The sequence below is a fragment of the Carcharodon carcharias genome, chromosome 10 (assembly GCF_017639515.1).
Source record: "Carcharodon carcharias isolate sCarCar2 chromosome 10, sCarCar2.pri, whole genome shotgun sequence".
NCBI classification, from domain to species: domain Eukaryota; kingdom Metazoa; phylum Chordata; class Chondrichthyes; order Lamniformes; family Lamnidae; genus Carcharodon; species Carcharodon carcharias.
In genome coordinates, this window is record NC_054476.1 from 157,942,112 (window position 1) to 158,069,552 (window position 127,441).

The 127,441-nt window shown below is 40.0% G+C and overlaps 1 protein-coding gene across 5 annotated transcripts; it reads left to right on the forward strand.

Annotated features, from left to right (window-relative positions):
• The first annotated feature begins 482 nt into the window (after window positions 1-482).
• On the forward strand, window positions 483-117,641 carry synrg (synergin, gamma). 5 transcript variants are annotated; one of them, XM_041198452.1, is made up of 24 exons: window positions 483-504; window positions 6,860-6,900; window positions 10,891-10,941; window positions 16,572-16,702; window positions 17,648-17,778; window positions 18,463-18,568; window positions 24,539-24,650; window positions 27,821-28,093; window positions 28,438-28,677; window positions 30,712-30,789; window positions 31,230-31,426; window positions 32,504-32,758; window positions 34,737-34,876; window positions 39,783-39,898; window positions 41,645-41,707; window positions 44,357-45,343; window positions 76,239-76,862; window positions 78,395-78,555; window positions 79,283-79,336; window positions 83,248-83,344; window positions 92,654-92,802; window positions 103,520-103,630; window positions 104,292-104,324; window positions 115,630-117,641. In XM_041198452.1, the coding sequence occupies exons 3-24, from the start codon at window positions 10,932-10,934 to the stop codon at window positions 115,759-115,761; spliced, it is 4,200 nt and encodes a 1,399-aa protein (XP_041054386.1). In that variant the 5' UTR covers window positions 483-504; window positions 6,860-6,900; window positions 10,891-10,931; the 3' UTR covers window positions 115,762-117,641. The 5 variants fall into 5 exon arrangements, with proteins under 5 accessions (XP_041054386.1, XP_041054385.1, XP_041054387.1 ...); XM_041198451.1 differs by lacking the exon at window positions 10,891-10,941 and having other exon boundaries at window positions 487-504; XM_041198453.1 differs by lacking the exons at window positions 10,891-10,941; window positions 104,292-104,324 and having other exon boundaries at window positions 487-504.
• Window positions 117,642-127,441: the final 9,800 nt, after the last annotated feature.

The following is a 127,441-nucleotide window of genomic DNA, read 5'->3' on the forward strand; positions in this document are numbered from 1 at the left end:
CTCTAACCGCCCCCCCCAAACCACTCTCTAACCGCCCCCCCCAAACCACTCTCTAACCGCCCCCCCCAAACCACTCTCTAAACCCCCCCAAACCACTCTCTAACCCCCCCCAAACCACTCTCTAACCCCCCCCAAACCACTCTCTAACCCCCACCCCAAACCATTCTCTAACCCCCCCACCAAAAAAAAAGGAGAAAGGATGGTGGACACACACACACACAAACACACATGTTGGGAGTGTCTGGGACATGTTGGATTGAGACTGACTGGCTGACACAGTGAAGTTGCACAGCTGGTGACAGGTGACTGGGCGGTGACCTTTGAGGGGGCGGGGCTGGGCGAGGCGGGGGGGGGGGGGGGGGGGGGGGGGGGGGGGTGACCCGGAAGTAGTTGCTGGTTGACAAGGAGCTGAATTAAGATGGCGCTGCGACCGGGTTCAGGTGGTGGCGGTGGCGGCGGCGGCGGCAGCGGCAGCGGCGGCAGCGGCAATGGCAGTGGCGGCAGGTACAACGATTCTCCATTTGTTGTTGTTGTTTTATTGTTATTCATCAGTTAGATCCGATGATGAATTATGATTGTGCCGGCGGCAGGTTAAATGTATCACTGAGAGCTGGCGGCCGCCCCTCTCTCTCTTCAAGATGATGATATGGGGGGAGGGGAGGGGGGGAAATGGGGTTAGTCTGGGTCAGTGACCAGGACACACACAGTACCCCCCCCCCCCTCCCCCACCATCAATGGATATTTACCCCCTGAGTGGCCTCGATACAGCCGGAAAGCTCTTGTTTCTATCTATCTGGTCTTTTAATTTACCTTTACTTTGATTCAACTGTGTGTAGTTTTTAAATAATAAAAAAATAAGCTGCGAGCCCTTTTCCCGATTCCCCAAAAGAATTGTTAATGAAACTTCGTGTTTCCCTCTTTCCTCCCCCACTACCCACCCCCGTTGAAAAAGGGTGGGTTGGGGCTGAATAAAAGGGAATGCAGCATCCCATTCTCTCCCTCTCTCCCCCACCCCCCCCCCACCCCCAACCAACCTCCTTACTTTCAAGCTGCAGCCCTGTTACTTGAATGGAACGGGAAGCTGATGTGCTTTACACTGAATAATTGATGTTCCAAAAGGAGATCGTGCTTCATCTATCTTTCATCCGGCCCTATCTCTTTTCATCGAGCATTACTAATTTAGGTGGAAGTCGCTTGGCTCAACGCGATCTAACAAAACTTGAATTGTGATTTCCTCCTAACTCTTTGCCCTCTTCTCTTCCCCCCCCCCACCTCCTCAATCTCATTTATTAAAACGATTAATAAATATGTGTAATCGGGAAATAAAAGTATTCATAGCTCACTTAATGTAACTCCAGTGATCTTTGCAATTTGGAGTTTGCCAGGAAAAGGGTAAGGGGATAAACCAGTTTTGGAATTGCTTGATTATCTCCCCAGTGAGTTACTGTGAATATGGAATGAACTATATTTCTCATGCTCAGCAGGTTAGGCTGTATCGAATTTTTAATTTTGGGTACTTCTGGGATGAAAAGAGAGTTTGATCTTGGTGTTGGTTTAATGATGTCTGCTGTGTATTCTCTATTGCATTTTGTTGCATGAGTGGATTATTTTTTTGAAAGTAACAAAAAATACAAGAATTTGTAAGCTGAGGTACTTTGAAGGCTGTTTTGTGCTACTAACCATTTTAGTTTGATGCAGTAGTGGCTAAGCTGTTTAGGGCAGTGATTATGGCTTTTAGAAATACCACCCCCCTCCGCCGACAAGCAGGAATGCTGAGCAGATATATTAGATGCCAAAGTTGATCCAATAATTTTGTCATGATTGAATACTTAATTTCTCCTCTTCTTCCCCTTCTTCCTCTCCATGTTGGCTAGACGTGTGATTCAAGTGAATGAATTTTACTAGCTTAATTTTAAAAGGCATCTGACAGCAAGGTTGATGATTATTGGATTGAAGTTGCTGAACATTCTCTCCTTTTCCTCGATGTATTGAACATCTCAGACATTCCTGTTAAATGTGGCTCTTATTTAAGAAGCCTCTTACAGTACATCCCCCAAAGCATCCTGATCTCTAATTTTTAATAGACTGTAATATGAAACTATATGAATCAACTATCTATTTTTATAAGGTTCCCAAAACCAATTATATTTAACGCTGTGGCACATTAAGCAAAGTAAGATTGTATGGCATTTGTGTTAAAATAGTCACGTTTAGACTGGCTGTTGCACTCAGTTTACTAGGAAACATGAGAGCTGTATTGATTTATTGGAAATTTGAGTATTGAAAAATGTCCCTTCAGATAGAAGTGCTGAGATTGTTAACTTGCGAGATGAAGGATTATGGGGAAAACATCCCTCCCACTCATTTACTCATCTGCCCCCGGGCTGCACAGTGCGAGCAGTATTGGAAGTTTTCTTTTTCGTTCCGACTTTTTCAGAGAATGAACAACACAAAGCATGGCTACAGTGCAGAACTGACAGTTCTGTTGAAATACTGTGAGCCATGTAAGAATTGAGGCTGAACATGTAAAAGTGCACAAATCTTTAGAGCAGCCAGAGTTCATTACTGTTGACTTTTAAATCTTTTAAAGAAACATGGGGGAATAAAAATAGCTACATGATAAACTAGCTGCATTTCAATTTTAAATTACGTATGTGTGATTTGATCTGTGTAGGAAAGTGGAATATTTGTAACTAAGGGCTGCTTCTCGATCCAAGATGTAACTAAGTGTTATTTAAGAACTAGTGGAGACCCACAAGACATTTGCAGCGAAATTAGTATCTATTACGGCAGCACTTTCTTAAATCCCAGTCCATGGCATTCCATCCTTCCCCATGCAAACTCTCTCATGCCATACCCAATCCCACCCCTACCATCAGGTTAACCAGCTACAGTAGGGATGTTTAACCATTTTGCTCAAGTTTAATGCAGAGCGATGTACCCGTGATTACTCAAAAAAACCCCAAAAACAATTTATTTTGGCTTAATCATATTAAATTCTGACTTTCGCACTACAGGTTGAGTATCCTTTATCCAAAACCCTCGGGGCCAATTGTGCCTCAGATTTCAGGTAATTTCAGTTTTCGGATACCGCATATAGGCCTATGCCTACTTTCATTACAATGGCCGAAGCCAAGGCTACCTATAGTCTAAAGTAAATAAAATGGCTAGAAAAGTAAAATATACCATTGAATAAGAAATACAGGGTACCTGTAATAAGTTTACAGATGAAGGATACTCGACCTGTATTTCATTTTTGATCTGTTGTTGTGAGCTGGTTTTACAGTTGTTGAGAATTGACACAGTTCATGATTCTGTTATTTTGGCTTAATTTGTGCTAGACATTTTGGCCTTTGACACTTGGATAAAATGAGCAGCAAAGTAAACTGGGTGCAACAGTTTTAGTGTTATGGTACTGATCTAGCAATCTCAAGGTCATGAGTTTAAATCCCATCATAGCAAGTTAGTGCCTCACCAGTATTGTCCACATCCCCAAGGACAAATATGAAAAAATTGTTTGGCTAACATGGTGGAAGGTGGAAATAGCCGTAAGAGTTGTTTGCATAGAAATCTACAGTTAATTAATTGGGTGAATATTGGAAATACTTAATAAAACTGCTCAGTAGAGTATCTCTTGGTATGAAAAAATACGTTCAAGGTAGCTATTTTATGGTTATTGGCACAAACTAAAGCTTTACTTTGCAGACCAGATCCCTGGAACCTTTATCATCTGCAACTTTTGAATGTGTTACAACCTTGAGATTCATATATTAAGTATTGCCCTAAGTTGTATATTTTTTTTTCATATTGACTTATGGAAGTAATATTTCATGGCTTCTTCTATGACACTAGTATAACTAAATTATATTGTGACTCCCAGATTTTGCAGTTGATAAAATGCCAGCTCTCCTGAAGTGCTTCTGGTGAGCCAAACAAAGGGACTGTCACTCTTGCTCTCAGCTTTTCTTTATAGCTCCCTCATTCCGATAATGGGCAATGGCCGATTTACATTATTGGTCTTGTCATTTTACCCTCCAGCCCTTCAGTTGCTGGCCTCTCTCTTCCCATGTAGCACAGCTTTGTGGTTCATTGTTGAGCATGGGAGCTCACTTTTTTTAGTGCATGGGGAAGGGGATTGGTGGTGCTTACATATGCCTGCTTTCTATCTTTTTATTAAATGTTATAAATATTGTTGTGATTTGGATAGATTAGTACTAATAGTCTTGTTTGGAGACTTGTATGACTACTCTGCCTATAACTTCTATCAATGTGATGGTGCATTCAATGAAACCAGTTATCACTAGAAACCAAAGACGTGTTGGGGGTGGTGGTGGGGAGCAATGCATAGAAAGAATAAAGCGTTTTAAGGAGGAATCTGCTGCCAATTTATTCACTGTATTGGCAATGCGTTAGAACTAACTCTTTTAGCAAATACAGTATTTACTGGCACTAGAATGGGGTCGGCTGCACATGTTCATGGATCTTTGTGTATGTAAACAATAGCATACTAATGTATTGTGGAGTAACTCAACTTCAGGCCAGTAACACCGCAGGGAAAATTGTTCACTTGCCGTAGTTTGAAGAAACAGACCTACTGAGTGAGAGCACTAGCTCTAGATGGAAGATAGCAGTGGCAAACACAACTACCCAGATATTTCCAACTAAGACTGCAGCGTAGCACCACCATGACTTGGGGGCTTGCCAGGGCAACAGTACATCCTAGAGATAAACGTTTCTGAATAATTGGCCATTAGATTTAGTACCGAAAGTCACATGCAAACACAAAATGTCCCAAAGTGCTCCACAGCCAGTGAACTACTTTTGAAGTGTAATGTAGGGAAACACTGCAGGCAATGTGCACACACCAAGGTCTCACTAAAAGCAGTGAGATAACTGACCAAATAATGTGTTTGAATGAAGTCATTGAGGGATAATTGTGGGCTTGGATATCAGAATAGCTCCAGTGCCTCCTTCAATGGTTATGGGATTTTTAAAAAAATTATCTGAAGGGGCACACTAAGCCTTTGTTTTACATTTTGTCTGAAAGATACCACCTCCAACAGTGTAGTGCTCTTGTCAGTACTGGACTAAAATATAAGCCAAAATGAAGAGCTTGAATCTGTGGAGTAGGGCTTGAACCCAAAGCTTTTGACTTAGCATTGAAAGTTCTCCCACTGAGCCAAGGCTGACACATTTACTCGTTTAAAGCTGCACTGAGTCATGTTGCATGAGTAACCTTGTTAGTACCTTTTTGTTGCCTACAAGCCACTTTCTATACTAAATTCAACATCTGATTATCCTTAAAAATTTACCTCTAAGATGCCCTGTTGGATTGTCAAGTCATGAGTCATAATGATACTCTGATGCAGAGTAAGTTCCAGTTTGAAGTGGAAAAACCTGCTAGATCACGTTTGTCACCAATATTTTCTTTCCAGAGCCAGTGCTCTCACTCAGTAGGTTTGATTTTCATTAACTGTGCTTAGTGCAAGTGAACATCTATCAGCCAGATTTCTTGTTCCAAACCTACTCACCTAATGTACTTGTGCTAAGAACTTTTTGTCAGAAATTTATGTTTTGGTAGCACAATGTAATAAATGTGTTTATTTATGAGATGAAAATATGCAATGCTGAATTCCTGAAGTAATTCCAAATCTTCTGAAGAAACGTCAAACTTTTAGTGGTGGGAACATTTGCTTTGTGCGTCCAGCTTTGCATAAAGGCCTTCTTGTGGCGCCTTTCCATCCTTCCATAGCCCCACAAATAATCAGTCACTGCGCAGTGCCTTTCTGAGCAAGAGGTGGGGCTGGCATAGAGTTCCGTGCAGTGTTATGCTAAAATTAATTGCTAGGCTGTGTATATAATAATAATATAGTAATAGCCAGGGGAGGTGCAGAGGCTCTGTCACACATTCAACAGGTGGATTGGCATTCCTTGAGGTGCTGCTGCAGCCTTTCTCATGGTCTGGCTGAGATCGGGAGCTCGCAACATGGTGATGCACTAAAAAGTTTCTTATGGTGAAATAAAGTTTCAATGGATTCAGAACTTTATTACTGACTGCAATACTGCACAGATGCTCAAAACATCTATGTGTGACATTACTGTTTTTAAGAATTGCCACAGAACATCATACATCAAAGGTGTTGCATTTTACGGTAGGCTATAATTCTTACTGCTGTCTAATAAACAAAAAGATTCAGTTTTGTGTTGTATCAAATACTGGGAACTGAAATCTCTATATAGTAAGTGACTATTTTAAAAATAATTCCTAATTTTTTATTTTTCTGTCTGGAATTTATTCATTGCTATTAAGGAAATATTTTGGCGTGATTGTTATTAAAGAAATATTTTGGGGGGATTGTTATTAAGGAAATATTTTGGAGGGGGGAAGGCAGAAATTTCTACAAGCACTGAAGGATAAGTGGGCAAGGCTAGAGGCTCCATTTTCAAAAGGGGAGTATGAACACCCTGCTCCTAAACAAGCTGTCTGCACAGCCACTTTCCACAGTGGTAATAATAACTTGGCATAGAATTGTCGAATATTGCAGCACAGTTACAGCCCATTCTGGCCATCAAGTCTATTCTGCCATTTATCTCCGACCACTGAATGTAATTCACAGAATAATTCCACCTTCCTGTTAGCTCCCCATATCCTTTAATATTCCTCTTTCAAATCCTAGCTAATTCCATTTTTAAAATATTCATGGACTCTATTTCAATAATTGTTTGTGACAAAGAATTTCAACCTTTTGTATAAAGATATTTTTTTCTCTAATTGGGATGTAGGTTTCGAGGACGTCAGCAGTTGAAACTCAGTGAGAATCTGTTTTGCTAATTTTATTTTCTTTTACTTTGGTTGCAGCTTCATGTTCCCAGTATCAGGGGGATTAGTTACTCCCCAAGGTATGTATGGCAATACTGCAATTCTACCGTGCATATCTTGATTATTTTCCTTTCTGTGTTCTTGCACCATTTGTGATTCATTACATATGATGTATAAACACTCATTGTATTGTCTTAGTTTTGCATGTGTTTCTTTTAACCTATTGTAGTAAGCACCAATTGAGTTGTTTTTGAATTGTTGGATTTAGCATATAAAATATTTGAAATATTTTTAAAAAATTGAAATGCATGTAAATGTTCAGAAGAGTACACCCTGAGCATGCCAGATACCCTTGCTTCTCCATGTCTGTGTTATTTATTCAGCAGATGTAGTAGTCCAGTGCATGGATGCCTTATACAATGTGCGGATGAGATCATCCTAACCCTTCCCCTCCTACCCTAAAATGAGCTAAACAGTCAGACCCCTTTTTGTTCTCTTTCCTCCTTTCCTTCCACCTTTCCCATTTATTTCCCCCCACCACCCTCTCCTTCACCCACCCCACCAATCTTGCAAGAAGCCTGACTGAATCTCATTGATACTGGGATGAGGGCACCAATATCCTGCAGGTATCCCAGAAGATGCACTGGGTGATCGCCTGGTAGTCCCCATGCAAGGACTGCATGGCAGTTGCCCAGGAAGTTGGGCAATTACCTGGCACTGGGAAGCAGCCGATACTATGATTTAAATTGGAGACTTCAGTTGGTTCTGACTCTCCTGGAAGAATAGTTATCCAGGAAAAATTAGAAGAATTAAAATCACTTCTAACCACCACCGCCCCCCCCCCCTCCCCCCCCCCACCCCAACTGCCCCCCACACCTTGAATACCCACTCTGGCCCACCCCCTGGACCAACCCACCCCCTTGACTACCCCCCTGCAAACTTCAATGACCACCAGACTGCCACCAACCCATCCTACCTTCTCCAGCTGACCATCCTCCTCCCCTGATCCAATCTACCTCCCACCCATCCTACACATTTACTTTACACATTTACTTTCTCCCTGGCTTCTCAGTGGCTGGGACCTTGAAACTTACCTGCTTTATAAAAGCTAGTGCTGTAAAAAGGTGTTGAGATTTGATTTCCCCTGATGCTGCTGCCCTGCACTGAAGGCCTCTGAGATCTGTTGCAATGCACATTTCTCACCCGACCTTCTGACTCTGGCCTGATGAGGCAAGTGCAGTGCCGGATGAAGGTGAAAGTAAAGTAAAAAGGAGCAGAGTGGCAATCTGACTGTGATTGCCACTCCTCACAAGCTCTGGCCCAAAGTTTGGTGTAGGCAGGACCAGCTGGTACACGTTTGGGGTCTTTGCTCATGGCTCATGCTCACAGCTGGCCAGAGTTTCCAGACATAGATTGAATCCTCCATGGATTGAACTCTACATTTGTATTCAGTGCTTTTCATAGGTTAAAATAACCCAGTCTAATAATTAACTCTGATTTGCAGCAAATCACTTTCTCTTAGATACATATTCATCTCAGGACTTGGAAAAAAACCTACAGCACTAGTCCACAACATATACATTAGCTAAAACTGCTTGTTCAAATTTATTAACAGATAAAATAATATTCCAAGGCAAAGAGGTGATTAAGGTACAATACAACAGAATAAACAACTTTGGGCTAACTGGGGTGGCTGCATCCTAGTTACTTTAACTCTTTTCAACAAGCTCTTAAAATCACAGTTATTTAAGCATTGTATGTAGAATTATTTACACAGAACCTTAACAGATTGAAAAGACAGAGAAGCTCCCAAGTTATAAGGATTTTTTTTTTGACATTGAAACAGTCTTCTTCTTGAAAGTACTTTTTAGTGAATGGGCTCAGAGCAGGTTCACCCTGCAGTAAATTATGAGGTCATGAGATTGGAATTGGTCTCTTCATTCACACCCTTCTCTACGTGAATAGGTTTTTACTCTTGATAGCTCAGCCACAGAAGGAGGCTATGTTTTTTTTCCTTTATTCTTTCATGGGGCGTCATTGGCAAAGCCAGCATTTGTTGGCCATTCCTAATGGCCCCTGAACTGAACATTTCAGAGGGTGGTTAATTGTCAATCACATTGCTGTGAACCAGGTCAGATCAGGGAAGGATGGCAGATTTCCCTCCTTACCTGGAAGAACATTAGTAAACTAGATGGGTTTTTAAAACTATCGATGATAGTTTCATGGTCACCATGAGACCAACTTTACATCCCAGATTTATTAATTGAATTTAAATTCAACTAGCTGCCATGGTGGGATTTGAACCCATGTCCCCAGAGCATTAGTCTGTGCCTCTGGGCTATTACTTCAATGACATTACCACTATGCCACCAACTTCCCCAAAGCTCAGCTCATTATGTCTGTGCATGATCACAGTGCTCTCTAAGTTCCCTTCTCTTGCCCGTTTCCAATATCTTGTTAAATTTTTATTTTTCAAATATTTATTCAGATCATTTTTAAAAGCTGTTCTGTTTTTGTTTTCATTGCTGTTTTGCATGGGTATGTCTTGTAAAAACATTTTTACAACAACCGAACATTTGTTCGGTGATAAAGAATTTTGCTGTCTATTTACTGACTCACCAAAAGGTGGAAATAGCTTTTCCCAGTATATCTTTTAAAGCCCTATAATCTCTTCTCTGGTATCTTCTCAGTAAGCCTCCTGTTCTTCTCATGGCCTTGATATAGTTCTTAAAATTGAGAACTGAATCTGACACTACATTCTAATTACAGTCTAACCAATAAATTGCATCGGTTCAGCGTTAAGATCCTCCTTAAAGGTCCTACTTTGACTAAACCATTGGTTCCCCACCCCTTCTACAAGAAGCACTGCAAGAACTCACCAAGGCTCCTTAGATAGCACCTTCCAAACCCATGACTGCTACCACCTAGAAGGACAGGTGCAGCAGATTTATGAGACCACCACCACCTGGAAGTTCCCCTCCAAGCCACTCACCATCCTGACTTGGAAACTTATTGCCGTTCCTTCACACTGGGTCAAAGCTCTGGAACTCCCTCCATAACAGCACTGTGGGTGTACCTACAGCAAATTGACTCCAGTGGTTCAAGAAGACAGCTCACTACCGCCTTCTCAAGGGCAATTAGGGATGGGCAATAAATGCTGGCCTAGCCAGTGGCACCCACATCCCATGAATGAATAAAAAAAATCTCCTTTGGCTTCGTTTCAATTTTTATCTGATTCTGATCTTGCGAAGTGCCTAGGGATATTTTCCTACATTAAAGATGCTAGGCCAGTACAAGTTTTTGTTTTTTGTTTTTATAAATAGCAAAAAGCACAGGTCCCTGATGCTTACTTTTTGCAGCCAAATCCCATTTTAAAGGGCTGTGTAAGTCACCGTTCTGCTTTTCTACTCCTTGTAAAATTTAATTGCTTTTGGTGTATGTTTTCTCTTCTCATCCTTCCTTTCAAAGTGTACCATTTCACTTCTTTCTGTGTGAAATTTCAACTAAGTCATCTGTTCAATTCGCTAACCTATGCCCTTCTGAAGGTCAGTAGGCAAATTCTGATGTATACCTATATCCACGTTCAGATCACCTGATTGACATCACTGTTTACAGGTTGCCTGTTCAAAAGGAATCAATTAAGTATTGATCTTTGTTTTCAATCTTTTAGCCAACCTCCTATCTATGTTTCACATCCCTTTAAAGCGTGGTTTAATTCTATCAATATGCCTCCGATGTGTGGAAAATTGTCAACGAATTGAATTCACAAATGTAGGCCTGCCAAAGATCCCTTGGAAGCAGAAATAGTGTTTGAACATGGATATGAAACAAGCAGAAAAATTACTTTTGAGTCGGACATTTACACTAAATAAGATGATGAGGGTTGACCTAATCTAGGACATCACAAATATTGGCTATGCACGGTGTAACCTTGCCACAGAACAAAGAAAGTTTCTGCTGAGAGATCTGTGGGGCACAGCAAGCTGATGCTATTTTTAGTATGGATTTATCTATCTATTTAAAATCACAAAAAAGCCTGTTTTCATTACACCATTGTTTTAATATTCCAGATTAAATTGAACAGTCGTTGTGGCCTTTCTTTGAAAGCAGCATGACAAAAGGTCTTCCAATTCATTATTTGCTCTTCAAATACATTATAATTTGTGGAAGTCATGCCCATTGCGACTCCTGAAAAAGATTTGCAATTCCAAGCAACAAGAAGACTGGAAGAAATACCATTACACCCAGTTCCCAATTTATACTCCCTATAAATGTTTATATTTATTCTTATTAATGCCCCTTGCAAAGGCTCACTGACTTAATGTTACAGACTGTTGTGTGTGCCTGCAATTGAGTCTGATTTCAGCTGTATCATCTCAACAATAAAAAGGAAATTTAAAAAGATGCTGAATCAACAATGGAATGAATTTGGGTATTAAATTTAAATCTGAGGCAACTACTTTGTTTTCTCATGCAATCGCAGAAGGTGCGACACCTGCCCCTTTACCTCCTCCCTCCTTGCCATCCAAGGGCCCAAACACACCTTTCAGGTGAAGCAGTGCTTCACTTGCACCCCCTTCAATTTGGTCTGCTGCATCCGCTGCTCCCAATGTGGTCTCCTCTACATTGGAGAGACCAAACACAGACTGGGTAACCGCTTTGTGGAACACCTTCGGTCTGTCCGCAAGCATAACCCAGACCTTCCTGTCGCTAGCCGTTCAACACATTACCCTGCTCTCATGCCCACATGGCCATACTTGGTCTGCTGTAATGTTCCAGTGAAACCCAACGCAAACTGGAGGAACAGCACCTCTTCTTCCGATTAGGCACTTTACAGCCTTCTGGACTTAACATTGAGTTCAACAACTTCAGACTATGAACTCTCTCCTCCATCCATGCCCCTTTTTAATTGCCTTTTTTCAATCTTCATTTTTATTTTTTTATTTTTATTTTTTATCCACTTATTTTTATTTTTATTTATATTCATTGTTTTATCCCCACTTCTTATCCTATTTTCAATCTTTTTCCCCACCACTGTCCCCTCCCCCCCACCCCACCCCCACTAGGGCCATCTGTCACTTGTTCATGTTGTTCTTTCCAGAGTGCTTTACCCTTGTTTTGCTATTACCACATTCTGCTTTCTGACCTTAATGCCACCATCAGCACCTCCTTTAGCCAGTACTACTACCATTAACCCCCCCTTTGTCCTTTTGTTCATGACCTCTTTGTCAGTCTCTCCTTTGCCTCCACCTGTCGCTGGCCTTCTATCCAGCTTCACCTGCTCTACCCCCTTAAACAGTATAAATTTCATCACGTTTTTACTTCTCTTTAGCTCTGAAGAAGAGTCATACGGACTTGAGACGTTAATTCTGTCTTTCTCTTCACAGATGCGGTTAGACCTGCTGAGTTTTTCCAGCATTTTCTGTTTTTGTTTCAGATTTCCAGCATCTGCAGGATTTTGCTTTTAACTACTTTGTTTATTGGGAATAATAACTCTTTGACTTCTGTTCCTGTATTGTCGTCAGAACCAAAAGGGTACTTCCTTTTAGAAAAAAAACTTATTCCAGTAATTATTTATTAACCAGATCATTTGCCCAGGTGACCTATACTATGTACAGCTGTATTATCGTTCTGGCAGTTTGTAATGCTGCATTTAAAAAAAAAAAATCCCCCTTCTCTCCCTCACTCAAGGTTCTCACTCTTAGTGAGGAATGACTCCAGGAATCCTCTGGTACTTTTGCCCCAGAGACGAACGCAGCTCAGGCAGTGGTTGCCTCAGCCTATTTGGGAGGGCGTCACCATCAAGAATAGCATCTATACGCACTTACTGCCTGGAGTTGCTGAAAAGCAATCAGCAGCAGGAACACTAGGAACAAAAACAGAATTACCTGGAAAAACTCAGCAGGTCTGGCAGCATCGGTGGAGAAGGAAAGAGTTGACGTTTCAAGTCCTCATGATCCTTCCACAGAACTGGAAATATTTCTGCAGTTCTGTGGAAGGGTCATGAGGACTCAAAACGTCAACTCTTTTCTTCTCCACCGATGCTGCCAGACCTGCTGAGTTTTTCCAGGTAATTCTGTTTTTGTTTTGGATTTCCAGCATCCGCAGTTTTTTGTTTTTATCTTTAGGAACACTAGGAAACCTCACAACGCAAGACACTGAAGCTAATTGGAATACCCAATGAGACCAGCTAGTTCAGCATAGGGATCGAATCTTGAGATGTTTTGATCTATGCACTGCAATACTACACCCTGCATGCTTCTATCCAATAGCCTTCTGTAGGACTCGTAACATTTTAATTGTTTTTCCCCTGCCCATGTGCAGAGAAAATCAAAAGATAACCTTTTAACAGAATCATTTCTCATTTTGTGGACTTCTTGTATCACCTTCTGTGCTATCTTCATCTGAACTAACATCGCAAGTGTTTAGGAATGAGCTACACTGAAGTGGCATTTGGAGAGTTTTCTATCAGTTCAAACATTTCTTACTATTGACACCATGGAAACCCAATGTAGCCAGCACCACAGGTCTAAGACACAGGATTATCCAATGCTGAACTCTGACTTGGGTGAAAATGAATATAACTTCAAAGTTACTCATAACGTACAGCATCTGCAAAGCTGTGGTAATTGTACATCTCTTTTTTTCTGGTTGCAAGGCATGTTCTGAATTCTTTTTCACCCTCCTGTCTTCTTCTGCCAGTTTTCTCTCCTTCCCTTAAGATGCTGACTCTTTGTTTAAGCATGATTCCATAGGTGCCAAGTCACTCTGCGATACCTCATCCACATGACCATTCTTCAAGCCTGTGAGCAAATAGTGAAATGACAGGTGTCAGCTATTAATGGATGGTGCCACCCCGCCACTTCCAAACCCACCCTCAGGGATGTTCACACTGGCACTTACTGGACAATGACCGGATTTAGAATCCTGGATAATTTTCCTTGGTGATATTGGAGTCAATTCTAGTACCCTTTCCACAGCCCCAGCTGAGATCAGCTAATTCAGAAATACACTTACCATTGCATCAGCTCAGCACAAATGGGATCAAAAGTGATTCATTCCTGGTCTACATGATTCAGCTTCTCTGGTTTAATGACATAAGGGTAGCTTAAATGGTGGAAATTCAATCACTTAATCAGCTTGATTTGCCATATTTGGGACGGGAGTCTAACTCAAAGCTAAGATTACTCTTGACTTTCTCAGAGGTGGTGTTTAAATTTTTCACTCTGTAGAATAGAATTGTAGAATTTGTGCATATATTTGTAAAATTTCTCCTATTTGTGTGTTTAGCATATTTTGGAAGTGTGTTCACAAAAGATGTTTGGACGTCTTATGTGATAATGAACTCATTTTAAATAAGAGAAATGTGGGATATATAATGTGACGAACTAATTATTGTTTACTAATCAATGGTTTATGATTTGTTAAGCTTCCAATGGATTATTTGTTTGCTAGAGCAACTATCACTGCACAGCATAATAGATACATCTATCTTTCAATATGTCAATATTTGGGGATCTGGTGGGGCCAGAGTGCAGAGGTGGGAGGGAAGAAAAACTGACTAAAATCATCCATTTTGTATTTTATGTGCTACTTGAAACGGAATCAAAGGACACCCCCAAAACACAGACACCTGCCAAAAACTGATGCTTATTAAAAGTTATGAAATGCATGATAACAGATACAAACTACACCTTGATCTCCAGGCGCTCGCAAATTATAACCTATGGGCAGCCTTTGATGTGATAAGTCTGTTTACAACTTAAAATGCAAGACACACAGATCAGTGTGAGTCTGCAGGGGTGAAGGAACTGCTGTTGTGTATTGGGGACGCTCTTTACTCAAAACTCATAGAGGGCAAGAAACCACTATCTCTGGGGTTGAATGGTGGCACACATCTATCCTGGGGATCAAATGATTTCTCTCCTGCTATGGATGCTGGACACAGAACTCCCCATTAGACAAAAGACTGGAACAGCACCAGGTACTGATAAAGCTGCTATCAGCAGCAGCAGCAGCCCCCCCCCGGACCCCGCCCAACACTTATAATGTTAGCAGCTGCAGCAGAGGGAGGGAAAGAATTCCTGACAGGTGCCTGCAAGACATTAATTTCTCCCAATTAAACTGGGATTGTCCAGACACTTCATCCCTGTGGAAGCCACCTAAATCTGTGCAGGCTACCAATGTAGAAGGTTGTAGAATTTAGAAGGATCACAACATCCTCAATGAGAAGGACGCTGGGACACCAGTGAACTGAGAAACTGAACAAACAGAAAATGCTCTTAAATCACATCCTGCTGGCAGAGCGCTAGAATTGGGCACAATCCCAGGTGCAAGTTGGAATAAAAGGAGCAACTTTAGAGGAGATAAAGCCAATTCAGAGATATTTGACTTATCTGATTTACATAAAATGACCATTTTGAAAATAACCTGCAAACACCAACAAAACAAGCCACATGATGCAGGCCCTTTGTGTCCCTAATTAACATGTTTCACTGTATATTATATAAGTAGGGAGGATTTATTAATTCTTACGGATTGAGCCCATGTTATGTACTGAGCGACAAAGAGCAGGACCGTGCCTGCGCTGGGCTGGTCATGGAAACGTATTGCCAGTGGGAATGGACCTATTTTGGAGATGTTGGGTTGCCCCAGTCACCAAACAACAATCAAGACAAATATCCCTTTTTCAGTACCACTAATGTAAGAAAGAATCATACTGTCCAATCAAACTAAAAGAAGCTCAGCATTGACAAGTAAAAACACCCCAGCAAAAACGAAGGAGATCTTGGCAGCTAAAATCAGAATGTTGCTATCAGTGTCTCTAAGACACTCTATACCCTGTGATTCTTACTGGTTGCAGAAGGCTTCAAGATTACCAGCAGACAATGCATGTTCCCTTGTCAAGGAGCTTACTGCAGAAGAGAGGCAAGCCACTAGGATGACCACCACCATGAGGGAGAAAACATTTAGAAATGTTTCTGTTTTTGGTCGCTCTCCAGAGATTTTTCCAGGGAAGTGTGGATGTTGAATGAGACTGGGATCAGGCTGAGTGAGCTACAGTGATCAAAGTAATGTATTGCAAAATTGAAGTGTATATTAACGCACACCATCAAGGCTCACCCTTGTTTGGACAACACCTGTGGAGCTAAATCTTATCATACATTGTCACATTCATGACGGGAAGGGAGATAATTGAGGGGAAAAGGGCCAGAATATGTTGATGATAAATTATCCAAGTCCTCAGTATTTATTGCATACAATGCTTTGTACTCATTCCTAGGTCTCTAATATTTACAGATTTTACTGGTGACTATAACCCCAATCAACAGCTAAATGAATTGTATTGAGGATACGTACCAGTAAAACATAATTTAGGATTATGTACTGAGTCATTAGATGTTGCCCTCTCTTGGCAAGAGGAGCTTTTTTTAAATGCTTTTGGTATTGTAAACATTCTGACATTTAAGCTTTTGTGATGTTGTCAAAACATTGTGGGCAGAGGGATCTCAATCTGTATGTCATTAATGACCACATCGTTTGTGGTAAACCATTGTATATAACAGACTCAAAAGCTAAACATCATTTTTTCCTGGTAATGTTTAGCTGAATATGATGTATTTAGACAGCTGAGTAGCGGAGTGTTTCTGATGGTGTTGGACTAATTGCTGTGTTACTCTTTAGTTTTTGTAAAACTGAACTGGTGAGTTTAAATGAAGATTTCCATTTCACCATTTGTGTGTTTGTATAGGAATGATGTCAATGCAACAACAGCAGCAACAGCAGGGTTTCCCCATGGTACCTGTGATGCAGCCCAGCATGCAGGGCATGATGGGAATGAATTTTGGTTCACAGATGCCTCCTGGAGCAATGCCTATGCAGGTAATTCTGTGATGAAAACTTCACCTATACACAAAATTAACCCCTGTTCATCAAATGTGCCATTTTGAATGGAGATATATTTCGTTGAATTTACGTATGAAATCAGATGTGTTGGAATGCTGCGAACATTGGGCACAATTTCCTTCACAGGTGGAGTTCCCAACCTCAGCTGTGTAAATGTGGAGAGGTGCTGAAAAGTGGCACTCATTTTTTGCCTCCAGTGAGGGGAAAATCCGAGAGAGAGTCAATCTCAAGCAGCACTCGCACAATCTACAAGGCTGTATGGAGGGAGTCACCTGCTTGATCTCTAAAGTGCGAATTTCACAGGGAGATCAAGAAATTGTAGGGGAGCAGATGTTCCATACCGTGTCCTGCCACCACCCCCCCCCAACCTCCAACAAAAATATTGGGGGAGAAGAAATATATATATAAGCTGCATTTTTGCCCATGCTTATCTCTCCCAACCCCCAACTCTCAAACCAGGGAAGTCACAGTGACATTTTGCAGGTTTAGATTTGTTGATGCAACAGTTCTACCCCCTGCTGTGTGAGATACTGTTCTAAGTTAGCCCTAGGATATAGTACTCGTATTTATTTATTGTCGCATATAATTTAAATGCATTATCAAATGAAAACAGTTCTTGTTAATAGACATTGCAAATGGAATGTTTATTTAAAGGGTACACTTAGATGTCAATTGATTTCCCATATATTATACAATGTTTGCTTAATTATTAACAACTTGCTCAAGGGAGCATTGGGCTACCATGGTGATGTTTCTATCACAGGGCACATTATTGTTGAACAAGGAGTAGAGGGTACAAAGGAGATGAGCAGGTTCTGTACATGGATCGAAACAACAAGGCAAGCAAATTGGATTGAATGACCCATTTTGTTCTTGTTATGCTCGTTTAGAGGTATCATTTTAATCTTTTATTCCTTTTAGGGTGGAATGGCAATGGGACCAATGCCTCCAGCTGGAATGTCATTTATGCCACAGCATCATTACATGGGGATGCGTCCTTCACCGCCACAGTACACGCCAGATATGCAAAAGCAGTTTGCTGAAGAGCAACAGTAAGATGGTTTTCTGATTCTAAATTGCTTTGGAGTAGTTACATAATTTATTGTCTTTTCCTTTTAAAAATAAATATGCAAAACTAAGCTATTGTTTTAGACAGCTTCAGGAGTGCAAGTGATTCACCAAGGGTGCAGATATTGAACAAAAGGTTAGCAGGTGTCGAACCTAAAAATTCTTATCTTGAGAGTTCCTGATTTTTCTTAAACCCAGCAAACATAGACCTGGCGTCAGAGCTGTAAAAGTAGATCATCAAGTCACCTGTTATGTTGCAGTATGTAAATGGTTAATTTTTTTTCTTTAACTACCAGTGTGGTTATTTGTCTCTCTCCTCGCTCCCCAGTGCATGCTCAAATACTATCAGTCGTGAGTAATATGTATCAGGAGAATTTCATTTCTACTTGCACTTGCAGCTGTTTGTACTCTCCAGATGTAAACTATGCTCAAAGGATAAGAAAGGGGTGAGAAATTCTTGATTTTTTTTTTGAAAAATTTGCATTGAAATGAATGGCCATTTAATAAGGTCTTCCACTGAAAGGCAGTCCACTGACTCTAATTTAAATAGTTTACTTTGGACAGTTTTATTACATAGGAAAGATTCAGAAATAGGTTAGTCCAGAGATAACTGTACTATTACAGTAACCACTCTCTGATTTAGCCTTTATTCGCTTTTGTTTCTGCAGGAAGCGATTTGAACAGCAGCAAAAGATGATGGAAGAGGAACGGAAGCGACGACAGTTTGAGGAGCAGAAGCAAAAGCTGCGACTTCTGAGCAGTGTGAAGCCGAAGGTATTCTTCAGTGGTGTTATAGATATGCTTTTGTTCCAGACGGTTTATTTAATTTATTGGAAAAGAAAGTCCTCGAGAGTTTTGGTGAGAATTGAGGCAATTTCCTATTAAATAATAGCTGTATATTTTAATCTAATGTAACTCATGGTGAGATTATGTTCTGAATATTCTGTGTAATTTGGAGCGCATTTCCTTCTAAAGAGATTTTGTTGGATTGCTTTGAGTTCAAAGAAGAGGGATTATGAATGAAGAGAGACCCAGAATTAAACTTGATTTCAATGAAGAAAAAAAAGATTAAGACCTTCAAACATGCCCTGATGGGCCTAACTGGTTTGATCAGTGAGTAGAGGTCAGGAAGGTGTCAGGTTTTGTTCCCAGTCTGTGCTGCCTTAACTGATCTCTAAAGGGGTGATGATGGGGCTGATACAGTTAACCGGTACATTGAGAGTTAACAAGTGGAAAATAAGACATGGTTCTCAACTCTTGGAAATGTGTGTGTGAATATAGGGTGGACACAGGTTTGAACTTGGCTGTGACGTAATTTAGCCCACTTTTGCCCCCTTGTTGAAGCTTGCAGATAAATTGTCATTGGGTGAGCATAATCCAATAAACACCCCAATAACTTCAAGAAGAAAAATGAGAAAAGGTGTGGAAAAAAGCTGAAATTCATAAGTGATTGTCTGGATTTTGCTGTCAGCCATGAATACACAGTGTCAGCTATTCACAAGGCTTACACTTGCCCACAGACTTTCTTTGGACTGGAACTTGTGCTTATTAGAAAGACAAAATGACATGGCGACTTCTACGGGGGAACTAGGACCGATGCATGCAGGGCAAGCAACTGAATCTTCCTAACCAATCAGATTGAATAATCCCGACTGAGGCTAATTAATTCAATGTCAAATCTTGTACAGAAAGTGAAATAAAGAGAGGACAAAAAGGTGGAATTGAGAGATGTAAAGGAGACAGAAAAAGTAAATAAATCATCATTTTTAAAGATTGCCAACTATAATTAAAATCTGAAGGAATGAGATTCTATATTTGTAAAAGACAATTTTCAGTGCCAGAGAGGTGGCTTGGCAGTTTTAAGATTGATCACAATGTTAAAAATTTACTTGCGCTTAAATGGATAAGCCCTGACTTTTTCTGATGTGTTGTTAGGAACAATGTATGGCGTTAAGTTTAATTTATATTTTGTATTTAGGTGTATTTTCATTTTCATTTAGAGATTTTTGTGAGCTGGGTTCTGGGAAGCCTGGGGCCCTGTTTGTATACATGCATTTTTGAGGTTTTGCAACTCTTGAAGTGAGGAGATGGGTTACCAAGGGGTTAGTAATTTAGTGGTTAAAAAACAACATAAAGTAGAAAACACTGTGCTGTTGCCTAGCAACTGGGGTTCAGAGACACACAGAGAGACAGGAAAACACAGAAGGGTAGTCAGTTAGTGTGTGTATACCAGAAAGTGCAGGCAGAAGGCCTAATCTCTCTAATATAAATTCCTCTAAGTCTGCTGACGAATTGAATTTAGGGAACTCGGGTGTTTGCTCCGAAGTTGAAGTAATGAGTTTAGATTGCAGTTTTTGGGTGTCTCAGGGAGAGAAAAGCATCTAGTGAATGCAAAGTTCACCAAGCAAAAACTGTTTGAAACTGAGCTAACCCAAGCAAGAAACCTTGGTGTTGAGACAGTGGTGAACCTTTACTGGGGGAGTTTGTATCTGTAAGGGCTACTGGGATAAAAGAAATAGTGTGAGTTTAAATATTTTTTGGTATCTGTATTGAAATCTTTCCAACCTTTTTGTCTACTGCATTATAGTTCATTTTTTCTTGTTTAAAGTTTATTCTTTGTGTTAAGAGTATACTGGCAGACTCTTGTGAATGTGTTCAGTAACTAACCTGCATGGTTTCTAAAAAAACACAAAGTTGGGATCTACCAAGCCAGGTTTCACTCTGGGATCTGACTTGTCCAGTAGTATTATCAGCTGAGATCATAACAGTGTTAAGTAGGCATCTATCATTTAAGTGTCCCAACTTCGCTCCTCCAAAATTGCAGTTCAACTTATGCATTAAAAATGAAGACTGAACCACATTATTTTTTACCAAAAAATCTGGGCCAGTGTTAAATACAAGCAAATTTTTTACAGAGTATGTGATTCCAAAATTAGAATATGTGCATACTGAGTTAACAGGTTATATTTTGATATTTGAGTTTTGCACAAATTAGATGTTTTTTTTTCCCACGCTCAGCAGATACCCATCTAAAATAGTTAATGCTGTCTATCAGCGTTTTAAGAATAAAGGTTTGGATTACTATCTATTTGAATTGATGATTATAAGGATAAACAGATTATCTAACTGGCACAAGACACTGTGGATTTTGTGTTTATGGAACCATGGATAAGGGTAGTATGCAACTGGTCAAAGTTGAATAGCCTGTGTTGTAAGATTGGATTAATAGCCTGAGACATTTTTTTCCTGATGAAATTTGTGAGATGGGGTGAGATATTAGAGGTACCTGTGATTCAATTGACCAGTCAGGAGATTGGATGAGTCAATGGTAGTAGAAATTGTTTATCATTTGTTAGGGATTTAATTTGATAGGCTAAGTGATTTTATTTTATTTTTCTTTTGTTTTAAAAACTTTTGAGGTTATCTAAATGCTTTTTGACTTTCTTTGTCATGCTGTGCTCTTTGCACCTTGCATTGTCTGTTACTTGGTGGGCAGCCTGCTTGGCAGGCCCCTGCCAGGGCAGCTGTAAAATCAGCTGCTGAGAGTTCTGTGAGAATAGCCCTCTGTATTCTTCCTGTCTCTGAGGGAGCCCCTGCTTACCACTACTCCACAGCTGTCTGACTCAAAGTAGGTACTTTTTTTTAGCTTCACATAAGAAGAGGAAAATATGAGTAGCTTTCCTTCCCCATCCCATGTACCATTATGTAAGATGTTGATCTGTTACCAGACCTCTATGGTTTCCCTAGCAGGTGCAGATAAAGGTTTCCTCAACATTGTTTTTTTTTTCTGTTGTCCCACCCTCTCCCTGTGGGGTAGTATTTTACTACTACTTTTGGAACATGTGCAAAAATCACAACCGCAGGGATATAAAAAGTACAAGCATATTAAATATGGAAGAGCTTACTAAATTGTTTTTCTCTTTGTAATTAGGATAAAAGAAAAGGTGATTTTCTTTATTCAAAAGTACTATTCCTACAAATAATATCACAGCTTCATATGTCTACAGTGGGGCCTACAGGCTCCTTAACAGTAACCACAATGTAGGGCAAAGTATACAAGAAGAAATATTGGATGCTTGTGATAAAGGGCCAGCAATAATCATAGGTGGGTTTTAATCTACATGTAAACTAGAAAAATCAGATTAGTAGTGGTAGCCGGGATGAGCAGCTCATAGAATGCTTTCAAGATTGGTTCCAGAATGTGCTGCTGTAAGAAACTATCAGAGAGCAGGTTATATTAGACTTGGTATTGTGTAATGTGACAGGATTAATTAACAACCTTAGAGTGAAGGTACCCCTAGGTAGCAACAGCCACAATATGAATGAATTTTACATTTAGTTTGAAAGGAAGAAGAGCAGGTCTAAGGCTAGCATTTTAAACTTAAATAAGGGCAAATATGTGGGCATGAAAGCTGAGTGAAATGAAATAAACTGGGATACTGGGCTAGGGGGTAAATCAATAGAGAAGCAGTGGCAGACACTTAAGAGGATATTTCAGAATGCTCAGAATAACTATATTCCTACTGTAAAGAAAAACTCTTAAGTGGAGGACCCACCAGCCGTGGTTAACTAAAGAACTTAAGGAAAACATCGAACTAAAGGAGAAGCTTATAACTGAACAAAGATGAGTGGCAGGTCAGATGATTGGTCAGAATATATTTGCAGAGAATGACTAATAGGTTAATCAGGAGAAAGAAATTAAGAGTACAAGTGGAAGCTAACTAGAAATATAAAAATGGATAGCAAGAGTTTCTACAGGTGTTTTATAAAGAAAAAGTGCAAGTAAAGTGAGTGTTCATCCTCAAGAGAGTGACAGTGGGGAGTTATTAGTAGAGAATAAGGAAATGACAGATGAAATGTAGAAATATTTTGCTTCTGTCTTCACTATAGAGGAGACAAAAAACATTCCAATAATAGCTGTAAACCAGGAGATGGAAGGGAGAAGGGAACTTGGTGAAATTACAATCGCTAGGGAAGCGGTACTGAGCAAACTGATGGAGCTGCGGGCTGACAAACCTCCGGGTCCTGATGGACTTCACCCTAGGGTCTTAAAAGAGGTGGCTAATGAGATAGTAGGTGCGTTGTGTTAATTTTCCAAAATTCCCTAGATTCTGGAAAGATTCCATCAGACTGGAAAGTAGCAGATATAACCCCTCTATTCAAGAAGGTAGATAGGCAGGAAACTATAGGCCAGTTAGCTTGATGTCTGTCATGGGGAAGATGTTAGAATTAATCATTAAGGAGGTTATAGCTGGGCACTTAGAGAAACTCAGTAATTGGGAAGATTCAGCATGGTTTTGTGAAAGGGAAATTGTGTTCAACCAATTTATTAGAGTTCCTTGAACTAGTAACATGTGCTGTGGATAAAGGGGAGCTTGTAGATGTGCTGTACTTGGATTTCCCAAAGGCATTTGATAAGGTGCCACATCAAAGGTTATTGTGGAAAATAAAAGCTCATGGTGTAGGGGGTAACATATTAGCATGGACAGAAGATTGGCTGGCTGGCTGGCAGAAAACAGAGTATGCATAAATAGGTCTTTTTCTGATTGCCAGGATGTGACGAATGGGGTCTGCGCTGGGGCCTCAACTTTTTACAATTTGTATCAATGACTTAGATGAGGGGAGTGAAGACATGGCAGCCAAATTTGCAGATGGCTCAAAGATAGATAGGAAAGTATGTTGTGAAGAGGACATAAGGAGTTGCAGTCAGATATAGATAGTTCATTGAGTGGGCAAAAATCTGGCAGATGGAACATAATGTAAGAAAATATGAAGTTGTTAAACTTGGCAGGAAGAATTAAAAAACAGAGTATTATTTAAATGGAGAACAGCTGCAGAATTCCAAGGTGCAGAGGGATCTAGGTATTCTAGTGCATGAGTCACAAAAAGTTAGTATGCAGGTACAGCAATAATTAAGAAGGCTCATGGAATGCTATCCTTTATTAAGAGAGGAATTGAATAACTGAAGCATAACATCTTTACTTTTATACAGGGCATTGGTGAAACCACATCTCGAATATTGTGTGCAGCTTTGGTCTTATTTAAGGAAGGATGTAAATTTGTTGGAGGTTGTTTAGAGCAAGTCTACTAGATTAATATCTGGAATGAGCAGGTTATCTTATGAAGAACAGTCAGACAGACTGGGCTTGTTTCCACTGGAATAAAAACAGAAAATGCTGGAAATACTCAGCAGGGCTGACGGTACCTGTGGAGAGAGAAACAGAGTTAACGTTTTGTATCCGTATGACTTCTTCAGAGCTAAAGAGAAGTACAGATGGAAATCCTATCCACTAAAGTTTAGAAGAGTGAGAGGTGACTTGACTGAAGTATAAAAGATCCTGAATGGTATTGACAAGGTGGATGTGGAAATTATGTTCCCTCCTGTGGGTGAGTACAGAACTAAAGTGCACTGTTTTAAAATTAAGGGTTGCCCTTTTAGGACAGAGATAAGGAGAAAGTTTTTCTCTATGCGACTTTGGAACTCTCAGCCTCCAAAGGCGTTGGGGCTGGGGAGTGTCATTGAATATATTTAAGGCAGACATAGTTAGATTCTTGTTAGGCAAGGGAATGAATGGTTATCAGAGGTAAATGGGAATGTGGATTTCGAAACGCAAACAGATCAGCCATGATCTTATTAAATGGCAGAGCTGGCTCGATGGGGCCGAATGGCCTACTTCTCCTATTTCATATGCTCGTATACTATTTAAAACTAATTCACTGGTATCTGCCTCATTCTGGTTTCAGTTGGGAGAAAAGAACCGGGATGATGCCTTGGAAGCCATTAAAGGAAACCTTGCTGGGTTCACAAGGGATGCAAAGATGCACCCAGGCCCCACTTCACATCCCAGTAAATCAGGTAACGATACTATTTTAAAGGAATACTCTAATAGCAAATGGCTGGCACAGTTACAAGTTTCTAGAGGGACAGGGGCATTGTGGTAATCTCACTGGACGAGTAATCCAGAGGCCCAGGCTAATGCTCTGGGGACATGGATTCAAATCCCACCATGGCAGCTATTGGAATTTAAATTTAATTAAAATCTAGAGCTAAAAAATAGTGTTGGTAATAGTGACCATGAAACCATTGTCGATTGTCTTAAAAACTCATCTGGTTGACTAATGTCCCTTAGGGAATGAAATCATCCGTCCTTACCTGATCTGGCCTACATGTGACTCCAGACCCATAGTCATGTGTTTGACTCTTAACTGTCTCTGAAATGGCCTAGCAAGCCACTCAGTTTAAGGGCAATTAGGGATGGGCAATAAATGCTGGCCTTGCCCATGATGCCCACATCCCATGACAGAATTTTAAAAAAGGATACTCTTTTCCGTGATATATCATGGAGATAAATCATGAAAAGAGCTAAGTTGACCTTAAACAACGCAACCCTTTTTCTTCCCTATCACCCACCACCTGCTATATTCAACTGGCACTGAGTGCAAATCATTTTCTGCTACACATCAGCCTGCGAAAATGAACAGGGTGTTGATTTCTCTTTTTGCAGACCACCGCCTCATCAAATTTACTTGTTGCTGATTTGGATTGAGTGGGAATCTTGTGCTTCCAGTATTGTACCAGATGCAATATATTGGGTCTTGGACGGGGTAGGTGCAGGACTCAAATTTTAAATGACGAATAAGAAATATAAGTTAGGCAATAGGGGAAGCACTGAAAGTTCTATCTAAATTACAATTCTCTAAGCTGTGAGAAAAAATTGGTTATTCATTTACTGTTACCCTTTAAACAGAAAATTGGAATTTTAAGTATACCATTGACAAGAGAACTTCAATTTGATCTCATTACTGTAGGCTGGAAAATGTTAGAAATATATTTTGACAATATGGAGTTGAGTTTTTCTCATGCCCCCCATAACCTTGCGCCAATACCCAAATACAAAGCAGGCTTTGATGGCTTAGTTGATAAATTCAGTTTTTGGTGTATTACTGAGCTACATAGAGGGAAAGTCCAAGGCTTGATCCCTGGTACATGCTAAATTAGCTGAATTTAATTGGGCAGCAATGGGAATGCAAAAATTAGGCTGAGTCCTGGCAAGAGGGAAAGAAAACCAATCTGTGTTCTCCCTTTCTGCATGTGTGTGGGCAAAAGGTGACCTCAGAATCATCAAAAGAAGGATGACCCATGAATCCATACCCTAGTATTTTCCATGCGGTGTATAATTTTATAGTACTGAACACAGACCAGCCTAATAACGCAGATTTCCAATACTGTAAAACCAGCCTCCATTGTTTCTGATAATGTGACCTCTTGAGTTAGGACAATCATCCTCTTTGTTTAGCTCTTTGCTTAAGGCGCCTATCCTCGATGCCAAGATGTCTTGCACTTACGATCCAGCTGTTAAGTCCTGTACTAAAAATCTTGTATGAGCATACAGTGTTGCTACTTTATTCCTGAATTTAATTGAATGTTTTTTTAAAACATAAGTTTGCAGTTTTATGGTTAGCAATAAATGTGGAAATCTAACTGGCTATTTTACCATGTTGTGGTTGCATCTAATCTATTCTATCAGCCAGACTGCATCTAACAGCATGGCTCCGAGTTCGTTAATAAGACACTAGGGAATATGATTTGTGCTTTCTCATGTGTTAAGAATACTAACAAGTTTACACAAACCCTTTGGCTTCCCTGCAATCTTGGCTGTGTTTCATAAGACTCTGGGGAGGGAGAAACTGTAATTACAAATATAACCTGCTGCCATCTTTGGAGATCATTTCTGACCTGGTGCAGTTATGGTTGGCTGCTCCAACACTTCAATAAAATGAGAAGCAGACCAGCTAGAGAGAAGCAGTAATCAGTTACTTGGAAGAAAATGGTATAGATAACCACATAATGTCCCTTGTCTTTGAATCAGTTGTCATTTTTCTCCCACACTATTGCTGCTTAGATGTTGTTTTACATTTTTCTTGCAATAATCTGTACCCAAGTCATGCTTCACTTGCAGTCCACTGCAATCATTTTAAATGATACTGTGTTCATAATGTACCTACTGCACAGATTTTTGCTAGGAATTATTTTGAACAGTCTGACAGCATGGTGGTCATGTTAACTTACACCATTCTAATTTTGTTCTCCTGCACTACACTTTAATGCAGCAAATATGTATCAAATTTGTTTAATTTGTTCTCATATATACCAGCTGGCAGGAGGGGAGTTAATGATTTTACATTCATTGTAAATATTTGAGAAATTTAAATCAAACTAAAACTTAAGTGGTAGTTGCAGAGGAAATGATATCCAGGTAACAGTTTGATCTCTTCACAATGTCTAATACTCATTTCTCTATCTCTATATTTTTTGTTGCTACTCCAGGCCATTTTAGCACATTACAACCCAGCTACAGGGTTTTCACATGTCATTCAGTTATTACTGAAACCTTTCTTACCTGTGCTTATTCAAAGATATTCAAGACCTAGTTTGGACAGCAAAAGCCTAGCAAATGAAAACTCAACTGACTTTCAAATTATACGACTTTAGAATATTTTACAAGTAAACAATTGAATTTTTGTAAATTAAATATATCTACAGGATCACAGTTGCTGCTACTACCTATATTATTCTCTTCCTCAGCACCAGGTGTTGAATTGTCTTTACTTGTTGAACTCAGCTGTTGGTGAAGCTTTGTTTTCTGTCTGTGGAAATGTTACTCGTGCAGTATTGCATTTTTCATTAAATGGCTGTCTGCATTAGCAATGTTTACGCTGGTCTTCGCGCTTTAACTTACTAACCTTTCTATTGGTTTCACGTGGTTATCAGTTTTATACAGAACAAAAAGGAGGATTTATCTCTAGGAGTTCGAGGAGGGAAGTTACTTGTATGTGTAAATTTTTAGTCTTTGTTTTGGAAATAGCTGCCATAGTTTGTTTTCTGTTGTGTTTTTAGAAGTACACATATTGTTTCTTGCTTAGAGAGCCTTTTTATTCTCATTTGCCTACATGTACCTGTATTTTTAATTCTTTTAGTTTGTTTGATTTCTGTGTTGCCTTATTTTGATTTATCCATTTTTACAGATACTCCCCTGTCATCCCTGTCAACTGCCCCTCCTTCCCAATTCCCTGCCTTTCCTGATGATGAAGAATTCAGTGACTTTATTCAAGGGCCTGAATCTGCCGCACCTGCGGCTCCCACCAGTTTCCAGCCTTTCCAACCCTTCCACCCCACATTAGAGCCTGGGCTGCAGTCTGAGCAGGCTGCAGCTCCGGTGCAGCCTGTTCCTTCAGCCCATCCCTCAGCTGCATCTTCATTGTATGCTACAGCAGGGCTTTCGGCAAAAAACAGCCAAGGTAACAAGTGCAAAACTTATTTTGAATTATTTGAAACTAATTGAAAAATCTGAAAAAGTGTTTTATGTAATTTTATGGCTTATGCATTTAAAATTTTTCAAACTAGTTTATTAATTTTCTTCACCTGATAAAACATATTTGCAATGAACTAATTATAGGTTTTTGGTTCTTTGTGCAAAGAGAAGGCATTTGATTCAAACAAATATCTATGCATATTTAATTGATACCATTTCTTTAGGAACTAGAGTGCGTAATCTTGGATTCTGAAACTTCAATGGAGCTTGGTTATGTATTTTTCATTTAACTAAGCTAGGAAACACTTGTTCCACCTCCTGTTTGTTTAGGCCCTTCATTGGAGGAGAAAATGTTTGCTTCCTGTGATCTCAGCATGCCCAAGCAGGCACATATTAAATTTAACCAATCTCAGTCTTTGGCTGACATTGGGTCTAAAGCCTCAGTCTCGACTCAGTTTCAGCCCAGTGCCAAGGCCTGTAACTGGGCCACCCAAACTGAAAACCTCGGTGGTGTCTTCACAGCAGACATGCCAAAGGATCCAGAACCAGAGACACCTGCCAAAGAGAGTGGTGAGCAAACTTGTTTTTTTTTTATTTTCTTCAATAACCAGGATTCTGCAAAATCAGGAAAAATATAAATTTTCTCTTAATTTTAAGTTTTCTAATTTTGTTAACTCATTATAATTCCCTCTTCAACTTTTCTTATCATGTAACTGTCTTACGTGTGTAGAATGATCAGCCTTTATAATCTCAAAGCTATTCCAACTTTTACTGATCTTTATTCAAAGAGTGCTGCTATACTGATTTGTGCAAACACAGGTTTCCTTGTTATAACATTATTGATCAACATATTAATAACAATTCTGTGTAGATTATACATTGCACTTCAAGTTTAGTCCTTGCATGTGCTCTTGTCAGTCAGATAGAGGAAAATGATTACCTCTTGCAGCAAATGACTTTCTAGTTACTAAGATCTTAAAGATAATATCAATTAAGTTTCCACATTGAGCATCCCTGTTAAGTGTTCTAGACTGGATTTGTTGAGTATTAGTATATTAATATAGATATTCTGGAGACCAGAGATGGATGTATTTCTTTATAGTTAAACTTTCTTGAGATTCATATTTGTGATTGATTCAAATATTTTATATTATGTTATTTTATATAGTTCTTTGTACATCAGTTCTTTGCCTCCAAAGTCTTTTTCTTAACATATATATATATATATATATATATATATATATGAAATCATTTTGCAGATGTTTTAAGATAGGAAGATGTGTGCCTTCTGGAAGCTTTTAGATGCCAGAGAGATTCAGGAAATGTGTCTACATGTGATTTGTATTTGATTGTAACTGCTCAATCCCCTCTCATAAAAAGATTCCCTTTGTTCATTTTTTTTCTATAATGATTAAAAGGGGTAGTTAAGTAAATTATATAGATAAATTATAGATGATTACCACCATTAAAATCCAATTTTTGTCATTTTATACAATTCAATACATCCCCACCAAGATTATTCTGTTCAGTATGCCACTATTCATGTTTAAAGTAATGGGATCATATAAGCGTTCATTTTGTCTGTTAAACGCTGCATTCACATACTTCCACATTTTTGTAAACCATATATTACTCGAAACTTTGTTAAAGCATGAATTTCATATTCATTATTGAAGCCTTGTCAGATTTAATTGATTTGAGGTTTCTAAGTCTTTGAGGGATCCCAAGTTTCAAATCAAAAACATTGTTGGTAGATGTCAATGATAAAAGATCTGATTAGAGAACATATCTTAGTGCGCATTGTAATCAAGCGACATAGTTATATTACAAACCTGCATATGTTGTGAACGTGTACGTGCAACTTGGTTTGAACAGGCAGTTTAATGACTTCAAAAGCAGAAGTAGTTTGCAGTGTACTGACACCTCTTTGCTGCTGCAATCCATTTTGGCACAGTGTGAAGGGACATGATTTTGAGTCCATGACTGTTTTGCTCCTCATCAGCAGTGCTGTGGAGATGTACTGTGCCGAGGTCGTGTGTTAACCAGAAGAAAAGGTAATTTTGCTGCTTCTTGTGCCTCCGAGTTGCTGTTTCAGAGTGAAATTGGAGGAGGTTTTGGAATTGATTCTTGTTTAAACATGACCTGTGGAGAATGGTAGAATAACATAAATTGTGTGTTGTGAAGAACAAGGGGTTGGTACCCTCAGAAAAGCATACTTGGACACATTGCGAAAGGAAATTACAGAATTTGTTTGAAAATTGATTTCTGCTCTTGAATAATTTCCTGAAATATTCTGCATTTAATCCCTGGCACTTTCAATTTATCAGCCAATGAGGAAAATATAAAACTGTTAAAAGGGAAATGCAGCACTCTTAACATTTAACAAAAATAACAAACTCAAATAAATATCTTCATTCCTTCTTTATTGTCTAACTAATCACTTTGTACGTTTTTCAGCAATTCTGAATGGGAGCTCAGCATGTTGAGAGAACATGCCTCATTGCTATTTTAATTCTAAAAGCACTTTTGTTTAGATAAGACTGGCATACATTGGTATGTCATTATATCTTCTTATGTAATTGTTCATTTACTTTATTTCCTTAGGTGTAGGAGTGTATCCTACACAGGAAACACTTCAGCCGATGTTACCACCCTGGCTCTTCAATGACAGCCTTGTCCCAGGTATGATGTGTTTTGCGCTTGTTTAAACCTCTGACTGAAAGTGATGGTTAAACAGGGTTATGTTGGAGTCATTCATTTTTCACAGTTTTATAACTGTCAGTTATGTGATCTGACCCTACAGTTTTCATTCATGACTGTTATATTATTAAACAATTCAGTTGAATACAGTGACTGCTGAGAATTATAATTTTTCCCAAGCAAGCTAATTATAATTTAACCCTACATACATTTTCTAACTTTACTGATTTTGCCTCTATTGTAAATTACCCTATTCCTTAATTTTAGCATGATAATAGTGATATAACTGAGCATTTTTTGTCGGGCGTTGGGTTAGAGATGGACTTGCTGATCTCACAGCATAGTATACACGAGATATGAATGTTCATCAGGGTTCAATTGCATTCCTGACTTGCAAATTTACAAAAAAAATATCCCAACAGAACTCTACAAGAAAGTTCTCGAAGCTACTCTTACCCCAGCAGGCATTGATACGGCAAAGCTTTATCCAATTCTTCTCTCGTCGGGATTACCAAGAGAGATGTTGGGTCAGATATGGGCTTTTGCCAATCGAGCAACACCAGGCAAACTTACAAAAGAGGAACTCTACACAGTATTGGCTATGATAGCTATGTCACAGGTATTGCAACATTGTTCAATTTTAAAAATCAATTTCTTTGTAGTTATTTGGATTAGATTTTTTATAATTTTCAAATTAACAGTTTACGTTACAGAACATTTGGATTTAAGATACATCATGTTTGTTGAATGCATTTTTGCTTTCAAATTTAGCCTAGAGAATATTAGATACTTGGGAGTGGCTGAGTTAGTAATGTGATTCGGGTGTTTAAATGGAGCTTGAGCAACTTTTAACTTATACATAGTGCCTTGCTGCAGATTATTGGGTTGAAATTGTCCAAAGACATTTATTTTTAATATAAGAGCAAAATACTGCAGATTGTGGAAATTTGAGAGAGAAACAGAAAATTCTGGAAATGCTCAGCAGGCCTGTCAGCATCTGTGGAGAGAGGAACAGAGTTTCACATTTCAGATCAATGACCCTTCATCAATTGAGAGTACCACTGTTCTTAAAAAGACGGGAAAAAAGTGGTGGGGGATTGCGGGGAAGAAAAGAACAAACGGGAAGATCTGTGATAGGGTGGAAGGCAGGAGAGATTGAATGATGGTGCAAGGCAAAAAGAGATGGTAATGGAGAAAGTAAAGATACAAAAGATTTGTTTAGGCGAAGTGTAAATGGGAAAGCAGAATCATTGCCAATGCCTCCTGTCCAAAATAAAATGAAGGCAGACGTGTGTTAAGAATGGCTTACTCCCCTGCTGCCACCCCAACCTTTATGGATCACAGTTTTTGATGACGTTTAAACTTGAATGTAACTTTTTAAAATCTGCGATTACAAGACTTCCTTTGAAAATGAAATGTGGGATTACAGTTATTAGCAATAACTTTGCAGCTGTTGTTCATGATAGTGAGTAATTAACAATGGAATTACTGATGGATTGTAAATAAAGGGCATAATGCCATTGTATGAAATATTATGTTTTGTAAGCAACTGAATGTAATTGAAAGTTTCAGAAACCTGAGTTGATTATAAGGCAGCAAAACATTTAAACTGGAATAATGTGGAAAAAAATCTGTTGTTTGTTCACTGTGATTTTAGCTCTGCATTCTATTAGTTGGTGATATTTTTTTCCTCCAGAGAGGCATTCCTGCGCTGAATCTTGAAAATCTCAACCAGTTTCCATCTGCTCCTATTCCTACGTTAAGTGGGACCCCGCTGACTTTGCCCACTTCAGTGCCACAGCAACCTATGATATCGGTGCCAACTGGTACTACTGTATCTATGTCTGTTCACACAGGCCAGTCTGTGGTAGGAATGAACCTTCCTGTACCAGTGGGTGGCAGCACAACCCAAGTTTCCAGTGGTTTTGTGGCAGCATTCTCTGGCAGTCAGGTAACTACGAGTATTAATCTTATGCAGCAACTTCTAGTTCAAGAGGTACAATAGTACAAATATAGTATAAAAATAGTACAAATACAATGCAACAAATAGTACAAAGAAGTGCAATAAATTAATAGCCAAAACAAATAGTAATTCTGAGATTGAGATCTGGTTAGGAAAGTATTATAAATTATTAACCAAAACAAGAAATGGTGCCCAGATTATCACCTGTGACTCCGTTACCACCGCCTTAACCATAAATATATAACAGGGCATCTTTACCTACAGGAGAACAATCCCGTCTGCAACCCAGTAAGGCAGAGATAATAAATAGAAACAAGAATAAAATTTTTTTAAAAGTTGAACAGTACAATCACTCAACTGACTCACAACAGCCAAAAGGGCACCCTACAAAAATGAGAACAGAAAAGAGAATTTGCCATTTGTTAATGGAGAACAAGAGAAGGTAGGGATGAGAAACAGTTATTTATTTATCCAATGTCTGAGTGAACTCAGAAGATTTTTTCCCTACTCTACCTAGATGCCGATTCCTTATTTACCTCTTAGTATATTTTAAATAGACTTATGAATTGTCTTCTAATGCGTGATGCTATGCAAGTTAAATCGCTGATGGAGCTCTGAAAACTAATTGGTAACTTCTGATAAACATTTAGAAGTATATACTCCAGTCAGCAATTTTTCAACTTGTTGAATGTGCATCCTGCCCTGAAGTTGTTGGCTTTGTGTTGGGGTTGGGCAGTTCTACAGGTACTGGCAGCCATGCAATACCTACCCAAATGACCATTTTCCCATATGAGCTTAAGTAGTGAGTTACTTGCTCCTGAGGTGTCCTTCATGACTGAACCCAATCCTGTCCTTGCTCATTCTCCACACATGCATAGACTTGCCATTCATGTGCAGTAATTAGGAGCTGGGGATCCTGGCTGATTTTCCCCTCTCCCCTTCCCCAATAGTGTATGTTTTATTTTGCAACAATTTTCTTGCGGTTTCCAGCTTTTTAAAAAGTTTTTGTGCTGCTATAACTAACCCATTGGTCTCAGTTTTGTTTCAGCAGACATATGCTCAAGCAGTTATAAGGTTATCACTGAGGAATGACGATTTAATAAAAAGTGTTGAATGCACATTGTTAGAGAATAGAGATCAAAATTTTCAAGTGTGAAAACTATTTTGTTTAAAAATTATCTGTATACTGAATGCATTTTTCAATAGGCGCTAGATATTTTACTAAAGATCTGTTAAAAACTCATGAAAACTAATGTTTATAACTGTTAATTCAGGAAAATTGCCAAGCTTCCCCATAAAAGTAAACAGAGAGCAATAATTTTTTTTAAAAACTTACTGATGGAGTGACTCCTAAAGTTCATTTGACAGCTTATTCGATATGTGTATGTCTTTCATTAAGTTAAATATCTAACATGCCTGGTCAAAAAATCAAAACAGAAGGGTTGATTCCCTGACACATTACCCATGTGGAAAATGCAGGCCCAAATGCCTAAAAATAAACAGATAAGAAACATTGAAATAGAAACATAAAATGCTGTTTCATTAACATCTGAGATGAGAAAAGGCAGAGCAGAACCAGCGTTAACCTGTCATTTCTCTTTGCTGTGTGTTTCAAATATTTGCTTATTCTTTCCCAAAACCCTGTGGCCTGATACCTTTGTGAGATTACCTTTGTGGATGTCAGTACTGCAGCCTCTTTAGTCTCTGTAATCTTGACTTTTAGAGAAATCTTGTGAAGACAAAATTATATAATGCACAGTGTTGAACTTTACAAGTTACTTAATTATTATTTGCCTTATAGCTAAAGCATACGTGTGGGATGATAGTTACAGTGTGAATATTTGGTCACTGTATGCCTAGTAAATATAATTCATGATATTCGAAAAAGGTGTGCAATTCAATAAAATAGCAGTAACTGAACAAGTTGTAACATAAAAAAAACCCCCGAAATCTTCACTTTTTCCAGGCTGCAAAATCTGATGACGATGATTTCCAGGATTTTCAGGAGGCTCCCAAGCCTAACACAGCTGATGATTCATTCAAGGGGTTCAAGAATGAAACTCCCGGAAGTCTATCGAAGACATCAAGTTCACAGACCACAATCAGGTTTGAACTATTGGCATGCGATAGTTATCTGCATAGTTAGATCCAGCCAAGTAAAATGCCAATTGCCAGTTTAGGGAACCAGACAGCCTACCAGTGCAATAAAAGTGTATGTACTGAATGGCTTCAGGTGACGCCAATATATTTACTATCATGCCTTATCAACACGGCTAGCAAAAAAAGAAATGGTGTAGAACATCATTCTTGCATTGATTTCTTCATACTTTTGACAGCTTAAAAAATGACACTATATCTGAGTGAAGACCAAGTTTCTGAATTCCAGATCTAAATGTAGTGAAATATATTGGTAAAATGTGAGATCTACATACCAGTGTTTGCTAATATTAATACATGTTGTCAAAACTTATGCCATGGTCTATTGTATTTGGGTTGGTGGTATTTTTCACCCCAATTGAGATTTATGTTTTAGCATTGAGCCAACAGATTTCACATTTGAATAAATGTCCTTTACTTGATGCCTTTTTGATTAAATGGGGTATAAGTTTTGAATTGAATTAGTCATTAGAACTGGTTTAACAAAAATGCCAAATGATTTCTGTTGTTTCCAAAAACAAATAGATTGGCGAGTGGCATATTTGCTGTGCTGATTTATCTGTGCCAATTGCAATTCCTGACTACGGAACAAAAATAAAAACCATTCGTTATCCCAACAAAGTGTACTAGATGGGATAGCTAGCTCACATCCATCCATATGCTATTTAATATCCTGGTTATTGCTAGAGACACAGAACTATTATAGAAATAACTTTTATTGATCTTAAATTTTATTTGCCTCTCTTACAATGTTCAATTTGCAGGGGAAAAGTTGACACTGAGTAGTAAAGACTGTTCATGTCTCAAATAAATGATTTTGCCATAAAGCTGAGTCTCAAGATCATTGCTGTAAAGCTGGAGTATGGTATCCATTTCTGGGCACCAGACTTTAGGAAGGACACAAGGGCTTTAAAAAGGGTATGTAAGCAATTTACTAGAATGGTTCCAGAGTTTCCAATTACGTGGACAGACAGAAGAAGCTGGTGGTGTTCCCCTTAGAGCAGAAAAGGTGAAGAGGCGAGAGGTGTTTAAAAACCATGAAAGTTTAAAGGGAAACTGTCTCCGATGTTTGAAGGGTCGATAACGAGTGGGCATTAACTTAAGGCGATTGGGAAAAGAACCAGAGGCAACATAAGGAAAAAATGGTTAGGATTTGGGATGCACTGCTGTATGAAATGGTGGATAAGGATTCGTTAGTCGGCTTCAAAAGGGAATTGGATAAATATTTGAAGGAAAAACATTTGGTGAAAGAGTAGGGGAATGAGTTTAACTGGATTGATGTTGGAAAGAGCTAGCACAGACATAATATGCTGAGTGACTTCATCTGTGCTACATTATTCTGTGATTCTAAAGCCAAAAGTCTTTCTGCCATTAGCCAGTTGAGCCTGCTGAATGTTTTTATTGCTAGACTTGTGCAGTTTGTGTAGTTTTTCTGATCCCCGTAGTAAAGTATTCTGTCTGTATAGCATACGTTTGATGCCCTTTTTAATGAACAGTGAGATCTGGCGCTTTTTTTTTGTCGGCCTGAAATGAGAGCATTCTTTACTTGAATGAATGATTGCAACCAAACCACCTAATCATAGTGTATTTTGAAGGCAGCTCAACATAAGTCACACCTTTGACAAAGTGATGATTTTCTTTATAATTTACATTTTGCTCTGTAAATGGGGAAGGAATATTTGAAGATAAGGTATACAGGAGAAACCATGTTCCATTTTGGGTGGAATTTTCTCAAGGCATCAGAGGTGAGCTGACGATGGAGCAGGATCTTGTTGTGATCCCACCCTCTTCTGGCTTTCCCTGGGATGTGATTGAAGGTGACAGGGGAATCCTCTTCAATCCATTGAGTAATTAGGTAGTTTTTGAGGTTAAGCCAATTAAAAGGTGAATATGCCCTGAATCATGGATTTCCAAGCCCTAGAAACTGTTTCCTGACCTATCAACAACTCGTCAGGGTCACCCATGCCAGTGCATAGGTAGAAGGGCTTCTTCAGCAAAACTGACAAACTGTTGATCATTGAAGAGCTTCAGCCATGGCTATTAAGATACTGCTATTCAAAGCACATCTCCCTCAGAGAGTGCTTTTACTACTTGACAAGGGGTTCTGGCTTCACTTGTCTAGCATTTCTCTCACCTGCAGTGGCAGTACCTTGTTGCCAGCCTTCACCATGTGGCAGGAGCAGCTTACCCAGCTCAACCTTGCACCTCTGCCTAGGGTCAAGAGCAGAGGCCACACCACAGCTAACTGCTCTAGCAGCAGCGCCAACTGTCATCTTAGTGACATGCCTCTCCACAGAGAAGATGGGATGGACACCCAGATCTAGCTGCAATGAGGTGGTACACCCAACACAGTGTCTGCAAGCAGAGTATCAGCTCTCCCAACATGCCTAAGCACCAATGCCTCAGGAGGCTAAGGCTCTCAAGGCAGTCACTGTTGACATCTGCACCCTCCTGGTGCAAGATCTCCTTCCCAGTGGACCAGGTGGAAAAGCATTTCCAATGGCCAAGAAGGCGAAGACCACCACTTTCCTCCACCCCACCCTGGGTCTTTGCCTTTCGGCAAGTGGTGTGCTCTCCTGCAAGGAGAGCAGAGAGGTGTGACTGCTAAATGGCTTGCGAGCAGAGGAAAGAAGGACACCATTTGTTGAGGATGACAATAAGGCTTGTGTACGAGATGGCAGTAGGCTAAGGATGAGCTTGTGTTTTGGCTACTCAGATGGGGATGTGAAGTGCCTGCAGGTAGATAAATGAGTGAAGTTGCGAAATGTGTTACCTTCAGATGTGCTGTGAGATTTAGCACCTGAAGGCGTTATGACACTTGCCTGCCATGCCCTCCTGAGGTCCTGGATCTTGGTGCACTGTCTCCAGGCTGGAGGGAGGACATCCTTTTTACTGACTTCCCTAGCCCCTTCCGTCCATGTCTCCTTATTTGGAGAAGTTGTCTTCTTCCTCCCATCTTTGGTAGAGCTCATCTCACTGCAGTCCCTTAGCAGGGACCCAGTGGGGTGGGTGGGGGTGATGGGATGATGTAGAGGGCGGTGTGGTGTGGCGGGCAGCCTTCCTAGGTTTCCTCTCTATTCCTGTGGTTGTTGCAATGCTTCCTTTGCCAAAATGTACTTGGCGTCCTGCCCTCCCTCCCTTATATCGCCTTCTGTGGCTTGATGTCATACTTTGTTTTATAATGCTCCTGTGAAGCGCCTTGGGTTGCTTCATTATGTTAAAGGCGTTATATAAATATACGTTGTTGTTACTATTGGTCAGGGTACCCAGAGGCAGGACACCAATTGATTGGAAACAAAAACAGAATTACCTGGGAAAAACTCAGCAGGTCTGGCAGCATCGGCGGAGAAGAAAAGAGTTGACGTTTCGAGTCCTCATGACCCTTCCACAGAACTGGAAATATTTCCGCAGTTCTGTGGAAGGGTCATGAGGACTCGAAACGTCAAATTTTTTCTTCTCCGCCGATGCTGCCAGACCTGCTGAGTTTTTCCAGGTAATTCTGTTTTTGTTTGGGATTTCCAGCATCCGCAGGTTTTTGTTTTTGTTTTTACCAATTGATTGGCTCAGGTAAAAAGTAATTGTCAGGTGCCCAGTGCAGGAAGTTGAGTTCCAAATCCAAAAATGGTCCCGTCTCTCCAGCAGGGTCTAAAGCAGTAAGATTCAGCCCAAAGTATTGAGCCCCTGAAACCTTTTTTATGGTTGCTTTCACATACACTGCTTTCTTCACTACATCCCTTCAGCTCCCGGTTTTTTTTCGCTGCCTCTTCCTAATGGTAATGATTTGTGCTAGGGATAGGATTCTAATTGTCCCTCTCACTCAATTATTTTTATTCAGAGAAGCGTGGAAGAGAAATTGAGGGCAACAGTAGCAGCTCCATTTCCCCATAGAAAATTTAATGTTGAGAAACTTATGTGGGCCAATGCACTGTGCAAAGAAAAGCCTTAGTGAAAATACATGATGGGTGGCGGTATATTGTGCCACTGCAGGCTTCTCTTGTTTTTGAAAAATATTTCATTGAGGTTAAGTACATGACTTGCAAAAATATATAATAATGGTGCCTAAATTTAGGCTTTAATACTGCAGCGTAAAATGAGCCACAGGATAATAGATAACATACTTCATTAAAATCCAAAACTTGACTAAAGCTGTCTCTATAGAATCAGAACGGAATCATAAATGAACAATGGATATTCTTGGTAACGAGGTGAAGGTTATCACAGCTTTATTAAAATGCAATGTAGAAAGGCACGCACAAAATGTATTAAGGAAGGATATTAAGTTGTGACCTTTGGCTCCCTTTTTTAATAAAGGAGCATTGTAACTGTGGTAAACATTTCCCTCCAACGAAGATAGTGGTGTCAAATGAAAGTTGAAAACAATTTATTATTACTGTCTTTATGTTTTAATTTGACTTACACAACTTTTTCTGAACCCTGATATGATTGCAGCAATTAGCTGCTTCCCCTCATTCTGACATGAGCACTTTCTGCCATTGATGTTTTCTTTCTTTTTGCTAAGAAGTCGTGTAGACACTTGTGCTTTCCTTTACCACTTTGCTTTTTAGCAACTCTCATTCTTCAAAGGGCAGTAAAATAAATGTGTTTTTTTGGGGTGCAGATTTTTTTTTTGTAGAAGTGAATGGGGGCTTGCTGTAATGTTTTACGGCATATAAAAAGACACAGTTAATTCTGTAAGTGGGATTATAGGCCATGAACGGAGAGCTTTATTTCTTTTGTTTGTAATATTACCGAGTGCCTGTAATTACAACTTCAGGAAAAACTACTTACCTGAAGTTCTTCTGGCATACAGTGATGTTTGAGATTATATTTTAGGTAATTGAATTCTCTCTTTCAGTGCACACACGCTACTGACTCCAATTTCAGGAACATCTGCGTCTTCTTCAGTGGACAAATATGCTGTCTTTAAAGACTTGACAGAAGACAAGCCTACAGAAAGTTCTTCATTTGCAGGTACAGTGGACTGTCTTCTGGCACTGTCTACCTTTTATTCCAAAGTTGAGCATTTAAAAATTGTAATGAATGGAATTATTCTCTCCAGGTTACAGTGACTATATATATATGATATTTGCTTAGTACTTCCAGTTTCACATTCTAAACTAATGAAATCAGCCTGTCAGAAAATGTCAATAAAAGATTGAGCAAAAAAAATCTTTTCAGTTTTCTTCCACATAATATGTTTATACTAAACTTGATATATCACTAGATTTTATATTTTCATGTCTATTCTTTGAGAAGATGTTTCCCCTTTTTCTCCCCCTGCGTGGACCTCATTCACTACCTAGTACTTCCGGTCACCACGGCTCGCACACCATTGTCAATGATCAGAAAGCACATGAGAGGTGCCTAATAATGATACCTTTCCAAAACAAAGGCAAGAACTTGAATTTTTATCTCACCTCATGATGTCCTCAAGCACTTGTTGCCAACAAAACCCTTTTTTTAAATGTGGGTACTGATGTAAGGCAGGGGAGCTTGGCAACCAGTAAACACAACAAGATCTCACAAACAACAGTGAAATAAATGACCGTATAATCTGTTTTTGGCCTTGTTGACTAAGGGATAAATATTGATGAGTAGAATTCCCCTGTTTTGAATAGCCTCATTGGATTTTTTTTTTAATGTTCATCTGAGAGGGCTGATGGGACCCTGCTTCAATGTCTGCTCTAAAAGATGGCCTCTTCTATAGTGCAGTTTTCCCTTACTACAGCTAGAGAGCTAAGTATTTTACTAGAAGTGGCCAAAACATGAACCAGGACGTTATTGGTTGGTCAGTTGAGGAGGAATCCTGGAGAGCTACACCATCAGGACTGTCGTGACCTGAGGGAGAGAGGGTTTGTAGAAGTGTGCCTTGTTGATGGTAATTGTACCTGTGAAACCCTGAGATGAAAGCTGTTGTTGGAGAGGACTCCTGACCTACCCTTTGTGAATAAAGAACAGCATCTTACGGAACCGTGTAGCTGCATAGTGCCACACGTCTGAAGGGAATGATGCAAATGCTTGTGGTCTTGTAAAGCATATCTTTGTTGTATTGACTATTTTTAAATGAAATTTATCTTTTTATTTGAAGTATCAGTTTCCTGTTAATTCATGTTTGATTTGCGTTGGTTCTGATTTGTGTTAAGTTAAAATTACAAAAGTGAAATCTTCTTGTTTGTAATTTCTTCATTTTGGGTTGTTTGATAAATTTGGTTATTTTGATTTACTGTACCCCCATGGGAATCGTTATACTAACTCGGAGGCAAAAGAGTAACTTCTGAGGCAAGGCTGACTCCCAAAATTCTTTGATCCAGACCCTTCTCTGAGGAACCATCTGTGGTACCTTAACATATAATTTTTGTTTTTGTTTGTGCATGTGTACTCATCCAGGGGAGGAATTAGCACTGGGAAAGGAAGCATTCTGCTTTTCAAGCACCCAGTATCATTGTTTGCATGTACCAATGTGAACTGCCTCCATGACATAACCATGCAACACAAAAAGAGTTCCCAAGAATATTTTGATGAGGAGGTGAAAGTGTAAAATTTTCAGATTAACGCTGCATTATAAACTGATGCTTCAATTATTGTGAGTCTGTAGTATTTCAGCAAAGGAAATCTTTTGCATTGAGTTGTTATTTTAGCACATTATCGTTAATAAAATGAGTTGAAAAATTGTAAGGTTATTTGAATATATTATGACTCAGTTTTGTTTTTTTTTAGATTTTGGCGACAAATACAGCGTTTTTCGGGAACTTGGCCAGAGTGCAGAGAATAAATCCTCAGGTGAGTGGATATACAGCAGTTTGTAGAACCACCCATGCATAAAGTAGCTGTGGTCAACAGAGTATTTTCAAATTCCTTGTATGAAAGGCATAGTGTTTCCTGAAGAAGCGGAAATAGTCATGTATTTAACCTATGTAGATTTACTGGTTACTCTACAAATGCTATCAGTAACAGTGCGTCTCCAAATTGGCTTTCATGTTGGCCCAGAATTGCAATGACTATTAACATTTAATGGTGATGATTCAGAATATTCCTCATTCGGTTACCAAGCAGCAAAGAGACGCTGACTTGGTGGGTCACCGGGGCAAATGTTGATTTAAAAACTTGTGCACATGCACTCACGGACCCCTCTCCAAATCCACCCACGGCCCCCTCTCCAAATCCATCCCCTCCCCTCCCCTGCCCAACCACCACCACACAGCCTTTTTGACTAAGGCATGGGATATTAGTTGGACTTCCTCTTTCTCCCAACCTTCCACCCCATGGTTTTCTGATGAATTCTTGCAATTCCCAGCTGAAAAAGAATTGCAGTCTTCATGCAAATGAAAAATGAATTGTAAGAACAGGTACAGTGTGCCAGTATTATCTAGATGTCCAACTGATTAGACAGATCTATTTATATTTTAAATATTTTTATTTGTACATTTAATTCCCTTGTTGCAGTTAAAATAATTGCAGGATAGTTTGTAAAAGCTAAGCTGTTTAAGCATTTTGTAGTGTTTTATTTTCTGTTTGCTTCCTTTGCTTTATGTGCACCTTTTTAAAAAAGAAAGTTGAGGTGGGATAGAACAATATATCCATATTCCAATGCACTACATCAGAAAATGATTTCTGCCCTCTCTTCTGCTAGTGGACTCCCTAATGGGGAGGGAGGGAAAAGGTGCAGAGCAGAGGTGCTCCCATACGGAAAGAAAAAGACACTAAGAGTGAGCCTTGCTGAGTTACTATTATGCGCCTCTTCATTTTAGCTTGCGAGTTGCATTATCAAAGGTGCTACTCATTGGGGTCAATGTCTAATCTACTTCTTACAATTGGGGAATAAGGTGGAGTGCATTTAGGGAGAAGGAAAGCAACATTCACTTTGTTGGCCCAGGTCATAGTGCACTATGATCACATCAACTTACAGCAGAAAGCTATTACTCCATTGAAGCAAGAAAGGCAGAAACAGTTATGATTCTGCTCTTTTGAAGAGGGAGCTGGAAATTAAAGTGCTTAACTGAAATAGACCCAGGTTATGATACTTGCATTAATTTTATTTTTCATTTCTTCACGTGGAAGATAACTTAAACATTGTAACTTAGTAAAAAAAAAGCCATGGAGTTTTTTTATTTGAAAAGTGCAGTCACTTTGTTGGGCCCAAAGAATCACTGTGAGGCATAATGAGTGCCTTAACAGTGATGTGAGCCTGAAGATTTGCAACTGCATTTCTCTACTGTTTCTCACCCCAGGATTTTTTTATGAGAGCAGACATATTTTGGCAACTGATTGGCCATTGAAAATATGTAGTTGTAGCTTCCCTGATAGGTCACCAATGTAGCCATTGAATGGCTGAGGCAAAGAGATCGGTGCATCACAGGTTTGATCTTTGATCTGTGCTGACTCATGATGTCACTATGAGGCTACAGTTGACTTCAGTCTCCCACAGTTGAGGAGGATGAAATCAGTCAGTGTCCTGATACATTGATTCCCGGCTGGAAAACCACATTTGAATGATGGGTGAATACTCCTAACAGCAGCACATCCTTTGGTTGAACAATTGTCTGACAATCCTCTTTAAGGATCATAAATTAGGTAAGGGCACTGTGGTCAGGTGATGAATGCCCATTGCATGAAATCAGTACTTTTAGAAGGAAAATTAATTGAAAAAAATGGGAAAGCATTGGTAATTTTGACTTCGTTTTCCAGCTGTTGATGTGCTCTCTAAGTAGCTTCGTGCAAAATATAGCGGTTTAAAAAAAAACTATCTCACATGATTGATGTATTTTGGGCTTTAAGCACAACTGTTATAGAAGGAGAAATTGTAGAGGTTGAAAGCCAATTGACTGAGCCAAGAAAGCTGATAGTTATTCTGAAGTGCAGTACTATGAATTACTAGACTTCCTCCCCTTTCACCCCCTCCAGCAAGCTACTTGAATGAATAACTGCAATATTTCCAGGTAGTAAAATGAAAAATACAAACAGAATAAAGTAACAGAACCTCTTCCGTAAAAAGACAAAAGTCAAACGTTTGCCACTATACTGCCATGTGAGCAGAACCAGACAATGTGTCGTCATTTGTGTGCGGGCTGGATAGAAGCTTAGCGGAATGCTGCCACGCATGCACCACGGGAAATGGCCAGACCATTTACCCATTGAAGCTGGGTTAAAATTCTCACTTTCTTTTTTCCAGATTTACAAAATGGCCCTAATTTGGGCCAGTTGGGTATTTAAATTTGGTTCGTTGATCATCCCTCTTCCCTACAATGAGAAATTAAATGGTGGTATGTTCAATGCAGGGTTTTATTTGGCAGTGCATGCTTGGTATGGGTTGGTGCTTTGGTCGTAGTTACTAACTTGAAAATGCTTGTGTTTGTGTGCTGTGAAAAGTGAATTATAGAATTCCATTCTTAACTGCTGATATTTTGTCACTGAAAAGATGTATGTTTGCAGGGGAGGGCTTTGCAGAATTCAAGTCACCAGGGAATGATGATGGATTCACAGACTTCAAAACTGCAGACAGCATTTCACCAGTAGATTCATCAGAGCAAGTAAAGACGTTCTCAACAGCGTTTCCTTCTGTGCCATTTCTACAGCCACAACTGCAACCTGTAACACAGCCTAAAGACTCTTTCAATCTCACGGACCTTTTTACCTCTGTCAGTTGCACTGGAGAGAACAAATCTGTGTCATTTCCACCAGTTTCTGTGACATCATCCATTACATCATCTGTATGTGTTACATCATCATTGTCATCACTATCATCTGGTACTTTTTCCTCAGCCAGTAGCAAGACTGCTGGTGGAACTGATGACTTTGGGGACTTCAGTCTTTTTGGCGTAGCAGCCAGTACGTCATCGGGTGGGGGATGGGGTCAGGATGAATTTGCAGATTTTATAGCTTTTGGCAGCTGCAGCAACACTGGACCCTCTGAACAAAAGTCAAATGATAAATATAGTGTTTTCAGGCAGGAGAAGAATGATGGCTTCGCAGCATCTTTTGATGCCACACTTGGCATAGCAGAAGGTGGACAACAGCCTTCAACGTCCACTGTAGACAAGTATGATGTCTTTAAACAGTTACCTGAGGAAGGGTCTGTGATGGGCTTTGAGGAACAAAAAGACAATTCCTCCCTTTCCCAAGAGAAGAATGAGGATGACTTTCCAGTTACCAAGTTGTCCCTTGCATTCAGCACCTCGGACAAGTCTTTCGTAGATAAACTCTCTGCTTTTAAACAGGCAAAAGAAGACTCTGCCTCTGTGAAATCTTTGGACCTTCCTTCGATTGGTGGGAGCAGTATTGGTAAAGAGGACTCGGAAGATGCCTTATCTGGTCAATTCGACATGAAGTCAGCTGAGGTTGGTGGTGATTTGAAGCATGTGTTGTCTGACAGCTCGCTGGATTTACCACCTGTCATTGGTCAGCCGCCTCCTGTTACAGGTGAGGAAATGGTTCGATTGATCTGGTAAATACAGCCAAATCATCTGCATACTGCAGTTACCTTTCTATAATGCTGCACCAATGATTTACCATTTAGCTGTCCATTCTGCATAATCATGGCTGTTGGAAATTGTTCTGTTTGCCACTGTTCTTCAGTGAGCATAATTACATTCAGTTATTAACCATAGTGGAGAAATCCAATGAATGCCCTTGGTTTAGAGTTATCACCGGGTGACTTGAATTGTTAGGGTACATTATGTCCACTATATTGTCATCATTTACCATAGTTGAACAGGCATAGTTGTTGTCAATATTTTTTCCACTTAAAATGCAACAATTGTTCGTTCAGTACTTGGAATTAATGGAATGATCCAAATAATGTTCACTTTTTCTGAACAGACATCTACATATTCCGTTCACCCATTATAGTATCTGTATAATGAACAATTGAGAGAGAGAGAGAGAGAGAGAGACAGTTGTAGTCAGCCTGGATGTCATTGGGTTAGTTGAATTATTTTATCTGTGCCCTTTTGACCAGCATTCCAAATTTCTGTTTCCATTTTATTCTTTTGTGGGCAACCACACCACACAGATGCTGCCAGACCTGCTGAGTATTTCCAGCATTTTCTGTTTTTATTTCAGACACCCAGTATCCACAGTATTTTGCTCTTGCATATCCAATAGTGATTGCTTGTAGAGAAAGTAACACGGTGCCTTAACATGGTACCTAGTTTTAACTGCAATTTTGTTTTTACAAAAGTTGCAAATATCTCTCTTAATTATTGCGAAGGCCAGTATTATTATTTATATTTCTAGAAAGCTGTTTAAAACTACTTTCAAAATGTTGTCTGGACTAAAGAACTTTGAGCTTAATTCTGGATGTAATAGTCTGGGCATAACTTTAGTTTGCCCCGTGTTAGAATTATTAAGTACTGTCTGTTTGACCAACAGACTGGACAGTTAGGTTGAGTGTGCCAGTAACATGTAAATAATCCACTGGACAAAAATGCATGCTAACAAGGTTTATCAAAAAGCTTATGGGTGGATTAGGAAGGGTTTCCAGGTCTACTGAGTGGTTTAACAAACACCAGTCTTGAAAACTGAGCCTGAGTGTGCGCACGATATTTCTCTACTTCCCTTTCAAAATATCTGCTTTTGTTAACTAACCTAATAATATGGTGTAAATAATGTGCCATAAATTAAATATCCTGGTTGTTTTTAAATAAAGAATCTGTCTACTGTGCTATCCATGCAACAATGACATACCAGACTAAATTTGATGAGTAGTGATAGCATTGGTGTGTATAAATAATGGGTAAGTATCAATGCAGATTATGTTTGACATTTTAAAAATGGGACAGAGGGCCTGAAATTAGACTAAGCTGAGACGAATAGTTTTCAAATCAATTGCTCACAATGCAGGGACTCTGATCTGCTGATCTCTTGCAGCAGTATGGGAGTAATGCTTGTACTATATACACTAATGCCAATAGCAAGCACAGGGGAGATTTCTTTCAGTTTATGAAGTGCAGGCTTTTCACTGTGGAGCTAAGTTGGGAGAATATTGAATTGGTAAGTTTACATTAAAAAGTTCCTTAGCCTGCACACCAACAGTTAAAATATACAAGTGTGTTAAAGTGTGCAGCTGCAGAAGTAAACTCATATATGAAACTGTTCTAATTAGCTTAGAATATTCATTGAATGGAAATGGTTAGGTAGCACTTTTCATTTGAGAATTTCTTTACATTTAAACTGCTCTGCAGAGATCTGAATTCGAACTCTGGTTGTAGTCAAGTAGAATTTTACGCACAAGACTGGAGTCAGTGCATCTGTTAAGACTAAATATGCAGCAATGTTACTCATCAGATTTAGTCTGATATGTTAGTGCTGTATGAATGACTTGGTAAACAGGTTTTATTTTTAAATAGCTTAAGAAATAGGAGTAGGAATAGGCTATATAGCCTTTGGAGCCTGCTGTGCTATTCAACAAGATAATGTTTGAAATTCTACCTCAACTCTGCTTTCCCACCTGATAACCATATCCCTTGTTTCCCTTAGAGTCATAAAACCTATTGATCCCAGAGTCACGACCCTCTCAGTGAAGAATTTTTGTCCTATCTCAGTTCTAAATTATCGAGAGACTATGCCCCTAGTTCTAGATTCTCCACCCAGGGAAAACCACCTCTCTGCATCTAGCTTAATAAATTGTCTCAGAATCTTATGTTTAAACTCTAGAGAATATGGCCTATTCTACTCAATCTCTCTTTATAGTTCAACCCAGGAATCAATCTAGTGAATTTTCGTTGCAGGACAAGTATGTCCTTCCATAGGTATGGGGACCAAAACTATTATGCACAGTACCCCAAGTGTGGTCCTAGCAAAGCCCCGTACAATTGTAGTTCAACACCCTTGCAATACAGTCCAGCATACCATTTGTCTTCCTAATTGCTTGCTGTACCTGCATGTTACCTTCCTGTGTTTTGTGTATAAGGACACCCAAATCCCTTTGAACACCAACATTTAATAGTTTATCACCATTTAAACAAATGTTTTTCTCTCCTCTCCACCAAAACAAATAACCACATTTCTCCACATGGTACTTTATCTGCCACTCTTGCCCACCTCTTGTCCTATCTATTTGTCTTTGTGGATACTTTGTGTCTCCCTCAAAAGCTTACTGTCCTACCCAGTTTTGTATCATCAGCAAATTTGGGTACATTACACCCCTTCATCCAGGTCATGACTGAGGCCCCAGCACTGATCCTTGTGGCATCCCATGATTAAGAGCCTACCAACCTCAAAATGACCTTGCTTAAGTGGAGCCCCTCTCAATGGATCACCTCCCTCATCCTCCAGTGCTGATGTCAGTATCCTGTGAATCAAACTCTGTCTCCCACACCATTCTTTCGACCATGCATTCAACTCTGTCCTGTCTGACCCTATGCCACTTTGAAGTGGCTCAGGTAATAATCCAGAGATTATTGCTTTTGACGTTCTGTTTATTAATTTGGACTCTAGCTCTTCAGGCTCTCTCAGTAGAACCTCATTCCACTTTCTACTTATGTCATAGGTTCTTATTAAGCTTTCCCCTCCCACTCCAAGTTCTTCTCCAGTCCCGAGGAAATGTCATTAACCCTGGCATCCAGTAGACAGCATAACCTTTGAAATTCCTTCAGACTCTGCCTTCATCCATGCAGGCAGTAAAAATTCTCTTTTGGATAAGGACATAAGCTGAGGCTCCTCCAGCTCTGCCCCTTGATCTTCCTGACTCGCAGTTATGCAGTGCCACTTCCTAACCTGATGGGGTGACTGTCTCCTGGATCTGTGTTTAGGTAGCTCTTCCCTTTTCCTGATGCCTTGCAATGACTGTTCCTCAGATTCCAGCTCAACAACTCAGCGCTAAAGTTCCTTGAGATGCAGACATTTACTGCAGACATGGTTGTCTATGTTCACAATGCTCTCTACAAACTCCCACCTGCTGCAGTTGCAGCACATTGCTTGCACTGCCATCCCTATCTATCCTTATTTAATTTATATAATTAATTAAAGTTTATGTCATTATTCAACTAGCTAATAGTTTTTTGTATTTGAATGAATTACTTGATCTAGTTTTTTTATACGTAAATTAAATCAAATATTTACCTATAATATGGAGCACTTTGGAGACAAAAGCAGCACCACCTCCTCCTCCTCCTCCCCCACCCCCACCTCTGCACTCAGTTTGCACTCACACCGAATTCCCAACTTTTACACTCTATGATGTACTTTAGTTTAGGACCACTCTGTGACCACAGCAACCAAGATATTTATTTTTTGGTACATTATTTATACTATAATGTATTATGTTTCTATTGTCATGGGTCATATACCGCTATGCAGCAAGTGGGTAGGTTAAAAGAAACTGATGTTTGAATGTAGAGTGGGGAGTAAATACAGTATTAGCAATTGTTCATTTATTTCATTGTTTTTGTGGGACCTTGCTGTGCACAAATTGGCTACAAAACAACAGTGACTTCAAAAATGATTAATGGGCTTTGGGACACCCTGAGGGTATAAAAGGTGCAATTCAAATGCACGTTCTTTTTCTCTGTATAATGGCAGCATGTGTTTTAAAAATAATTGTTTTATTAAAATCAGTATGTACCTGTATTGAATAAGATGATGAGCTGCAGGTGACATTCTAGAGCGCCACCTAAGCTTTTGGTTGACTGGTGCCAGGATACGTGAGAAAGAGCAGCTCAGGGTGACAGTTTCTCCTTCTTTCATCGGAAGCATTGATTTCTGGCTGATAAATGGTTCCAGAGATCATTTTGAGAGACAGAGCCAGGGCATTCTTCATTCTTTATTCTGCTATTCAAAAACACATCAAAGACCAGCCATGGTGGGATGATTTATCTTCTGCACCTTGCTGGCAATTCCAAAAGTGCCTCAGTGAGATAACTCATCTGTATTGTGGTCATAGGTAATGCACTAACCTTTACGTTAATGGAGTAGTGGCAAGTAGATTACACCTCCACTTAATAGCTTTTTGCAATAAAACACCATTTATTTTCCTAATATTTATTAGCCATTAGATTTACTTATCATCTAGATTTGACAAGGTCTATTAAACATCTGTTGCATGGAAAAGTGCTTTTGTTTAAAATATGTGAAAATGCTGGTCAAAGTGTTATTTATAAACAATATCTGGTTTTATTACATAAACCTTGACTGCATTCCACCTCCAAAATAATTTGTTGTTTAGAAGCTGTGAGTTAATGTGTGATTTAGTGATCAGCAAAATTGGAACCAATGTCCTGTAGACTGAGATTTATTAAAATAGAGAGCTTCATCACTTTTCAGTGAAAAGAACTAGTTTTATGTGTAGAAATTAAAAACAAATTAAAATGGAATGTTTTTCTTAGCTTTAAACAAGAAGATTCTTAAAGTTGTAATGGAGACCAGGAGAGAATACAGACAATAGAGTTTACAGATGTTACATTTTCACACTATTAAACACAATGTTTAAAACCTGGTTATTATGTAGTGGTCACATTTGAGATGGAGTTTAGACTCATGGCCTTTTGTTGGATGCAGTGCCTTTGTGTGCGGGAGTTTCTCTGTGCTTTGTAACAACTCCAGTGATGTATTTGCCTGGCATAGTGCTTTTTGCAGTTTGAAAAAAATGCCAATTTCTCTGTTGGAAAACGAGTGTTAAGGATTATTCGAAAAGACCTGAATATCTCTCACTCTGTACTTTTCGCATTATTCAGCAGAGTTTAAGTTTTCACTAACCATAGCACTTTCTCCACCCACGTGCCCTTCTCTGTCTCATATCATCTCTCTCCTTTCATACTTACCTCGTATTGAATAATATGTTTGAATCTATGAAACAACACATGTAGTTTTTCCAATCAATATCTATCAGCAACTCGCTTATAAGCATGTAGCTTTTTAATTATATTTTGAGAAATCTGGGTTGCAGGTCAAAACTCGCAATGAAGGTCATCATTGCAGTGGAATAGAGCAGATGAGGGGACTATATAACTTGAGGTGGTTAGGAAATGCCAACCTTTAAACGTCAAAGATTGTAGGAGCACACATGAGACCCCATAGATTTTTTTCCTGTTAGCTGCTCTTGCTTCCCCTTGACATTCAACAGCATTACTATCACTGAATCCCTATCATCAACATCCTGGCCTCACTATTGACCAGAAACACAACTGGACCAGCTACATAAATCCCATGGCTACAAGTGCGGTTCAGAGGTTGGAAATTCTACATAAATTTTAATTGCACACCACCACCAAAATAATTTGTCGTTTAGAAGCTGAAAGTAAATGTGTGATTTTGTGATCAAAGAAGCTTGCAGCCAGTGGCTTGAAGCCTGAGGTACTATTAGAATAGAGAGCCTCATCACTTTTCATGTACAGAATTAGCTTAATATATGGAAATTAGCAACAAAACCACCTGGCTCCCCAGAGCCTTTCCACCACTCCACAAGCACAAGCCAGGGCTGTGATGGAATACTCCCCAATTGCCTGGCTGAGTGTAGCTCCAACAACACTCAAGAATTTTGGCACTACCCAAGAGAAAGTAGCCTACTTGTTTGGCACCCCATTGACCACCACCTTAAGCATTCTCTCCCTCCAGCACTTGTACACCAAGACTGCAGTGTGTACCAGCTACAAGATGCACTGCAGCATCTTGTCACTGTTACTTTGATAGCGCATTCCAAACCTGCAACCTCTACCACCAAGAAAAACAAATGCAGTAGACTCTTGGGAACACTATACGCTTGCAAGTTCCCCACCAAACCCTGATTTGGAAACATATCATTGTTCCTTCATCTTAGCTGGGTCAAAATCCTGGAACTTTTTTTTTATTCTTTCACAGGATGTGAACAAGACCAACATTTGTTTCCCATCCCTAGTTGCCCTTGAGAAGATGAGGGTGAGCAACCTTCTTGTATTGCTGCAGTCCACCTGGTATAGATACATCCACGGTGCTGTTGGGAAAGGAGTTCCAAGTATTTGAATGAACAACTCTGTTGGTGTACCTACACCACACAAACCGCAGCAGTTCAAGAAGGTTGCTCGCTACCATCTTCTTAAGGGAAAATAGGATGGGCAATAAATGCTGGCCCTTGCCACATCCCAGAAACAGAAAAAAATAGTAGCATAAGCAGTTTTGTTTAACAAAATAGGACAACATATTATACACTGAAGACTGTTATTGGAAACTACTTTTACTGAAATTGTGTTCCAACCCCAGCAGTGTAATGGTTTCATTTTGAGTTGTCATTAATATAAGGATAGGCAGCAATAGACAAAAAAATCTGCTTAAATTCTTCACTGAATTAAATCACAAGTTTGGTACAGTGATGAAGGACAGTAGGAGGTGGGATTATTTGGATTATACCTGTAAGAATGTGTTTTTTATAACCCTTAAAGAAAGAAACACTGCTGACCTTACCCACTCTGGCTTATGTGTGTCTCCAGTTCAACATTAAGATGTTTTGACTCTTAACTGTTCTCTGAATTGGCACAGCAAGTCATATCAAACCAGGGTAACTAGCGATGAACAATAAATATTACCAATGATGCTCACACCCTGAAAATGGTTAAAAAGTTCTGAGGTATAACCTGGTAATTTCAAATATCAGCAAACTGAGTTTCTCATATATTTCTGTTAAATCTTCAACCTTTGATTATATGTAGTCTTTGATGTTTGGAATGATATAGTTACGGATAATAAGCAAAACTGCTTTCAGTTGGGTGTAAGGAAGTTTCCATTTATCTCCATGGAATTTTGGAGCATTATAGCTTGTTAAAATATTATAGGTTGCCTGTCCAATGCAACAGCAAGCTTTTTGGGTCAATCTGAATACAAAAAGACAATGTCATGTTGGGGATTTTTGACTATTTAGGAGGTATCTTGAATCAGTTCATATTTGGATGATGGGTTTGAGATAAATTCAGATACAAGAGATTAAATGCACAACACACAACTTTGAGAATGTGGATTAGATTCAGATGAAACATTTCTCCGGAAAGTTGCTTCCCATATGCCACATCAGCTTGAAAATGTGAAGGTTTGTTAAGACATTTCAATAAATATTCATGTATAGTAGATTGGGATGATCTCATTCACTTGAATTTAGCGAAAGTTAGCTGCTGGGAGTACATATTTGGAAGGAAGGTGGGGAGTTTTGATTGGCAGCTCAATTGGCCAAACTCTGGGCACAATTGTAGGAGGGCCAGCAGTCAAGCCTTTGGCTCCCTGTCCAACTGGAAAATGACAAGGAGTCAGCAGAAAGACAGACAAAGAGGGTATGAGATTCCTGCTTAAGTTTAGTACTGATAAATTTCAGAGAATGACTAGGCAGAAAAGTGAATTGAGCTAGCTAATAGAAATCTGTGATTTACTTCCATATTTTTAATGTTGAGTGTTATGAAATAGCTTCAAGTTCACTGTAAATGTTGATCTGTTTGTCCACTTGTTGTACGAACCTAGAAAATTAACAAGCAGGTTAAGATCCATTGGTCCATTTAGCTTGTCCCATCTAGCAGTGATGTGGACTTTACCTCAAAACAGACACTCCTCACCTGCCTGGAGGCTTGAAGTCTCCTGGAAGAAGTGAAAAGCCAGAAAGAAACACAGGCCAATAGGGGAAGAACCTGGAAAATTCTTCTCTGACCCATTTAAACAACTGACAATACTCCGTGATTTCTATACAAATCTATACAAGGCTCGAGTTAGACCACACCTAGAATACTACGAACAGTTTTGGTCCCCTTATCTAAGGAAAGATATACTGGCATTGGAGGCAGTCCAGAGAAGGTTCACTAGGTTAATCTCGGGTATGGAGGGGTTTTCTTATGAGGAGAGGTTGACCCTGATTTCTATTATAAGACCTTTCGTATGATGTGATCTCTGTCCCAGCCATAAGATGTAGGAGCAGAAGTAGGCCATTCAGCCCATTGAGACTGCTCCACCATTCAGTGAGATCATCTGATAATCCTCAACTCCAATTTCCAGCCTTTTCCCCACAACCCATGATCCCTTATTGATTAAAAATCTGCCTATCTCAGCCTTGAATATTCCTAACGACCCAGCCTCTACAGCCCTCTGCGGTAAAGAATTCCACAGATTCACTACCCTCAGAGAAGAAATTCCTCCTAATCTCTGTCTTAAATGGGTGACCCCTTACTCTGAGATTATGTCCTCTGGCCCTAGACCCTCCCACAAGGGGAAATAACCTCTCAGCATCTACGCTGTCAAGCTCCTTAAGAATCTTATATGTTTCAGTAAGGTGGCCTCTCATTTTTCTAAACTCCAATAAGTACAGGCCCAGCCTACTCAACCTCTCCTCATAAGAAAACCCCTCCATACCCGAGATTAACCTAGTGAACCTTCTCTGGACTGCCTCCAATGCCAGTATATCTTTCCTTAGATAAGGGGACCAAAACTGTTCGTAGTATTCTAGGTGTGGTCTAACTTGAGCCTTGTATAGTTTTAGCAAGACTTCCCTATTTTTATATTCCATTCCCTTCGAAATAAAGGCCAACATTCCATTCACCTCCCCTATTACCCAATAAACTTGTATGTTAGCTTTTTGGGATTCATGCTCAAGGACCCCCAAACCCCTCTGTGCCGCAGCTTTCTGCAGTCTTTCTCCATTTAAATAATATTCAGCTTTTTTATTCTTCGTACCAAAGTGCATAACTTAATGTTTTCCCACATTATATTCCATCTGCTAAGTTTTTACCCACTTACTTAACCTGGCTATATCCCTCTGCGGACTCTTTGTGTCATCCTCGCCACTTGCCTTCCCACATATTTTTGTGTCATCCGCAAACCTGGCAATAGTACATTCACTTCCCTCATCCAAGTCATTAATATATATTGTAAATAATTGTGGGCCCAGCACTAATCCCTGTGGTACTCCCCTAGTTACAGGTTGCCGTATTGAAAATGTCCCCCTTATTCCAACTCTCTCTCCCCTATTAGTTAGCCAATCCTCTATCCATGCTAATATACTACCCCCAGCACCATGGTCTGTTATCTTATTAAGTAGCCTTATGTGCAGTACCTAATCGAACGCCTTTTGGAAATCCAAATATATTACATCCACTGGTTCCCCTTTATCTATCCTGCTTGTTGCCTCAAAGAATTTTAATAAATTTGTCAGGCATCATTTCCCCTTCATGAAGCCACGCTGACTCTGCTTGATTAGATTATGCATTTCTAAATGCTTTGCTATTACACCCTTTATAACAGACTCTTAACATTTTTTCAATAATGGATGTTAAACTAATTGGCCTATAGTTGCCTGTTTTTTGTCTCCCTCCCTTTTTGAGTAAGGTTGGTACATTGTCAGTTTACCAATCCTCTGGAACTTTTCAGGAATCTATGGATTCTTCAAAGATTACTACCAGTGCATCCACTATCTCTGTAGCTACTTCCTTTAATATCCTAGGATGCAACCCATCAGGCCCAGGAGACTTATTGGCCTTTAGCCCCATTTAGTTTCCCTAGTACTCTTTATCTAGTGATAGTTATTGTATTTATTGCCCCCCCCACCCTTTTGCCCCTTGATTATTTAGTATTTTTGGAATGCTATTAGTGTCTTCTACCGTGAAGACTGATGCAAAGTATCTATTCAACTCCTCTGCTATTTCCTGGTTCCCCATTATTGTTACTCCAGCCTCATTCTCTAAGGGGCCTATGTTCACTATGGCCTCTCACTTCGTTTTTACATATTTAAAGAAGCTCTTACTGTCTGTTTTTGTATTACTTGCTAGTTTACCCTCAAATTTTATTTTCTCCCTCTTTATTACTTTTTTGGTCATCTTTTGTTGGTTTTTAAAACTTTCCCAATCCTCTGGCTTACCACTAATCTTTGCCACATTGTATGTTTTTTTCTATCAGTTTGATACTATCCTTAACTTCCTTGGTTAACCATGGTTAGTTTATTCCCATCCTACAATCCTTCTTCCTCACTGGGATATTATCTTTGTTGTGAGTCATGAACTATTTCCTTAAATGTCTGTCATTGTTCATTGTTCTAGGAAACTGTCCTAAATACACTCTATGGATTCTTGCTCATGGCTACCTCTGCCAATTTGATTTTGCTAATCTACATGAAGATTAAAGTCATTCATGATTAATGTATTGCCTTTTTGACATGCCCTCATTATCTTCTGTTTTATTCTCTGTTATACAGTATAGCTACTGTTAGGGGGCCTATAGACTACTCCCACCAGTGTCTTATTCCCCTTGTTATTTCTTACCCCCACCCATATGGATTCTACATCTTCCAATCCAAGATCATTTCTTGCTATCATGCTTATTCTATGTCGTACTAACAAAGCTACCCCACCACCCTTTCCTTCCTGCCTGTCCTTTTGAAAAGTCATGTACCCCTGAATATTTAGTTCCCAGCTTTGATCTCCTTGTAACCATGTCTCCGTAGTGGCTATAAGATCACACCCATTAACCTCTATTTGTGCCGTTAATTTATTTATTTTGTTCTAAATACTACGTGCATTTAAGTAAAGAGCCATTAGTTTTGCCTTTTTACCATTTTTCCCCCTTTGATCCTATTTGCTGCTTTTTTTTATGTTTGTACACTCTGTCCGTTCCTGTCACATTCTGCGTATCATTACCAAAAATCTGCCCTGCAAATGCCTTTTGCTTTGTGAGCCTACATACCCCCTCTCCAGAACCCTCCCCCCTCTATTTAGTTTAAAGCCCTCTCTGCAGCCCTAGTTATTCAATTCATCAGGACACTGGTTCCAGCATGGTTCAAGTGAAGACTGTCCCACTGGAACAATGCCCTTCTACCCCAGTACTGGTGCCAGTGCCCTGTGAACTGAAACCTAATCCTCCCACATCAATCTTTGAGCCAAGGATTTAACTCCTTGACTTTATTTACCGTATGCCAGTTTGCCCGTGGCTCAGGTAGTAATCCCGAGATTATTACCTTGGAGGTTCTGTTTTTTAATTTAGCTCCTAACTGTTCAAATTCTTTCAGCAGAACCTCCTTTCTAGTCCTATCAATGTCATTGGTACCAACATAGATGACAAGAATGGGATCTCTCCCCTCCCACTCCAAGTTCCTCTTCAGCCCTGAGGAGATGTCCTTAACCCTGGCACCGGGCAGGCAACACAGCCTTCAGGACTCATGCTCATGGCTGCAGAGAACATCATCTATCCCCCTAATTACACTGTCCCCTACCCACTTCTATGTTCCCATTTCCTCCCGCCACTTGAATGGCTCCCTGTACCACAGTGCTGTGGTCGATTTGCTCATCCTCCCTGCAGTCCCTGCTTTCGTCCACACAGCTTGCAAGAACCTTGTAACTGTTGGACAATTACAGCGGCAGTCTCCACACTCTCCCCACTCTTTTTTTTAAATGAAGTCTCCACACTCTCCCCGCTCTGTTTTTAAAATGAAGTCTCCACCCTTTCCCCGCTCATTTTTTAAATGAAGTCTCCACACTCCCTGCTTGTTTTTCAAAATGAAGTCTCCAAACTCTCTCTGCTGTTTTTTTAAATGAAGTCTCCACACTCCCTTCATAGGCATTCTTCCTATGAAGATAGTGGAAAACAATGTTCTGTAGAATCTGTAGAAAAAATTAGGTAATTTAACCATCTCTTTTCAGTGTTGATGTTCCACATTGTAGACTTTCATGCCTCACCTAGGTTGCTCAAGTAAAAATTAAACTAATTTGCAGCTGTTTGTTAGTTATTGGTAACTGTAGTTTGTCCTAACAACGCATGTGCTACACTGTGGATCCAAACAAATTATTCATTGTGAATAGTGTGTGTGCAGGCGCCTGTGTTTCTGTTCATCCTAGTTTTTCAGCTGAGCATCAAGAGTATCTCGAACAAAACAAAGCTGAGTGTTTAAATCTTCAAATGTGTAATGTCCTCTGTTTTCCTCTGTTATCTTGGTTCTTTGTATGGAACACATGTCTATTTGTTGTTCCCATGTTAATGCATTGTCTATGTTTCCAGCACACTCTGATCTTCTTGAGCCAAGTTGAATTTTATAGAAAAAAAGAGTTTGATTAGAAACACATACCTGTTACAGTATTCTTAACCCCCTTTCTTTAACAGGACTAACCTCCACAAAGATTATAGGGTATGTTTTTTACTTCCAATAGAGTAATTGATAGCTGCCAGATATATTTGCCTGTATATGTTGCCACAGAAAACATGATATCTTACAAGTGTGATGTGTGCCTTCTAAACAAATGTCTCACTTATCAGTATTATCCCGCCATTTGCATTGGCAAGCTTTTCTCTCCATTACTGCAGAGCATTTTCCAAAACATTGGGTGGAATCGTCCCAGATTTGCAGTAAGTGCAGTTGCGGGCAGGAAAAGGACATTTTACCTGTCAGCTGCAATGGCAGGTTTTCACGCCGTATCGCCCCATTCCTGCCTCATTCATTATACACTCCCAGGAAACATGCCAGGTATCTGGCAGGACATCCTCTGATTCGCCCGGCCAGCCATCACCTCAGGCCCTCAGTAAACCGGGCACCATATTTAAAGGCCGACCCTGCAGAGGGCTAGCACTCTTCAAGGGATGGGAACTGATGGCTGCCAAAGGGAAGAAACAGGCTGCCCCCAGATTTAGCGCCGCCTTCCTTGCGCACGTACTGGATGCAATGGAGGCCTGCCATGATGTTCCCTACCCCCTGCTCTGTGTGAAGGCCAGCAAGTAAGGTCGTCAATCCTGCATGAGAGGTGGTGGGAGTGGTGGTCAGTGTCAACGCCCTGCAAAAGAGGACAGCCACCCTGTGCCGAAAGTGGATGAATGATCTCCTCCATTCTGCCAGGGTAAGTCACTCTTCTCATCCCTCTCAACTCACGCTCACAAACCCATCACACATCCTCAGGGATCTCCCTCACTACCAATTCACTCTCTCTCACACACACCTTCATCTGCCCTGTGGATCCTGTCCATGGCACCATTCAGCAGCTACACATGCCAGTGATCCTTCTCATCTGGCCTGGCAGGTGTCCTGCTCACTCTCTCTCCATTTGTCTTCATGCAGGACAAGCTGGCACACAACAAAAGGGAGAGGTTGCAGACTGGTGCAGGAACGCTGAAGTCCTCATGGACTTGGAAAATAGAGTCATCCAGCTAGCCGGCGATGATCAGGGTATTCCTGTGCTGACAGTGAATTCAGCGGTGCTCAGCCGAGTGAGGACCCGGCAGTGCAACGTCCATCAGACAACCATGCTGTGAATCACTTCCCCTGTTCTGCAGTTGCCTGCCATGCATTAATTATCTCTGCTTGCTGTCGCAGGCACATCTGGGAAGCAGCTGAGGGGGTCCATGATCCAGGTCCTCGATTCAAGCCTGAGAAAAACCTCAGAAGAAGAATCAGCTGACACCCTCGTTGAAGACCTGTCACAGTGCTCACCCGCACCTTCCACCAGCGCAGAGAGAGACAACTCGGTGGGACCTAGTATAGAGTAGCCTTCTGGTCACAATCTAGTGAGCACATCACACTGTCTGATCCACAGTAGGTGGCAACAGGACTTCCCAGGTTTCTGGCATTCGGAGGACTGCTGGAGACCAGAAATCCGCTGAGTCCGAGTCAGATGAGGAGCCTCTGGACTCAGTCATACCTCGGTTGCTGGAGCTGCAAAGGTAAGCTCGAGAACATCAAGAAGGGATGGCCGCTGCACCCCTCAGATTGCAAGGCATAATGGGGGATTCCGTCCCTCTTTAGTCTGAGGTGATAGCACCAGCATGCGAACACACTGAGGTCAACAGGAATAGGATGGCAATTTTCATGAGACCTTGGTCCAGGATATCAGTCCTGCATGGCTGTGCGGACTGAACTCCATCGCTGATGCCATAGTTGGCCTCCAGCTTGATCTCACTCCAGCTACTCCTCAAGGAGTCAGCTGGGGGACCTCAGGCACCCATAGGGAGGAGGATCATCAGGTGCACACCTTGGGGCCATCCACCCAGATGACTCCGGGAGTGTCTGGCCCATCCAAATCCCCTATTCCTGTAACCTCAGCAACTCTAGCACCACAGGCTGAGGAGGGTGCCACTACCACACACCAGGACCCCGAAAAACAGACTGGGGCTCTCCAGGGTACGTTCCTCTAGAGGACACCTGACAAGGTCATCACAGACAGGGCGTAGCAGTCAGCAGGCTGCCTCCACCTCTGCTGTGGATGTTGGGGAGCACCAAAACGTAGTGGCGGGGCTAGGAAGGTTAAGAAAATGTAACACAGCCTGGGCATAGGTGTTAATCATTTGAACATAATGTTCACTATTGTAAATAAACTCCCAAGAATGCCTCCCTGCCTACGGCTCCTTGTTCTCATGAGCAGTGTTCATGTCACTCAGATGTAAAACCTTGGTCCTTGCACAAGATAAAAGGCAGAGTCCAGGGCCTCTTTCCTGTGCTTTGTGCAACCTTCCCAGCACACTGATGATGCACCTTCACAGTCACTGGACACATCAGTCATGCCCACACCTCGATGGCATTTATCACTGCTGCCAGAATGTCTTGGGCCAGTGGTACAGAGTTCCATCATCCTCTTGGGTGCAGTGGCCCCCATCTCATTAGTACCTGTGTCCGGTGACAATGTGGCCCTAAAGAGCTCAGATCACGAAAGATGCCATAGGATCAGGGGAAGTCAAAGTCCCCCGCTGCATCTTCAATATACGACCCAGTTCACAGAGTGCAAGCGAGGTGCCATTAGCCAGACAGGAGTCAGACATTCACGTAAGCTATGTGAGGATCTATGGCATGTTCCCATTGCAAGTCATCATCATCCTCCTGGAATGTAAGGGCTATAGGCATCCACTGCATCTCCATGAGAGGAGCTTATTACACAGGGTATGTGCGCTGCCATCAGCCAGACAGGAGTCAAATGTTTACAGTGTCTCCTCACTGCATGTCGTCATCATCCTCCACGAATCTAGCAGCTATGAGGGCCTCACAAGGGTGCCTGCCTCATTGCTGTCATCCTCACCTTCGAGGATCTGCTCACCCTCATCCCTTGTCGACATTGTCCTCATCAGAGGAGACGTGCAGCTCCTCCAACTCCTCCTCAGCCAGCTTCTCTCTCTGTTACAGTGCCAGGTTGTGAAGGGCACAGCAGGCGCTGATGATGCATGACACCCTCTATGGACTATATTGCAGGGCACCACCAGACTGGCCCAGGCACCAGAGTCTTATTTTCAACATTCCGATGGTTTGCTGCACCGAAGTGCGAGGCGAGGCATTGGCCTCGTTGTACCTTCTCTCTGCTGCAGTCTGAGGCCATTGCACGGGTATCATCAGTCACATCCTCTGTGGGTAGCCCTTGTTCCCGAGGAGCCAACCCTGCAGCCCCTCTGGACCCTGGAAGACGTCAAGGATCTGAGACCTACTGAGAATGTAGGAGTTGTGGACACTCCATAGGAACCGTGCGCAGATCTGTAGGATGTGTTCTCTCACCTCTGAATTCCCCTTGATGTTCAGCTCACCAGGTGCATGCCTTTTAAATACTGTTGTGAAACACGTCGGCATGCAATCAGGCCGATGTGCCTGGATGATCCAGCATTGGGGAGCGATTCCACCAAGTAGGGCTTATAATAATATGCAGACGTATTAAAAAGACGTTTCCAGTGGCGGGAAACGGGTCCTGCCGTTGATGGGCGGAGTAGACGATCGCAAACTGAGTTCACGACATTGGTGAAACCAATTTTTGGCCTTCCTGTTATATTGTCCAGTCACGCCCACTATGATGCCCAATGCCAATGGGGATGGAAAATTCCAGCCATTGCGTTTAAAACATGTAGGCTAGAGTGTCCTTGCTGCATTGAGGGACATATGACCTCAATTTAACTAACATGAAACTAAAGTGGTTGGTATATCTATATTGCACAAACCAGGGGATAGTTTCTTCTATCTTCTATTATTCACAGGAAAAGGAGTAAACGTTGATGGTGGTGGATTACTCTAAGTAGCTTCTGTAATGTGAAAAAAACTTAAAACTTAGGATTTTGAAGTTGGATTGGGAGGTTGGTTGACAAGGATGTAAGGTAAGACATGAATATTCGAGCTTTTGACAATATGAAATTTGTATAGCCTGTAGAACTTGGAAGACCAGAACTGAGAAACCAAGCCAGAGTGTGTTGATGACATTTAGTAAGGGTTTTGATTTAAATAACATGTTTGGTGGATGAAGTACAATTTAGACAGATGTGTTCTGACAGCGGAAGCAGGCAGCCTGATATGATGCTTGGCCAGACCCCAGGTAATGGGGGGAGATCTGCTTTGTTTAAATAGATAAAGTTTGAGATTCAAGGCGCTTACTAAATGAATAAAGCCACAAGATTCCATGGGTTTAGAACAGATAAAAATAAATTTAACAATACAAATTCAGAAAGATAAAACAATTTACAATATCTATCTTATATTCTAATATTCAGGTAAGTATGAGGTACACATGAATTAACAGGTGAATTGTGGTCAGACACACTACATCGCACAATAGTTGACAGATGTGACCAAAACAGATTCCATGGATTTCACCTGCCCAAACATTTGACACATTGCGAGCCAACCAATGTCACTGAAGCTTCATCTTTCTCACGAGGTTTTCAAATCTCTACATTTGAAGATCTAGCCTTGGAATTCTCTCCAAAAGCCGCTCCCGCTTCAACAACAGCCCACCTTGCAGGGTTTCAATCTCGCCTCCTGAGATTCCTTTCCCCTGGAGTGCACTCGAGCTTCGCCTTCCAAGCACGATATCAGATCTTTAGCCGTGCCAAGTAGAACGCCATTGCTCCAAAGGGGTACCTTTTCCCCAGTAGCCTGCAGCCCAGAGTCACCAATCATCGGCTGCCTTCTCAGATCTTCAGGGCTTCTCTTGTGCCCACTTCACTTAAAGCCTGCTCCCCCTGCAGCTCTTTCTTTAATTTGGAGCCTATTTCTCTACTTTCTTTTAACTTAGCGGAACCTAATCATATCCTCTGTCATTGTTCCTTATCTGCTACTTCCGTTTGGGACCTCTCCCTCTCCCCCTCCTTGGTCCTGCTCCCTGGGACACCTACCAGATCATCACATATCAGGTCATTTGACCTGCGTTTTTCACAACCTTCTTTTTCTCTTCTGCGCAGGCACGCAGGGCCGGTCCTTGGCTGAAGAGCATAAAATAACTGAACTCTGCATGTGTGGCCAGTTCCCGGCCGGCGCATGCGGGGGGGACCCAAGTTTTGTCAGGAATCAGAGTTCCCAACCTCTTAATGTAAGTATAGGTTTCTCAGCAAGTCATATAATGGACTGGGTGTGATCTTTAAGCTCAGTTTCATGGTCAAGGCCAACATTGGGGTTCCACATCAGAAGGCAGAAAAAGGGCGAGAAGCTGGGAAGGAGATACATTTTCTGTCGACAGTCAAGTACATGTTGGGCTTTAAAAGGTACTGGCTCATCTTTGACTTTATGATGGACAGCCAGCATATTTGCAATCACAGGTCTGGGATGATAACAGACCAGTAAAGTTGACCTACAAAAGCTGTATTTGCAAATAATTCGTCAACAAATAATGGCCCAGAACTTCCAAAGATGCGCTGGGAAGCCCCTCCGAGGCTGTGCGGAAATTGGCTGGGAGGTTTGGAGTTTGGACAGGCAATTCCCCTGTGTCTGGAACCATAGAAAACTCTGAGCTAGAAAAGGAGACTTCAGATGGTTTCAACCCACTTATCAGATTAGTTACCCCGGATAACGTCCTGATTGTCCTTCTGACATTCGACCGATTGCCCTCTTGACACCCCATCCCACAACCATCTCCCTGACACCCTCCCCCAGTTACCCTCCTGATCATTCCCCGACTACCATCCTGACCACCCCCTCCAATTACCCTCCTGACCCCAATCCCCTCACCAACTGCTGCCCTAATCCCTCACCCACTTCCTGCTGCCCTGCCACTCCACCCGTGTATCTGCCGCCTTAGCCTCCATCCACATACCTGCCCCCCCCGCCCCCCTCGCCTGCGCACCTGCCGCCCCGCCCCCCTCGCCTGCGCACCTGCCGCCCCGCCCCCTCGCCCGCGCACCTGCCGCCCCGCCCCCTCGCCCCCTCGCCCGCGCACCTGCCGCCCCGCCCCCTCGCCCGCGCACCTGCTGCCCCGCCCCCTCGCCCGCGCACCTGCTGCCCCGCCCCCTCGCCCGCGCACCTGCTGCCCCGCCCCCTCGCCCGCGCACCTGCTGCCCCGCCCCCTCGCCCGCGCACCTGCTGCCCCGCCCCCTCGCCCGCGCACCTGCTGCCCCGCCCCCTCGCCCGCGCACCTGCTGCCCCGCCCCCTCGCCCGCGCACCTGCCGCCTCGCCCGCACACCCGCCCCCTCGCCCGCACACCTGCCCCCTCGCCCGCGCACCCGCCGCCTTGCCCCCTCGCCCGCGCACCTGCCGCCTTGCCCCCTCGCCTGCGCACCTGCCACCCCGCCCCCTCGCCCGCGCACCTGCCACCCCACTCCCTCGCCCGCGCACCTGCTCCCCCACCTCCTCACCCGCATAGCTTACGCACTTACCTTCTCTCTGTAGCTTCTCAATGTGGCTTTGGGACCTTAAAATTTACTTGAATATGTCAGCTAGTCCCATAAAAAGGGGATGTGACTTGGCGTTACCCAGCAATGCTATACTACGAGGAAGAGCCCTGAAATCCGGAGTTCTGTACGTTTCAGAAGTCCGGATGAGAAATGAGGAGCTCCGGCATAAGGTAAGGAAATAGAAGCAGAGCAGCAGTCCACCAGTGAATGCCATTTCTCGGATGATTTGGCCCAATATATAACTGTGGAATAGGCAGAGGCATGTATGGAACATCCCAAAGTTGTTTATGCAGGAGGTGCTGCAACCAATAAAGGAAATGGGTCACACAGCCTGCTCGCCCATCATTCCTGTCCTTAACCTGAACAAAAAAATAAAAAATATCTGGAAAAACTCAGCCGGTCTAGCAGCATCGGTGGAGAAGAGTACAGTTGACGTTTCGAGTCCTCATGACCCTTCAGCAGGGTCATGAGGTCTAGAAACGTCAACTGTGCTCTTCTTGAGTTTTTCCAGGTATTTTTTACTTTTTGTTTTGGATTTCCAGCATCCGCAGTTTTTTTGTTTTTATCTCTGTCCTTAACCTGTATTGGTTCCTTGCTCTTCCAGCCAAAATCCTCACTATCATCCTATTTATGTCACGTTCCTCCTGCACACTTCTGTTCTGTCCCTTGTGTATTGCGCCCCCCACCCCCCGCCTCCCCCCTCCATTGGTGGCAGTCATGTCAGCGCTGCTTACTGGAATTCACTCCCGAGACTTCTCACTACTTTTTAAAAACCTGCTGAAAATCCATTTTTTAAAACTAAGTTTTTGTCACCCTTCCTAATCCTACCCAGGACTTGGAATCCGATTCTTGGGCTATTTGCATTTTGAGGCACTTTTTTAAAAGTTAAAGTGCTATACAAATTGTTGGTGGAACTGAGGCTCGGCTTTTTAAGCAGGAGTAGTGATTGTGGCATGTTTGAAGAAGGAAGGGGCAATGTCAGGTAGCATAGGAACAAACTAATAAAAACAAAAAAACTGCGGATGCTGGAAATCCAAAACAAAAACAGAATTACCTGGAAAAACTCAGCAGGTCTGGCAGCATCGGCGGAGAAGAAAAGAGTTGACGTTTCGTGTCCTCATGACCCTTCGACAGAACTCAGTTCTGTCGAAGGGTCATGAGGACTCGAAACGTCAACTCTTTTCTTCTCCGCCGATGCTGCCAGACCTGCTGAGTTTTTCTAGGAACAAACTAAGTTAGCTGAATAAGTAGCCAGTACTTTGCTTTGCTTTGTGTTCTTTCTATAATTGATTTTCAGTCAGCTAATGAGAATCAGTTTGCTGCGGCTATGTTTTCGTAGAAATGCACCAGAAAATCTTTGACATCATTGGCCATTACTTACAGAGCAATATTATGATGACCATAGTGGGTGATTGGAGTAGCTATACACCCATACAAATGCTTCTACTTTGTAGGCCTCTTTCATACAAAATGTTGGACTAGCATTTTCACTCATTCATAGACAATGGGCAGATAATCTAGCCTGTGATTCAGTGTGGCCACTGCCAGTCAGGGAAAGTCACTTTTTTTCCTATATTCTTTCACTATTGACTACGAGGCTTATTTATATTGCAGATGCTTTCTACAGAATCCAATATGACTGTGCTTGTACATGATTGATATGCGTAATGTTTATATTGTTTCCAATATACCTTCCCCATTGGCTGGTGAATGTTCATACAGCCATTGACCCTCCTTCATTGGCTAGGGAATTTTAACTTCGATCATTGAGCAAAAAAATGATGTTGGCAGGCAACTTGCTCAGCCTACAGGCAATCCGAAAGATGCCCATGTATGTACTTGTTAATTTTTATTGCTCTCTAGGGGGCAAAAAGGCCTCCAGAGCCCACCATCAACCACCTCTTTATTTGGATCATGGACCCTCTGGAGGCAGCAGTGTTATTTTGTTTACAGTTTTACAGTTACGTCTCTAAAATAATCCAGCATTAGTGTTCTGACCCCAGTCTATTTGGAGCAGTGTTCATTTTCACACAATTAAGGTACTTTAAACCATAACATTCTCAGGCACGTGCTCCTCATCAGCAGCCGCTGTTTGAGAACTATTTTAGCAGCATCATTGTCAGAATGAATTGTAATTATCAATATCAACTGAAAAAGAATGCACAGAATCTGATTCCTAGATTGCAAGTGTTAAATATTTAAATGTGATTTATTCAGCTAGTCTTGCATGTAATGAATTTGTCCTTTTCATTCTAAGTCACTTTAATGAGAGATTCTGAATAAATTGGACTATTTTATCGGGGGGGGGGGGTGGGGAATGTGTGAAAACAGATGGTGTTAATTTTCTCCTTGCTGAATTGCCTCTTTAAATGCCTGAGCATAGAGAGAGAGAGATGGATGTTAAAGGAGCACTCTATAAGATCTGCTTTGGTTATCTTGGCTGATAAGGTCTTCAAAGGAAATTGAGAGAATTATAGATTGTAAACAGGATTATTCAGCCTGACCAAATTTCTGCTGTTGTGCCCCCATGTGACTTGCATAGTTTCAGATATTTAGGCCTTCAAATATTGCTCAGTTGGATCATGTCTGTCAGCATTACAAGTTTGTATAATTCTGCTAAGTTTAAAACCTTGAATGTAGCTGCAAGCATGATATAGTAAGAATTAACTTGTAAATATTATTGAAGAATAACTCAACAACATAGAAATAGCGACACTTGTAGATTGAGATTATGGTCGTATAATCTACTGAATTTAAAATTGATTTAATTAAATTATTTGATACCTACATTTTTAGCATAAATTTCCATTTTAGTCTTGTTATTTATATTGCTTAATTCAAATTACTGAATAGTTCAATTTTTATGACAAAAATGATTTTGAATTATCAGGAGTTGAATGTATTGCATCTTCCTTGGTGTAATGGCTATTTGTTTCTTCAAATCCTTGCAACGTTATTCTACTTGATGTAGAGCAAAATTTCTTAAAAGCCTGAATTATGAATTCCTTGATGTTAAAGAAGCTGTAACCTAATGTTGCAGCAGCCTAGTCTTTGGATGCCATTGACTTATCTGAAAAATAATCAGTAACATGTGTTTATCCATCAAAGTTAAGATTTTTGGACAACTAGTAAGCCAACGATCAATCTGTTGTATGATCACTTTACATCAAGAATGTGTGCTATGTGGTGATTTGTTCAAAATGGGCAATAAATGCTGGCCCAGCCAGCAAAGCCCACACCCCATAAATGAATTAAAAAAAATTGAATCTAACAATCTTTAGCTTGTTTCAAAATAAAAATGCCTGGAAGTTTGGTGATGTCTCCATCATATTTTAGGCATCACATTGACACTCAAAGCAAATTTCTGCTATTTACTTTTTTTTAAAAAAGGAAGAATGTCATTCATTTGTAGAGACACCTCCCATCAACAGAAAGCAGTTCAAATTGATTTGATGTCATGTCTTTATATTAAAAAATTAAAAAGCGATTTGGTCTGATTGCTAATTGACCCATACATCTTTCTCTAATTGACCCTGAAAGATGCAGGAATTGCCCCTTGTGGCCTTAAAGAGACTCTTTAAGTTATACACATTTGTGCTTGAGCAGCAGAATAATACATTGCCGATGTTATCTTAGCCCCATCCATGTAAAATATCATCTCTAATCTACTATGAACAGCAACATAAAAAATGACATACATTGTAAAATATAATATTCATGAAGATCACTTGGTTCTAACAAGTAACACTTTAAAAATTCAGCTAAAGGAAATACTGATAGCAGGTCACATTCGAAGTGTCATCAGCTGAATCAGGGAACCAGTGGTTGTGTATTAGCTATGCTGGCATCTGGTAAAATAACTCCAAGCAAAGGGTTTTGTTCACACCATTGTATTAACAATGGAAAAGAAATCAGACACTGTATGCTTAGGTGTTTAATTGCTTAAGTGAAGAATATTTCTACTATTCCCTCTGCTGCCACTTCAGAATTGTGAAGCTACCAGAATATACTAAGGGCTTTTATTTAAACAAACTTTGAATTGGAGGAGTATAAGGTTTATAATCAAACGGCGATTAGACGCAGGGATAGCAGTTTTGTAAAAGTACTGCTTTTAGAAAAATGTTCCTGTACCAGAATGATCTAACAACTGTATTATAATAATCTGACTTGTGTTGTTTTATGCTGTCTTGAATAACTGAGTCTGTTTCTTGAGATAATGCAAAGCAATCATGAGCCTTAAAATCAAAACATTCCTGAGAAGAAATGGACCCTTTACAGTCCATTGTTTATACTTTTAAAAATAATAAAAATAGAACACGCACTACTTGATATATGACAACATATTTACTTCAGTCCATTAAGAAAACATTGAAAGTGAACCTGATAATACCCAATGCCCATTACTGCACGTAATTCAGTTTAAACACCACCTCGACTATGATTATTAGTGTGACATTCAGTTGCATGATTGTGGATTGATTATATGTAAACGTTTAAGAGCCTTGCTTATGCAACCAAATGTGTGACTGAGTTGAAACGACAGCATTTGATTTTGATCTGATTACTGCTGATTTTATTTAAAAGTTACACTTCAAATGTTAAAGATTGACCAACTGTGATTAAGGTGTAAAATTAAAAAGGCCCACCACGTAAAAATTCCCTTCCTGGTGGATTAGATTGAAGCAGGATCCCTGAATCGTTTCAAAACAGGCTGAGATAGTATGCCCAGTGACAGCAGCAGCAAATGTAAGAGAGAAAGAATTGCCAGCAATCACTGGGACTAGTATTTACAGTAAGGATGAACATCTAATATGTAACAAGTCTCGTATTCGAATAGATAGGAAACTTGGCAAAAAATTGTTACAGGGTGCAAGCAAGTTAATCAAAATTTTACCTGTGTGGAAGACCCAAATTGAACTCTGTCTCTTGGGACTAAAAGTAAATATGAGTACAGTAAGACACTTGCATTTATTGATGACTTTCTTTACATTATTTTACATTTGATCCTCATTTCAGAGGCATCTCTAATTTTATGAGGCGTTGAATGTATTGTACCTATTAAGTCTTGTATTCTCAAACAAATGACTTAGAGATATAATATGGACCATGTCTGAAATGAATTTGTTTCAATCTAAATCTTGGCTTCCTGTTATGCGATTCAGTTTCAACTTGCTTTCAGTGTGAAAAACACCAATTACTTGTAGTGTGTTGTAGCAAATTTAGGCTGATATTTTTCATATTCATTGCAAGGATTTACTGTGGTCTGCCTTATTTTTACATTAGAAATTGTTTTAAGACCAATATGAATAGCATGTTAGTGCCAAAATAGTATCCCAAGACAATCGGCCATTGAATTCGAAATGGTAATTTGTTTTTATTCCAATCGAAAATCTTATCTAATCAGTGAGACTTGGTTTAAAAAAAATCTGTACTAGCCATTAAGAAAGAAATGTTTAAATTGCTCTATTCTTAACAGGAGTTAAATTAATATATCTGTGCTGAAAGCAAGGTTCAAATTCATTCTGATCACTTTCCTTGGTTTCATGTCTAACTTCTCTGTGTCTAATGAAAAATTCTGTCAAACTTTTTTTGTTTCAAATCAGCTTCGCTGATGACTTAATTTTAAACAGTTGAGTCAAAATAAAAGCATACCTGATGTAAGCATAAAATCCCACTTTACTCCCCGTATGTAGAATTTCTGGTCTGGTGTGTAAGAATGTATGCCTGAAATCCGGTGATAAATATTGGTTATGCCTTTAACAAGATTCAACTGCTTTCTAACAAATTTATCTTATTGCTTTTTGTAATGAAGTGCAATCTCTTGTATAAAGATGCTTAATGCTTCAAAAGACCTTCTACCTGAATCTGCTTTCTTACGCTTTTCTTTCTGTATTTTGCTCTGTTTGCTGAGGTGTTGCATGTAAAGCCTAATCTGTATTTTAAGTAGCTGTAACTCACTGTAATGTATGAGTACTGCATATAGTATTTTCTGACCTTTTTCTGAAGTGGCATCTTGCTAATAAACATTGATCTTGGAATATTTGATGGTGTAATGTCATGTTGACTTGCCCGAAACTAAAAGTACCCAAAGAAAGTAGTGCGTGTCCTATTTATCAAGCTCCTGTGAGTGTACAAATGATTTTTAACGAGCAGAATGAACGTATGATGCACAGACAGTGACATGTCAAACCTATTTTTTTGAAAACAAACATGATTAATCTCAGAACAAGATCACTTTTTTTTTATTTGACCATTAAAGGCTAAATGATTTAAATAATGTAACTTCTCACAAAGCTCTCGTGTACCAGCTACACCTTTGTCACAAGGAAGTCTCCTGAGCTGAAATCTATACCCCACAAATGGTGTTTTTTTTTTCTGTAGCTGTTACCTTATGGTCAGTTCCATGGTGATAATCATACTTTGTTATCTTCATTTCTTTTGCATTAAACTTGTTGATCTCCCATGATGATGGGTGAATTGTTACAGGGGCAGATGGTGGTGTAGTGGTAATGTCACTAGACTAGTGATCTAGCAGCCCAGGTTCAAATCCAACCACGGTAGCTGATGGAATTTAAATTCACTTAACAAATCTGGAATGTAAAGCGAGCCTCAGTAATGGTGACCATGAAGCTATAATCGATTGTCATAAAACCCAGCTGGTCTTTATCTGACCTGGCCTACATGTGATTCCAGACTTTTAACTGCCTAGCAACCCATTCGGTTCAAAGGCAATTAGGGATGGACAGCAAAACGCCTGCATGCCTAATAAAGAAAAAAAAATGATGCTCGCTGACAAATCCTAAGAAAAATTCTCCCTCCGACCCTGAATTTGTGATCCATTTTCTACTGCTTTTTCTTTATGCCTGACTCTTCATTATTCTCTCTCTTCCTCTTCTCTCAGTTTTGCTTTGGTTTCCATCAACTTTGTCATTGTCATCTTCCTTCCTCTAGTTGCCTGAATTCCTTTTGTTCCTATTCCTGTCTCCCTCCATGAAAGAGTCCCCTCCCCTCTGTTTACAGATATCTCAAATGCTGCATGCCTCTTAACATGTTTTATTGATTAACACAATTTATATTTGAATTATTTTGAATACCCTCTTTTCCATTCTAGTTGCCTCTTCAAAATCTACATTATTGATTATTTATCTCCTAATTATTCTGCAACATCTTATGCATTTGTGTCCTCCGATGTGATGCACCAGGGCCATTCAAAGTTTTGTTGTAAAGGCAAGAGCGTTCAGCAAGATGGTTCTAGCACTTTGGAGGTGGTATTAGGTACATGTGGAGAGAAGCAAGGTATTAAAACCATCCTGGGAACTGCTTATTGCATAAGTGAGAGAGAACATGTGGCTTGGGTTGGAAGTAAAGGAATAGGGAGGGAACATGGACCCGGGACTGGGAGAGAGGAGAGCATTCTGGAAACTATGACTATCAATCATCATAAAGCCTTTCTGTTGTTGCATTGGTTCAGGAGCCATAGCCGTGGCCAGTGCCAAAACATGGGGCTGCTGCAGTGTGGGAGGGGCTAAAGGGCTAGCACAAATGCTCTGTTGAATAAGTGTATGAAGTTCTATTTTGGAAGGACTTGAGGTGTTTGTCGTAAGGTTGGAAATGGAAGGGAGGGCAGACAGTAGCCAGACATATGGTAGTACAAAGCTGAGGACTACAGCTGTGGGGTGGGCTGTCGACCCAGAGAATGACAGGATTTGGGCACTGACCGAGGCAGAGTAATGAGAGTAGAGTCTGCAATGGAGAATTGAGAGAGTAACAAGAGTAGGCTATGGAGCTGGAAAACACATGGAGTGTGGATCCCTTGCAGGGCTGTAAACCCATATAACTACTGCAGTGGAGGCAGCAGGACTGAAGCACTTAAGGTGGGGCACAGTAGAAGGGAGCAGAGATAGAACTTAGAGCCATAAGAGTTTGCCTAAAAGGGAACACGGCATAAACAGTATGTAAAATGTCTGAAGTTGAAGGGTGAATGGGAACACTCAGAACATACAAAAAACAACTGAAAATATATTTCCAGTGATCTGGTTGCCCATGGTACCACATGGTTGGCATAGATGTAATAACTTCTCAAGGGCAATTGGGGGTAGACAACAAATGCCAGTGATGCCCACATCCTTTGAAAGAATTTTTAAAAAGCTCACCACAACATTGCAATCAAACAGTATGACCGGAAAACATATTGATCAAATGTTTCTTGTTGACAGATCTCCTATGGCAATGCTTACAGTGATTTAGAAGTATCCTTTGTTATAACACTAATGTTGCCAACAAAATATGAGGGAAAGTGTTACAGGAATATCTGTGACACAAGAAAGTTGTATTATATGCAAGACATTTCAATAATATATTAATACGCCCAATTAAAAATTAATTGGTTAAAAATTGCATCTAGAGACTCTATGCTAGTTAGATGCTTGTATGACCTGATTTCGAATGATAATGCTTTCAACATTTTCATAAACAAGTTTTCATGGCAGAAGATATAAGTTAGATATTATTTACTTTTGCAGCCTGGTAGCTATAATATTGAAGCCAAACACTCTTCACTACAAACACTGACAATATTTTGTATTACCATTGTTAAGTACACTCTTTGTTTTTTGGATTATAATTTAATTTCTAAAGTTTTAAGATTTTCCTGTAACCTTCCAATTGCCTCAGTTTGGCAAAATTGAATGCAGCTGTCTATAATTTTTTTTTTTAATTAAGTTATGTAAAGACATCTTTGACATGTTAAGATATTCTCAGCAGCCTTCCTTAGTTAATGCATTCTTCAAAGATGACCCGCTACCTTCCACTGCCATTGATGGCTTGATCTCAGCACTATATTTGAAAGGAGGTGCTGCCAAGAGTCACCTATTCGCAGAAAAGGGGAGAATCTGAGAGAGAGCTGTTGTTGTCACTTTGGGCATGTTGTAACATCCACTTCAGTGCAGTAGTGCTAAAGCCATAAGACCAGATCATCTTCCTTATTCTAATAATAAGTACTTGGTCCAGGAGAGAATGAGTAGAATATTCCCTTATTTAAAAAAAAATTAAAGAAAAATAGTTCTTGAAAGTGCTTCTGGTTATTGGTCCTTGTTTCTCCTTTCATTACCTGGCTTGCCTTTTTTGTGCTTAACTGTAAGAAGGAAAAAATAGCTTTTGTCATACCATGTCATGCTAAAAAGACCTCTAACCTTTTTGATTGGATTACCATGCTGGATGAATTGCAGTTAAATTTGCTACAAAGGAATTCCATCTGCCTGGCTGTAAACTAATCTCCCTGTTTCTAAATTGGAGGTGTGACTGGCTTGTGAAGGTGACTTTCACAACATTGCAGGACATGCTAAATTACTAGCAAAGACTTTGGGATCATGTTACGAGTATCCTTGACAATTAGCAGCTGCACACAAACCTGACCATGAAGGTCTATTTTGTGCCTTCTCTTGCCACCTTTTTAGGTGATCCTTATTTCCATTAGATATTGCAATTTCTTCTTCACCCTGAAGGCTAAGTTTAGGGAGGGAGAAAACGGAGGTTAATTCTGGCCATCATTCATGGTATTGCATTGAGATCTATTTGGAACTGTTCCTGTGGAGGACTAACTACCCCATTAATATTTCTCTCTCCCTGTCCCCTTGCCCCATCCCCATACTTAATTCCTTATTAAATATTTTACTGCTCTGAAATGATCAATATGGTTCTCAATTGAGCATTGTCAAATCCAAGCCAATAAGGAAAACCTGACTTTGAATATCATAAGTGTGTTATAATTTCACCTTCTGGGACTACTGATCGGGTGTCCAGTGGTCTTTGTGTGTGCACTGGGGCTGTATCAGATCCAGGTTATCTATCTTTATAATCCAGAAATCCTAAATTACTAGTATTTCACATCAAAACAATGCACCAATTATATTCAGTGCATTCAATCTTGAAATAATGTGCATTGTTTGTAGCTGATACCCAAAGGTTGGTAATAAGTCAGCTATTGCATCAAGATTTGATCTTCCATGTAGAAGTGCACCTATTTTAACATCTGAAGCAAGCTACATTTTTGATGGAACAGTTTATTCTAAAGCACACCCAGCCATTTAGTTATGATTACTTGGAACATTTGTCCAGACAGAAACAAATTAAAATTCATTTTTCACTGATAAACTTGATGAAGTTAAGACACGATAAAGATTATTCTGATCCAAGAACAGATTCACACTAGTGAACATTGGTCATATCTGGATCCAGCCTATGTTTATCTTTGAAGTACTTTATTACAGCCTGTTGGTACTTGAATTATTTGTTCCTAATGACAAGTGAAACTGTGATAATAACTAATGTTTCTTAAAATGAGCTTTTGTTCCCAAAGTTGACAGTGGTGTTTGTTCTACAGTTGCAATTAAAAAGTGTAATCAACTGTGGTTACAGTATTCAAAACATTGTAATTTTAATCTTGCCAACAATAATAATCTGTTTACCCACAGAGTGGTAGTTTTGATTTCAGTGCAGCTGTTAGTAATTTATTTTGACCATCACTGTTGGCAATCCTCTGCATTTGCTGTAGATTTCAGTTCAGATCTCCTCAGGCTGCTCTTTGAAGGCATGTTGTGATTATTTTCAGGCTAATCCTAGTACCATCAAAGACGACATAAAGCTATATCCGGCAATGTATGGAATTAAATATTAGTCATCTTTTAAAAAAAAAACAGATTTTCAATGATTCCTTTGATATGTGAGTCAGCGTATCATATTGAAGATTACAGAAGCAAGATTGACAAATTTCTATAATTTCTTGAATTCTTAAAAATATTTTTTTAGTGTTTCCGTTCACTGGAAAAATATTTCCGTTATGTGAAATTTGTCAAAGGACCTGCTCACTGACCTGTCTTATTGGCCCCCTAACTGACTGCTTAGAGGTGGAAAGGCCCAAGATGGACTGTTCCTTCCTTTATCCCCAGCCTGGTCAAGATCAGGAATTAGTTGTGTGGGATATCGTGGATGCTTGTCACTCTCTAGTACAGAATTCAAGAGCTTCGTCATTCAATCACATCCAGCTAATTATGCTCTTTTAACAATTCTGACTGTGTACGTTTTTTGCTGGCTGACTACATGCAGCTCAACCAGCCTAAAGTTGTCAGAAATTTAATCATTTAGAATGCTAAAATCCTTCTCAACTTGACAAAGTTGAATGTGTCCTCATACCTATACTACAGGGTTTTCTGTTATTACACTGTCATGTTCTAAAGCTTGTGCAGAACACCTAAAAGCTAACAGGTCATGCTTGTCTTGTAATGAGAGCAACAGTTGAGGAAGTAAAGGCAACACATGCTTGCTATGACCAGCAGTATTCTTCACCTTTACAGAACTGAAACTGACAGCCAGATCTGCTTTAATGTCAGGTTGGAGCACCACTATCTTTAACGTAAGTTACTCCAGGCCTACGCTGCAAGCTGAAAAGAAAATGGTAATTGTCAGGATAAGACGTATCAGTCTAATGCTAAAAGATTTTCCTGCCAGATTAGCTGGAAAATAAATTTTGAAATGTGCCTCAGCAATAACAAAAATCCTAATCGGTTTTGAGATATTATTTTAATTTCTTGGTGCAGATATCAACTGCGCTTCTGAAAACCTTAGAAGACCCTGCCAGTGGCCCTGAGTGCTGTCTCAAATGAATTAATCTGCTGAAATGCAAATAGTCAATAAGATTGCGCCGCCACTGATCAGTTTTAATCTTTGTAGTTTTTTTCTTATACACTTAAGTACTCTAAAAATGTCATTCTTAAATTAGAACCTTACTTTTAAATTCAAGGTTCAAAGTCAATGATCAGAATTCATTATTTCTTTCAGATCTGGATGACTTTAAATTTGACCCTTTTGGTAACTTCAGTAATGGTTCTGCAGTGAGTAGTTTAACCAGTTACGATTGGTCCGAGAAAGAAGACTCTGGCACCCAGATTAAGAAGCAGCCACCATTCTTCCTCAGCTTGGAAGGCAGATCCTTGTCCTCTACCTCAGTGCTTCAGAAGAAAGAAACCTCTTTTGGCAGCTCCGAGAACATCACTATGACGACTGTCTCCACGGTAACAACATTCTCAGCCGAGGATACAAGTTCACAGCACAACTTTGATGCTTTTGGAGACCTCAAAGAAACTGCAGAACAGACCAAAGAGAAAAAAGAAGCTTGTGGTGATTTGGGAGACTTTGCAATTACTTCACCTAGGGAAGGGCAGACAGCTAAGCCTGATGAGTCAAACCTGGGTGATGCAGAGCAAAGGACTGCAGCCTCTGTCACAAATGGGGTTTCTTCTGAGGGGACAAAAACTGAAGCCTTTGATGAATTTGGAGAATTCCAAAGTGAAAAGCCCAAAATTAGTAAATTTGATTTTCTTGTGGCTAGTTCCCAGGGCAAGGTGAAGTCCAGTGAGGAGATGATCAAGAGTGAGATGGAAACTTTTGATCTTTCGGTGCAAGGTATGTATGAACAGTCTGTATCCTCTATGAAATTGATTGTAATATTACTGCTCCTGGTTGCTTAATCTCAAAATTGACTATTGCAACAAGCTGTTGTTGCAGAAAACAAAATTTAGATCTTGAGTTCCAGAGAAAGTGGTTGTGCATTCATAATCCAAAGCAAATTTAGAAGCAACAGTTAGTAATTCTGTTTAGTTTGGATTTACAAAGAACAAAGCTATTGATTGCATTTGTGCCTGATTAACCAATTTTAGTGTGTGGTTGAAGGCTTCCTTCTTTGAGTTTCATCCTTAACCACAGCAAAAATAGCTACTTTCAATTGTGTCTTTAATGTAGGAAATGTCCCAAAGTGCTTCATGAAGGCATAAGTGGAGGTCAGCCTGAAGTAGGAGGTATCAGGAGCGGTGGTCGTAAACTTGTTCAAAAAGATGAGTGTTAAGGAGGGTCCTGAAGCGGAGTAGGAGTTTAGGAAGAGATTTCAGATTGTGAGTCCCAGGCAGCGGAAGACATGGTGGGGATGGACATGAGGCCAGAGTCAGAGGAGTTTGGGGGTGGAGGTATTGTTTAGAGAGATGGGGAGGGGTTAGGCCATGGACGGATTCGAACATAAGGATAAGTATTTTACACCTGAGGCAGAAAGAGATTAGAAACAAACGTAGGTCGGAGAGGGCATGAGTGACGAACCAGCAATACTTGGTATGTGATCCAAAATGAGAAGCAGAGTTTTTGGTGAGCTGAAGTTTACAGAGGACAGATGATGGCTTGTTAATGGGCGATGTTATTGAGTTGGAAATAGGTGGTTTTTGTGATGAAAGGGATGTGGGATTGAAAGCTTCTTTTGGGAATTGATTAGGACACTGAAATTGCAAGTTTTATGGTTCATCCAAAGATAAGGGAGGGGGATGGAATCTTCCAAACAAACTGCCCTGTTCAGTTAAACTTTTCCCCCTTGTATTGGAGCCACCCCATTCCCCCAAAACCTCACCCACCTGTTGAAATGCAACACTTTTAAAAATATTGCCAGTGACAATTATTACATTTTTAGTAAAAAGCCATTCCTTAGATAACGTGTTTCTGTCTTCTAAAGCTCTTCCAAGGGGGAATAAAGTGCTGCTTCTCTGACTTGACATAGCTGAGTGCAAGGATCAAACAATGCAAAATATTGACACTTTAGAAAAGGAAAAATAGTCTAACATTGACTGAGATCTCAGTAAAGAAAATTCTTGATCTACAGCATGATCCAGTAGTTTGTATTGTAATGCTCAGAGAATCAAATTAACTGGTATGTTTTTTAATTCAGTTTTACTTAATTGTGGTAATATGGAACCTTTATTAAAATACCACAGAATCTTGAATCTTCTCTCCTGAGTTGGGTTTGCTAATAAATTATTGATTGAAGCTTCTGTTGTGAGAACTGGTCCTTTCCATGGTTACAGTTTTGTGGTATTTTGGCCAGACATAATTTATGTTGATGTGACTTTCTATGAAATGGAGTAACTTGTTTAACACAAGATTTCAACCCACTCCTATAGGATCTCATAAAAGGAGCCTGAGCCTTGGGGATAAAGAAGTAACCCATACTCCACCTGCTTCAGAGCAGCCTTTCAGGGACAGATCAAATACCCTAAATGAGAAACCCGCACCACTGCCTGTCATCAGGGACAAGTATAAGGACCTAACTGGAGAAGTGGAGGTATTGGCTGTGTATTCTGAAAACAATTCCTGGTTAAGCACAGAGCTGGTAGATGTTTGGGATTTCCCACTCGATGCTGTGGAAGAAAATTATAATTGTTCTCAGTTTCTGTGCGCCCGTTTCCAGGTTTTGTTCTGTAGGAAAAGTTACACATAGTAAAAGAACTGGAGCAACATAATGGCACCAGGGGTGTTCTGAGACAGGCCAAGAAAGGAATGGGCTTATGAAATTAATTTACATGCAAATTAAGAGTGTAAATGTCACTAGTTTACTAGCAAACAGTATTTGTGTTTCAAAATAAAGATGCACTTTGTTGGCTGTACAACACTTTATATAGCAGTTTCACAGCTGGTTTACAGGGACCTGATCCTGCCTGGAACACACGGCAAGAAGATAAAGTGACATTCACAACCTGTGGAAAAAGTGTTACAAGCTAGATTTCTGTAGAGTTTAGCAACAAATTACCCCCTTGATAGGAATGTTCTTGATAACTGGTGAGATTTAAATATCTGGATTGTTTGTTCGAAAGCAACTTGATGGGTTTTTTAAGGCCTAAAGTTTGAAGTAGGTATGTGTCGTGCTGTTGTGATATTACAGATTTATAAGGTGCTGGCGCTGATGATTATATAAGCTTGACTGCCTTGTGGTGACATTTTAGTACAATGCATATGGAAGTTGGATTAGTTTCAGATTATGGTTGGTGAATTGCTTTTATTGTCTGTTTCAGGAGAATGAACGCTACGCTTATGAATGGCAAAGATGTTTAGAAAGTGCATTACAGGTGAAGCCTTCAACATTTTATTTAGCGTTGTATTGCAATGGTATGCCACAGCAGAATCGTAAGTCATTTTCAGAAATATATGGGCTTGGTTTACCTGTACCTGAGTCTGAACTTGTTGCTAATTGACTAGGGATGCGGTTGCATATTCACTTTTTAGATCAGTTTACAACAATGTAAAAGTGACTTTATAACTCTGAATTAAGTCTATAAGCTGTCTTTAAGACAATATAGTATAAGATCCCTGCAGGGAGAACCTCCCATTCCATTTGCACACAGGGAGTTTAATGCCACTGGGGCATTGAGCTAGTATAAAATGTAAATTGATTCTCTGCTGGTCTTTCAGCATGATTTGCAAACATAAGCAGAGTTCAAAAAGAACTGCATGTTCTGAGTGTGTGGCTGGGGACTGGAGTTCGAATAATGCATGGAGCTGTTTCTAAGGGAACGCAATTTACAGCCACATATAATGAGGGTTTTAGTGACTGTGAACTGCTCGTTACACCTAGCAATCTCAAATCAGCAGTTCAGTCTAACGACAGCTCGGGTCACCTTAGTCCCCATCAATGTTCCTTAGTTCCTTCACTGTCACTGGGCCAAAATCCAGGAACACCCTCCCTAACAGCACTGTGAGTGTGCCTACACCACATGGGCTGCAACAGGTCAAGAGGGCAGCTCACCAGCACCTTCTCAAGAGCAACCAGGGATGGGCACTAAAGTGAAATCCCACATCCTGTGAATGAATTTTTAAAAATTCAGATTAGGATTTATTTCAGATTAAGAACTGTGATTGAAACTGGATGTGACATTTAATTTCCCAATTTAAGCTGGCAACTGCAGTGATTATGTTGGTTTTACATATTCTGAAATGTTTAGCAAGCATCTGTTATGTGACTGCAGCTTGTTTTAGTTGTGACAAAGGTGTAATGCTGGACAATTCTTAAATTGCTATTAAAATTGTCTATTGGAATGCTGCCAGTCAGAATATTATTCTTAACATTTCGAGTCCAACATGACTCTTCGGTTCCAATGAAGAGCTATATTGGACTTGAAACGTTAACTCTTTTTCTCTCTCCACAGATACTGCCAGACCTGCTGAGTTTTTTGAGCACTTTTCAGATCTCAGCATCTGTGGTATTTTGCTGTTAGAGTATTATTCTTGTCCCTTGTTCTGTGTCCACAAGAGATGCTAAGCAAACGTATCTGATATTGGTTTGCTTCCACAGTTGAGTCTTGATCACGATGAACAAAAATAAACATGTAACAGTGGTATCGTTTAGTGTTTTGCCTTTTTAACCTCTCTTTGGTTTTGAGGTGGCTCCAAGATAACATGACTGCTAAGGAATCAGAACCAAATCAAGCCTCTGTTAGCAAGCTTGGTAATTTGAGACCCAGTAAGGCAGGTCTGCAATACTCCAGGGCTGTTAGTCCACCTAGAATAGCATGTGGAGGAATAGCATGCTGGGATTATTCCCACTCTGCTCCAGATAAGCCTGTAAGTTAATGCTGTAGGTAGTACGCCCTAATGGAACAAGAAACAAGAAGATTACCAGTGCTCATGAGGTTACTTAGTTTTAGCTGGATGAACACCAGCAGTATCAGGTGCACACTAACAGTATAAATCTTTGTTGCAATAAACACCTAAGCTCTCTGAACCAAGATGTTTTCTTTTAGGGAAAGGGATGTTTTCTTTTAGAGAAAGAGGGTACTGCATGTCAGACAAACAGAAATCTGATATGAAAACAGAAAATACTAAATACTTAGTAGATCAGAAAGCATCTGCTGAGAGTTCTGATGAAAGGCGATCAACCTGAAACATTAACTCTTGTTTCTCTCTGCACAAATGCTGCCTGTCATGCTGAGCATTTGCAGCATTTTCTGTTTCCATTTCAGATTTCCAGCATCTGCAGTATTCTACTTTTGTAAGCGGCAATTCAAACTGTTTTGATTTTCTAGATGGTTTGGTTTGGAGACTCTTGAGCATTATGCTGCGTTTCTGAAGATGTCAGACACTCTGGCGACTAAAACAATTTCTTTAATTCAAAATTTAGACTTTTAGCTTTGGATTAACATGTACCTTTTCGTGATTTTAATGTAAAATAGATTTTTTATTTTTCTACTGAAAAAAAGCCTTACATTTATATAGTGTCTTCCACATCCTCATGACAACCTAAAATGCTTCACGACCAATGTATTACTTTGAAATGTTGTCTCGTAAGCAAAGGCAGCAGACAATTTGCACACAATAAAGTCTCAGTAAGTTAAGATTGTATGCGCTCTAAAAATGTTACTCAATCATTGGAAAATCAAAATAATCAAGCAGACTGAGTTAACTCAATTGTAACAGTTTTGAATCATTTCCCTTTTTCTCAGAAGTTGAATAAAGTCTGCACCTGTATTCCCATTAAGCATTATTATTTATTTAGATCTAATCCACTTTAATTTTTAAAAGTCAGAAGGATGGATCAGTTATAATGCTTTGTAGTTTCAAATCTTAAGCTTCACACCCATCAATTACACAGAAAGAATTCCCAGGGGATGAGAAAATGTAAAGGTTGCTGATTGATTGATTTTGAGTGAACGAGACATGTAAATCAATCAAAATCCACTTTCTGTTAAAAGTTCTGAGTGGCTGTTAATGCAAAGGGAAGCCATGTATATCTCTAGAATTAGAATAAGGGCATATAGTAAAAATAAGTCAGATTGACTAACACATCATGTTAATGTCAAATCATACTTAAAAATATTTCACCAGAGAACAGGGATAGGTATTGAGCTCAGCTTAAAGCAATGAAAGATACTACCAGAACAGCTAACATGTCACTAGAGAAGGGAGTAATGATAACTGGTAGCAATAGAAAAATCTTTTTTCGCTGTGTTTGAAGTCATAGGGGTATTAAGGACAACATAGAGAATGAAACTTTTGTCTTTAGCTCTCCACCACAAGCTCCGCTACCTAGCCACCGATTCCAACTTCCTCTCTGATCACTGTCTCAGGTTGTATCAGACTGGTCACAAACTTGACATCTTATTTGAGCTCGAGCTTCAGACTCTATAGTCCTTCCATTAAAAAGACCACCTACTTCCACCTTCCTAACTTGTCTCCACCATCCCTCAGCCCACCTGAGGCTGAAATCCCTATCCTTGCTTTAGTTCCCATCAGACTTGGCTATTGCAATACTTATGTGCCTGCCTCCTATTCTCCATAAATTTGACCTCACCCAAAACTCTGATGCCTATATCCTAGCTCTCACCAGGTCCCATTCACACATCATCCAATGTGCTTGTGACTAACGTTGGCTCTTGGTCCAATTTTAAGGCTCTCATCCTTGTGCTTAAAATCCCTGCATGACCTTACCTCTCCCTCTTGGGGGCCACCTCTACCCTTCAACCTTCCAAATACTCTGCATTCCTCCAACTTTTGCCACTTGTGCATTTCCTACCCCCTGCCCCCTTCCATTGACAGCCATGCCTTCAGCTGTCTTAGCTGTAAGTTCGGGAATTCCTTCCCCTAAATCACTGTGTCCTGCTACTCCTCTAACCTCTTTTAAGCTGCTCCTTAAAATCAAATTCGCAAGCTTTTAGTCACCCATCCTAACATCTATTCACTGGGTCGGTGTCAATTTTTGTCTGATTGTGCTCCTGTGAAGCCCTTGGGATGTTTTCCTACATTAAAGGTGCTATATAAATGCAAATTCTTGTTGAAAGATTCATCAGGGTAGTAAACTCTCAATCTGGCAGAAGTTTTAAATACATCATGCACATTGCTACAATTTGTGATTTAGGCATTTGATATAAGCACCCAGTTTATTTGTCCATCAACGGTATACCAGTTTGTTAATACTTTGTTTAATTCTTCTAGTATTTATATTTTCATAAATATCTTATAGGGCACTACAAACATTATTTTCTAGGTAATCCAGAAGGCCAGTGATACCTTGAATGGAATCAGCAGTTCAACTGTGTGTAGTGAAGTCATCCAGTCAACACAAGGCATGGAATACCTCTTGGGTATGGAATAAATGGCAACAATTGTTAATTGAAATTATTTTGTTAGAGCCGGGGGGGTGGTTCTCTTTATGTGGTGATGCACTTACAAGATCCCGGAACATTTTTGTCCTCCAGGAAAGATGATGTCAGTAATATTTCTCTATCAAAACAAAACGTTACTTTCTTGAAAACTTCACATCCTACTTTTTATTTCTTTCTCTGGTCTCCACATGTACACTTTTGAAATCATGCTCAATAGTTCATGGTCGAGAGTGAGCAGATGACAGGCCCCTCAGGCTTTTATGGGTATTACTGTTAAACCATCAGTTCAGTAAATTTGACTATTCTCTCCTACTTTCCCTACCCCCGATTAGGAAGAACCCAACTTCTCTTCAAGCTTCTGTTGCTGCTTGTGATCTGGACCCTGCGACATGTCAAATTTCAGGCAGGATCCAATAATTTGAATTTCATCAAATATTAAATGTTTTTTCATGATGCATATTCTGAATTCTGCTTTTGACATGCTTCATTAGAGTTTGCAAAAAATGTTTTTTGCAGGTGTTATGTGAAGGGAAGCTACTTGTGTATTTTGAAAATCACAAGGGCCTTCATACAATTTAGCAAATGCTACGAGTATTTTTAATGTAAAAAATTTTAACAAAGTAGTATTCATATAAAGTTAACGGGCAACACTTCTCAATCCAAATTCAGCATCTTGTAGTGCGTTATCTAAATAATTAATTCATATCATCAGTACTACTTCCCCCAGTTACCTTCCCCTTTCCCCATTCCACTGAATGTTAGTGGGAAATTGTTCCATAGCCACTGGAAGCCTTTCATTATCTTGTTCAATTTCTTTACGCACAAGTCTACCAGAAGGATATTTGTGTGCATGGGACATCACAGCCATGCATAATCCTCTCTCCACCCATCACCTGTCCATATGCATTTTTCACTGAGTGAAAGTGACGAGCAGAAGCATCGGCTAGTATTTCCCCTCCTAAGTCCAGGCAGGCTATGACCCAATTACTTGCAGTGGGCCAATTGCTATACCAGTTAATTTCTGGGAACTCAAGTCAGACTGACACTCAAACCTGAGACCCTGTGCTCTGTATGGCTTAGTATATGTAGTTAGCTTATTTAGATAAAGTATTCATCCCTGTAAATGTTGAGTCATAAGTTTTCTTATTTGTAGAGTCGCAGGAAATAGTAAATTAAGTTGTAAATGCTTCCACTTAGTACATTTGCAGACAATGCTACTGTAATATGAATGTTGGTTATATAGATGTCACAGTATTTAACATAATAACCGTAGAGTCTTTTTTTAAGCTACCATGATTACAAACCTTAGTCAAAATGACATGTTTATACTATGTGTCGAAACAAAATCATCCTAGGGCATTCTCAGATAGCTGAGAATATGCCAATCGGGCTGTGCTATAAACACTGATTAATTAGGAAAATATTATTTTGTAACTATTTAGCTCACCTTCAAATAATCTATTCATGATAACTAATGGAGCATTGTTTGCCAGCCATTTAAAATGGGGTGGATCTACCCTGCAGTTTGTGTTTACATTTTTACTTTGTTGAATAGATTCACAGCATTTTACACATCTAATTTGAGGATACCTGTTGGCAAATAATTTAATGGATCTCGAGGTTCTATCTCTGTGAAGATGCTGATGATGGAACAGAGCAATTCATGATAAATGCATTGGTGCACTTGTCATAACAGTAAAACACAATCTTATACATAAATGTGGAATTAGAAATGGACCCATTAAATATTTTCCTTCCAACAGACCATGTACAGTTTGGATCATCCACTTTACTTAACCCATGAGGGAGGTGAAAAAACTGCACTTGACATTTCCTATAGATAATGGACTGCAAAATTTCTCATTGATCCTTTAAGGCAGGGCTTACCCACCCTCCCCCAAATCCTCAGCCCCACTGCAATCTGGCCTTGGAAACCCAGACAGCTTAGTCCTGTTTACACTTTTTTTATTCATTGTTTTTTGATGCTTACTTTTCATTGGTAGGTGAATTGCAAATCAGAAAATCAAGTTACGTTAATATTTGCAACCTGAGGAATATGCAAATTACTGAGAACATAATGTTAAACTTTATATTTGGCGCTCTGAGGCTCCGTGTTACACTTTTATTCAGCCGCTAAGATATACGTTTGGATACCGCTTCTCTAAGGTTAACCAACGGTGACTTAAGGATGTTAGTCTAACCTAAAATATTGATTGTTGCTGACATTGCTGAGTATCAGTAATATCAAGTTCTGTACTATCAAATGACTATCTAAAATATTGATCTGGCATTGGCAGATGCGTTTCATTGGTGTCAATTCTTTGGTTTCACCCGGTTTCTGTCCATTTCATAAAAAACCCATTTTATTTCATATAATATATAATGTTGCAACCACAGCCGATGTTATTCTCTGAGCAAGCCAGATCCCAGATGCAACTTGTCTTACTGATCATAACTTTTTTTCACATTTTGAAAACGAGGGGAAAGCTACTATTCCCAGAAGCACAGAATCTCAGTAACAATTTTAGGATTTTTAAATTAAAAGATTTACTAACGATAAGGAAAAAATTTAAAACACACAAGATTAAAATTGTACAGTTAAAACAGACTTACAAAACATTCCCCAAAAAAGCCCACTTGGTCAGAATACACAAATAAGCTACTTGGCAACAGCTTCCTTTATAGATTTTTAACCATAAAAATCCAATAATGTTACCCAAGGCAAAACTGCTATCACTTCAGCAAAGATATACCACACGACTTCTCTCTTCCACTCTGCTGTGGAAATTCAAAAGAAAAGGAACAGACTGCTTTCTGATACAAAGACTTTTATGGCTTGAAACTGGATGGCTACTTCAAATTCACAACTTTTCTCAGCTCAGAGTTAGCCTCAGGACATCTCCCCTACACAGCTAATACAACTCAACTAAACATCTTTCCTTAAATATCCTTTACCCCTTTGATCTTAGACTCCATTGTTCTAAGCACCTCTTTGAACTCGATTTTTCCAAAATATAAAAACCTTTCATGTCTTTCTATTGCCTCCACTTTCAGATAAAATAAAATTGAATAACTTTCCCTTGTTTACTTATGAAACCTTTGTAAGTTGTGAAAGTCCCTTGTCACTGCTAAATTCCCTTTGAAATTTAACAGCTAAAAAGTCAAGTCCTTACCTATCATCTAATGTGAATTTTAAAACCTAACGTATTTACTTGGACATTCAACTTCACTTGAGCTTCTTGTTGCAAATGCATGCAACTGGCACCTTTACCTTTCATTTCTCTGCCCCCACAGACAAATTGTCCTCACTAATCTCCCCCCAGTTTAATTAAACACACACACGGTCTCTCTCTCACACACCCTTCTTTGCAGAATACCACCATATACCCAAAAGTATTAAAAAAAAATATCCATCTTCACAATAATCATCACCTATTTTTAGTTCTGCTTTTAACCAAATGTAAATCCAACAGCACCTCATCTTCCGACTATGCACTTTACAGCCTTCCAGACTGAATATTGAGTTCAACAATTTTAGATCATGAACTCTTTCCTCCATCCCCACCCCCTTTCCGATCCCCCTTTTTTGCAATAATTTATATAGGTTTTACTTTTCCCACTATTTCCATTTTTTAAAAATGTATTTCCATCCTTTGTTTTATCTCTACCTTTTAGCGTATTTTGATCCCTTCCCCCCACCTCACCCCCACTAGAGCTATCTGTACCTTGCTCGTCCTGCTTTCTACCCTTAATTAGCACATTCCTTTAGATAATATCACCACCTTCAACATCTCTTTGTCCTTTTGTCTATGATATCTTTTGGCTATTTCCACCTATCACTGGCCCTCTATCCAGCTCTACTTGTCCCACCTCCCCTTAAACCAGCTTATATTTCACCTCTTTTCTATTTTTCTTTAGTTCTGTTGAAGAGTCACACGGACTCGAAACGTTAACTGTGTTCCTCTCCGCAGATGCTGTCAAACCTGCTGAGTTTTTCCAGGTATTTTTATTTTTGTTGTAGATCCAACTATTTTTTTTTAAAAGAAAAAGGTTGATCAATTAGAATTAGCTGATCTGTTCAGATTCTGTTTTGCAGATCATCTGCTATGGGGAGAAATAATCATTTTAATCAATAGTTTTGCTCATTAATTTTGTTCTTGTGTTTTGCAGTTATGTAATCATAACTTAAATAACTTCCATCTTAATGCTTCATTGTGTTTTCAAGGCCAGAATCATGTTCCCTCTTAATTATCTTTTCTATAATGAAAATAAGCTCATTTCAAAAAGCTGTTCCATGTAACTCAGAGATCTCCTTACCTAAGAAAGGATATACTTGCCATAGAAGGAGTGCAGTGAAGGTTCACCAGACTGATTCCTGAGATAGCAGGATTGTCGTATGAGGAGAGGTTGGGCTAATTGGCCTGTATTCACTGGAGATTAGAAGAATGAGAGGGGATCTCACTGAAACGTATAAAATTCTGACAGGGCTGGACAGACTGGATGCAGGGATGACATTTCTTTTGGCTGGGGTGGGGTGGAGTTTCGAACAAGGGAATCACAGTCTCAGGATGCGAGGTAAGCCATTTAAGACTGAGATGAGGAGAAACCTCACTGGGAGGGTGGTGAACCTGTGTAATTATTTACCACAGAAGTCTGTGGAGGCCAAGCCACTGAATATATTTAAACAGGAAATGGACTTCTGGGCTCTAAGGGCGTCAGGGGGTATGGGGAGAGAGTGGGAGTATGGCGTTGAGATAGAGGCTCAGCCATAATCATATTGGCTGACCTACTCCTATTCCTATTTTCTATCTTTTCTATGTTTAATTTGTAGAATTATCTTTGACATTCTTCAAAGGTTCTGTGTTTCTTTGAAGGTAGTTTGCTTTTAACACCACAAATGGCCTTGCTATTGAATTACACGAAGTTGAAATAACATTTAATCAAATGTCTTTGAGATTCCTCTCTGTACTTTGTACTGGTTCACTAGATGATTGCTTCAAAATTCTTTTCCCGCTTTTGCTAATGGTCATTTATTCATGCTGTACATGTTTCTGTGCCATGATTTTATATTATATTTATTGCATTAAAATTCATCTGTCATTCTTTAGACTATCCACTTTGTTTGACAAGGTTCTTTTGAATATCCTCAATCACTTTGCACCAGTAATCTGACCATGAAGCTTGGTCTCATAAGCAAATTTTATAATAATAACAAGGTATTTCCCTCCATGACACTAATGGATAGTGTAAATAGCAGTGACCCGTATAAACGGACATAGGGACATGGGACATAGGAGCAGGAGTAGGTCATTCGGCCCTTTGAGCCTTCTCCACCATTCAATAAGATCATGGCTGATCTGGTTGTGGTCTCAATTCAACTGACCTGCCTGCCCCCCCCCAATAACTCTTGACTCTCTTGTCTAACAAAAACTATCTAACACAGCCTTGAATAAATTCAATGACCCAGCCTCCACTGCTTTCTGGGGAAGAGAATTGCACAGAGTAATGACCCTCTGAGAGAAACTGTATCCCCGAGTTCTACACTTGCTCACAAGAGGAAACATGCTCCCGGTATCCACCCTATCAAGTCTCCTCAGGATCTTATTTGTTTCAATAAGGTCACCTCTCACTCTTCTCAACCCTAATGGGTATAGACCCAACCTGTTCTTTATAATCCTTTCATCCCAGGAATGAGTCGAATGAACCTTCTCAGAACTGCTTCTAACCCAATAGTATCCTTTTCTAAATAATGAGAGCAAAACTGTACACCACACTCCAGGTGTGGTCTCACTAAGACCCTGTACAGCTGCAGTAAAACTTCCCTACTTTTGTATTCCATCCCCCTTGCAATAAGCGCCAACATTCCATTTGCCTGCCTAAGCATTTGCTGTACTTACACTAACATTTTGTGATTCATGATCAGGACACCCATATAACCCTGTGCCACTGAGTTCTGTAAAATCTCTCCATTTATTAAATATTTTACTGCTTTTCTATTCTTCCTGCCAAAGTGGACAAATTCACGTTTTCCCACATTATTCTCCAAAAGCCAAAGTTTTGCCCATTCACTTAACTTATCCATTCTCCTTTGTAGACTCTTTATCTCCTCTTGATAACATACATTCCCACCTATCTTGCCCTGAATAGACTGTACAGAATTCTAAGTAAAGGCCTAGCAAAAGCTTTTTCAGATTATTGTTGTCTTCTGCTTTCTACTGCTCGGACTCTATGAAAATAGCTCATTTGCTTTTCAATGACCCTCAATCTTAATTTGCAAGCCTCATATCAGAACTGTCCAGAACTGAAAGCATTTGTCTGCTAGTTTACTTCCCTCCTGAAAATTTCTGTAGACTGGGAAGGCATATCTAGTGCGAGTGATTTGCCACAGTGTGTTATACCACTTCAAGTCCTCTGATTTTCACCTTCTTAGCACACCATTCCCTGTCAGTTTCCTTTGAACTATCAGTCCTTCCTGGGCACTTCAGTTTTAATCAGCAGCATAATTCAAACTATTCTGCCTCTCTCAGCCTGCCTAAGAATAACAGAACTTTCTATATGGTTACTGTAACATCTGTCAGCAACTGCACAGCCCACCAACACTGTTTGATATTAAATCCAAATTAATGTCACTGAGCTGACTGTAAGGCCAGTTGTTACAGGAACCAGCTCATCTTACAGACTTTCTGCAGCGCGATCGCTTGAGCACCCAAAAGCTCTTCAAAGCTGCCCAGAAGGTCCTGAAGTTATCCAGCATCTAAACTTCCACGGACCAATACAAGTTAGCAACATGGAGACAGGGAAAGATAACACTTGTCTGATAGTTGGTGGCCTTGTGTCTGTAAAGCCTTAACTTTTTTTAAAAATATACTTTATTCATAAAATATCTGGAAAACATTTCAAAATCGCCTTCACAAAAATTACAATCAGATTCAACTTTTACACATGGATCACGAGGTAGGTCAATACAATCAATGAATATTGCAATTTTTCAATATGGTCACTTCAGACAATCAGACAATGGTATTGGAGTTATCAACATACATCATTGTTGCTTCAATAAAATTATAATACAATTAGTATTCAATGCATACATTCATTTTGAGCTGTACAGCCCGAGGGGTCTATACAATTCCCAGTCCCTCGGTGCACTGTGGCAGAAAGGTCTTGGACAGTGACCCTTCCCCATTGTGCCTTTGCGGTGGCTGCCCCAAGCTTTAGTGCGTCCCTCAGCACGTAGTCCTGGACCTTGGAATGTGCCAGTCTGCAACACTCAGTTGGGGACAACTCTTTGCATTGGAAGACCAACAAGTTTCGGGCAGACCAAAGAGCGTCTTTCACTAAGTTGATGATCCTCCAGCTGCAGTTGATGTTGGTCTCGGTGAGTCCCTGGGAACAGCCCGTAGAGCACAGAGTCCTGTGTCACAGAACTGCTCGGGATGAACCTCGACAGAAACCACTGCATCTCTCTCCAGACCTTCTTTACAAAGGCACAATCCACAAGGAGGTGAACAACAGTCACGTCCCAACACAAGGGCAACATGAAGAGGATGTGAGACTCCTGCTGTGTTGGAAGGATCTGACGGGGAGGGCCTTTCACACCGCCAGCCAAGCTACATCTTGGTGCTTGTTGGGAAGTTCTGGCGATGAGGCATTCTGCCAAATGACTTTGACATTCTGCTCGGGGAACTATCCCACAGGATCTACCCTCTCCTTTTCCCGCAGGGCCTCTAAGACGTTACGTGCTGACCACTGCCTAATGGACTTGTGGTCAAAGGTGTTTCTCTGCATAAATTTTTCCACAAGGGACAGGTGGTACGGCACGGTCCAACTACTTGGAGCGTTCCGCGGCAGCGTGGCCAGACCCATCCTTCGCAACACCGGGGACAGGTAAAACCTCAGCACGTAAGGCCCTAACTTGTACCAGCAAGTGCTCCGCTTGCTGACACTTAAATTCAAACTTGAATTTGTACAGTGCTTGTCCACTCCAAGACTAGCTATTAGAGTAATTAGGTGGAAACTGGCTATTTTGTTAGGTGGCTGAGAGGCACAGATTGCCACTATTTTAGAAACAGATTGTTGATTAAAATTAAAGTACTGGTGAAAGACCAAACTGAAAGACTCACATCTGCAAACCAACTATCCTTCCCACAATTATCAGTAGTTTTGCCACAATGAGGCATCAGACGTGACCTATTTCTAAAGCCATATTGACCATTACTATATCCTTCGGATGGCTATCAATAATACTGTGTTCTAATAATTGTATAGCTATCTGAGAGATATTCTTTTAGATTTGAGGTAATGTTTGCTCCATTTCTTGGGTTTTACTCGTATATTTATATAGGTTTTAACACAGGAAGAGGCCATTGGACTCTTCTTGCCTGTGTTGAATTTAGGTTGCTCTTGGGGACTGATTTTTCACAATCACGTTTGTGTTTTCTCCCTATACCCTCTTATATTTTTCTTTTACATTTTTAAACGTTGTTATCAATTTAACATCGATCACCACGTGACAAAATGTTCCACATGCCAGTATAACTCTACGAATAATGTTCCTTCTACTATCCACTTTTTTGTATCTAGTGATCAAAGTCTGATGTTTTTTGTTTACTTACCAATGAAAATCATCTATCTTAGTTTACCATGTCTATTACTTTTACTATTTTCAACATCTATTATATCTCTCCTCCCCTCTAATCCGTTTAAGCGAATCCAGATCTAATTGCTCTAACCTGTGGGACAAGACAACAACTGTCTGTTATGGGGCAGGTGTGTATGCAGCCAGGAATTAGCTGAATCTAGGGATGGAGCCTGAAAGACCAGCTGGCTCCTAAAATACCCTGTCTTAACAATTGGCAAGTGCTCTTCTCACTGATATTCCTCATAACCAGCTCCTTCATCCCTGGAATTCTCCTGGTCAGCCTGTATTGCAACTTCTCCACGGCCGTTATGCCCACCTATGGAGGGGAACCTGAAAGTATATTCTTCCCTATAGTGAGTTTCTGAAAATGTTATCTAGAGCCTTACTATTTCCTTCCTTTTTAAAAAAAAACTTATATGGTGATTACATCATCTAGATTCCTGTAGACCGTTTTAACATTACTTAAAATAAAGCAGGGATTAGGAGACTCTTAGAAGGGAAGAAATCGTAAAATTAACTTTCTTCGCTAAATGAAAATTAGCACTTTTTAAATAAATAAATAAATTAGTGAAAAAATATTGAGCAGTATTAAATTCTTGTCTTGGAAGTAAATTTTATGCACCAGTGAACACTGTTTATTTTAACAGGGGTGATAGAGGTGTATCGAGTAACCAAGCGTGTTGAGCTTGGAATTAAAGCGACCGCAGTGTGCAATGAGAAACTCCAGCTACTGATGAAGGAAATAGAGAAGATCTGGAGTAGCTTGATGATATTCATGTCTCTCACTCCCCTTACGGTAAGGCTGTCACTGGATTCTAAACTGAGTTTTGCATCCTCCCTGTAGAAGAAATTTCTGAGTTTCCATTGTATGTTTCTTTACATATTTAATACTTAGATTAGAAATCTCTCTGTCAAAAGTAGGGATTAGGTCTTCGTTGTTCAACATTATTTTGAAAACATGATGCTCTATCCAGGTAGAAAGCTTGGGTCTCAACATGATATTCCATTCTAAACTTTGTTCCCAAGGATATTTGTAAAGCTGTGAGCTTATTTGAAATGAATAAATATATATATATATATGCAAGCAACCTCGAGCAAGAGTTAAATGTAGATAAATTTGGTGGATCCATAGGAGTTACTACTTTGGCAGGAGTCATTTTATTTGACTTAGCAAGAGTCCCGCCAAATCCTCAGGTGCCTGTGTGATGAGGGCTTACCATTTACAGTATAATTATGCCAGTCAGCAGCAGTAGCTAAAATGTACAGCAATGGAATACGGGCATCCATTCCAAGAAGTTTGATGGGTCAGTGGGGAGGCCAAACTTTAAGTACACATGAGCTGTCTCTGAAGTTGGAATTTGTCCCTTAGACCTCCGTTCCCGTCCCAGTTTTGATCAGGTAAAGAGGCTCATCAGCAGCAGGTAGAACTATTTTTGCTCTCCTTATGAGATGGATTATTTCCTAACTCTATTGGATTTTGACATCTACAATAAGACACTCGAATGATTCCCCAGTGTTGTTTTGTGTAGTTAATTGAGATTCATACTCTTCATTAACTTAAAACAAGCTGGAACTTTGTTTTTTGTTTTGTTCTGTTACTGTAAGCTTGGTTCCAGCTTTATTGTTGAGGTGAAAAGCTGCAGAATGTTTTTTTTTCCCCCATGAAATAGAGACAGTGGCTATGGACAGTTAATCAGAGAATTCTTGAGTAGTTTTAAAATAGTAGTAGTTGAAGATGCATTGTAGTGGAGAATAGAAATATCTTGTATTCACTGAGTTTTATTTCTATAATTGCATTCCATTGGGATGATACAGAAGGTAAGCAGAACGTTTAGTTTCAGTCTTTGTTCACAAAATAACTCTTTTTAGCATTGAATTGACACCAGTGCCTATATGAATTAGATTAATTCAAGAAAAATAATTTATAGTGATTATAGCTTTAGGGGTTTTATAGGGCAGACTTGTCTTTCAGCAGTCTAACACAAATGACTGCCTCGAAACTGTATCCTTACTGTCCTCCTTGGAGAGATAGGTACATGAGCAAATATTACCCCATTTGCTTACTGAATTTAATATAGTTTCATTAATTGAATGCTATTAAATAGAGACAGAAACTAAAACCTTCATTTACGGCAGTTCAGTTAATGAGATATGAACACTTTGCATATCTGCATCAAACATACTAGTTTTAACACTGACACAAATCAATTCAGAGCAAAGAGAAACATCAGTGTCACGCCCAGCAAAAGGCATGTTATATTCATAACTTTGAATATGGACTGTGCTCTTATGGAAGCTTCTGGAACTGCCTTTATTGATTTAAAAATGGGCATTGATTAACTGTTAAGATGACTGCCAAGAGAGCCAGATGACCTTTACAACTTCTACACAGACTATCAAGACTCCAGATAGTTCCAAATTGAATCATGCTGGGTAGGGACCCCTTGAATGGACATACCTAGACAACACTCATTTGTGGAATTAACGTCTGCTATTGTTCAAAGTTTGCTCCATAACACAGAGTCAATAGGAACCTAAAGTCTCTATCTCCAGGTTTGCAGTGTAACAAAGGAAAGCTGACGAGACTAGTTATCCACAAGTTAAAAGTGAAAGACCACCATCTACCTTCCATTGTATATCAATGGCCATGACCATGTGACTGAAACTGGTTCAAAAACAAAAATAGCTGGAAAAACTCAGCAGGTCTGACAGCATCTGTGGATGACTCTTCGTCAGAACATCAGAATTTCTCCTTTGTCCTGATGAAGAGTCATATGGACTCGAAACATTAACTCTGTCTTCCTCTCCACAGATGCTGTCAGACCTGCTGAGTTTTTCCAGCTATTTTTGTTTTTGTTTCAGATTTCCAGCATCCGCAATATTTTGCTTTTATCTGACTGAAACTGGTTGTCTGACACAAATCTTTTTATCCCGAAACTCAGAAGAGATTTGGGTCAGCCTGCAGAATGGCATTGACAAGACAACAGCTGCAGAAAAAGGCTATGCCCCCTTTGCCCTTTAAGAACTGAGAGGCTTAAAAGTCTATTTTAACAAAAAAAAGCCTCCTAGCCTGATTCTGAATCTGAGTTCACCTGTAAATAAATTGGACTTCCTGATACAACAGCCATGAGTGAATGACTTCCTGACCTGCTGAACATTGTTCTCTTCAAAGTAATTCTGATATCTGGCCCTCAGCCATCTGAAGTTACCTGAAATACAATTCAACAGTGAAAAAAGCTTCCTTCTTCACTTGTCTCTGAAAGACAAGTGAACTGTTAACTATTATTTTGGCTTATACTTGTAGAAGTGTGTGATCTTCTTTAATTGCATCTTTCTTGAGTGTGTGGCGTGTGACTGACATAGCGTTTAGATCTTTTGGGGTGATTGCATGAATAAATAAGTCTTGTTTAAACCCATGGAAGTCTGCTGCTGGTACTTTTTAAATTAACCACACACTAATGGGGGATTAGGACTCACATGTCTATGTTTTAAAAGATAAAACTGTCAAGGTATAATAATTCTCGTAATGTAATTGGAATTTATTGTAAAATAGAGTAAGAGTGGGGTATGTTATATATATTCTATATATATATAATATATATATATATATATATGCAGCTAATGTGGGTACTTTGATGTAAGAAGAGAAGTTAAGTTTGAAATGTTAATTAGGTAAACATGGGGGGGTTTAGAAGCATAGCTGTCAAGGGAACATTTGCATTTTTAAATAAACCAGACTAGATTGTTTTCAAAAGAGGGAGTGAAATGTGTCACCTAGCCAGGTGAAGTTTAGAAACAGTGGGCAGAATTTTCTGCCTACTGAGTGGGTGGGCCCGACCCAGTGTCCGGCGGGCGGGGAGCTGATCCCTGCCGGAGAAGCGGGCCCTGCCGCCATTTTAAGTGGGCGGACCAATTAAGCTATGCGCTTCCTCGGTGGGGGATTCCCCAAATGCAAGTTCTGCCTCAGGGAGATCACTGAAAGTTGTATAAACATTAAAAATAGAAAAAAAAATCCTTAACATGTCTCCCTCATGTGACAATGTCAGATGAGATGGGATATGTTAATAAATTTCACTAAAATTTTGATTAAATTTTTTTAAACCCCTACATGAAACCTCATCCTGCCAGTAGATAAGGTTTCATGTTTTTTCTATTGCCCGCCGTGGCTCCTGGCCTGCCCGCCAACCTTAAGGTTGGATGGGCAAGTCCTTTAATTGTTTTAATAACCCTGTCAATGGCCTCAGATGGCCATTGACAGGTCGGCGGGCCCGCAGTAAAATCAGCTGCGGGCCCACCTTCCTGAAGATTTAAATGGGGCGGGATGACATCGGGGCCCCCCCGACATCATCCTGCGTCATTTTATGCGTTGGCGAGAGTGCCCCGCCCCCTGCTCGCCGACAGCAAAATTCAGCCCAGTGTGTTTATTTTTCCCAAAGATTACTAGTAAAACTTAGGGCTATGAGAGGTTTTTTATTATCTTATTATTATTATTATTTATTATTTTATTACAATGAGTATTTGCATTCAAAGCAGAAAATATGTATAAAGACGTAAAGGCTGTGTGTAAGGGTAGCAATTTAATATCTTACAAGTGTGAAAAAGCCTTCGGCATCTGTCTGCTGTCTTCAAAGGACTGGAAATTAAGAAAACTCACTTGGAATTCGACTTGTTCAGAGTATCATGTTTCTTTGTCTGGGTCGCTTAAAATCTGTCTGTCTTACTGTTGCCTTAACAAAAGTGTAACTGCGAGTTAGATTGATTAGGGGATTTAGAAATTATCATGGTAGTAATTTGTAGATCTATGTACGTATTTAAAAACATTTCTCATTAATAAATGTTTAATGTAGTTTTGTAAAATATATAAGACTTGGTGATCTTATACTACTGAATTCTAGGCACACATCTCGAAATTTATACAAATTGAAAATTAGTTGTGATAGTTGTTTCAAGTTTCCCTCTGGGATTTGAACAGCTCAGTATTTCCCATCTGCTGTGTCATAACAAACCACACTGGTTATGGACAGAAGTGAAGAGAATTGGGGCTTTCATTTTCTCTCTTCTCCCCTGCCCGTATCAGAAATTGGGTGCTGCATCCAGGATTTGAACCAATTGGACTGAAATTAGCTGAATCTGACATTAAAAGAATAAACTGGAAGCCAAAAAAGGAAAGTTCAGTAGCTGAAATTGTTTCTTTAAACAAACAGACAAGCAACTACTGCAACACGTTTTATGCGTCAACACTAGAAAGTAACATTGTTAGTTTTGATGCAAAAATGTTTGTTGAACAGGAGGACTTAACTTGGCAAAAATTAACATCCCTAAACATAGAACTGCTAAAGGCCATAGCTAGGCAGGTGGAACCTAACATACAAAATAAAGCACATAGAGCGAGGTACTAAAGATGCTGGCCAAGCCTTTGGGCCTCACTACAAGTTTGGAACAGATAGAAGAAACAGAACATGAAACAGACTAGGTTACCCTAGCCAAAATTCGTCTGGAAGAGGGGAGGTTAGAGTTTCAGGACAAAGTAAAATAAAGGAGCGAGAGAGAGAGAACGTGCTTTCCAGCTGAACATACCTGAGAATTGCAAGCACAGACGGGGAATTGAGACTGATTGCAGCAGCTAGGGAAAACATAACTGTACCTAGTGGCAATTTAGCCCGGAGACAAATTGTGATTTCCTAAAATACCCTTGATTTGTCCCCAAGTTTGAAGAGGAAGATGTGCAAATTTTCTTTACAGTCTTTGAAAAACTAGCAGCTCAATTACAATGGCCACCAGAGTTTTAGACCCTCATGATACAAGGTCAGCTGGTCGGAAAAGCTTGCGAAATTTATTCCATGCTGCTTTATGATTGTTCTTGCCAGTTTTGACCAGACAAAGGCTGCTATTCTCAATACCTACAAACTCATGCCAGAGGCATACCTCCAACAGTTCCAGAATTTATAAAATGCCCACACGGACTTTCCTAGAATTCGAAAGAATTAAACAGGCAGCTTTTGACCAATGGGTCCAAGCCTTAAAGATTGAGTGCACCTACGAAGGATTAAGAGAAATAATTTTGTTAGAGGAATTTTTTAACTGTCTCCGTCCCATATAACCTCAAAACTCAGATTGTGGAACAAAGGGCTTCCAGAATCAGAGATGCAGCAATCATGGCTAATGGTTACAATTTAACCCATAAACCTCTAAATGAAAGCAGATTTGGATTACCAACAGAGATAAACGGAGGTAGATGGAAAACGGGAATAGGGAAGACAGGATAGATCAATCCCCAACTTGAAAAAGGAAGAACCTGTAAAATAAACCAGCAGGGTTGCACCCTGATTTGCTTCCAATATGGCAAGCCAGGCCACATAAAAGAGAACTGTTGGTGGACCAAGAAACCAACAGGTGGAGCTGGGTTCAGCACCATGTCCATAGCTTGGAAAGTACCCAGTCCAGACTCGGGTGGGACAGGGGTAGGACAAAGTTCCCACCAAGGCTTCTTGCAAAAAGAGATTGTGACTCCTTTTGACCCCAAGCTGCCAGAAAAGGTATAACTATTTCCTAAGATACAAGGTGTTTTCAAATACTGCTTGTAGCAGAATTTACTGATTTGCCGCCCAAAAGCCTGACAAACACCTCAGTGTTAGTAAAGGGACTTAACTGGAACATGTTTAAAAGTTCCCCTTGTAAAAATTTGTCTACAGAATAAGTGTTGCACCGGAGTAGTGACAGTCAGGGTGGTTCCGAACTTGCCAATAGAGGACATGAACCTATTGTTGGGAAATAGCTTGGTGGAAAGCCAGGTACTATGCCCAGGAGTTCACATACAATCCACAGGGCCTGGGGAACCTGGAGGGAACCAGAAAAAGTCTGTACAGTTGCAGAAAACTGAAGAAGACCCTAACATCATACAGGGGAACGATAGCGCCAACCAAGATTCTGGAAATAGGAGGAAAGTTAGAGAACTTCCCAGAGGCCAGGAGAGCACCTTCTGAGATGAAATGGTTCAGGATGGAGCCCAGAAAAGTTAGAGGCCAGAACCAGTCCAGTTGATTAAAGGAGGCGGAGGAAGGGCCTACAGAGTTTTTTTTTAAATGAAGGGGCTGAACCAGAAGCCTGGTTAGCAGACACCTTTTCAGATTTAAATAGGGACAGAGGAAGTTCTCAAACATACAGTGAAGGAGATGTTGAAGAGCCACAGGGCAGTGCAGCAGAGGCTGGTGAGTCACCTCTGGGCAGTAGTGTCCCAACGGATAGAGCTGGGGGGAGATGGGGGACCAACCCAGCCCAAAGTAACAGTAATGCAGAAGTCAATATCTTTGAAAGACAAACCACAATTGTGACAGCCACAAGGGAAGTTCCAAGTCCAGCTAACCCAGGAGTAACTATAAAGTCATCAAAGTATCAGGTTCACAACTTAAATCCGCCAGAACCCAGCATTTAAATTTTCCAGGCAACTGGCACGAAGGTGACAGGGGAGGACCCAGACAGGGGTCTAAAAGTAATGCTCTCTACCCCCACCCCCACACCCCGCCCCACCCCCACACTATTGCCCTAGAAATATTATTCCTCAGTGGGCTAGAACCTAAATTTACAGACTCATGGATTGTGGAAGCACCCAGGAAAGGGTTAAGAGCTTTGCAGATCTCATAGCCAAACAGTTAGAATGATTTACACATCACAAGCTTTCAAATGAAGCCCAGCCTTGCGAAACAAGACCCCTCCTTAGGACTCCTCAACTGTTAACTGGATCGGGAATTGTCTAGTAAAGCCGCCATTCCCGAAATCTTGGGCACCAAGATTAATAAATACTCACCAGATAAAACGTAACCGGGATTTGTAAGAAAAGAGAATGCAACGGAGAAACTGTAACATTATCAAATTATGTTGTGAAAGCCCTAGTGTATGTGTACATTTTTTAAATTTTGTTTCACGAGGAAATACATATAAAAAAAAGTAATAGAATTGATTTTTTTCCCTCATCAGAGGGAGGTGTGTCCTGCTCAGTAAAAGACATGTCATATTTATAACTATAAACATGGACTGTGCTCATATAGAAGCTTCTGGAACTGCCTTTATTTATTTAAAAATGAAGACTGATGAATTGTTAAGATGGCTGCCAAGGGGGTGGGGTGACCTTTGCAGCTTCAACCCAGATGAACAAGCTTCGGGATAGTTCCAAATTGAATCAAACTGGGTAGGGGTCTCCCCTTGAATGGACATACCTAGATAGCACTCCTTTGCGCAATTCATGTCTGACATTGTTTGAAGCTTACTCCAAAACATAGTCAATTCTGTATCTCCAGATTTGTAATGTAACAAAGGAAATCTGACGAGACCAGTTATCCACAAGTTAAGTGTGAAAGATGACCTCCTACCTTCTATTGTATATCAGTGGCCTTAGACCATGTGATTGAAATAGGTTCCCTGACACTGAAAGACCACCATCTACCTTCTATTATATACCAAAGGCCATTGACCATGTGACTGAAACTTGGTTCCTCGATATTAAAATCCTTCTATCCCAAAACTCAGAAGAGACCTGGGCAGTCTGCAGAATAACACTGATGAGACAACAGCTACAGAGAGAGACAATGCCGCCTTTGCCTTTTAAGAACCAAGTGGCTTAAAAGTCTTTTTAACAAAAAAGGCCTCCCAGATTGATTCCAAAGCTCTGAGTTCACCTGTAAAGAAATTGGACCTCCTGATACAACAGCCACAAGTAAATGACCTCATAACCTGCTAAACATTCTTCTCTTCAAAGTAATCCTGATATACGACTCCCAGCCACCTGAACTCACATGAACTCTAATTCAACGGGAAATGCTTCCTTCCACCCTGGACTTCCAAAAGCACATGAATTGTTAACAATTCTTTTGGTTTATACTTGTAGAAATGCACTATCTTCTTTAATTGTACCTTTCTTGAGTGTGTGTTACTGACATGGCATTTAGATCTTTTGGGGTGAGCACACTTAACAGGGTTTAGGAACATGCACATCTACCTTTTAAAAAATAAACCACACTGATTGTGGACAGAAGGGAAGGAATTGGGGATTTCAGTTTATCTCTCCCATCCTGTCCATTATAGTCAGGCAGTTCAAACAAACTAATTTGCTTTTCCATTTATTGCTAGCATTATGAACTTTGTCTTAATGATTGTAGTTAACAACCTTTTTAAAAAAAACCATATAATGATGCATAATTTTAAATATCAAGATTTCTATCAATGTCTGCTTATTTATACTTATTATAAATACATATAAATAAATATACATGTCAAAGCAAAAATCTGCTTCAGCAAAAAAATTGCATTTTCCTCAAACTTTAATGCATTTTCAGATCTGTTACCTTCTATTGCACATTAACTTTGATTTTATACACGGACTCAATTTTTTTACTTCGGTGACTTTAAAGCTTAATGGACCATTTTCTACAGTAGCAGTATTTATGTTCCATCATTTTTGTGAATGCCGCTTAAAGATCCAATCATTAAAATTGCCTTAGAGAACATAAATGGTGAAAATGATTGCAACTGTCTGACTTGAAGTAATTTTGCTTTCAAACATCGCAGAAATCATAACTCGGGAATTCAAAGCATGAATCCAAATTGGCATATTTTGTCAAAAGCTATAATTGTCTTATCATCACTGAAATAAATAGAAAGTTGCAGTAATATAAAAGCAAAATACAGCAAAGGATGAAGATCTGAAATAAAAACAGAAAGCACTGGAAAACCTCAGGCAGCATCTGTGAAGAGAGGAATAGAGTTAACATTTCAAGTCCAGCGTAACTCTCCTTAAGAACTTTGGAAAAGTTGCAGCACCTGTTGAAGAATTGTATGAGGTTCAGTTTTGCTGTTTCTTGGTATACTGTTTTTAAGTTTCAGCTTTAAACTGTGCTGGATTTCATCTTCCCAATACAGCCGTAGAAAAAGGAAGCAAGGACCAGTGGTATTCTCGCTTATCGAGAACATGGCCTGGAGTTTCTGCTCGATTGCGCTGGCTTGTTCGGAGCCATTCCTCTGATTTGGTGTAAATGGCGGAGAGGGGTTGTAGGAATTTTAAGAGAAAACTGTGTTCAGTGCAGTTCAAGTTTCTGCAATCTTTTGTGCTAGTTTTAAAAACATCGTGCTAGAAGCTGGCCCAGCACCGCCACACAGGGAGAATTAATCACCACTGGGAGTTTCTGCTAATTGTGCTTGCTTACAGGCTTTCAAGCATGCTCCAAAATTAAGCTGGATCTTTTGGGCATCAGGACACTAATAGGTTATTTTTTAAAAATTTACTGGGAACTGATTATTTTACTCCCGTCGAACGAAAAAAAGTTTAATTTTTTTTTAAGTTCTTTTGAATAATTTAAAATTGGGTTACTCACAGGTGGTGGATTGACACTGCGATTTAAAATGCTTTTTTTTTGGTGATTAAACCCATTTTCAGCTATATTAATCAAACTTTAACAGGTTACCACTCTTAAATATACCAAGAGCTGTTTTCATAGAATTTTTGAAAGCAATTCTTTTTTTAAAAATTACATTTTAAAACTCTGCCCCATTGCGCTGGTTTATAACAGATTTTTCATTTGGCAATACTACATGTAAATAAGTTTGGACGGAAAACCGTGTGTGGGGAAGGAAAGGGTAGGTTCGATCGGGGCATTCAAAAGGGAATTGGATTGCTACCCGAAAAGAGAGAATGTGTAAGGTTATGGGGATAAGGCAGGGGAGTGGGACTAGGTAGAATGCTCTTTCAGAGAGCGAGTCCAGACTCGATGGGCTGAATAGCTTCCTCCTGCACTGTAAAGGCACTGTGATACTGTGAAAATGGGTGCAATTTGCGCCAACATCTCCAATTGTGCCCAAAGAATGAACTCTATTTAATCTATCTGTATACCTATCCATATCTCGATCATTCTTTTTCTCCATCTCACACACACTCTCTCTCTGTCTCCCCCCACCGCCCCCCCTCACCCCACCCCACCTTGCAACCTCTATATCTTACCGCTACCTCTATACCTATCTCCATCTAACTAGCTATATTAATCTATCATAGTTACAGTTATATTATCAGTATTCTTGGAGTTGCACTGTAAGTTAATTTATTGGGGTCAGCCAACCAATCTGGCCAGATAAACCTTCCAACTGGGTAATTTAGCAATCCTAGACTAAAATGTTGTGTTGTAGATCACTTTCGTAGTAAGTTTTTTTTAAAAAAGGAAGCCAATTGCATGAGATGAGTTTGATGAGATTGGATGCTTAATATAAACTACTTAAAATGTTAGACCAAAACTGGTCATCAAGTTATTTGCTGAATATGCCGAGTTCAAAAAATCTAGGTGCAAAGTCTTAAACTGTTGTTAAGAAGAATTTCTAGGATCATGAAAAGGCCATTGGGGCCCACCCAACAAGGCCTCTTTTTATACCATAGGAAAATAATTATTGTGTGTGTCTGAGACAGAGAAACTAGATTTTGAGGCTACATTGTCTGTAATTTAATGGTAACTCTAAGCTGTTTACATTCTTTACAGCCAGATGAAAACTCACTGGATTTCTCCTCATGCATTCTACGCCCTGGGATAAAAAATGCGAAAGAGCTAGCCTGTGGAGTTTGTTTGCTTAATGTTGACTCCAGAAGCAAGGTAAGCACAAGTTATCTAGAACTCGCTCACATTCCAATAGTCAGTTACTTAGTGGACTTGATATAGTGATGAGTAACTTGCAAGGAGCACATCTAGCCTAGTGAGCATTTGTCTGTGCTCATCGATGTATCTCTATTCCTTTGTTTACAGCTAATAAATCAGAAACTATATGTGAAAAACCAGCAAAGCATTTCAAAGTTTTGCTGGTTTTCAAGTCTAAAAAACAGTCCCAATTCAGTACATTGCCAACCACAGCATGAATTGGGAGGACCTGGTTTAAAACAAAGCCTCACCTGCAAATCGTACTCAAACTGGCCCCAGGTGATGAGTTGTCCACTTAGCCAGGTGGTCAGGTACATTGCATGATGCAGAGGGAGCTAAGTCAAAATCCACTAAAATTTTAGCAGCTGCCATAGCTGGCCAAAATGTAGTACCAACATGCTGAGGAAATGTTTCCAGACATTTCTTCCTTGCCTTCCAATCACTCCTCACTGACTCCTGTTACCCAGGGTCTACTTTGTGTAGCCTGAAAATATATGAAAGGACATTGATGCACAATAATTTGAGGAAAAATAACTTTTTAGCTGACCTTTTTGAGGATTAATCATTCAGCTGATGTGGTGCTAACCAGGATACTGACTTCACATCTCGCTTATTCCAGGAGGAAGAAAACTTGGAGGATCATCCTAAACAAGTATGACCTTCTAAAAGTTACATTCTCAAAACATCTCATCTGCCAAATGGCTATGGAATTGGGCTAAATTAAAATTAACCCTTGAATTGCCTGCAGGGATAATTTTAATGTCTTTCCTTTCCTTTCCTACACTATCATCATTTTGGGGTCTTGAGATTATTCGGAGTGATTTAAAATCTGCTGTCTCCTAACAAATGCTGATGGGTCTCACTTTCTTCTTGCTGGTGTTGTAGTTATAACTTTTGGATTGCATGGGGAAATTGGTATTGTATTCATCAGAAATGGGTGGTTTCAACTTGCATGTTGATGAATTTAATGCACTTTGTTAAATAAGTAAAATTCTTCATGTTTAACAAATGTAACATATTATTTCTAAAATATACAGTTAAATGTAACATGGATTGCTTCAAATGGATGCCATGCACAAAAATTGCAGGTTCCTAACTGTATAAACTTAATGCTCAAAGTGTGGGGACAGAGGATTGGACTGGTGTATGGAGGACTCCAGAATGAATGCACAAGTCATTGACCAAGAAGGAAAGGAATGTCTGTATCACTCATAACCTGGCCATTTCCATATCATAGACAAATTACAAGATTGATCATAATGTTACAATATGGATGCACAATCATGTATCCAATCAGCCTGCGATTTAACAGCGTTAATGAAATGGCTTTAAAAAAAGGGTGAAGAGCAAAATTCAAGATCACAAATTTGATCATGAGTCTGTGCTGATTTTGGTAATCTCAGCAACAGTGGTATTTGGGCTTTTGATAGCTGGAGGCAGTCAGCCTAAACTGAGTAGCTCCCGCTGGAAAGCCTATTTATGCTTGTGAGTGTTGGGCGAGAACAGAACCGAACGCAGAAGTGATTCCCATTTGTTTAAAGGAATGCCTAAATCTCACTCATCAAGAATGCCCATTTAGATACCATGCTAGTTGGCTGTTGGCATCAATGGACTCATACTACAACATGATCTTAGTAAGAACAACAGAGAAAATTGGAAACCAAAATTCACAAATTGTTCTGTGTTAATGTTGTCCTGGGTGTATCTTAAACAGCTGACAGCCCCTGCAGTTCCTTCAATCGTGGTTCATTTATTGCTAAAGCATAAGATTATCAGGTACATGTGACTGACCCTGCGTAACAAAGGAAAAATGGTTAAGATACAATTACGTTAAATTAAAGTATGAATGAGGTGGAATGTATTTATAAATAATGAGTATTTGGTAAATGTATTGAATGGAACCTTCACAATGGATTTTGCAAAGGAGATCTGTAGGCAAATTCTGAATTTCATCTTTCAGGAACTTAAACCAAAATTGAGTCTACTAAGTAGAAATTCCAGGTGCTATAAAAACTGCACTAGGAATCACTCCTTTACTATCTATACATTTTTAGTTGTAAAATTAACAAGAAAAAAGGAAGTCCCAGAGCACCTTACAACCAATGAAATATTTTTTAAGTGTAGTCATTGTTGTAATGTAGGAAATGTGATAACCAATTTGCCCTTGATGCACTCCTACAAAAAATTAGCATTGTCATCCATTTTTAGGTGTTAATTGAGGGATAAATGTTGGTTAGGACACCGGAAGAACTCCCCTGCACTTTTTGATGGTGTCATAGGATATTTTATTTTTAGCTGAGAGAGTACATGCGGTGTTGGTTTAACGTCTCATCCAAAAGATGAAACCTTGGTCAGTGCAGCGCTGAAGTGCTTTGAAGTCTTTGAAGTGGGTAATCTCCCACCCACTCTACATAAGCAACTGCTTTCCATGAGAAGATATTGTAACAAAAAGGAAGTACATAAAGGTTTAATAAACCTACAGGAGGTTGCACTCACTATTCTGACAGTTTGAAGAAAAAATAAGATGGATTTTTACTATATTTTATCTTCCATTTGGTCTGTTATTGAAATGTTAGTATATTTTGCCTACTCCTTCTGCAGTATTAAGTAATACAATGTTCTTAATTACTCCACTTTCTGAAAATGCCTTTTTAAAATTCTTTCACAGGGTGTTGGCATCACTGGCTAGGCCAGTATTTATTGCCCATCCCTAATTGCCCTTGAGAAGGGGTTGGTAAGCCGCCGCCTTGAACTGTTGCAGTCCATGTGGTGTAGGTACACCCACAGTGTTGTTAGGAAGGGAGTTCCAGCATTTTGACCCAGTGACAGTGAAGAAACAGCGATGTAATTCCAAGTCAGGATGGTGTGTGGCTTGGAGGGGAACTTCCAGGTTGTGGTGTCCCCATGCATCTTCTACCCTTGTCCTTTGAAGAGGTAGAGATTGCAAGTTTGGCAGGTGCTTTCGAAGGATCCTTGGTGTGAGTTACTAATGTGCATGGTACACACTGCTGCCACTGTGGGTTGGTGCTGGAAGGAGTGAATATTTAAGGTGGTGGATGGGGTGCCAATCAAGTGGGCTGCTTTGTCATGGATGGTATCCAGCTTCTTGAGTGCTGTTGGAACTGCACTTATCTAAGCAAGTGGAAAGTCTTCCATCACACACCTGACGTGTCTTGTAGATAGTGGACAGGCTTTGGGGAGCCAGGAGGTGAGTTACTAGCCACAGAATTCCCAGCCTCTGACCTGCTCTTGTAGCCACAGTATTTATATGGCTGATCCAATTCCGTTTCTGGTCAATGGTATTTCTCAGGATGTCGATAGAAGGGAATTCAGCAATGGTAATGCCATTGAATGTCATAGGGAGACGCTTAGATTCTCTCTTGTTGGAGATGGCCATTTCCTGGCACTTGTGTGGTGTGAATGTTGCTTGCCCCTTATCAGCCTAAGCCTGAATGTTGTCCAGACCTTGCCACATATGGACATGGACTGCTTCAGTATCTGAGGAGTCGGGAATGGTGCTGAGCATTGTGCAGTCATTAACAAACATCCCCACTTCTGCCTTTATGGAGGGAAGTTCCATATTGATGAAGTAGCTGAAGATGGTTGGGCCCAGGACACTACCCTGAGGAACTCCTGCAATGATGTCCTGTGACTGAGATGATTGACCTCCAACAACCACAACCCTCTCCCTTTGTACTAGGTATGACTCCAGCTTCATGTATGCTCAAAATACCATATTGTGTCACTGGGTATATTTACCCAGGTGTGAGAGGAAGAATTATTCTTGCAATTAAATAGCAGTTTAAAAAGAAATGTTAACAATGCGGCTGAATACCTTCTCAAACAACTAATTTATTTTACTGTTTTTACACTGGATATTTCTTGGTTCTGTGTTTGACAGTTCTTATAGGTGAGCCCGCATTCCCTAACCCCTTGTGAGTTTTTTCACTCATCTTAGGTGTTGCTACACCCCCAGATTGCCTGTGAGTCTCCCAGATTGGCTCATGGATTTTCCAGGCACAGCTGGTCAGTGCTGGGCAGGGGCTTGAATGGTCACCTCCTGTGCTGTCATTCCTATCATCCTATGAAAACTCTCCTTTATTATGTCTAAACCCAAGGGATGCTTTAGAAATGTTGCTCTGGATCTGTGTTCAAGGCAATGTGCCCTACACTGCTAGCTTCCTGTTCTTTGTGCAGTCTCTAGGTTTGATTCAGGTCAGCCTGTGTGGCATGTTTTGACATGTGAAGCCCAATTATAGTTTGGCTCTGACTGAGGCTCCCAGACCAGGGTCATCACCTTCACTTGGAACCAGAGTCCAAACCAGGGTCCAACGAAATGGAGGGAGAGTTGCAATAACATTTGCAGATGATACATGGTTAAATGTCAAGTGCTCAGGTGTCAAGATCACTACATGATGAAACCTCCAGAAATGTCTCCAATTAGAGTTGGCAACCCAAACTTACCTTGTTATTCAGGTAAAGTATGATTGCACACAGTTCCATGGGATGGTTTAATCCCATGCCCCAATGGGACCCTCTTTGTCTTTGAGAGATACAGAGAAACACTAGTACTGGACTTTATCTTAGGCTTTAAGTGCCATACTAACTATTAAACAGTATATGAACAATTAATTAATAGCCTGAAAACTCTACATATACTTACAACACTTCAAACTTGCCTAGTTTCTTGTTTAATAGAAAAAGTATATTGATCACAAATCCACTACTAAAAGTATGACCGTAATTACATTTTTGCACAATTGTTTTAATCCTTCCCTCAGCTATAGAGGATATCACAATGTGGTCTCTTGTTTATTCTCTTCAGAGTTTCCAGCCTGATCACCTCAATTTGAAAACTCCAGATGTAACTCATTGATTTTGAGGGCGCAGGCTTATAAATACCCCAAAAACTCTAACCCAGAGTACCTGAGTTATTGAAATGTCTGCTAAATTCAAAAAATTGCCAATTAGAAACATATCTAAACAAATCACGCAACCTTTTTATTTTTGAATTGAGTGATTTGGTTACTCACTCAAGCAAACTGCCCAGCAGCCAACTGAGCAGTAGTTACAATATTGCACCAAGTTAAGAGGGACGTTAATACTGTGAGTAAAATCTCTTTTAACCCATCATTGTTGGCGTCCCTCGATTCGAGAATGATTTCTACTTAGGATCGTGAGTTTCTTCTATGGGCCTTCATGTGACTGAACAGGCTGATTCTTGACCCACAGAACTTTGGGCACATGGGGCAGGCTGCCCATGAGTTAGTGGGACCCAGAGTGCAAGATTTGCTCCCCTTCCTTCCCTACGGGCACTCTGCTACATCGTTAAGATGTTGTGACTCAAAGTGTGATGCACCTTCTAGGACAGGTTGTTGCCATCATGAATGATTGGTTGCAAGCTCCTCCCAATCATTAATACCAATACTGCCATTCTTCAAGGAGAGCTTCAAAGTGTCTTTGTAGCTTTTTTTTATATCTTCCCCAGAATGCTGGCCATTTGAGAGTTGAGAAAACAGGACTTGGCGGGGAAGACGCTTTTCGGCCGTCTGTACACAGTGTCCAGTGCATTGAAGTTGACTTTGCTGGAGTTTTGCCTGAATGCTTGGGGAGCTGGCATCAAGAAGAACACTAGCATTTGCCCAACGGTCCTCCCATTAAATATGGAGGATGCAGCGGAGATATTACTGATGGAATTTCATTAGTTACTCATGTGTCGCTGATATGCAGTTCAGGCCTCGCTGCAGAAGTGTTGTGATGACAACTGTGCTGTACACAGGGACTTTTGTTTATTTGCAGAGGTCTTTGTTGTCAAACATTTACTGTTGTAGTTTGTAGAAGGCTGAGTTGGTGCAGCTGATCCGGTGTTGGATTTTGAGAGACATGGCTGCCAAGGTAAGGAAAGTGCTCAACATATTCTGGAGTCTCTCATTCAATGTATAAGGGAGGTGGAGCATTTGACTGACCAGGTCTGAGTTTTATTTTGGCAACACTCAAGGAGAGGCTGAGCCTCTTGCCCGCAAAATTGAAGATATTAGGAGTGGCTGGCAAATCTAGTGCAGTGTGGACTCTGTCACTGCAGTCACCTACGAACTGTAGATCATGTATGTCTATGGTGGTCAGTTTCGTTTTGGCATGGAGACGACTGAGTTGAAAGAGGTTTCCATTTAGGTGGTATTTAATACTTACACCAGAGGTTAATTTACCTTTGATGAGGTGAATAGCCATTGTTAGGCAGATTGTAAATATGGTGGCTATCACACAGCCTTGCTTGACACTGGGTCTGGACTTCGAAGAGGACTGTTTCAAATCTCCCACTCAAAACAATTGTAGTCATATCATTATGAAGCAGTTGCAGGATTGTGATGAAGTTTCTTGGACATCCAAATCCCTGGAGGTACAACCCACAGAACCTCGCGAGTTACTGAGTCGAATGCTTTGGTCACATCAATGAATGCAATAGAGAGTCGCTGGTGGTGTTTTCAACATTTTTCTTGTATTTGTCTGGCCACATAGACCAGATCACAGGTTCCTTTGGAAGGGCTAAAGCCAGACTGTGTCTCTGGGAAGATTTCCTCAGCTACAGGAAGCAAGCGATTCAGGAAGAATGTGTGTCAGGACTTTTCCTGATATGGACAAGCAGGAAGTATCTCGATAGTTTCCACATCATCTCTCTCCTTGATGATAGTTACAATTGTTACATTCCTGAAATTTGTGGGGGTGTGGGGGGTTCTGTTTTCTCCCAAATAGCATAGGATGAGTGCATGGAATCTAGATGTGAGCAAAAGCCCACCAGTTTCAAAGACCTCAGCTGGAATACCTCAGGGCTGCAGGCTTTGTTGTTTTTCATCCTATTGTGACATAACCAACTAGTAGCACCTAAACCATGGACAAAATTGCTTCACTTTTGTTGCAGTATATTCTTATGGAATTGTTCTAGTTTGTGTAGGAGATTCTGGTAGCTTTTCAATTGGAAGAGCAAGGAATTATGATATTATTAAAGTCATGTAACGGACAGTGAGGCTTTGTTAGAATTAATTATTTTATAGACTCATAGAGTTGACTATAGTGGAAATCCTTCCTATCAATGACATGCCCATTTTTAATGTCAACTGATCTGGTTACATCCGAGGTTCATAATTATTGTGGTAAAATCTCAGTGCTTTTATTTCCAGACCCTATTGAGTCTTCCACCAAAGACTAACCCAGGAATACGACAGAAGTGTAATTGCCGCAATGTGCTTATTTCCATCAGCAGGCCAGCTAGTGTTCAGTTAACAATATGCAATAACGATACATATCACATCTGTTCACTTTAGAAACAATATTTTAGTCCTTCTGGTTCAGAGTTCCTCTCTGGGCCAATCAGACCAGGAAGATTTAAGGTTCACTCCCAGTACATGCAGAGCAAGGTGATCTTGAGCCAGGGCATTAGAATTTTGTGCACTGCTCCTGAGTTAGGCAAGGGCTTATGTTTCTCACTCCTGATCACTGTCTGGCAACCCATGTTGGAAGTGTGCGTTGGTAGACCTCAGATGAAAACAAGATCAGGCTTGCCTGTGATGACTTCCTCTGTTGAATAGCTCATACTTGAATAATGGCCACTTGGAAAGGCTGCAGAAGGCAACAACCTTTGATGGGATAGGTACCTCAGTAAGGCTGTCAGCGCCAGCGAGATAAAAAGGGAAAGCAATATTTTGAGTTATGATGTATGATTCCACAATCCTCTGAATATACCAAACAATTTGAGGTTAGAACCACGAGGGTATATTAGAATAATAGAGTATTTATCTTGAGTAGCCTAAAATTATAGCCCACGAGCCTGTCACTGTGCTGATTTTAAATAGTACTGCAATTGTCAACTTAATAATTAACAATTCATAGTAACTAATTTCACTGGCATTGGAGCAATGCATTAGCTTGAAGAATGCAGGAAATGCTCAGCGGGTCAGGCAGCATCAGCAGGGAGAGAAACAGGGTTAAAAATTCAGTTTGATGATCTTTCATCAGATGTAGCGGTTTTAAGCAAGTAAAGAGGCAGAGAAAGGTTAGGGGGAAGGCCAAAACAAGAAGGTAGAAGAGATTAAATGACAAAGAGGATGATGATACAAGGCAAAAGGAGATGGTAATATGACAGGTAAAGAAACCTAAGGAAGTATAAATGAAAATAGCAGAATCATCACCAGCTGCCATCCAAAAATATGGAGGTACAGGTTGTTATCTGAAATTGTTGGACTCGAATTTTGAGCCTGGAAGATTGTAATGTGCCTAATTGTAAGGTGAGGCGCTATTCCTCGAGCATACATTAAGCTTCGTTGGAACATTTCAAAGGGACTATTCCCTCTGTGACATCCTAGTCCACTCCTTAATAACCCCCAACAATTCCTCCCCTTCCTACAGCACTTTTCCAGACAAGCACAGGATTTGCAAAACTTGCTCTTTTACCTCTTCCGTTCTCACCTTCCAGGTGAAACAGCAATTTATTTGTAGTCCTTATCAGTTAGCATATTGTATTTGCTGCTGTCGATGCAATCTCCTCTGCAGTGGGGAGAGACTAAATGCAGATTGGGTGACTGATTTGTGGAGCACTCCATTCAGTTTATAAGTGTGACTTAGAGCTTCTATTCACCTGTTATTTTAATTCTCTACCCCACTCCTGTTCTGACCTTTATGCCCTCAGCTTGTTGCACTCTCCCAGTGAAACTCAGCATAAGCTCAAGACATCTTTCGATTGGGTACTTTACAGCCTTCCGGACTCAACTTTGAGTTTAGCAATTTCTGATCATAATGCCTTCCCCTATTTTTATAGACAGTAACTGTTGGTGATGGTTCTGTTACTTCCCATTTACCCTCCTCTAGATACGTCTTTTGTTTCTTTACTTGTCCCATTACCATCTCCTTTTGCCTTGCATCCTCATATCTTTGTCATTTAACCTGGTCTTACATTACATCCCTTTTGTTCTCTCCACTGAACCTTTTCCCTGCCTCAGTACTTGTTTAAAATCTGTTACATCTCCAACTTTTTTGTTCTGGCAAAAGGTCATCAACCTGTAACATTAACCTTCTCTCTCTTCACAAGTGCTGCCTGACCTGCATTTTCTTTCTTTATTTCAAATTTCTAGTATTGGCAACATTTTGTTTTTGAATTGTTGGTGGTAATTGTGTAGAAGACTGGTTGTAGTTTCTTTTTAGTGGAGCAGTGAAACCTGAAGAGAATTTTACTTAGTGAAAGATTTGGGGGATGCAGTGGGTAAAATCTTGACCTTGCTGGCATAGAAAAAAATAATCCTTTAAGGACAGGGGAACTTGCAGGCCAAAAGAAAAAGTGTTTCAGTGCAGAGAATACTACAGAGGAAGAAATATTTTCTGTGCTTATTTATTTCATAACATTAAACACTTGAAATTTGTGGAAATATTTTTGCATATATTCCAGAATAAAGTTTGTGTAACGTTTTAAAACTTCATTCAGTGCTTTATAGGAAACACAAACTGCAGTTTATTTGTATGTTATCGGAAATGTCATTGAATGTGTTTTCTTTCTTTTGTGTGTTGTCAGTGTTTGGCTCCTTTCATTTAAGCAAAGTGCACTATTATTACTCTAAATATTTTGAACACAGTGAGATTTAAACTATCTTTTGAGGAGGGACAGGTTTGCACCCATTAATATTGACAGACAACTGTATAATTAAATTAGATTTAAATGGATTTAGAGGAGAGGTTAATCTTAATGATTGGATTAAATAAAATTATTTTTGGCATATTACTAAATAAACTTTTTTTTGGCTTATGAATAGTTGCTGATACATCAATTTTAGCACAGTTTATAACCAAGAAGAAAGGGTCAGTCGTCAATGAATGCAGCCTCATTTCACCAAACATGTATCATGTAATTTTTCCCATCATTTGCCCAGATTTGTAATGAATTTTGATTGAAGCTGTGTCTGAGTGTTCACCTCATATACATCAGCATATGTGTAGTGACTATGACCCATAAATTTCATCATTACATTGTGACACATCAGGTACTATTCCCATTAGCCAGATGTTTTCCCAGAATGCTTATTTCAATTTGTGTGAAGTGTGTCACCGGATTGACTTTCAATTTATTTTCATTTCCCTGTTACTTGCTGTATTATGTCGCATGTCTCAGTATTTGACTTCTTTTCTCAAAGCAAATTAGGCTTTTCTTGTGGATCTGCTGTGATTGTACTATGAGAAAATACAGAAATCTGGAATTTGTTTCTTATTAGATGCAATGAAAGTCAATAATATTGTTCCTTATACTCTATGGCATCTATTGCACCTAAGTCACGTTTAGTCTGGGTTATTTGCAGCACAAAGCTCCCAGTGTACTTGCTCATAATCTGTAGAATTCTATCCTTTTTACATTTCAGATTGCTCCGTTGATTATGGAATCCAGTTGACAGCAGAATTACTATATGCCTTCTACATTGACACTGTAATGATCTGCAGTTTGCAGACATGTGCTATCATTATTCTGGTTGAGGCATTGAAGTACAGTTGTTCCCTTATCCTAATCAGGAAATATTTTAATGGGGAATATTTTCATTGTAGCGTACTTATACAACCCTGTGTGAGTTTTTAAACAAACTCACAGCCTTTTAAAAGGCTATCATTAGTTGAAGAGCCCCTTTGCAGAGTTCTACTGTCGGATTCAAGCCCTATTAATTATTCAGTCTACAAGCCTAGGTTATACCTGTAAGAGTAGAGGGGGCCCAGAATCAGATCTGGAGAGTCAATATACCTAACTGTGGTTCACCTAAGACTTAACAGTTTAAGAACTTTACCCATTAAATTCTTCAAGTGCACTAATTAAATTGAAGGCTGGATTTGTGAATGACGTTCAGATTTGTTTCATGACAAACATCTGATACATTGGAATCGTTACATGAGAATATCTTATACACAAATTTCAATTGATACCACTTCAGATATGCTCAGTCTTAAGCAGCTGGCCAATCAAAATATAATTGAATGAATAGTAATAGAGGAAGTAATTATAGGTGTGAATAGGATCCACATTTCTTCTTGGTACCCAAGTCTTACATGTGGCATTCTGACTCGAGCATCAGTGGATCACATTACCTCTGGGCATGTGGCGTTCTATGTAAAATAGAACTCTAGATGATTTTTTCAGACTTGTAAAATTAACATTTAGTTCAAGTGAATGCCATGTCATTGAGTTTCAGCTTTTTTGTTGACAATCATTTATAATTTTCTGTAATACGTTAACCATCCTTCATTGACTTTTCATATACATTTACTGTATATATTTGTGTATAGTTACAACCCCTAACAAATTATACCACCCAAAAACTTCCATGGCCTTTATATAGGGGTCAATATTATAAAGCCCTTGTCCACCATAATTGGTACTTCATGCCCACAATTATATTTTACCTCCTCTTGCTTTCATCAGCTGTTACTACACTCTTTGGACATTGTGACATTTAAACAGCAATGACTTCATTCCTGGATCCTGGCACCAATTCTAAATCTCTTTCCGCCACCGCCCCCCCCCCCCGCCCCCCACACAGTTATTCTGTTGGTCCATCCTATTTCAAGGTGATGGTGAGAACTTCAGCAGGGGTCAGGAAGGAAGGTCACATTTAAATATTTACAACATTGGAGAAGCAGAGTGAAGCAACAGCCTGATAGGCATTAATTTATATGGTCCTGCTTCGTCTGCCTTTGGCAAAACTCCTTCACAAGCCTGGAACTTGAGGGAAAATATGACCCACCTCTATATATTTATAAATATATATATGCAAGTCCCTACTTTAGACCCCCAACATTTTCTAGTTGTATATGCAAATATACACAGTATCCACATCTGATGTCAAATCTTCACTGGAGCATAAATGTATATCAACATATGCAGCTAATGCTAGTTTTGTTTAACCTGAAAGTTCTTATTGCTACTTTCTTCTTTCCAGGCCTTCAACTCAGAGAGTGACAATTTTAAGTTGTCTTACGGCGGTCACCAGTATCATGCCAGCTGTGCCAATTTCTGGATTAATTGCGTGGAGCCTAAGCCACCAGGCCTCATCTTACCAGACCTGCTCTGACATATTGTCATGGAAACTGAAGGATATCAAACTTAACTTGTCCACTGCTTACATCTCACTGACATTTCACTGAAATTGGAGGATGTAGCCTGTAAAGAAAATCAATTTGCAACTTTTATTTTTTTTTTAAAGTATATTTAATATGCACCAATGTTGTTTTGAAGTCATTTACATCAGTTACTGTCTAAGAAAAGCTAAAAGAGATTAGATTGCGGGGATGTTCTTCTTCCAGAAGGTGTGCAGCAGCTTCAGATTCAAACAGACCTATGCTTATCTGTCTGTTCCAAGTTATTTGAAGTCCAGAGGTTGCAATTGCAGTTAATAGATGCAGCGAGGCAGCATTGGTTTCAATGTTATAGAATTTTAAATTGGCAATCTTACTGGGAAGTGTTAACCTCACTTTAGTTTTGTAATTATATGAAAGGTACTAAAAGTCTTTATTTTAAATTATTTAAATATCAGATAGTCAAATGAGTAAACGCCTTACTTCACATCCTTCAGATGTCCTTGACTTTTACCAGTTCTTACCAAGGACACTGAATGAACCTTATGATGGTAGTTGAGTGCTTCCTAATGTAAGGAAGCAAGGGGAAGGGAAGGAATGCACAATCCACAGGCGGGCATGGAATTACACTAATGACAAAACCTTGCACGGATCCATATCTTGCTCTCGTTGCATTCTATGCAGACATGGCAGAGTGGGGATGAAACCTTTAAAGATTTGCAGAACACATCCAGCAATATAGAAGCAGTGGGTATTGTATATAGTGTGTCACCTAATGGGACCAATGACCTTCACAATGTGAAAGCTGTTAAAGATTTTGACCAGTCTATTTAACCACTGTGTGAATTTAAAGAATGCCCCTAAATAATCACTTATAGCAAGATCTTGAAAACTGCACTGTTTTTATGGCTGCACTCCTTTTCTGATGTATGCATTAATTTTTCTGGAGTGTCAAAATGAACCACAGTTGAGCCTACTTCACCCAAATACTGGGCTAAATCACGTATACTCTGTCGGGGTAACTTTCCTTTTGCTTGATGGTATAAAATGGGCCATGTGGGACCAGCTGCCTTTTATACATCTCTCCTGACTGAGGGATGCGTGATAGGCATCCTAACTGATATTGCCATTTTTACACCATCACCCAAAATCATAGTTACTTCTGATATATCCAGTGACTCTAGCATTGTGTCTTCTTCTGGTACATCTCCTCAAAGTAAGACACACAAAACTAGTTGTGTTTTATGAATATGCCCTCTAATATTGTGGAAGTACAGAACTAAAAATTATCTTTGGGAAGGCATTGAAGCAATGTTGCCCCTTTTATAGGTTTCCCTTGGTTGCAATTTAATGTTTATCGAAATCAAATGCAATTAAGATGTCATATGAAAACATCCCAGCCTTGGAAAAAGTTCAATGTTCTTTCACAATGTACAAATTAATTTTGAATTTTCATTAGGTCCAGCTCTGTACTGCTTGGTTTAAGTATTTATAGTTATATATCTATACATAATATAAAATACTATTATAATAACGCCACCGCCCCCCCCCCCCAATCTTTCCTCCCTACTCAACCTCTTTAAGTGTAGATCTTACACTGTCTGTTATGATTGCTGAGTGATCAGCTGGCAAATAGTGTGCTCACAACGACACAGGTTATGATGCATCCCTTCAAAGTGTGGACTCCAAACTATGCGGGCCGACATGCTATTAGATGAGACTAAACTTGAGCACGAGCGAGCCCAATTGTGGAATTTGCAATCTTCTGGTCATGAGCCAAGTGTTCCACTACCTCTGGAATCAGTATATTGGATTTGATGATTTAAGTATTGAATTCCACTGGAACAATCCAGTTTGGTAGAATTTGGTGTGTTTGCATGTGCTGGTGGTGAGGGAGGGTGGGGGGTGGGTGGTTACATGGGCAGATTCTTTTCCTAAAATATCCATTATTAGCCTAGAACTTATAAATAAAATGTCTATTTCAAAAAGTGGTTTAACTTGACTAAAATTGCTGCTGAAACAACAGAAACAGAGTGCATGGAACTTTTGTCAGAACTGAGCCGGGTGCAGTGGAAATGATATTGACCACTGCACAACAAATTCTGTAAAGGTCACAAAATTACACCCCATGATCATGTTATTTGACGATTCAAGGACTCAGCTCTGACTTTGTGGATTGAAACCTTTGCTTTATGTGAAAGAATGAAAACGTGTAGTATATTTAAAATTAACTTGGCCATGACAAATGTTAAACGGGTGGTTTGGGAAGAAGAAACTCTGAGCAATACTTGCATTATGTGAACTGTCTTTTAGATGAATCAACTCCATTTTCAGGTCTGTAGTGGCTAAATGAAATACGGAAGCAAATTCAGTGCTTCTCTGAGTTGGTTTTGGTCAGCCCTATGTGCGTCGGGTGTGGGGGTGGAGAACGTTTCATTTGATTTGTATGTGGGGTGTGCGATCTTAACTGTAAATTCACTTTTTATGTTCCTTTTATCCATGTTAACATACTGAGCCAATTGTGTTCTGAGTGGTTATTGCAATCATGGGGTGGGCAGGGGGGGTGGGGGGGGGGGGGCGGGGGTGGAGGGGGGTGCGGTGGGGGTTGGATTTACAAGCTAGCTCTGCCTGAATGAGCTTTTTATTTTACTGTCTGGTTCATTTCGCTAGTTGCTGATACTTGGATAAACTGCTTTGTGTTTGTTCAAAGTGAGAAATTAATAATGTGATTGAAAGTTTTAAATGCACCTTAACCCTTACTGTTTGAGTTTTTGCAGATGAAATATATGTGACAGGTATTGGCTACGTTTTTAGCATGCATTCCTAATAATGAACATCTCTTTGTTTTTGTTTTGGCATGCATTCTAAATTATAATTTTAATAAAGAATATAGGATGAAAACGTGTTTATAATCATCTTAATTAATAAGGATTTTAACTATGGACTTAAAAAGTCATTAGTTCAAGAAATGACAGGAACATTCTCTCATTGGCAATTTAGTATAATTGGATGTCCTTTCTCTGTAATGACTCAGCACCAGGGTTAACATCAGATTGGGTTGCTCCTCATTGCCAAGAACTCTAGTGTCCTAGGTTACTGTATCCAGGGTGATGTTCCCGTTGCTGTAGAAACCTTTATGCATTGTTACAGAATGTAGGCAGTCATTCTTGTGCAGCAGGTTTCATCTACTTGTCGAAGCATTAATAGTTCCTACATTTGGAGTTTTAAAAATTTAAAGTGAAATTATGCTTCAAAAAATTCATTGGAAAATCTCAATTGCCTCCCCCCATCCACCTCCCACCCCGGCAAGAAGGAACCAAACACAAGCTGAACGCACCGTGAAAAATTACACAGGAGCACTTCAAAAATCAAAAACTACATCTTTGGAAATTTAGTGATCACTTTTTGCTGCAAGCTTTAGATCCATAAATCAAACCTGTGAACAAAATTATTAGCTTAATTCTTTCATGTACTCTTGTCTTTTACGAAAAGGTATTATTTTCAATTAACATAAAAATATATTTGAAATTAGTTGCATTGGAATCGTTAATGATTATATAGGAATGCAGAATGCACAGGACCAGAAAAGACCATTGAGGCTCATCTGGCTTGTCAAAACATCTGGGAAATATTGTGTTCCAAGCTACCTCTCAGACCTCGAGATCAGATTTTTCTTAAGGTTCTTATTTGTAAGAATTTTTAAAGATCAGTAAATCAAAAGACATGATACAAAAACTGTGGAGGGGAGGACTTTTCCATGTTTGAACAGGAGGCTACTCAATCCTTCCCTTCATATCTTACATGGCGCCAAGCCATACTTCAATGTGGTTAAACAGGCAGGATTCCGGTCACGGGCCTCAATCAATGTTGCTTTTGCTATGAATCAGCGGGGCCTTTCTGAATCTTGTTGCACTTTTACCAGTGAAAGAGCTGATTTTGGGAAGATAGTGGAATGGGAGATTGGACCGTGCATGAGAACGGGCAAATTTACGTTTTGAGCGTGGACGTTGATCAAAACAGTTTTAACATTAACTGACCTGTTCTCTCAGTGGATGCAGCCTGATCCACTGCATGGCCAGCATTTTCTGTTTCTGTTTCAGATTTCCCAGATCTGGAGCGTTGTGCTCCAAGATTCTACTACATTTGGCCCAAATACCTTTGAATTAAGGAGGAAAATTGGCAAATGTTTCCATTGCACACCTCTAATGACAAGCACTGGAAGTGATGGGGTTGTCACTGATTGGATCAGGTTTAGCTGTGAAGTCTTCTGTGTTGAAGTAGCCTGCCAGCACTCTTGTCGAGGCACACAAAGATGATGAATGTTGTTAGACGAGGTACTGGAAATTAAAGGCTAAAGCTTAGAACAACACTATTGTTTGTGACCCTACATCAAGTTTCATTAAATATGCAGCTTTCCGATGAACATTGAGATCTTCTGTTTGATGTAATCTTTTGGAACTTTATTGTTAGAGTTTGATCTTAGATCATTTTACAAATCCTGTCTATATAGGGCAACAAGAAGATACTGTCTTTAATCCAGGGGGCAATAGAAATATATACTTATAGTTAAAGCTGCCATGTCCCCTTTGCTTTTGAAGCTTCACTTCTGCTTGTCGTAACTTGAGCAAGTTTATCCAACGAGTAATTGAGCCATTAAGTTATACCAGGTCCCAGGTACAATCTCTGGGCTGTCTGTGTTCACTTAGCATATCTCAGCCTGAGCAGGAGGAGGGGTGCTACAATTGGCTACACTACTTAGGTCTAAGGAGAAGGAAATCAGCCAGGGTCCCTGTTCCTGGTGGATAACCAGCATCCCTGTTGGGTTGAATGTTGGATGAAGGTCTGGGTTGCCAATTATATAATAGCCTGCTAAAACTTACTGTTAAACACATACAAATGGTGACCACTAGGGTGTGACTGAGGGGCAGTTGGCACTATAATTCCCCGGCAAGGAGTAGATGCTGTTAGGAATAGAATAGAGGGAGAGAGGAAGTATGAAACCACCCGTCGTCTCCAGTGATACAGCTTTTAACTAAATGGGCAATAGTACTAATAATCCAGAACACTTGAGTTCAAATCCCGCCTTGGCAGTTTGTGAATTTGAATTCAGTCTAAAAACAAAAGTTAGAAATAATAAAGAACTAATACCAACAAAAAGTGATTAATGTTGGATTGTCATAAAAATCCATCTGGCTTATTAAAGACCTTTAGGGAAGGAAACCTGCCGGCCTTACCTTGCCTGGACTTCAGTCCAAAGTGATTGACTCTTAACTGCCCCCTAAAGTGGCTTAGTGAACCACTCAGTCAGGGCAATAGATACCAGTGGCACCCACGTCCTGAGGATGAATAAACAGTATTCACATACATGCACATGCAGATCATTTTAACTCTGGACTGTAGGGCTTTGAATGTACCTGTATTCACATTGTAGGCTTCTACAGTGTTATCTCGAAGTGCCTCTTTGCATTATTGCTGTTTCTGCTCCAGCTGTCCTGTTTTTTCAAAAGGCAAGTTAGATGAATTTTAACAAGGCGACAGTTTGTGTTTTGCAGAAGTTTTGGCAGTTGTATCAACTTACTATATATATCTGATTTTTCCAAATTGTTCTGTTGAAAATGTAAATATTGCTTAAATTAGCGAAATGTGTTAAGGTATCAGGAGCCAGGAGTGTAATGCAATAAAATGCTTTGTGACTTGTTGAACAGATATAGCTGACTGTGTGTTTACATTACAGTAACACACTATATGCTGGATTCTCAGTGAGAATTATTGAGAAATGCAGACACGCTGATGTTTTGAACACATGAGAGGTGTAGGGTACAATTCCTGTGGTGAATGGAGAGACCCAAGGCGCCCCTGGTATTAGGTCTCAGAGCCCATTTCAGTGGAGCCAGAGAATTACGCCGAGCAGTCCTCAGATAAGTGATCAGTCTGGGCAGCTAGTTCTGGAAAGTGGACTGTTGTTGGCCAGGGGCAATAGCATTGGTCAGGGGGTTGGGGGTCAATCTTTGGAGACAGCAATCAAGGGGTCAGGGTGGAAGTTGTGGTGACTGGGCTAGAGCAATCAGGCTATGGGCTGGAGGAATTAGTAGTCAGGGGAAACTAGCAGCTGGGAGCAGTGGTCGGGACCGGGGACTTGTAGCTGGGGGACAATTGGTAGCCGGGTTTCGAGAATAAGTGGGTGGGATTAAAAGACAATTTCAAGAAAAAAAACTCAAATTCTGCCCAACTCCATTAGGAACCCAAGGAAGCAGCAGGACACCTTGTTCAATCATACACCAGTGTACATAAGTAAACATAACTAGTAAGCCCCAACGTATCCTAATTTCCATAAAATCTTCACAATGTACAGGACTGGTCTTTACAATCTTCATTCACCTGACTCGTTCCAAAGATCACAAACCATTTTTGTCTCTGATGCCCTTCAATATCTCCACCAAAGTCACCATTGGATTTTGCCCCATTATTGGATTTGACTTTTTTATTTTCTCTCTTCCTTAAGAAGCCCCTCTTCTTTGCTATTGAGACCTTTGAGATCAGAAATACAGAACCTGCATCCTATCACATATTTTGAATGAATTACAAGGTCAAACTCCACATTAAAACTTTGCATAAAGCACCAATCTATCCCTTCTCAAAACTTACATTTCCACAGCTTTTCTGGGTGGTCTATCCCACATTTCTCACCCTTTGGGTTGTTATTTTTTAACTATGTATTCATCTTTTGTAACCTAAGATTAAATCCATGGCCCCTTTGACCTTTACTAATGTTAAATATCATACTTGGATCAAGTTATTCACTTAAATAAATATCTCTAAGCTCCCTTTTTTCTGATGTACCTATAACCTTTCCTCGAAGCTTGTCAATACTATTTATGACCTTAGCTGCTCTTCGTACTCCTCAGGACAAGTTGGTGATACTTGTCATTCAGTGTTCAGAGCTGGAGGGCAGGCTTATGATTTATACAAGCTAATTATCACTTCCTGAACCTTGTGTTATATTCCTTGAGCTATATGTACTAAGATTATACCTGCATTTCTACTGCATGTTATGCTTATGTTTTCTTTTACCAAAAGCGCCGGACCCTATTCCTGTGTTATTTCCTATAAAACATTAGGCCAAGAACAGTAATGGCTGCAGAACCACTCGCAGCAACATCCAACTAATCATCTCTTTCCACATTGATTCTCCTCCCTTAACAACTACCCTTTGCTTCCTCTGACTCATACAGTTATCTACTTCCATTCCTTAAGCAATTACCCACACGGTACTTTTCTCAATAGCGCTATTATAAATATGCCCTTTCCTTTAATTATATAAAGTTTTCATAGGCAGGGTGATCTTATAATTCAGGCAATAGATGTGGTAGGATATGGACTCCCCTCATGTTGCTGATCTCAAGGATGGGAACAGCAAAAGAGAGAAAATAAAATGTCAAATCCACCAATAGCGCAAAACACATTGATGGTGCTGATGGAGAACAGCTAATTCAGCGCAGCAGAAACTGAGGCTGTGCTGTTAAAAATGGCGAAGTTCTTTACCATTTATTGATTGCACTATGGGGAAGAGAGCACTTTGAAATTGCTTTCAAACTAAACATCTATATTGACTGTAACTACTGGACACTTTTTCCTGTTTTGCTGGATGAAACAATCTATTTGATGTGAAAACATGTTTGTAATGATGCACAGTTGTATTTTCTTTGGTATACTGGAATGTTAATGCAATGTGCATTCAGGTATCCTATATTAAGTGAACATTGTAAGCAACTACTTAACAGATGAATCTTTTTAACCCTTTGATAGATTTTTATCACAGCCTACACCTATAGTAAAGCTTCAGATGATCTTTAAACCATGTGACGAAATGTTGAATGGTTGCCCAATGACATTGGTTGCTCTCTTGTAATCCATTGAGAGGTATTTAAAGTAAATATAAATACTAGGCAGTGAATTTTTCATTTCCATTATTTGTTTTGATGAAAATAATTCTGCCTGCTTTGTAATACCTCATGATGCAGCATCTCAAAGTGAGTTTGTGCAATGTTTCAAGGTTAATTTAGGCAGTGCAATGCAGAAAAGTGCACCACATAATGTAATGTACTATATTCATGTTGCTCCAGGATCAGCTTCAGCAGTCACATTATTATCTGCCTGTTGCGACCACAACTCTTACTGTTGTAAATTATTGAGATGAATGAAGTGTTGGCTGCATTAGTTCTTAACTGAAATTTGTGTTTGTTGTTAGAGCAGACAGGAAAGCTGTGTTCTGTGTAGAACAGTTTGGAGACACTTTGATCTTTAATAATATCTGATCTTCATGTTAATCCCAGAATCAATTTTTCATTGTGAATGACAAGTAATGTTGAACCTTGTGAAGTATGCAATGAAACTGTTTGATATTTGGTCGTTTGTGTATGTATAGTATATTTTGTTTTCTTGTGTGTGCGCAAATTAAATGGCAGTCTGAAAATTCAGTCTTTGCATTAAATAATTTCTTGTTACACTAAAAGCTAACAAATATTTCACTGTGTCCATGTGCAGATAAAATTGGCATTTTTCATAGTTTGTTGTGTGCGGTTCTAGAAAGCAGTTTTGCAAATATCAACCATTTAAAAAAAACCACAATTTAAGCAAAAATTTCAACAGCCTAAAGGCAACTACTGTGCTTTTCTGATAAAATCAGCAGAAAACTATCAATGTTAAAAACACGACATAAACACAAGTTGTCCCAGACTCTTATCTTACGAGATGCCCAAAGGGCATTGTCAGGTTAGCATTCACTGTGTGGTTTTACATTTATGAAACAGTTGTTTGTCTGTTCTCATAGTTCATTGAATCTGAGATCTAGGAGAGATGAAAGACCTACAAGTAACCAGCCATGTCATTACCAAAAGTCTTGATGTAAATACCTGTCCATGGGAGTCAATGCCCTACTTATGTTTTCATCTCTCCACTATTGGGCCTAGAGCTCCACAATTCTGCCCCTAAATTGTCTCGACTTTCTTTCTTTAAGAAGCTTCTGAAAACCTACCTCTGATCAAGCTTTTGGTCACACACTAATAATTCCCTATATGGCTTGGTGTTGAAATTTGTTTGATAACACCTCCTGTGAAGCACTCATGAGATGTTCTACTATATTAAGGGCACTATATAAATGCAAGCTGTTTGTACGGAAGTTGTTTGGAGCTGATTTCCCAGTAGTCTAGAATGAAAGAGTGTAAACCTTTTGTGTTCACACTGGAAGCCTAATGACAGAAACATCAAACACTTTGATGGGGAGATGATAATTGTATGTAAACTGTAAACATAGGTTCCAAGTGGTACTGGATTTTTTTTTTTTGCTTCACTGCTGTCCAAGTATTAAGTGAAACTGGTGATTTGATGTAACACCGTGTTAACTGGAACCCTGAGTGCTTGGATTCTGAGCTTCATGATCACTGTACCATTTAAAAAATAAAATATAAAAATTGATATCTTTTGTGGTTGACCATGTTGTAGATTTGGTTTGTTTTTGTTCGTATTGAAGTCACTGAAGGGCTGATAGAGGAGGCTTGAGCCTAATGTGTGGTAACAGCACGGCTTATCCATTGCCCCATTTGTTTTAATGATTTTATGTAAGTGCTTGCTCAATCCCACTCCTCTGCTTGAGCGTAAAAATCTACGCAGACACTCCAGTGCTGTACTGAGGGAGAGCTGCAATGTCGGAGATGCCATCTTTTGGATGAAACACTAAACTGAGATCCCATCTGCCTGTTTGGGTGAATGCAAAAGGTCCCATGGCACCATTAGGAAGAAGAGCTGGGGAGTTTTCTCCAGTGTCCTGACCAATGTTTATCCCTCAATCAACATCATAACAACAGATTATCTGGTCATTTTAGCATTGCTATTTGTGGGAGTTTGTTGTGTGCACATTAGCTATGTTTCCTGCATTACACTAGTGATTACACTTTTTCAAAAGTACTTCATTGACTCTAAAGCGCTTTGAGATGCCCAGTGGTCATTAAAAAGTACTATATAAATGCAAGTTTGTTCTTTCTTCCAACTCAATGCACAAAGTAGCTCCTTTGAACCCTAATTCTTTTGATGATGTGGTCAGCAATCACTTTTAAAGTAATCAACAAATTCACAAGGATTGAAAAACTAGAAGGCTTTTAAGAATGTAGAGCATGTGATGAGATTGTGGGACCCAATTCTTCCACAGTCTGTGGAATGTCCCCAAAACAAAGCATTTACACCAATCTTCAGCCAGAAGTGCCAAGTGTATGATCTGTCTCAACCTCCTCAAGGAGCCCTAGCAAAACTGAAGTCAATGGGAATGGGGAAACCTCTCCACTAGTTGGAGTCATACCTAGCACAAAGGAAGATGGTTTTGGTCATTTGAGGTCAATCATCTCAGTTCTAGGACATCACTGCAGGAGTTCCTCAGGGTAGTGTCCTAGGCCCAACCATCTTCAGCTGCTTCATCAATGACCTTTCGTCCAACAAAAGGTCAGAAATGAGGATGTTCACTGATGATTGCATAATGTTCACCATTCGAGACTCAGATACTAAAGCAGTCCATGCCCAAATACAGCAAGACCTGACAATATCCAGGCTTGGGCTGACAAGTAGCAATTAACATTCGTGCCCACAAGTGCCAGGCAATGACCATCTCCAACAAGAGAGAATCTAACCATCGCCCCTTAACATTCAAAGGCATTACCATCACTGAATTCCCCACTATCAACATCCTGGGGTTACCATTGACCAGAAACTGATCTAGACCAGCCATATGTGGCTGTGGTTGCGAGAGCAGGTCAAAGGCTAGGAATTCTCTTGACAAGTGACTCACCTCCGGACTCCCCAAAGCTTGTCCACCATCTACAAGGCACAAGTCAGGATTGTGATGGAATACTCTCCACTTGCCTGGATGAGTGCAGCTCCCACAATACTCAAGAAGCTTGACACCATCCAGGACAAAGCAGCTTGCTTGATTGGAACCCCATCCACAAACATTCCCTCCACCACCGACGTACAGTGGCAGCAGTGTGTACCATCTACAAGGTGCACTGCAGCAACTCACCAGCACTTTCCAAACCCACAACTGCTACCATCTAGAAGGACAAGGGCAGCAGATAGATGGGAACACCCCTACCTGGAAGTTCCCCTCCAAGCCACTCACCATCCTGACTTGGGAATATATCGCCGTTCCTTCACTGCCGCTGGGTCAAAACCCTGGAATTCCCTAACAGCACTGTGGGTGTACCTACACCACATGGACTGCAGCGGTTCAAGAAGGCAGCTCACCACCACCTTCTCAAGGGCAATAAATGCTGGTCCAGCCAGCAATGCCTACATCCCATGAATGATTTTAAAAAGCACTTAATTTGTTGTAAAGCACAATCAAAAGATCATGAAAGATGCTGTATGAATGCAAGTTTTATTTGTGAACCTGTTTTACAGATCAACCATTCTAAGATTTAAAAAATGTTCTTTTAATCTCTAGGAGTTTGTTAATTTTATATATATTATCTAGTTCTGAACTCACAAGCTTGCTCATATATAAATTTCCTCCTTTAATGGGAGAATAATTCAGTCTTAATCTTACTTTTACCAAAGAAAGCAAATTAATTATGATCACATGCTTTAAAAAAACATGGTAAGACTCCCTCATGCTGCACAGTATGCACACAT

Bases quoted from the DNA above. Each gene is read 5' to 3' on its own strand.
- synrg (XM_041198451.1), top strand. From the start codon at position 6,864: ATGTTCCCAGTATCAGGGGGATTAGTTACTCCCCAAG. The intron at 16,703-17,647 runs GTAATTCTGTGA...TATTCCTTTTAG, and splicing joins CTGGAGCAATGCCTATGCAG to GGTGGAATGGCAATGGGACC. The intron at 45,344-76,238 runs GTGAGGAAATGG...TATTTCTTTCAG, and splicing joins TCAGCCGCCTCCTGTTACAG to ATCTGGATGACTTTAAATTT.